General features: G+C 48.9%; 2 protein-coding genes across 5 annotated transcripts; one reads left to right on the top strand and one right to left on the bottom strand.

Moving 5' to 3' along the window:
• Nucleotides 1-10,737: 10,737 nt before the first annotated feature.
• On the top strand, nucleotides 10,738-17,620 carry GDF7 (growth differentiation factor 7). Its single transcript, XM_020967475.2, has 2 exons — nucleotides 10,738-11,232; nucleotides 14,539-17,620. Exons 1-2 carry the CDS (start codon nucleotides 10,812-10,814, stop codon nucleotides 15,522-15,524), a joined length of 1,407 nt encoding a protein of 468 aa, XP_020823134.1. The 5' UTR covers nucleotides 10,738-10,811; the 3' UTR covers nucleotides 15,525-17,620.
• An 18,269-nt stretch (nucleotides 17,621-35,889) lies between these two features.
• Nucleotides 35,890-111,598, bottom strand: LDAH (lipid droplet associated hydrolase). Of its 4 annotated transcripts, none has more exons than XM_020967438.1 (7): nucleotides 111,520-111,598; nucleotides 97,278-97,427; nucleotides 92,369-92,515; nucleotides 83,023-83,192; nucleotides 57,668-57,911; nucleotides 42,906-42,988; nucleotides 35,890-37,339 (listed from the first exon to the last, which is right to left on the bottom strand). In XM_020967438.1, the coding sequence occupies exons 2-7, from the start codon at nucleotides 97,423-97,425 to the stop codon at nucleotides 37,148-37,150; spliced, it is 984 nt and encodes a 327-aa protein (XP_020823097.1). In that variant the 5' UTR covers nucleotides 97,426-97,427; nucleotides 111,520-111,598; the 3' UTR covers nucleotides 35,890-37,147. The 4 variants fall into 4 exon arrangements, with proteins under 4 accessions (XP_020823097.1, XP_020823100.1, XP_020823099.1 ...); XM_020967441.2 differs by lacking the exon at nucleotides 111,520-111,598 and adding an exon at nucleotides 111,256-111,460; XM_020967440.2 differs by lacking the exon at nucleotides 111,520-111,598 and adding an exon at nucleotides 110,025-110,351.
• Nucleotides 111,599-122,453: the final 10,855 nt, after the last annotated feature.

Below are 122,453 nucleotides of genomic sequence, written 5' to 3'. Positions count from 1 at the left end.
AGTGCCTGCTTCAGCCACCTTCTTGGCCACTGGAACAAATTGTTCTCATCCGCCCATCCCGCTGGGGGAAGTCTTCACATGATTGTGGTAGACACCCCCCCGGCTCACCCATGGGTCAGTATTTCTGCTGCACATAGTTTTATAAGCACTTGTTAACAACAACAGCTTCAGATCACCTTAAGGTTTTCAAAGCACTTTACAAGTATGATTTCATTTTGACTGTCACAAAAACCCTGGGAGGCAGGTGCTATTATAACTCCCATTTTATAGAAACTGAGGCATGGAGAAGTTAAGCCAGGTCACTCAGATGTGGAGTTGTAACTGCCTCCCTCCTTAGATGTCAGCTCCTTATGAGGAGACATTGTTCCATTCTTTGTATTCTTGATGCCCAGCACCCAACACATAGCAGGCACTTAGATACTTGTAGATTGATTGATGAGGAAACCAGGCTCCAAGAGTGGTCACGCAGCCAGCCAAACAATCAATCCAGAAGCATTTACTAGCTGCAGAGAACTTGACTAGAGAAGTGAGAGAGGCAAATAGGAAAGCTCCTGCCCTCAGGGAGCTTCCCTTCTGCTAGGAGGCTACAGCAGGTTCCCTGAGGCACACCTAAGGACAGACTCCTAACCTGGTGGATGTCAGAGGCAGGATTTGAACCCAGGTTTCTCCTGATGCTAAGCCCTGCACCCTTTCCACCCTCCCTGCGCAGGGGAAGGCTCTGGAGGTTCAATCAAAGGACTTGGGTTTAATCTTGTCTCTGCTCCTTAGGAGCTCTGTGATCCTGGACAAGTGACCTCTTGGTGAGCAGAGGTTATTCATTTCTTCCTATTTGAATCCCCATGCCCTGCACAGAGGCTGGCACATAGGTGCTTAATGCATGCTTGCTCGTTGATGGATCTGTAAAATCAGCAGGTTCATCTCTAGACAAGTTTTCTCCCACCTTCAGGTCTTAAGCTCTGAATACAAAGTCCTAGATCTTTTCAGTGGCTCACCTCAGCTCAGTGGGATATCTCAACTCAAAGACGGTTCCCCTTCTCTGGGGAGACCTTCTCTGGGCTGGCACACCTGGGCTCCAGGATTTACAGATTATTCCTTTTCCCTTTTCATATAAAGGGGTAGTCAGGAAGCCCCATCCCTGCCCAATCTGCTGGATCCTGCAGCTTCCCACAGAAGTGAACAGGTACTTCCCGTAGGCTACATACTCTGACCCCTTGCCAAAGGACATGAATGACCAGTGGCTCCTGGTGTCCCTGTGATTGGGGGCTGTATCAAAAGTGATTGGCAGCTGAGCTGGGAATAGCTGCCTAGGATTAGACCTCCAGTCTGTCTTTTCTGCTTCTGTCTGTGTCTTTCCCTAAGCCCAAGTGACAGAGCAGAGAGCCTGAGATGGCAGTTTCTAGCCTTGGAGGCCACCTCCTGAGTCCAAGAGGCTGGAGTGCCCAGAAGCGAGTGCTAGCTGCCCAGAGGTGATTCCTTCTACAGCTTCTCAGAGCAGGAGGATGCTGCAGCTGAAGGGACCAATGAAGCCCACACCACGTCCTGGCTGCCCAGAAGAAGCAGACCAGGAGCAGCTGAGGGTGCTCTGTGAGATGCCTGTTGAGAGGCCCTGCAGAGGTGTCTTTTCCTTCGAGACTCGTCCTGCCTCCCTGATAGGGCTGCAGTGAGGAAAGCCCTTTAGTGCAGCAGACTGAGCAGTCAGAAAGTCCAGGGATGATCCCAGCTTCTGATACCTACTAGCTGTCTGAGTCTTCATTAGCCCTTTAAATTCTGAGCCTCAGTTTTCTCCTCTGTAAAATGGTGCAGTAGATAGAGGGCTGTCCTCAGAGCCAGGGAGTCCTGAGTTCAAGGCTTGCCTTTGATCCACTTTGGCCCTGGGCAGCACTTACTTCTCAGCACCCCAGACAGCTCCCTGAGATTGTGGGTTCCAGGGACTGTGATCTGAATCAGGCCATCTCCACCCAGGGTTCCCAGGTCTCCATGAGATGGTCAAGCCTCTCCCGTTCCTCCCAGCCTCCACTCCATCCCAGCACAGGAGCAGCCCCTCCTGCCCAGTCCCCCAAAGCCCAGCTGAGAGTCTGTCATCCTGCTGTCCCCCCGATGTTGGACTGAGCACTGGAGAGGACTTTAGGGAGCATCTGGTCTATGTAGAGGGAAACTGAGGCTCAGAGTGGGGAGGGGGAGCAAGCCAGAGGTAGAGTCTCCCTTTAAGCCTGGGCCTCTGACAGACCAGATGCAGGGTTCTTTGCACAATGTTCCTTCTGAAGGCTGCTGGTGCTGGAGAAATGCCCCCGAATGGGGACCCAGGGCACAAGCCACACATACCTAGAGACCTTGGATGTTTCTAGGAGCCCATGCAGCAGAGGGTCCTGCCCCACTTTCTCTGAGCTGCCAGGTGGGCAAGTGGCTCCCTGGCCTGGGGAGCCCGTAGGGGGCCTTTCCCCAGGGCAGCTGCATTGGGCTGGAGCGGGGGAGGGGTCAGCTCCATGGAAGCTCCTGCTCTTTCTTCCCACCCCATTTTCCAGGTCACCCTTTAAGGACAGTGAAGACCGATCTTTCCCCCTCAGCCAGCCCAATGGAGCAGAGCAGGCCCAGACTCTGAGCCCAGCCACATGGGCCACTTGCTAGTTCTGGGGCCTTTAGCAAGCCCCTTCTCTTGGCTGGGACTCAGTTTCCCCCTCAGTCAAATGGATGGGTTTCATGGGATGTTCTTTCTACTATGTACCAAGTGTCTACTGGGACCCTGTCTGGCTAGGACACTTGGCCTGCCCAGTGGGTGAGCTAAGTGGTGCAGGCCTGCCCAGGAGCTGCTATAACTCCAGTGGACAGCAGGTGGAAGTGTTCTCCTGCCCATGGCTAGTTTCTCCAAGGCCCACAGCCCAGGTTGTCCTTCCTCCTAGGCCGTGGAAAAAGAAAAACGTTTTCTCCTCTTCCTCTTCTTCTTTGTCCTCTTCTCTCATCTGCTTCTCCTCCTCCTCTTTCTCCTTTTCCTCCTCCTCCTCCTCTCTCCTTGCTCCCCATCATCTCCTCTTCATGCCCCCTTCTCCCCTCTCCCCTCCTACATCAGCCATGTGAGAAGGCTTGGTCCTGAGACCAGGAGGATGCCAGCGCTGTTGCCTTAGTAACCCAAGGCAGGCAGGGCTTTTCACGGGGAGAGGATGAGGGACACTTCAAAGGCCTGCTGAAATTCCACCCGGGGCAACTGGCAGGAACCAAGGATCCTGGCCTGGAATTTGTGGAGAGCCTTCCCTGTGTGACTGAGGAGATGAAGGAAGAGGAGGAAGAAAAGGAAGAGAAGGAGGAGAAGAAGGAGGTGAAGGAGAAAGAAGAAGAGGAGGAGGAGGAGGAGGGGAGAAGGAAGAGGAAGATGAAGAGGAGGAAGAGGAGGAAAGTGAGGAAGAAGTGGAGAAGGTGAGGAGAGGGAAGAGGAGGAGGAAGAGGAAGGCGAGGAAGAGGAGGAGGAAGAGGAAGAAGAGGAGACTCTGACCACTATCTCCTAAGGGCCACCTCCCAGGCCACCCAGGCTGGAAGGGTTTTCCAGTGTGGGGCAAAGCAGAGTTTCTAAGTGTTTGGTGGCCGAGGCCTCTAACTCTCAGCTGCAGTGGGCAGCCCAGCCCAGATGCTTTGGGCAAGCTGCCTGACCTTCCATCCTCCCCTTTCTTTGGCCTTCCTCCTTCCCTCTGACACAACCATCCAGCACTTATCCAGTCCCCCTTGGGTGCCAGGGCCTGGGCTCTGCTGCAGAGGAGGCTCAATTCCTGCCTTCAGAGGGCTCATGGTTAAGTTCCAGGGACAAAGCAGCTTCAGGGCCTGTCCCAGAGCTGTAGGGGAGAGATGGACAAATGCCTTAGTCAGAAGAGGGAGCGGGCAGGTGCAGGTGAGGCCAGCAAGGAAGACTCTCTGGAGGAGATGGTCTTTGAGGTCTACCTGAGCCCACCTGTGTATTTGGCGGAGGGAGTAGGGAGGCAGCACGTGGCAGCCAACTCCTCTCCATCCTGTTTTCCTTCTCTCTCCTGCCTGGCTCTCTAATTCAGTGCATGGCTGGCATGTAGCAAGTGCCTCCACCATGCCAGGTGTGCCCATCGTGGTCAGACAGACAGAAGCTCTGGGCCAGCCAGAGGCCGTCGGGGCCTGCTGATGAGCCCTCCAGCCTCTTGGCCTTTAGAGAAACAAACTCTAGGAGGATGAGCGAGTCTGGGTCCCTGGTCTGGGGATCAGGGGCTGATTCTTGCTGTTGCAGTCATGGAGCCTGCGTCTAAGCAGGGTCACCAGCCAGGTGCCAGGTCAGTTTATGTATGGGGCAATTTGGGAGAGACTTACCCTTTCCCCTTGGGCCAGGGACACTTCCAAGACCTGCTATCAACAAGCCTGCCCTGGGGCTAAACACTGGGGGTACAGAGAAAGGCAAAGACAGGGTCCCTGCCCTCAGGGTCCTCACAGACCCAGCAGAGAGACACCATCTAAGCTGGCATGTACTGAGCCAGCAGGAAGGGAAGGAAGGCTTAGAGAGAAGGCACTAACATCTAGGTGGTCCGTACTGGGAACTCTGCTGGCTGCTCTAAAGGAGGAGAAATCTGGACCAGTATTCAGGGACCCTGGGATGGCTTGTTGCTGGCCTCAGCTTCCTCTCAGCATAGCTGGGCAGGTGACGAGCATCTGGGGTCAGGCTACCTGTTCCCTCTTGTCACCAGAGCTCATCACAATGCCTGATTCCTAGGAAGCCCTTGAGAAACACCAGTGGGCTCAGCGACCAACTGTCCTCCCACCTCTGGACAATCTGTAGGTGTAGTAGCGTCCTGACAGCGTAGACAGCTCAGGCCTTACTGGAGATATTTCTGATACTTTCCAGGCAGCTTTCTCCCCTCGCCTGCTACATTTCTTAAAAGTAGCAGACCCTCCCCCTCCCCCACCATCCTAGAGGCTGCCTGGACCAACCTAGGGGTCTCAAACTTTTGGTCTCAGTACCTTTTATTGTCTTAGAAATGATGAAAGATTCCTCTACTCCCACTGAGAGCTTTTGTTTACATGGGTTGTTTCCAAGGTCCTAGCGAACATTTAATGACTGGCTCTCCAAAGAAAGAAGGTATACAACATATGTTTAAATTTAATGTACACTATGAACATTTTCTCCTTTGCTTTCTTAAATCTGTTGTTATTCAGTCATGTCTGACTCTTCATGACCCTGTTTGGGGTTTTCTTAGCAAAAGATACTGGAGTGGCTTGCTATTTCTTTCTCCAGCTCATTTGACAGATGAGGAAACTGAGGCAAACGGGATGAAGTGACTTGCTCAGAGTTACATAGCCAGTAAGTGTCTGAGGCCAGATTTGAAGTCAGGCCTTCCTGACTCCAGGCCTGACACTCTGTCTATCCCCTGCAGCGCCACCTCGCTGTCCTTTCTTCCTTTTCTTTTTTTTAAACATTTTTATTAAGTTTTGAGTTTCAAATTCTATCCCTCCCTCAGTTCCTCCTTTTCCCCTCACTGCAATGGTAAGCCATCAAATATAGGTTAAACATGTACAACTATGTAAACCATTTCCATATTGGTCATTTTGTACAAGAAGACTCGAACAAAAGGAAAAATTTAAAGAAGGTGAAAAATAGCCTGCTTCAGTCTTTATTCCATCCGTATCAGCTCTTTGTCTGAAGGCGAATAGTGCGCTTCATTATTAGCCCTTTGGGATTGTCCTGGATCATTTTGAGAAGAGCCAAGTTATTCACAATTCTTCATCCCCCAATGTTGCCATTACTGTACAACGTACAACGTTCTCCTGCTTCTGTTCACTTCACTCTGCGTCAGTTCATGCAAGTCTTTCCAGGTGTTTCTGAAATATCCCTGCTCATCATTTCTTACAGCACAATAATGTTCCCTTACATTCACAGACCACAGCTTGTTCAGCCGTTCCCCAGCGGACGGGCATCCCCTCAGTTTCCAGTTCTTAGCCACTCTAGAAGAGCCGCTAGGAATAGTTTTGCGCACGTGGGTCCTTTTCCCTTTTGTTTCTGGAGGGGGATCTCTTTGGGATGCAGACTTACTGTGACATTGCTTGATCAAAGGGTAGGGATAATTTTGTAGCCCTTTGGGCATAGCTCCAAATTGCTCTCCAGAGTGGTTGGATCAGGTCACAACTCCACCAACAGTCTAGCTGTCCTTTCTTACGTCCACACAAGTAGCCAGTCAATGAAGTCCTGATTGGGAAGCATTCCCTGATCTCCTAGGTGTTAAAGCTCACACTGAAAATTTAACAATGGTCTCTCTCCAGCCACTGTGAGCTGCCTCCAGCACACACCTGGCTATAGCAACCTTGCTAGAAATGGAACATCCTTCCTAGTATTATGAAGATACATTTGGCCTCACAGACCCTCCTGAGACAGTTCCCAGCACCCTTTGAGCACTGCTGCTCTAGACTGAAGGCATGATGTTGGCATCAACCGCAGTTATCTTCATCCAAGAGAAAAACAAAAAAACTAAACAGTCACCACAAAGAAGCTTCAAGCAAAGGTGCAAAGAGGGATGCATCTCTCTGTCTTCAGAAGGTCTCCTACCTCTGTCCTAAGAGACAGTCCTGATGCCTCTGTCCCACTAGCACCTGTGGAACCCATCCAAAGTAAGCCATTTTTCTCTCTGGGAACCTGTTTTTCCTTTTGTAAGATCAAGATATTGGATCAGAACCACAACTAGGGCTGGACCAGGTTGCTGAGTCCCGGGACGCTGCCAGTGCAGAAACAGCAGTGCTGACTATGTAAAGAAAGCTCCCAGGTGGCTGAAGTGGGAGTCTTCCTGCCCCTTCCAGACTCCTCCCCAGCTGTGTCAGGCTGGCTTGTGGTCCTTGCCCAGGGCAGAGGCACTCTGAGCATTGGTGAGCCACATTGCTAAAGGTGCTTGGGGAAAATGTTCTCTGTGAACTTCAGAGCTTCCGGGGTGCATGGTTGGGCCCCATCATTCTCCAATTAGGAAGAGATTCAAGGAAGCTGCCAAGCCTCACACTGGTAGGACCTTTTCTTCCTGATTCTGGGAATCATTTGATTTTGATAAGATGAACTGTCAGGTCAAGGGGATTACAGCTTCCTCTATGTGAGTCCCTCATCTCCTTGACTCATTCCTGGGGGGCAAGGAGCCTCTGTTCTGGTCCTGGCTCAGCCAGTGACTCTGTGGGCAGCTCAATGCCAGGGACTTTCTTCCTACTGTCACGGCAACAGGAACTGTTCACTGAATAACTAAAAAAAAGAGGCCACCCAAAAAGGCAGGTTAGAGATGGGGCAGCTGTCCTTGTGTCCCTCACCTGCCCTTTGGGGGCTAAGCTGACCTTCCTAAGGCCCCTCCTCCAGACCCCTCTTCCTGAGGCTTGCTTGGTAATGTCCTCCTCCCTTCTCCCAAGGTGTCCACATATGCACCCTTCTCTCCTCTGACACTGGTGTCTGGATAATAACCTGTTGGGAGGTGGTGGGTTCTACCAGCCTCAGCTCTCTTCCATTTGTAGGCCATTCTCCATTCAGGGGTCAAACTGTCTCCCTCAAGTGCAGGTCTGACTATGTCAACACTGGCCCCTCCCCCAATTCAATCCACTCCTGCATCTCCCTATCACTTCCAGGCTGTTTGTTATTTAAAGCACCTAACATTTTGGCCCCTCCTTGCCTTTCCAGTCACCTCCCATACTCTGATCCAGTGACAAAAGCCTCGTAGGTATTTTTGGAAAGAGACCTTCCAGCTCCTCACTCCGGACATTGCCTATCCCCCATGCCTAGAAACTTCTCCCTCCTTGTCTTACTTCAAGTCCCAGTTAAAATCCTGCCTCAATCTCCCTTTATGTCGTTAGTACATAATTGTTTGCACATTGTCTCCCCCAGGCTGACTGATTACCCTATGGGTGGGATCAGGGGAATCTCTGGGGCCTTTTCTGGTGCCAGGAAAGGCATTCCTATTTGATGGGCCGACTTGGCTTCAGGACCCTGCCTGGGCTGGACTCTGTGCCTGGGCCAGGCAGAAGGCTAGACTGGCTCTGTCTCAGATGAAGGTGTACACAAGTACTTAGAGGCGCTGGGTGTTAGGCTTAACTGTAATTGGAGCCCTAACCCTAATCCCGCCTCCCCTCCCCCACCAACTCCAGGGCAAACCGAACCAGGCTTTCAGACCTGTGTTCCACTTTTGTCTCGGCTATTTGAAAACTATAGCTGTTGTTACTGGAGCTGTGGGTTGTGAGCACTGGGGACAAAACCTTGGGTTTGTCCACAAAGCTCAGCTGCCATAGGGTCACAGCATGGCAGGGTCCTTAGAAACACACGAGTCTAACCTTGCCTGTCACTCCCTACTCTCATTTTTATATATGGAGAAACTGAGGCACCAAGCAAGGTCGCCTGGGTACTGCCTAGCAGATCTCATTTGGAACCTAGGCACTAAGACTCCACATCCATTGAAGATCTAAGCCTGCAAGGAAGGGCGAATGCCTTGGAGGGCCGTACTTCAGGCAGGTAGACCAGGGTTCTAGAGAGCGGGGAGGGATGAGGGGTTGCGACCTTAGCATGCATGCACTAGCAGCCCCAGCAAAAGGAAGCCTGGGCCCTTGGGACCGAAGCCGGGAGACCCCGCCCTCACATCCTCTGGCAGCCCGGAGACTATTGGGCCACCGGCCTGAAGGTGGCAGCCATACCTGGGGCACCGAGGGAACAGTCCCGAGGAATTCAAGCGCCCCTGAGGTAGCAATCTGAGGGTCTGGGCCGGTCGGGGAGGCCCCAGACCAAGTGTGTTTGGGCGTGTGTGTACGTGTGTGTATGGGGAGGGGTGTTCCTGCGGCACCTGGCCTGGGACCAATTCGCCCAGGCAATTACTTTCCGCTTAAGGTCTCCCCCCTTCTGCCCGATGCAGAAGGGGAACTCGGAGCGTAGGAGATCAGTGGAGATCAAGGAGGAGGAAGAAGACCGAACCCCTGGAGCGTGCGGGCTGAACTGAGCGGTTCTGCTCCGGGCTCAGGCTGAGGAGAAGGAAGCGCCCACTCGCTTCTAGCTTTTCTCTTGCGTTCGATGCTTGCGTGGACGTGGCTCCTTTCTGTAGACCAGCCCCCACCCTGCGGGAAGGAGGGGTGAGCGCGGGACCCGGGAGGGAAGTTCGTCTTTGCCCCGCCTGCTCCCGGCCCAGAACTGCGCAGGGAGCTGGGGCAGGGCGCCCAACCTGGAAGAGGGCCCCGACGGCTCCCAGTCCCTTCCCTCCGCAGCGGCTCCCTGAGGCGCAGGGGGAGATCTAGCCTGGCAGGCCCGAGGCACCGAGGCTGACCGGAAGGCAGGACATGCCCGCTGAAGCAGCGTCCCCCGCCCATGCACCCACACACTCTTGCACTCACACGTACACAGGGCGTACAGAATCTCGACTTCGCAGCCTGCCTGTGGGGAGGGACAGCAGGGGTCTGCAGGCTCCTTTATCAGCTCCAGGAGAATCGGACTGCCTGGAGGCCCACCTGCTGCCCTCGGGCCATGGAACCCCACCGGCCTTCTTGCCGTGCCCCGCGGCAGAATCCGGGTAGTCGAATCTCTTCGCTACGGCACTCCCCGGTCTGCCCTTCTCAGACAGAGGGCGAATGGCGGTCCGGGCAGGAGACCCCTCGTTGATTACGGACTCCCAATCTGGCTGCGCATCTGTCAAGAGGCTCAGCCGGCAGGGTTCCTGGGGGGAGAGAAAGTATCTAGTCCACCTCCTCTACGCTTCCAGGTGAGAAAACGGAGTCTGAGCTGGGAGAGGCGACGGCACCTCCTCGTAAATACGATCGCCCGGGGGCGGCAGTACCCCTCCTCCCCCGCTACAGATCCAGGAGGGCCAGCCTCTCAGCCCCACGACGCCCGCCTTCTCCTTCAGAATTTCGCTTCTCTGACTGTTGTTTCCATCCTCTCGCCTTTCTGATGACTTTGCTTCCTTTCTCTTTCCACTGGCCCTTCCTCGCCCCGGTCTCTCCTCTGTGTTTCTGGCTCTGTCCCTGTCTGTCTCTCCCTGATTCTCACCCCCAGCTCCACCTCCTCACTCGTTTCCCCTTTGCCTGAATCCGTCGGTCCGCGTCAGGATTTCCTCCCGAGCCCTTGGGCCAGCACGGCTAGCGCCTCACAGACTCGTGCGTAAAAGTGCTCTGGGTTCCCGATCTGGTGGAGAAGGTGAGAGGCGCGGAGGCAGGCGGGGCGCTCCCGGATCCTTAGCGTGGGGAGAGGAGGGGCCGAGCTGGACCAGTCCAAGGGGTGGGGGTGGGAGTGTGGGGGCGGGGGTGGGCCCTCATTTCCCTGGACTAGCCAGGCGCTAGGCAGAGGGTGCCGGGGGAGATGAGGAGGTTGAGAGCGTGACTCTGGCAGATAGAAGCAGCAGAGGTTGAGGCTTCTGTGACCGAGGAGTGAAGGAGCCCTAACAGAGTTTGGTCAAAGGAGGGCTGCGGGGCTGGGGCTCTGGTGGGGTGGGGGCTGCTGCATCATTCGAGCTTCAGGCAGGGGGCGCTGTTCCGGGTAGAGAGGCCGGGATGTGGGTTGGGGGGGAGCGGGGGCAGCGGTCGTTCAGCAAACTTCCCCGATTATTAAACACTATGTTCAAAAGGCGACAGGGGAGCTCCCGGAGCCACCAAATCCCCTCCGCCGCCGCGCGCGCACCTACAGCCTGTCGGGGCCGGGCCAAGCGCAGCGCAGCCGAGGAAGAGAGGGGCTTGAGGAGGAGAGGGGCGGAGAGGGGAGCGCTGAGGCCGCCAGAGCGCAGCTCACTCCGAGGAGGAGGAGGAGAGGGGAGCGGAGCGCCGAGGGCAGCCGAGCGCAGCGGCGTCGGAGCAGCGCACAGCCAGCGGAGGACAAGCCGCCGATGGACCTGAGCGCTGCTGCGGCGCTCTGCCTGTGGCTCCTGAGCGCCTGCCGCCCCCGGGACGGGCTGGAGGCGGCCGCCGTGCTGAGGGCCCAGGGGGACAGCCAAGGTGGGGACCCGGGCGGCGGCGCTAGACGGGGCCCAAGCGAGGCGGCCGGCGTGGCTGCCAGTCCCCTTTCGCCGTCGACAATGAAGGCGGTGGCCAGAGTGCCGAGGCTCAGCGCGGGATCCACGGGCGGGAACGGCTCCTCTCCGTCCGTGGTCCCGCACCAGTTCATGCTTTCCCTTTACCGGAGCCTGTCCACGGGGGCACTCGCTCCTGGATGGGCTCCGGTCCCTACCTCCGCCACCACCTCCGCGGGCGGCAACCGACGGGCTGTCGCTGACACTGTCACCGGTTTCACTGACCAGGCGCCCCCAGGTACCTTCTCAAGGGCGGCGGCCGCCCCCTCTCCCTGTGCTGCCTAGTCCCAGGGTCAGCTCCCTCCTGCTAGTCTGAGAGGGGGCTCTGGGAGTGTCTCTAGGTGTGCGTGAGCGCGTGTGTGTCTGCGCCGCTTCTCTGGGTCCAGGTCACCGTAAACTTTGCAGTCAGAGGCGCCCAGGAGCCCCGAGGTCTTTCTCGGCTCTGGCCTTGTGCTGCTCAGATGAATGTTTCTGTGTGCGAGTGGGCCCTGAGACTGGTTTCCCTGGGCCCAGGTAAAGGAGGAGATGTTTTTCGAAGCGAGGAGGGTCTGAGCCACTCGGAGTGGATGGGCAGTGAGGGACCTCAGGCCGCCATTCCATTTAGGGGTGTGTGTGTGTGTGTGTGTGTGTATGTTTTGGAGCGGGGAGATCGGGGACAGAGAGGATATCCACCCCGGCCCCAGCCTCGTATAGGGCAGCCGGACTTGGGAGCGGCTTCTCCCGGAGTACTTCTATCCCATCTTGTTGTGTTATGCCCACCTGTCTGGTGCCCGGAGGCGGGAGACGGGATATGCCCAGTGCACTCTAGCTTGTCTGTGGACAGTGTCACCTTTCCCCGGGAGTCTTTATTTTTTTTAGGGGGGGGTGGGGGCAGGTGTGAAGGCTTTTGTATCAGGGAGACTTCGCAGGGAACTTCTGGACCTTGGGTCCGAGAGCCGGCGGTGGGAGGGCAGCTCGGGCTGCACAGCGTTGTGCGGGGTCCCTGGCAAGGAAGGGACCCCCGAGTGGATAGGCCCCGAGTCCGTGGCCCAAGGCTTTCGTGGCCAGGACGCCAAGAGGGGCGCGTGGGGTTAGGGTCAGGCCACGGGTCACCGCTCGACTCCAGCGGGCCGCCTTCCCCGCCGAAGTGCTGGACTAAGAGCTTCTAGCTCAGGTCTCTCACCGCCCAGGCCCAGCGACTGTTCTGTACAACCTGGCTTAATTGCTCTCTTTCGAATCTCCTTCTCCGTTTCATCCCTGCGTTCCCCTCCCGGGTCCCAGAGCCGTAGTCCATTTTGGGCGAGGCTGGCCGCACGGGGGCTGCGTCGGGCCCTGGGGAGGAGGGGGGGGAGAGAGACGCGTCTCATCTGGACTTTATTAATCTCTATTGAAGTCATTAAGGCAGACAGATAGGAGAAATGTAACTAATTTCAGGCGGAAACTCCGGTAAATTTCAGTCTTAATTCCCTCCAGCCCCAAACCCTGCAGGAGAGCGGCCTGGGACCGACTTGGCCCAGCCGGGGAGGACAAGCCTACCAGGGACATGCTCCAGAGCCACAAAGTGGGGATCGGGATGGTTCCACTGACAACCAGAAGAAGGGCCCAGCCCGAGGTTTTCGCTTCCAGCGAAAGCCCGTACTCGTGAGGCTTCTTTGACCAGCCCTGGGAATCCCTTCCCAGCCCTACTCAGCGGGGTACTGCTCTCTGCGAGGCTGGTTCTCGGAATTCGACCTCCCTCCCTTGACATAGCCGGCCAGAGAGGCCCTGCCCTCCTTAGAGCAGGCTGCTAAGTTAAACTGGGCGCCTGGCCATCTGTAGTCGGGGGGCAGGGAAGACCTACCAGGAGGAGCGTCCTCCAGCTCTCCTGGGGAGGGAGGCGTATTTATCCCCCAGCGGCTGCACTGCCCAGGACGCCAAGAAAAAGCCTCTGGTTTTAGGGCAAAGGTATCCGCGGACAAAAGCACATGTGGAGAAACTGGCGTTCGGCCTCCTTCCTGGACACCGCTTTCTGTCTCGATGTCTTTTCTCCTTGGTCCTCGGGCCTTTCCTTCTTTCCTGGGCCCGTGTTTCGAGAATCACAGCTTAGAGGGCCTTTCCAAAGCATCTTGTCCAACCCCCTAACCCCTTGGTTTTACAGTGGAAGGAGTCAGGCCCAGAGAGGGCAAGGAGTTTGTCCAGGATCACCCAGTGAGTAGGGATAGAGCCAGGACTGAGCCCAGGTTTCTGGATTCTCAAGGTCATGCCTGTTCTGCTTTGTCTTCTGCCAGAACACAGCTCTTCTCTCCTGGGCAATCTCTCGTCTCTCTCTCATCTTCTCACTCCTTCTTTGCTCCCCTTTGTCCTCTCGGCCTCCCCTCTGCCTTCCTCCCCATCGGCACCTCGGAAGGAGCCTTATCTCGAGTCCTAGGACACTCGAGCTTGGGCGCCCGGGCTGGGGTACCGAGACCTGAATGCCACAATTTCAGGCAAACTTTCCGCACGGTCTCTCTGCCTTTCCGGGCAAAATGAAACCATATGACCTCTTCAAAGTGTTCGCCTTAGCCGCTGCTTGGAGGAATTCCCCCCAGCTCCCCCCATTTAATTTTTTTCTTCCCTGAGACTCAAGAAGAAAAAAAAAACCTACATAACTCCGAATAGCTTCAGTCTCCCTTTCCCACTGGAGAGAAACAATGACTGAGGGACTGTGGAAGCGGATCTCAGGCTCCCCACGGGTGAACTGACGGCATGGGATGGTCACAGGGCTCTGACTGGAGCCAGAGGTTAGGGAAGGGCTCCGCATCAGCTCTCTCTCCCTTCCCTTCCACTAGTCGGCTTCATATCTGGCTGGGCAGTGCTTGAGCCCCGTGCCCTGCAGGCCCGGCGTAGGAAGCCCCCGAAGTCGGGCATTTTGCTGCCCGGAGTAGGGAGGGCTCTTGCCATGGCGTTCCTTGGGGATCCTGGTCTCCCCAGGCGCATCGCCAGGTCCTGAGAATGGAGTGAAAGGTACAGCCAGCGGCTGAGCCGCCTTTTAGGAAGTGAGAGTGGAGCTGCCGGAGACAAGCCTGAAACCCCGGACTGTTCTCCTGGGTCTTGCGGCCTAACCTGTGTCCCAGCTGTGCCTCCTTTTTACCCAAGCACCGCGGTCTATCTAACGAGTAGAGGTGGCCCAGGCAGGTTGTGGGAGATGGCTAACAGGTATTGGGGTTGGTTAGCGAGATTGCTCTGGCTGCCCGAAATTGCCTGGGCAATTGCCCCTGAGGCTTTCACCAATTTGGTTATGTCTGACTGGAGCCGGGAAGAAGCGGTCTACAATTTCACTTTTTTTTTTTTCTGATGCAGCGAAGATACCGGCAATGGAAATTGAGGTCCGGAGGGATCTCAGTTTCCTCAGTTTCCCTAGCTGGCAAATTAGGGAGTGGGGCTTTTCCACTCTGAGGAGAATTTGATGGGGGAGAGCCGCGTGCCCTTATCAGCCTCCAACTAACTCTCACTCTCTCTCTCTCTCTCTCTCTCTCTCTCTCTCTCTCTCTCTCTCTCTCTCTCTCTCTCTCTCTCTCTCTCTCTCTCTCTCTCTTCTCCCTTGCAGACTATGCCTCCAGCGAGACAGGCCAGCGTTTCCTCTTCGACATGTCCAGCTTGGCAGACGCTGACGAAGTAGTGGCCGCGGAACTTCGGGTCCTTCGCAGAGCGCGGGCAGCCCAAGATCAGCTGGCCAAACAGGATGCGGCGGCCCTGGGGAAGTTCGGGGGGACCCTGGGAGCGCAACCCTTAGCCCTGCTCCTGCTTTCCACTTGCCCGGGAGCGGCCCGTGGGCCTCGACTGCTGGCCTCTAGGCCTGCCAGCCCTCTGGACTCAGCGCGTTGGGAAGTTTTTGACGTGACGGACGTTGTGAGGCAGCACCGGCTTGAGCGACCCCTTTGCCTCGTGCTGCGCGGGGTGGGCGGCCCCTCGAAGAGCCCATTGGCTCCCAGGCTGCTGGGCTTGGGGCTTCCCGGGAGCCCGCGGCCGCCGCTCAACGAGCGGGCCCTACTTGTGGTTTTCTCCCGCGCCCACAGGAAAGAGAACCTTTTCCAGGAGCTTCGAGCCAAGGGCAGGGCCCGGGGGCAGCCGGGGGCCGCGCCCTCCGCGGGGCGCAGGAAGAGGCGGACTCCGGGGGCTGGGACTGGGGTAGGGGCCCGGGTGGCGGGAGGTGTTGGGAGCCCTGGCGGGAGCAGCGGGAGCCCGGGCCCGGGGAGGGCCCCAGGGCGCAAGGGCCGGAGCCGCTGCAGCCGCAAACCTCTGCACGTGGATTTCAAGGAGCTGGGTTGGGACGACTGGATCATCGCGCCCCTTGACTACGAGGCTTACCACTGCGAGGGAGTGTGTGACTTTCCGCTGCGCTCCCACCTGGAGCCCACCAACCACGCCATCATCCAGACTCTCATGAACTCCATGGCACCCGAGGCCACGCCGCCCAGTTGTTGTGTGCCCGCCAAACTCAGCCCCATCAGCATCCTGTACATCGACGCGGGTAACAACGTCGTCTACAAACAGTACGAGGACATGGTGGTGGAGACTTGCGGCTGCAGGTAGCGGGGAGTGCGGGAGCCCCGGAGCCCGGAGCCCGGAGCCTGGAGCCCGGCCGGCTCCCTCTGGGTCCTGCGGGCAAGGCAGGCGGGCAGGCCGGCGGCGGTCTGGGGCCCTGGACCTCGGGACAGGGCAAAAGAGGTGAGCGGGGCTAGCTGGTCCCGCTGGGTTTGTCTCCTTGGAGCTCAGCAGCCCGAAGCCTCCAGCGCCTGTGGCGCACACACACACACACGCACACACACACACACACACACACACACACACACACACACACACACACACACAAACCCTAGCTCACTCCCTGCCAGCCTGCCCACTCTCAGACCCCCACCACAGGACAGCGTCTGCATGCTACTGAATCTCACCTGCTTTTTTGAAGAGGAGGGGCTGCCGGGAGGAGGGAAGGAAGAGTGTGACTCCTCAAAAATAGTCCTATCTGTAGGAGTGTGGGGGAGATGCTGGCTGACCCTGGTGCCCTCGGGCCGCCGTGGGCCTCAGAAATGCAGCTCTGTAGGGTGGCGTACCGAAAATGCCCAAAATAATTGAATGTGGGCAGAAGTGTGCGGAGGTGTCAAGGCCCTAGATTCCGAGGCTCTAGACGGGGCGCAGAGCTTCTCCTTCCTCGGGGCTGACTGACCACTGATCTGTCCCACCACAGATTTTACAGATGAGCAGGCTGAAAGTCTGGAGAGTGGGAGGGTCTTGCCCAAAGCCATACAGCTAGGAAGGCCCCAAATCCCACGCCGGTTTTTTACGTCTGGAAGTAAATAAATCCCCAGGACTCCCTTTCCTATTTTGGTGGCACTTTTCCCAAACCAGAGTCCCTTTTGGAGGCCCACGGAGTACAGGCTATTTCCTGCTTTCTCCAGAACTTGGGGAACCCAGGACGGTTTAAATAGGGCCTTGTCTTTTCTTTCCCTTTCCCTTGCTGAGGGAACAGGCCGGATATGGGGTTTTAACCTCTATGTGATTCGGAGGGCCGGGAGCCGCCAGTCAGGTAGACCTTGGAGATGGAGTAGCTGTTTGACTAGGGGGGTCGAGACGGGGAAAAGATATGAGGTCCAGTTTGGAAGGAGTAGGGATAGCGGGGGAGCGGCACGGAGGAAAGAGGGCTACGGGGCTTACCCGAGACTTTTCAGCACGCACTTCTGCTGGCCCTGGGATGGAGGCAGGACGACGGCGGGGCGGCCCTACCCGGGCATCAGCCCCGCGATCCTGCGCGCTGCTGGCCCCGACCGACTGACAGACAGATGGGGGAAGGGGTGACCAAGTCTGCAACGTCGCTGAGATGCGATGCAGAGGAGAAGGCCGGGCTGGGAGGCTCGGCAGGGCTAGCTGCGGGGACTCTCCCAGCCCCTCTCCGCGTCCAGCTTCCTCCATCTGCATCCCGGGCTGTGGCTTCCCTGAGATCCCGCGGTCCCGAGGGACTCGGGGTCAGTGTCCATGCAGCTCCTAGAATGAGGAGAAAGGGAAGCAGACCTCTGGAGTCGAGGAGCAGGCCTTCCAGAGTCAGTCAGAGTTCCTCTGTGTCTGGTCTCCAAGCCGAGCCTACAGGACAGATCTTTGTCCTTGACGTGGACTCTGCTTTTTCCTCCGTCCCCAGCTCACTCACTCTTCCAGTCCCCCCCCCCCGTTCGCCCGGCCCCTACCTAGAGATCTGAGCTTTAGTCGGTCCAGCTTGGAGAGATATAAAGGCACGAGAGTCTGAAAACCAATTTAAAATTGGGAAGGAAAGAAGGAAGGCACCAAACCCTTAATGACTAAAGACCCATTCCTTTAAATGGATTTGAAACGTCAGGTCTCCTACTCCCCTGGTGTGAGCTGAGAAGCAGCAGAGAGGACTTTCAGCCAGCCAGGCGATTGACCTTTCTAAGGCCACAGAGGCCCGCAGGCTAGAGCCCCTGGCTCAGCTGCCGGGACTCCGGAGTGGCTAGGGCCAGGCTTTGTGAGCTGTATGGTCCCCGGCCTTGGATTTTGGCTCCGCAAAGGGCCTGACTTCCCTAAGATAATTTAGTAGGGAGCCGAGGACGAATTCCATTTGATCTGCTAGTCACATCCTAAGGCATTAAAATGTCAGTAGGTCTAAGCTGAGTTTAACAAGTTTCGAGGGTCAGGGAGTGGGGGAGGGAGGGGGGTTGGGGGGCTCCTAAAAACTCCAGTTCAATTTCCCTGTGAGTAGATTCCAAGAGAGTAAAACCTGTTAACTAGATAAGATGTTGAGAATTTCTTAGCGCCAAGGAAGTGGGTTTGTTCAGGGGAAACCTCAAGGTTTCTCCGGATGCTTCCCCTCGCCCCCACGATAGAAGAAACAATCCCTTGGCGATCTGTGGATGTCTTGAAAGAATAGGAACAGGAAACCTGGAGGTACTCGATGATACCTCCAAGGCTTCTTTCCTCTGGAGAGATGTAAGGAAATTGTGATAGAGCCAACCCAGTTGCACCAAACAGTGCCAAACACAACCAGGACATTAGATCTGAATTGTTAAGGCCCTAGGCAGACCCTAGCCCCAGCCTGGGGGTGTGGCTCAGAGGGGCAGAACGGGCTCTTCTTCAGGTTCTAGGCACCAAGCTAGAGCTGAATTTGGCACCTCTGGCAGGGCAGGGCTTACACTTAGACAGGCTTACAGCTTGCAGGGCTGGTAGGCTTCAGCATGCCTGACTGTTAATCTTCCAGTCCATCTGGGCTTCTGGCATGGAAGCCCTAGCTTGTTTGTCTGGGCAGGCACAGGGTACAGAGGGGATGTCAGACAGAAACGAAAGGGAAGCCCCCTGACACTCTCCTCTTCCTTGGCAAAGGGGGAGCCCAAGGCTCAGGGAGGGGCCCTGACTGCTCTGCTGGCCTGGTGGAATTGTTCCTCACACTAGGCCTGGGCAAAGGTCCCCCACTGACAGGATGGACATGAGAAGATGCAGGGTACCCAGTCCCAGTGCACGGAAGGAGGAGTAAAAGGGTAGCAGGCCCCTCCCAAAAGGCCCCCTTACTTCTCCATTCAAAGGAAGCATGTTCATCCTATCTGGGGATGTTTTGGAACCATCTAGGAGGCCTTGAACACTTCTGAAAGCTCTCTTGGGCTGCTGCCAAAGAGCTCTGGGGAGTGTCCCCAGCACAGCAGGAGCCAGGCAGGCACTAGGTGACCTGGTGAAGGAAGAGGCCCTTGTGCATTGCCTGCCATCCCCCTCCTTGAATCAGCATAAGCATCAGCCCATGGTGGCTGTCCAGCCTGAGGACTGCAGGCCGAAGTACCAGGCAGCCAGCCCTACGTGGCCTGGACCCCCATGGGGCCCTGGGCCCTGGGGGCAGAGCCAAGGGGACAGCGTTGGATTGTTCCAATTAAACCTGCTAAATTGCTTTAAATATTTCTTTTTGTCTGGATCTGTGATTTCTTTGGTGTGGGCACTCCTGTACCAATGCCATTCTACAGCTGCTTGGCTGTACCCCCAGTCTCATAGAAGTGACTGTCCCAGGGTCACACAGCCAGGATGGGCCTGAGGCAGGACTGGAGCTGGCGTCTTCCGCACATACTCCATGCTGCTAATGTGGGTGGGATGGGGCAGAGCAGATACAGGTGACATTGCTTTAATCCCTGGAATCCTGTTCTTTGGAACCACAAAGTCCCTCTCTCTGCGGGCTGGAGGCTGAGTTTAGATTCTGATCGTCGAATCACAGTTGGAGCTGGAGGGAGTCCTATAGAATAGGTTGTCCAGCCCTGCCCTGAGGTGGAAGGAAATGGGGGGACTTGACCAGAGTCACTCAGGCCGCAGAGGCAGGGTTCCGCTCAGCCTCCGGCTCCCAGCGCTTTCCTCAAAGTGCTCCCTCTCTCCAGAGCTGTCCTTTGATTTTGTTCTGATGGTCCTTGTTCTGTCTCTTCATTTTTGAGTTCTGAGCTGGTCAAGCTCTTTTGCAAGGTATCCACTGCTCAGTGAGGGTTTCCACCGTTTATTCTAAACAGCTGATTCTGCTGTTTTAAAATTCCTCTTTGAGAGCTCTAATTTCCACCCTTATTTTGTCTTTCTTATTTAATTTTTTGAGCGAACAAATATCCATATTCTTTCCCTCCCACCTCTGGGGAAAAAGGAAGACAAAAGCCTTGTAAAGCATGCCAAATCCAGCAAAACCCATTCCCAGATCGGCTGCGCCCAAAATACGGGCTCTTCTCGTTCTGTTCTCTGAGCCTATCACCTCTGAAATCATGGTTGGTTATTGAATTAATCAGAGTGCTTCGATTTTTTAGAGCTGTCTTTACAATGTTGTCATGAGTTCTATTTACTTCACTCTGCATCAGCCATATTTGAACTCATGAAGATGAGTCTTCTTGACTCCAGGCCCAGCACTCTGTCCACTGCACCACCATAACCTGTTCAGCCATTCCGAAGAGGTAGGCACTCCCTTAGTTTCCACTTCTTTGCTAGCACAAAAAGAGCTACTATAAATATTTTTGTACATGTGGGTCCCTTTCCTCTTCAATCTCTTTGGGTTATAGATCTACCAGATGTAACACTGGGACAAAGGCTACATACAATTCGATTACTTTTGGGGCATTGGAAATTCTGGAAATTGCTTTCCAGAATGGCTGGGCCAATTTAATGGTTCCATCAACAGTGCACGAGTGTACCTATTTTTCAGCACTCCAAGTTTTATCGTTATCCTTTTTGGTCAACTTTGCCAATATGATTAATGTGACAGAGAATCTCAGGGTTGTTCTACTGGGCATTTCTCTACTGAGTGATTCTGAATGGATGAACAAGCACTTACTAAGCATTACGGTGATGGTGGGATCTCACCTCACTTTCTAATTCATAATTTTCATTGTATTTACAGCTCCTTTTTTTTTAAAGTAATTTTTTCTCTGTTTTTTTTTAAGTGATGAATTTCTTCCTCCCCCCCTTTTGGGTTGTTTTATTCTTTAACTTACTTGATTGAATTTCTTGGTTTTTTTTTCCTTTTGGTGAGGCAATTGAGGTTAAATGACTTACCCAGGGTCACACAGCTAGTAACTGTCAAGTGTCTGAGGTCAGATTTGAACTCAGGTCCTCCTGATTCCAAGGCTGGAGCTCTACCCACTGTGTCACCTAGCTGCCCATATTTCTTGTTATTTTGAAGTGAAGAAGGCAAGCTTGGCTTAGCCAGGTTCTCTTGCTGAAAGCCCTCTTCCTTTCTCAGAACTTCCCAGGTGCTGATAACCACTCACATGTAGGAATTAGGCCTGAAACATGAAGAGGGAGATTGCTCACCCAGCTTAGACTCTTATTTACCCTTATTCAGAGAGTCAACAAGTATCTACTAAATGTTTAGCAAGGGCCAGGCAACTGTGCCAAGTGCAGGGAAATGCAGAAAGACAAGAACTGTCCCTGCCTTCAAGGAGCTCCTCGATGGAGACAACATACAAGATAGAGAATAAGCTGGTGGTGACCTCAGAGGGAAGGAAGCACTTGGTGGGGTGGGTGGGATGGGGAGATGGAGAAGGAGGAATGGAAGCCCAGGAGTCTAGAGGGAGAAGTTAGAGAGAGAGCAGTCAGGCATGGGGGACCACCAGTGAAAATGCCCTCAGCCAGAAGGTGGAGCAGAGTGTCCCATGGACAGCAAGGAGGTCAGTCTTAGATGAGGTGCTAAAGACAAGCAAAGCTGTGCACAGCTAATGTGCTCCCCTGCCCCCACCCCCACGGGAGGTAGGCCTTCCTGGCAGTTGACCATATCTGGTTTCAGCATCTGCAGCCAGACAGCTGCCCAGGAAGGAGCCTGCCCTGGCTCCTATTCTTTGACCTAAGCCCGGCTGCAGTTTCTATTAACAACACACAGGGAAGCTGGAAAAGGGCAAAGGAAACAATTGGGCTGCCTTTGGGTCTCTTGTCTTTCCAGAGGGCTTCAAGGGGGGGCCACTCTCTGGTCATGGGCTTGTCAATCTGGAGCTAAAAGGGACCCCAGAGGCTTCTACACTCTTACTGTACAGAGGAGGAAACTGAGGCCCAGGAAGCTGAGGTGATTTGCTCAAGATGACACAGGTATCTGTGGCAGAATTTGAACCCAGGTCCTGTGGTGCCAATGGCAGCATGTTCTACTATACCCCTCTGTGCCTCTACAATACTGCTTTGTCTGGAGAAAGCTCATCTTTCCTTTTAGCTGATCGGGATTTTCTCTGCATGGGAAGCCTTAGACCTACATCTACAAGTCAGAAGAAGAGAGGAGAGAGATGGGGAGATTGGAGAGAGAGAAACAGAGATAGAGGGAGAAAGATTCCTCTGGAGGGGGAGGGGGGCTCCTTCCCAATGGCTCAGAAACCATAACCACCAGCACTTAGGAAGCACCAGCTGTATGCAAAGCCCCAGGCTCCAATCTGGGGGAGAGATAAAGTCTAAAGAAGACAGTTTTTACCCTTGAGAAGCTTTGAATCTATCTGGGGAATAAGATAAAAGCAGATAACGTTGGCAAGATAACAAGAGAGTGAAAACCAAGGGACAAAGGATTCCCTTTCACTGACTGAGCAATCAGGGAAGGCTTCCTGGAAGAGGTGCCGTTTGGTCGGGGCCTCACGCTAGTCTGGGGCAGTGAGGATCCAGGGTCCTGTCAAGTGGCAGGGGCATTCTCTGGTCACACCAGATACTGGCTCATGACAAGCCTTGAGTCCATCTGGCTCTGGGCTAGTTCTGGGGGAGTTCAAAGCCGCTGTAGGCTACAAAAGGACAGGGTGGTCACGACTTTGGGACCTGAGCCTGGGTCTGTCTTGGGGCCTTTCCTTCACCCTCCTTCCCTGGAAACCCTCAACGGCAGCGTGGGAGAGCCTCCCACGGATGACAGCCCAGCGCGGTGTCCAGAGATTAGAATCAGGAGGCGCGTGGAGTACTCCTCTAAGAGCCTGATGCCCGTCAAAGGGAAAACTCATTCAACAGCAATAGCAAAGAAGAGCTAATAACGACGCGCAATTTTGTTTGAATCCTCCAACCCAGCCGGGCACCGTACCATTCACTGCGGCCCCTTTAAGGGAAGCAGGAACCAGAGAGCCCCGCCGTCAGGGGCAGCTGCCTTCCGAGGGTCTGCGGGCCGGTCAGCCAAACCACTGTCTTGGGACCGGGGAGGAAAGCTCCTGTTCTCAGATGCCCTTCCTGGCCATCGGAAGGACGGGCAGCCTGGCTAGGGGCTGCGCGCTCCTCGGTCAGGCACCTCCCACCCCGCCACACCCTTCAGACTCTCCGCGGAGGCTGTCTGAGGCCAGCCACAGGTGGACAAAGAGGGGCCACGCCTTCGTGGGATGGGGAGAGACGGTCCTCCTCCACCGCTCCTAGGTGATGGCGTACAGGAGAGGAGCGTCTGCATCCGGGCCCCAAGTCAGCCCTCTGTCTGCCGGCCAGCAGATGGCCAGTGTTACTGAAAACCACTCCCTGAAGGCCCCCACTGATGGCCCAGGCCAGGCGCCGCAGTGGATGGAGCGCTGGGCCTGGAGTCAGAAGAAGTGAGTTCAAATTTAGACTCAGACACTTTCTAGCTGGGTGACTCAAGTTAAGTCACTTAACCTGTTTGCCTCAGTTTCCTTAATTGTAAAATGGGTTTAATAACAGCACCTCTATCTCCCAGGGTTGCTGTCAGGATCAAATGAAATATTTGTAAAGTGCTTAGCACGGCGCCAGGCACACAGCAGATGCTTAATAAATGCTTATCCCTTCCTTTTCTTTGTATCCTGATTTTATGAGTCTGGTACCTACTGACTTATGAAGGGTTGCCCAGTGACTAGGGATGTGGGCCAGGCTGCAGGAGAGTCACCAGCGTTTTACTTCCCCCTCAATGAGCTCAGTGTTTCTCTCCTCCTATGCTCCTGTCCTCATACCAGGGAACATTAATGTGTACTTTAAACCTGCCTGTTCTTCATGTATTTCCTATGAGCACCTCCTTCACCCCACCTCAGCCGCCCACAGAGATGCAGTGACCCATCTGTCCTCACCCATAAGGGCTCCCCGTCCATGTCCTGGGCTCTGAAATGCCTTGATCGATAATAATCCTTAAGGGCTTCAAAGCTCAGTCCTAACATTTTATCAAGGTCATAATCCTCCTCATTCACTTAACCTAATCTTGTTCTTCATCTACATCATGGCATATAATAGGTGCTTAATAAATGTTTATTCTCTTCCTTCCTTTCTCCCTCCCTCCCTTCCTTTTTTCCTTCCTCCTTTCCTCCCTCCCTCCCTCCTCCCTCCCTCCCTCTCTTCCTTCCTTCCTTCCTTCCTTCCTTCCTTCCTTCCTTCCTTCCTTCCTTCCTTCCTTCCTTCCATAAGGCTTATTTAGCCACTAATTGAGTAAACCTTAAGCCAAAGCTAAGCTTTAGCCTTTTGGGGCTCCAATCTATTGACAAAGAAGAGACTTCCTGTTTCAGAAAAAAAGAAAAAGTTTACAGAAAAACCTTATCTGCGTCCTGCTTTCATGAAATACCATTCTGCTGAGTTGGAAATAAACACACCCAGTCAGAGGCACACAGATTAAAGTTTTCCTGTATACAGGAGCCTCAGGCAACTCCTGGAAGAAAAAAAAAAACGGCAGGGAGGGAGAAAAGGGCCCCCATCCTGGGACTTCGGCAGAGAAAGAAGGAGTTGCTGAGTGGCCTCCGTTTCTTCCTCTCTAAAATGGGTCAGTTGAGCTTGAGCACTTTGGAGGTCCCGAGGACTCTCAGTTTGGGGAGGTTGCCGTGACTACAGACCACCCCCTCTGAACTTGACTCCAGATCTAACCTGGCTGTGGATGGAGCAGTGACCAGAGATTTGTAAAACGTGTCTGTGTCAAACAAAGGTCTCAAAGCCATAAAGTGAAGCCACTATGGCAGAGAGTTTATAAAGCAATGATTGAGACCGACGGGAGAAGACAGCGAAGAAGCCAAGGTCGTGCAAGGCAGGATTGCCCGCAGCCCTGCTTCCCCGCCAGAGAGGGCCCCTGTTAAACCCGAAAGGATCCTCGGCAGTGGGTTCCTCTACTGCCCAATCCCGGCGACCTTGGCAGCTTAGCGGCTTCTTTGCTGATTCCTCAGGACTCCCCCGTTCAGTTGCTTGGAGAGTCTGGCACCAAGCTGAAGGGTAACAAATGGCTGAATATTTGTTTTAACGAGCATTAGCATTCTAACGATAACTTGCATTTTTAGCAAATGACAGCAAAGAACTCTGAAGAGCCTAAAACTCTTTCTGCACGCCGCTGTTGAACCTTGACAGCGCTCCCCGGCATTGAAGCGTGGCCTCGGACAGTGACTCCTTTGAGGGAGGGTCGCGGGTGTCCACTCCCCAAGCCAACGTGCTCAGCCTCTCGTCTGCTCCGAGATAGGGCTGTGGTGAGCTAACACGTCTGAGATTCTGAAACAAGAACGCATCCTCCTCGCGGTTTGGAAGCCCGCTCCTTTAACATGTCAGGACAAAACACGATTTAATGTCGGCAATCCACATTGCAAATGAGAGGTCTGCTCTTCCTCCCAGCTCTCACCCCCAACTCCCAGCTGACCTCCTGCCTCTTTGTGCTCAGACTTGCTCCAGCTGAGGGAAGAGTGACTGGTACCAGGACTGCAGCACACCCATTCTTCGGTCCCCCCCCCCCAAATGGATTTAGGTGTGACCCTGGGCACAAATGCAGGCTGGGGGGATGGACAGACTGGGCTCTGGGAATGGCAGAGGAGCTTCTGCGTATTCAAAAATGGTTTTATGGACAGCTTTTGTTTTTGCATCATCTAGACCCTCCCCCACCCAATCCCACCCCCTTCTGTGTCCCAGACAAGGATCCCTAGAACAAAGACTTTTTTTTTTCATAAAGAAGAAATGGAAAAACAATTCAATAAAACCGACCAATATTGCAGTGTCCCCCCCACCCCTCAGCAGTCTATATGTAAAAAGTAAACAGGCTTGTGTATTCACTAACCATTTAAATATATTGTCCTGATAAATGTATTAAACACTTTACTGATAAAACTTGGCTTGTGTGGTTCCTGGAGGGCCTGAGACACTAGTGATGGGGTGCCCTCCTTCCCCCCAAGGAGGCACAAGATGCTGGATTGTTGCCAAGTTCTTTACCTACATGGTCTTAGCTGACCCTCTGGTCAAGTTAAATCAAGTCAGCAAACATTTATTAAGCATCTGCTGTATGCCAGGCATCATGCTAAGTTCTGGGAATACAAAGGCAAAAACAGAGCTCCCAGTCTACAAGATCAGGCAGCAGACAATGAGGCACACGCAAGATGCAGATGGGATCAATCGGAAATAATCTCAGATGGAAGACACTAACTTTGTTCTGTCTTTAAAAAGAACACATTTTTGTATAAGAAAAATTTAATGCAGACTTAAGGTTTAATAGCTTAGAACTGCACCAAGACTTTGAAATATGCCCTGTATGGTAACAGCAAAAATCTCTAACAATAATTAGAGCTTTGACTGTCACATTTTACCCAAACCCAGAGTCAAAGAACATAAATTACCAAGTCCTTCCTGACCTGTTTTTCCCAACACAAGTTCTAGTACATTTTTTTTTTGCTTTTTTGTAAGGCAATTGGGGGTTAAGTGACTTCTCCAGGGCCACACAGCCAGTGTCAAGTATCTGAGGCTGGATTTGAACTCAGATCCTCCTGACTTCAAAGCTGGAGCTTTATCTACTGTGACACCTAACTGCCCCTCTAATACATTTCTACAAAGAAAAAAGTGCTGAGCCTGGAGTCAAGAAGACCTCAGTTCTAATCTAACCTCAGAACTCTACTGGTTATGGGACCCTGGGCAAGTCACTTAACCTCTGTTTGCCTCAGTTTAATCATCTGTAAAATGGGGACAATAAGAGCACCTACCAAGAAAGGTTGTTGGGGGATGAAAGGAGATGATAATTGCAAAGTGCATAGCATGGCACCTGGCACACAGTAGGTGCTTAACAAATGCTTGTCTCTTTCCTTCCTTCTGTCTTCTTTCCCTCCCTTCCATCTTTCCTTCCTTCTCTCTCTCTATCCCATCCTCCCTCTCTCCCTCTCTCCATCCCTCCCTTCCTCCCATCGAGGCTGGGTCTCATCTTGTCATTTATATCAGGATTCTGAAGCTCACATACTTCATGCCTAGACCAGAAGCCATTCAGCAAAATCTAGTTTCTGAGGCAACAGTCCTGTGAGGTGGGTAGGTGTCATTATTCCCCCAATTTTGCAGATGAGACCAGCAGATGCCAACAAGGCCTGACCCCAATCCCAGCTCTCTGCCCACCTGGGGGCCCATGGCCCTCCCTCCCAGCAGCCCACTCCTCCACCACCATCTCCCTGAAGGAAGAGACTGCATCCTGGCCCTCTTCCTTCTTCTACACCTGGGAGACAGCTTCCCTGTCTATTGTTGCAATAACTCCTCACTAGCCCTCTCTGCATGACCTCTCCTTCCCATTCCCCAGCCTCTCCCTCATCTGTGTTCCAATTCAAGCCTGCTCAGCTCTTCCCCCATGCACTGAATGCACATCCACAGTGAGTCGACTTTCTTCACCCTGGAGCCTGTCCATCTCTCTACCTCCCTCCCAAAGGTACCACATGCCTTTCCTCCCCAGCACGGCTGTATGCAGTTTGCCGTGAGTCACACTCTATACCTGGGGGATTCTCCAAGGTTTTGTTCTAGACTCCATCTCTGGGTTTAACCAGAATCTCCGTGCAGCGCCTCCCATGAACACATCCAGCTCCAGTCTCTCTCCTGAGCTCACATCCTCACTGTCCACTAGACATTTCAAACGTATCTCGGAGACATCTTACACTCAACATGTCTAAAACTGAACTCATTATCTTTTTTATTCAATTTTATTTTGTTTTCAAAGATCTGCCTTCTCTCTCCTGCCCCTGCCCCCACTGAGAAAGCAAGAAAAACAAAATTCTTTATTACAAACATGTTGAGTCAAGCAAAACAAAGTCCGACATTGACCCCGTCCAAAGAAAATATTTCTCGGTCTCCACGAGTCTATTCCCTCCATCAGGAGGCGGGCAGTCTGTTTCATCGAGTCATTTTCCTTCCTTTTCCAAACTCCCATGTTTCTGTCAAAGGCACTGCCGCCTTCCTCCCCTCCCCACTTAATGGTGCTGGGCAGTCTCTGTCCTCACTGTCCCTCATGCCTCCTCAACGCACAGCTCTGACAAGGTGCCACAAGACTGCCCCCATCCAGCCCCTTCTCTGCACTTGCCAGCCCGATTGGCTCAGCCCCACCCCTTTTGTGAGATTGCAGCCTGCTCATGGGCCTCAAGTCCCCCTTCCCACCTGAGCTCCACTCCGAGATCTTCCTAACACACACGTCTGAACCTATCGCTCTTCTCAGGATGCTGTAGTCATCAGCTCCTCTTTTAGCTCTGAAAGCCCTGACTTCCCTTTCTAGCCACACTCAGTGGATATGATTTCCTTTCCCACACTGGGATGCAGCCAAACTCGCCTTGTTTCTGTTCCTCCCCCAACCCCATGCCTTTGCACTGGCTGTCCCCTCTGCCTAGAATGCCCTCCCTCCTGAGCCTGGCATCACGGAATCCCCCTCCTTTTCTGGACCCACCACCAGTGCCCTCCCTCCCGAGCATTCTCCACTAGACCCACTTTGTATGCACTTGCATTTATTAACTTCATTTTATGCTGTATTTTCATAGAACTTTGTTGTCTCCCCTATTAGAATGTAAGTTCATTGCAAATGGGGATTGATTTGCTCATTGTACTTGCATCTCTAGAGCCTGGCACCTAGTAGGTGCTTGGTCAATACTTGTTATTATGTTTAATACTTACTATTATTATTTTTAAAATTTTTAGGCAATTGGGGTTAAGTGACTTGCCCAGGGTCACACAGCTAGTGAGTGTCAAGCGTTTGGTCTGAGGCTGCATTTGAACTCAGGTCCTCCTGACTTCAGGGCCAGTGCTCTATCCACTATGCTACCTAGCTGCCCCTTTGGTCAATACTTATTGACTTGTCCAGGGCCACCCAGCTTCTGAGTGTCAAGGGTAAGACTGGAACCTAGACCATCCTGGTTCCACGTCCGGGACTCTGGCAGTAGCTGTACTCTCAGAGGAGCTCTGGTACTGGGCAGGTCTTGGATCAGTCACTTCCTCCATCAACAAGCGTTTTCTGAGCACCTACTATGTGCCCAGTGCTGTCATAGACACTATTCGCTTGGAGCTTACAAGTATGGCATCAGGAGACCGCGCAGTTTGGATACACTGGGCATCAAAGTTGGCCCAGGACACCAAGGGCATCGGGCACATCCTGATGCCTGGGGTCACTCACTGGCCTGTGCCAGAGGTAAAATCCAGCTGGGGCCAGAATGCAAAGGAAACTTTTATTCCCCTCAGGGACTCAAGTAGCCCTTTGTCATGGTTCCCTTTACCTTCCCAGGCAATCTGGACAGTGCTGCTTGCCCCCAGATCTGGCTTCTTAGGGCTACTGGACACCTTGGCACTGAGCAGGACCTGGGCCCCTGAGACCAGAAGTGCTGCTGCAGACCCTGGGAGGCTGATTTCAACCTTCAGAGCTATTTGTGAGGAAACTGGGCCAGCACTGAATCTTCTGACAAGCCAGTACTCACCACCACCTCCCCTTTCTCCTCTTCCTCCTTTTCCTCCTCCTCTTCCTCCCCTTCCTCTTCCTCCTCCTCCTCTTCCTCCCCTTCCTCTTCCTCCTCCTCCTCTTCCTCCTCCCCCCTCCTCCTCCTCATCTTCCTCCCCTTCCTCTTCCTCCTCTTCATCTTCCTCCCCTTCCTCCTCCTCCTCCCCCTCCTCTTCTTCCTTCTCCTCCTCTTCCTCCTCTTCCTCCCCCTCCTCCTTTTCCTCCCCTTCCTCCCCCTTTTCCTATCACCGCTGAGTAAGGTCCATCTCCTGCCCCCACTAAGGTCCAGGCTATCCCTTCTCAGAGCCCTTGGGCTGGCTGCCCTGCCAGAGTCACCATCCCCCTCTCCAGCCCCTCCTTAAGCTTTCTAGGAAACACTTGTTTCCTCACAGATTAAGGGGAAGTCTGCCGGCCTGCTCCTTAACGGCCTCAGTAAACATCTATGGACCTGTTCCCTTTGTCCCCTGGGACGGAGCTGGTGGTTGTGGTGGGGCACGTGGAGTGGGAAGAATGAGAAGAATGTGGCTTATTTGTCCGGAGGCTCGCCTCCTCCAGAGTCCAGGAAGGCCGAGCCAGAGACCCTGCTTCCGCCTCTTCCCTGGCTTGGATTTCTGTGCCGCTCATTGGAAGCTGCCTCCCCGCTGGGAAGCAGGGATGGTGGACCCTGCCCGGTTGCTGCTGCTGCCTGCTGGTGAGCTCCCCTCGTACAAATGGTGGTGGCTTTTAAAAACCAGCTCTAGCACATAAGGCCTGGTGGCATCCCCAGCCCCGAGAGCCCCTGGACTGCCCGGTGGAAGGAGCGAGCTGTCGGAATGACCACAGCCCAGTCAGAGTCAGGTGCTGGGCTACGCACCTCTGCAAAGGCCAGCCGAGAGAAAAGCCAGCCGCTGGGCTTGACTTCTCTCTGGTCCTTCAAGGGAAGTGTGCAGGTGCACCTGGCTCCCCAGGCAGGTCACCGACTCAGCCACTGGCTCACATTCCTGACTGTTTCCCATCACTGTCCATGGGAAGGAAATCCGGCTCTGGGGAAGGAGGTCACTTTTGGACCTTCTGCCAGATTGCTGGAGGAATTTAATACAAAATTAAAAATCCTCCCTGCCCCAGAGTGTGACTTTCTCTATTCCCCGGTGGGCATGCAGGCTTGGTCCTCTACTCACGATGAACTGCCTGTTCTGTAGCTGTTTGTATGCTAAGAACTTCCCTCACCTGGGGAGAACTGAAGCCATGTTCTGGCTCCAGGGGGCGGGCAGGCCTGTCGTCTGCTCCCATCTGAACTCTCAGCTGTTCAAACACCCTGATGCCCAGCCCATCACTGCCTAGTGGTCAGCCCCCTCGTCCACCTGGGCTCTTCACAGCCTCCTCTTTGCAGGCTCTCTGCCACTTCCACCAGGCCCAGGGTTAGGAGGGGGTGGACCAGCCCCTAAGCTCATTTCCCCCAAAGAGATGGGGAAGACTCCAGGATTGGTTCCCCAAAGGCTCTAGGGGCCTCAGTCACTGACCCTTAGCTGCAGGCTTTCTGACCCCGTTCCTGACCCTGTATCCCCTGGCGCTTTGTACAGGAGACGCCCTCTGGGGCTCCCTCCAGGTCCGCATCATCCACTCAAAGGACTCCAGTGAGACCCTGCTACTGGGAACTCTGGCTTCAAGGGTCCCCTAACGCACTGACGCCCTACGCTAGGGTCATTCTCCTTGGTGGGGACAAGAGAAGCAAAGATGCCAGTTTTTCCATCCATCACATTAAAGTGGAATGGGCTACCCTGAGAGGTGGTGGGTTCCTCCTTAGCTGGTCAGTCTATGAGCATTTATTAAGCTCTTACTATATGCCAGGTACTGCGCTAAGTAAGGGGGGATACAAAGGAAGACAAGAAGATGGCTCCCTGCTTTCAGTGGGGGAAACAACGCGCTACATCCATAGAGCCACAGTGAAGGGGAGCTGGTCTTGGCAGGAGGGACCAGGAGAAGCCACTGAGAAAGGCCCCTTACAGAAGGAGGGGGTCTGAACTGAATCTGGAATGAGGCACGGGAAGCCAGGATGGGGAGATGGGAGGGTGAGCCTTCCAGCTACAGAAGGCGGCCACCAAAAAGGCACATAGAGGGAGCATCTGCTGGGGAGGAGCGCCAAGGAGGCCAGTGCCACTGAACCACAGAGTACACGGCAGGGGAAGAAGGTGGCTGTGAGACTGGAAAGGCAGGGTAGCAGGCCTGTTTGCCGAGATGGTTTAACCGGGGTATGGTCACTGCCTATCCTACGGTTTCCTGGAGCCACAGGTAGACACCAAAGCTGAATGAACGGCCCTGAAAAGGGCTCGGCAGCCCTCATGCCACAGGTGCCGGTCCTCCCTGAGTCCCCGAGAGGCATCTGCCCCAAGCATGGGAAGACTTCCCTGCTGGATGAGCAGAGAGCAATTTGTCCAATCGCTGTGGGAGTGGTGAAGCAGAAGCTGTGGAGCACCTAGAGCTTGGTTAGGCCTTGAAGACACCCAGGGCATCCACCGGGTCATCGCAGGTCATCCTGACTGTCATCCTGCCACTGGACCTTGATGAATAGGGGCAGAGCGAGGCTGAGGACTTCCTGCAGCTCTGCTGCACTCGAATCCAATGCACGAGCAGGTCAAGACATCACCCCGTGATGTCACTGGTCCCCTTCAGAGACAAAGGTGAATAAGAAGACCGGAAAGAGGGTGTGTGTGCAAATTACGGAAGGCTTTGAGAGGCAAAGAGGATTTTGTGTTTGATGTTGGAGGTAACCGGCAGCATCGGGGTTACCAGGGGGAGGGGCGACGCGGTCAGAGCTGTGCCAACTTTTGCTCTTAGCTAGCATTTATACGGGCAGGTGCGCGGCCCGGTGGATAGAGCCTGGAGTCAGGAGGACTCATTTTCCTGAGTTCAAATCTGGTCTGTTAACAGAATTTTAACTGTCATCCAGCCAGGATCAGTCTCTAATCTGTGACTAGCCGGAGCCACACAAGGCAGGCCAGAGCCAGGAGGGCCAGGAAACAAGTCGTGGTTTAATGAATTACTTTCAGAGTGGGGAATGCGGTCCAGCTCCACATGCTGGAGGAAAGGCACAGCTTATATACATATTGCAGAGTGGGAAAGCGGGGGAAGTGGATTACATACAATCATTTCCGGGGCCTGAGTGGTTTCCCATGACAAGCCCACACATCCGCAATCCCGGTGTTCTGGAGTTCTGTGAGGGGAACAGGTTCTGTGATCTTTGACTCGCTTCACCTAAGGTTCAAAGTGAATGTGAGAGTGTCGTTAAAGGTTTGATTGCTCATTTCAAGCTGCATGGTAAGTCTGACTCCCGAGTCAGAAAAGGCAGCTCTGAAGTGAGGAGCAGGCAGACTTCAGAAAAACCTGGGAAGACTTGGATGGTCTGATGCTGAGTGCAGTGAGCAGAACCAGGAGAACGTTGTACACAGTAACAGCCACGTTGTGCGATGACTGACTTTGATAGACTTAGCCCCTTCTCAGCAATGCAACGATCTAAGACAGCTCCAAAGGACTCACGATGGAAAATGCTATCCACATGCAGAGAAAGAACCATGGAGTCTGAATGCAGATCGAAGCAGACTATTTGCTCTTTTTTCCCCCTTCTGTTTTGTTTCCTCTTTCTGGTGGTTCCTCCTATTGGTCCTAATTCTTCTTTACAACACGACTAATTTGAAAATATGTTTAATAGGAATGTATATGTAGAGCCTGTATCAGATTGCACCCATCTTGGGGAGTGAGGTGAGCAGGGAAGGGGAGAAAGATCTAAAACTCAAAAGTTTATGGAAGTGATTGTTGATAAATCAAAATAAATTAATAAAAATTGAAAAAAAAAGAAAAGGCAGCTCTAAGAAATCTAAATTATTAGTATATTCATTATACATACATCAATTGATATGAAAATCATAATCCCCTTCACAGGCCTCAGATACTTACTAGCTGTGTGACCCTGGGCAAGTCACTTAATCACTCTCTGCCTCAGTTTCCTCATCTATAAAGTGCGATGGAGAAGGAAATGGCAAATCATTCTAGTATCTTTGCCAAGAAAACCCCAGATGAGCTTGAAGAGTCTGAGAGGACCAAACTACAATAGCATTCCGTATGGTGCCTTAAGGGTTGTGAAGTGCTTTACCAATATCATCTCATCTTATCTGCACAACAACCCTGAAGGTAAATGCTATTATTGGGCACTGAGAGCTTGAGGCTTATCCAGGGTCACAGAGCCAAGAAGACTCTGATGCTCAATTTGAACTCAGGATTTCCTGACTCCCTGCCCAAGGCTCTACCTCCTGAGCCACCGAATGGCCTCCAGATCAGTTTGGCAACTGAGTGGAGGGGGGAGGATGCTGAGGTTGAGAGGGCAGCCTGAAGGCTATTTCCATTGTCCAGGTGAGAGGCGATGGGGGGAAGGGGAAGCCTTCAAGAAGCTGAGGACCATTTGTCAGCCCAGGTGGGGGCCGGACTTCACGGGCCATCCATGCCCCTTCCACCCATGTATCAATTTATGGTTTTCTTATTATGAATCAGTTCCTTAAATCCCCTGGAAATGAGACTTCTATGAGAAAAACTTGCTGCAAAGATTCCCCCTCCCCCTCAGTTACCTGCTTCCCTTTTAATTGCATCTGCATTGGTATTGTTTGTGCAAAACCTTTCCAATTTTATCAATCAAAATGATCCATTTTATCTTTTGTGATCCCCTCTCATCCTTGCTTGGTTGTAAACTCTTCCCCTAGCCACAGATGGGAAAGGAAACCTCTTCTTTACTGCCCTAATCTGTCGATAATGTAACCTTTTACAACCACATCATGTATTCATTTGGAACTAAACGTGATATCTGGTGTGAAGTGTTGGTCTGAACCTAATATCTGCCACAGGGCTCTCCAGTCTTCCCAGCAGTTTCTGTCAAATAGGGAGTCCTTTCCCTGGGAGCCAGAGTCAACTACCAGTTCATTTACTTCTCCGCACGTTGTACACCAAATCTCTCCCATCCTCGGGCCTCTGGATTTTTTAACTAGGACTGAATGGTTTTGATGCTTCCTGCTTTCCACTTGGCCTTCACCATCATCTCCAGAAACTCAACCTCCTGAAAAGTGATGTCAACACCGCCACCACCAAAAGAACCTCTCTCCCTGAGCAGACAGGGTGGAGGGTGGACATCCTTCTTGGACAGGAGTCCAAGCCCAGCTGTTCAGGGCTCCCCTTCTCTCCTTTCTAGCTCCTTATTTATGTGGTCTCTCCGATCAGACTGCTAGCTCTCTGAGGGCAGGGACTGGCTTTTGCCTTTCTTTGTATCTCTAGCACTTAGCAAAATGCTTAGCATATAGAAGGCACTTATAAATGTTTATTAACTGACTGATCAGGTGCCCCCTTCCTTCTAGTTTTTAATTTTTTTTGTTATTTCCCTTGAGATTCTTGACCTCTCATTCATCCAGAAGAATTTTATTATCATTTATTTTCTACCTTTATAAAGTAAGTCTTAGGTAGTTTGGTAAGGTACTGAATAAGTAAATTAGTTTAGATAGCACTGTCATTTTTATTATATTGGCTCAGCCTATACATGAGTAGTTAATACTTGGGAAGAGCTGTATAAGTCAAACAGGCATTTATATTTGATTCTGGAGCTACTGATGGTCACTGGACAGGGAGTTTCACAGTCAGCATTAACCTTGGGATAATTACTTTGACAACTGTGTGTAGGGTGGACTGGGGAGAGACCTGAGTGAGAAGCTATTGCAATAATCTAGACAGAGGTGATGAGGTCTTGAACTAAGTGGGTGGCTCTGTGAATGGAAAGGACATGGATGAAGGAATTGTTGAGGGAAAGAATGGATTAGAACTGGAAACTGACTAGGCATATGGGATGAGGGAGTGAGGAATTAAAGATGATTCCAAGGGTGCAAACCTGGGTGATTGAAAGAATGATGTCACCTTCAACAGAAACAGGAAAGTTCAGAAGAAAGAAAATGAGCTGGCTTTGGGAATGCTGTTTTAGCTGCCCTGGAGAGCATCTAGTTATAAACGTCCAAAAGGCAATTAGCGATGCAAGACTGGCGCCCAGGAGACAGAGACCAGGGCCAGAGAAATAGAGCAGGGGTCATCTGCATAGAGATAATGGAACCCATGGCAGCAAAACCCTTATACCTTTCTGAAGAAAGAAGGAAGGAAGGAAGGAAAGGGAAGCAGGAAATAAGGAATGAGGGAGGAAAGAAAGCAAGAAGGAAGGAAAGGGAGGAAGGAAAGAAGGAAAGGGAAAAAGGAAATAAGGGAGTAAAGAAAGAAGAAAGGAAGGGAGAAAAGAAGCATTTCTTAAGTGTCTACTATGTGTCTGGCACTATGGTAAAAGCTTTACAACTACCATCTCATTTGATCTCTTAACAACTGTGGGAGGTTGGTGGTATTCTTATCCTCCTTTTATAGTTGAGGAAAATGATGCAGCTAGGGGTGAGGCAACTTGCCCAAGGTCACACAGTGACTCAGGGTCTGATGCTGGATCTCACCATTCCCAGCGCTCTGTGCTGAGACACCAGCTGTCCCAGGTAGAGAGCGTGCGGGTTCACCTCTGACTTCCCCAAGACCCCTCCCACTGACGGATTGGGCAGCCTGTTTGCCAATTTTGCATTCCTTGATGCCTAGAAGTGCTGGAGACCCTCCAGAGAGATCCCCTGGCCATTGCTGCCCAGGGAGTTTCTTGCTAATGGGGTTTAAGTGCCTGGGATTCCTGCCCCCCTCCTCCCAACGTGCGTCTTTCAGGACAGAGGAGCCAAGAGTTGCACTCTCTCTGATGGGATCGAGGCACTGTGGGCACCGTGGGGCACAGGCCCAACTGCAGAGAAGCCACACACATTTCAAAACGTGATGGATTTATTAATGGTGATCCAGGAGCATTTCTCGGTTTTTAATCAAGCATGACAAACCTGCACCATGAAGTCAAAGCCAAAAGGAGACTGGCCCCACAACATCCTGAAACTCCATCTTGGTGAGTACAAAAGTTCCTCCAGGATGGCCATGATCACTGTGATCCCTTGGTGGGCATGGGGGCCCAAACCACAGACTGAGTCTGAGCCTGGGCCCATGCATCCCAGGCCTGATCCTGATGGAAGCCTCATTTCATGTAGACCTAGTGGCCCTGCATTTACATAGACAGAAAACAGACTCCAGGAGACAAGGGGTTCTCATGTCCAGGCTGTGGGGGTGTCTGGGGGGTCACAGCTTAGCTGTCGGATAGGAAGAGCTCCGTGTTTTCTGGACAAGAAGCTGAGGTAGGTCTTCTGGGACCTGTCTAGGCTCTCTATCCTTCATCGAGGCTCTAACACTCAGGAGATGCAAAATGAGCACCACTTGACCTGGCCGACACATTGGGCAACCCGGGCACAAGGTGTGGGAAGAAGCTGCCATGTTGTTTTTCAGTTCCCATGTGCAGAATCACTGCCACTGGATGTCAGAGCTGGGAGGGGTCTTGGAGATCACCTGGCCTAACCTTTCCTTTTCTAGCTGAGGAGACTGAGGCTTGGGGAGGAAGCCCCAGGTCCTACCTGCTAGGCCAGGACTCATCCCATGCCAACACACATCTTTTGTAGTGTACTCAGGCCCCGATGAGCTCACGTATCAAACAGCACTGACCACCAATGTGTCCTCATTTAGAAGGAGAATTCACTCTGTTGGCACAGAGCCTGGAGGACCTAGTGGTCCTGGCCTTCCCAGCGTCTGACAGGGCTACCTCAAAAGGCCTCGCAGGTGCACCTTCTAAACACACCTTCGGACTTCTCTCCATTCTCACACTTCATTATATGAGCGCACAGGTTTCTATTTTCTAACTCTGAATTTAAGAAATCTTCCCACCCCATGTGGCTGGTGCTGTATCTACTCATGGAACATTTTTTCCCCATTACCAAGAGAAATCAAGTCTTCCTCTCATTTCATTTTCGTTTCAGATTCCCAAGTGGGGGATGATTCTGTTGAGATTCATTAGCCCGACCCTCCTTTTCAATAAGCTCCCTCCCATTAGAATCGCCAAATGAAGATTTCCTTAGCTGCCTACCACCCGATCAAGCCTCCTGCCAACACACACCTACTCCTTGGCCCCTGCCCTGCGCTGTCTGTGCTAGATCTTGGCCAGGTCATCTTTTAGCCAGTCTGCAATCATGGTGGCCATTTCCTGGTTGGAAGACATGACGAAGGCGTGGTTGATACCTTTCTCACAGAGCTTAATGTCTCCACTGGGAAAATCCTTCTTAATATCTTCATAGAACTGGATTGGGCACCATAAGTCTGAAGTTCCGTAGTAAAAGGTCAGCTAAAAGAGCAAGAGGACAGTGTGGTGTTAGAAGCCATTCCCCTCCTCGTCTGAACACAAGCCCACGCAGCGGAGGCTCCCACACCTCAGGACAGGTTTCGGCTGGCTGCTTTGGGGGTTAATTTCAAGGGTGCCCCCAGACCAGGAAGCCCTCTACAGCCACCCCACAAGTGGCCAGTCAGCTTTTGTTTTGAGGATCCCCAGGAAGGGGAACTCACCCCTGCTCCCAAGGCAGCCCATCCCTCCCTTTACTTCAGTGCCCTTGGGACAAGCACTGAAGAGACCAGGAAAAATCCCAGAAAAAAACCACTGAGGGTGGTGCTGAAGGGACAGAGGCTGCTCTGGGAGGAACTTGCCAAGAGGCCACTTGGCACAGCCACATGCCGGGGAACAGTCCCCAGGCAGGGCAGCAAAGACTGATTCTGACCTCGAGGAGGGCTCATCATTCTCTCACCCCAGCACGGTGCCATCCAGCCTGACACAGATCCCTGTGCTCCCTCCAAAGCCGACTGTCCGTGGTGACGTCCATCCTACCTGCGCTGCCTCCCTGCCCCCACCCTAGCCTCCTCCCTGTTGCACTTGAGCCTCAACAATGAGCCCAGGGTCAAAGTTCTCCTGACCCCCTCCTACCCCCACCTTGGGGGTACTGATCCCCGAGGGTGGGGCATTATTCCAGTCAAAGTGTGGGGAGCTTGAGACTCATGGTTTTGGGGTTTTTTTTAAGGCAACTGGGGTTAAATGACTTGCCCAGGGTCACACAGCTAGTGTCAAGTGTTTGGTTGGAGTCTGGATTTGAACTCAGGTCTTCCTGACTTCAGGGCTGGTGCTCTATCCACTGTGCCACCTAGCTGCCCCTGAGACTCGTGTTTTTGCAGAGGGGCTGGGAGATAGCTGTGGAAGCAGAAATCTTTACCAAAAGGATATAGGTCGGGGCTCTCTTCTTTAGCCCCGGGAAGCTTCCAACAGAAAGCTCAGCCCCCTTGCCCTCTCAGGCTGTCAGGACACTACTGTGTGGTCAGGACACCAGAGGGGCAGCTTGTGGCCAGCAGGTCTGTCCTGGGCAGCGTATCAGAGCTTCTGGAGATGGGGGACTCACGACTTCTGAGAGAAAGCTTCTCTTCCTGTAAAGGCTCCGAGGTGTGTGCACAGCCAGCCTAGGATGAGCAGGCTCCGGCGGCCAGTGTGAACAGGCTGGCCTTTGGAACACACTTTCAGAAGGGCCCCAGCCCTTGAGGTGGCCGTGATGTGGCACCAGGACACGATGGCCGTCAGTTAAAACAGATATTCTGGCACTTCTGGCAATAACATCAGACTAAAACCACAAGGTCTACCCTGTCCCTTGCCTCTCGGCTCCTCCAGCCCAGGGTAGATGGTGAGAAAAAACCAGTCTCTGAGCTAGGGGTGTGCCAGGAGGAGGCCTCGGGAGGAGATGGAGCCTGGCTGTCGACACACAACGAAGCCTGAACAGTTTCTCTTCTTTTCTTTCTTTCTTTTTAAAAACCTTTTTATTTAAAGTTTTGAGTTCCAAATCTTCTCCCACCCGCCTCCCTCCTTGAGCGGTAAGCAGTCAGATAGAGGTCATACATGCTGGACAGTTTCTTAAATATGAAACCAGGAAAGGCATCCAATCCCTATTGTCTCCATGGTGGGGAACATTCCAGCTCATGTTATGGTTCAGAGACCAAAGAAGCTGTTAGAGAAATCTAGAGCCCCAGGATGGCAAAGGCGGCCAGATTCTGAGCTGGTGGAGGCTCAGCTGAGGAACTGGGGACACTGAGGCTGGAGAACCCAAACACAGCGTCTTGTCTTTGATTCTAGAGGCCCTAGGGAGTCACTGGAGGTTACTGAGTTGGGGGGGGGGCGACACAGGTCAATCCTATGTTTCAGGAAAATCACTTTGGTGGCTGAATGGAGGACGGATTGTCGTGACAGAGACCTGGGACAGGTAGACCCTCCCGCAGGTTAAGTGAGAGTCGGGAATCAAATGTAAAGTCCTTTCTTCGTCACTCAGAGCCCCTTCCGACCTTTCCAGTCTTCTTACACCTTTTCTGCCTCCACGGACTCTGCAGTCCAGAGACATTGGCCTCCGGGTTGGGGGGCGGTTCCCTTGAACAAGAGCTGCCATCTCCAAGTTGGCTATTTTCTTTCTTTTTTTAAATTAATTTATTTTGATTTATCAACAATCACCTCCACGTGCTTTTGAGTTTAAAATTTTTCTCCCCCTACCTCCCCACCACTCTTCCCAAGAAGTCACACAATCTGATACAGGCTATACGTTTACATTCCTATTAACCATATTTTCATATTAGCAGAGAATGGAAGACGATGAAGAAGGAGCGGAGGACTTCTGACTTTTAGTTAACAAAGGAGAGGGATGGTAAAGGAGCAGGGGCATCCTGGGGCTGTGGTGGGAGCACAGCAGGGCTGAGGCAGCCCCCTCAGGGAGGCTACCAAGAGAAGGCAGAGGGGGGTGGTGTACAGCTGGGGTCAGAGACCCTCCACACCACTGCATGGGGCTCAGGGCAGCATCTGGTGAAAGGAGCTGGACTCGAACTTCCCAGGAGCCTCGGCCTTAGGGAACAGTGACATCAGCAGCTGGCACCATCGCTGGCATTTGGAGGGTGCGGTGGGCAGTGCCACGGGCCCTTGTTTTGCAAAGCAACCTCGTGAAGGGGGAATTTCAGAGTGTAGCAGGGCGGCTGACTGACTTGCCTGGATGTGTCAGAAGCATGGCTCGGGCCCAGGTGCTCTGGAAGCTTCCAGTCAAACAGCCTCCTGCATCCCTGCCCAAGGAGACCTCTCTCCATGGACATGCAGGAGGGAAAGTTTGCCACTGGACACAAGAAGACCCACAGACTGAGCTTACTTTGGGATAAAGGGCTTCCCTGGGTGGCACCCAGCCGGACAGACAGAAGGGGCAGCTGGCTGTGGGAGGAACCCATGCTCTGATGTCCAGAGCAAGCAGAGGCTCCTTTTTGGGCCACCCCAAGGAGCAGCTTGGTGGTGTAGCGGATAGTGCAGTGGGAGACACGAATTCAGACACTGACTGGCTGAGCAACTCTGGGCCAGTGACTTCATCTCCACATGCCTCAGTTTCCTCATCTGTAAAAAGGGGACAATAACAGTTCCTCCCTACCTCCCAGGGTTGCTGTGAAGATCAAATGAGATCTTATCTGTAAAGTGTTTAGCACGGTGACTAACACACAGTAGGTGCGTAATAGCTATTTCCTGACTGACTGAGACAGGCCTCTCCCCTTTGGACCAGCCCGAGTTATTAGGAAATTTTCTCTGACATCCAGTCTCAATCTGCCTCTCTCCACCTTTCAATCATGGCTCCTCAACTGGCCCTCTGGGGCAGAGCAGAACCATCTGGGCCCCTCTGCTACATGACAATCAATAGATTAATCAGCAAACATTTATTGTGAGTGCCTACTGCGTGCCAGGCACCGTGAGGAATGCTGGGGATTGGGGAAAAAAAAAGGTGTAGACACTTGTGCCTTCAGAGAAGGCATATTTTAATGGAGAAGACAGCCAGAAAACATTCGGGCACAGACAGGACACGTACAGGACATGCAGGGTGACCACACACCAAGACAATTATTATGTTTCCTTTCCCACCGGCCTTCTCTCCCCCAGGTAAACACCAGGTCCACCAAGCTGCCTCAACAGATGCTGCTCCTTCCCATCCTGGTCCCCCTCTGCTGGACACTCTCCAGCTCATCTCCGTCCTCCTAAAGGGGGCTGCCACCTGAACCCAGCCCTCCCCACGCGATGTGCCCAGGGCAGGGGGCAGCGCCTGTCACCTCCCCCAGGCAGCCCGCCACCTTTCTTCTCGGGATCCACCACACGAATGTGCCAGTTTGTTCAGCCATTCCCCAGTCAAGAAGCCCAGGTTTTGGTGTCTAGCTTCTTTTTTTTTTTTTATCACAGATCATTCTGCTCTGAGCATTTTTATCCCTTTGGCTCGTATCTGGCTGCCCGTGACCTCTGCTGAGGTATAGTAGGGGGACTGCCGGGTAAGATGTGTGCATGGTTTGGGAGCGTTTCAAATTCTTTCCCAGAATGATTCTTACCTTGTTGGTGCATCAAGTGATCAGCATGGTGAGCCCAGAAATGACGAGATGCTCGCCAGACGGTTCCGGCAGAGGCGTCATGTCTCTGCCCAGGCCTCTGCTCTAACCACGAGACTGCTTCTGCTCCGGCCCCCCCTGATGCTCACCCAAATGATCTTCACTCCGCTTCCCCTCGTGGTCCCAGGGACAAAAAAGACAACCAACCAAAAAAATCCCTGAAGGTTCCTTGACGTCACCCCTCCTGCTCTGCCCCTCGGAGGTCCATGGGAAGACTTCAGGGAGCCCAGTGAGTCTGAGAAGGGGGCCATGACTTCTGCTTGCACCGTGTGACCCCAATCCTCCTCCTCCCCTGACGCTCCATCCTGGTGGACGCAGCCCACTCCTCCAGGGCCACACGCCAGTCACAGGTCCCACAGCACCAAGCTTCAGTGGTACAGATGAGGTTGGATCCACCTTCTGGAAGCCTGCTACCCATCCTCTGCCCATTGGTACTGTAGACGCTCCAAGGTCATGGGTTTATGCTGCTGCCTCCTTTCTGGGAATTTCTCCTGTGAATGTCCAGGCATCTTTTCTTCCTAAAATGCGGCTGCCCTTTGTGGGTATTAAGTTTGGTGGCTGTCTGCACCCAGTTTTCTCCCTTTGCTGGCCAGCAGCCTGATGCACTCACCATTTTTAGGCTCTATCCCAGACTAAACGCCCATCTGGCTTTCAGACATATTTCAAGATGGCTCCGCAGCTTCCTTTTAAAGCCCTTCGTTCAACAGGTACTAATGATGAAAACACCACCTTCGCCCCGAGGGCTTCATAATCACCCCTGGCTCACAATCTTTAGCACTGATTTCTAGGTTTCTGGTGTCAACATTACTTATGCTTCCTAAGATCATGGTCCACAGTGTACTAAGGCAGGGGGCCAACTGTGCAGGCCACATGCCAGGCTCCTGGCAGGGGCATCCGATCAGCAGACCCAGAATACAAAGCAGCTGAAGTCAACTCTGTAGTGCTAGTAAGCAATGGCACCCTGTGATAGAGCCCTGGGCACTCTGAGCAGGCCACAAGAGCTCTAGGCAAAGAAGAGTTGGTGGGCATCCAGGCTGCAATGATGGCCCGGAGGAATGACTCCGGACCCTCTCTGTTCTCAGGTTCCCACCTAGTCCTGACGTTCCATGTTCTCTATTCTAAGCTCCCTTCTAGCTCTGACATTCTCTGTTCTAAGGCTGCCCCCTCCCCCCATGTTCTGACATTCTATGTTCTCTGTACTAAGCTCCTTCCTAGCTCTCTTACCTTCTAAAATGGAACAAAATCTTAGGAAACGATGCTAGTGAGACCCCTCTTAAAAAGTGGCCCTCGGTAAGCACCAGGGAAGGGGAGGGTCAAGGACACGTGTTTCTTATTCGGCTATGCTGGGGAACACAGAGGAGGAAGACATCACGCTGGACATTCCTCTCGTGCCAGCTCCTGTTTCCCCACCCCCATAGCAGCCGGCCTGCAATTACCTTCTTTAAGTGTTTCTGGATGGTGTCGTTGTCTCTCTCCAAAATGGTCCTCATTTCTTGGCTTCCCAGATACATAGCATTTGCTGAAAGAAAACACAAAACAATCCAATTAGGCTTTCTGGAGCAGAAGGCTGCCTGGAGGGTGGCCCCGGGGTCATGGTGAGACCCCCCCCCCTCCATCCCTGAGGTGGGTGGGGAAGCAGGCTGTTAAGGACTCAAATAAAACCAGCAGCATTAGAAAGGAAACAGATTATAACCTAGGCTCAAGGACCTCGGGTCACTCGGAGAAGCTCTCTGCAGCAGCCTCCCAGACCCCAGCTGGGGAGATGCAGGTAAAAGGAAGAAAGGAGCTGGGAACACTCAGAAAACCTTCTCCATTATCCAGACCCTGAAGAGGAGGCAGCTGCCCAGACTCTGAGCCCCAGAGGCTGCTGAGGGAGAGATCATCCAGGAGGGGCCAAAGCAAGAAGGGAAGCAAACTTATTGTTGGGGACCATAGGACACTCAAGACAACTGAGGCAGGTGTTTGCCAATTTGATAGGAGCACTGGCGAGGCTGTCTGTCTTCCAAAAGGACATGTCTGAGTGATACATAGGATAAACCTAACTTCCCAAGAAGACCAGGAACATTCTGGTGTATGTGGGAGCCTCCTTTCATCTCTGACCTCTGGCTGTGCAATCTCTGGGTCAATGGCGAGGGGTATTTTGGCCCCCGGAAGACACTAAGTTAAAGTTCCTTTACAGAGTTCTGGGAGCAGAGCACAGTTCCACCACAGCCCCCTTCAGCTCCTCCAACACTACCACTGCTGCCAAGATGCTGCAGGTGAATGCAAACTTCAGATGTGTTTTTCCTGGTTGTTAAGAGTCTGCAATTCTTCTGAGAACATCGTGTTCATATCCTCTGATCACTTAGCCGCTGGAGAACAGCGAGAGAGATTTCAAAGAGTTCAGAGGAAGGAGAAGAGACTGTGGACTCACACTCTTCCAGTCAATTCAGCAGATGGAAAACACTCAAGTATGAACCTCTTCACTTCGTAAGATGGAAAAAGAGGAGGTGCCAAAGCGACTGACATGGATGGACAGGGAATCTACCAACAAAGGCAGATTTTAAAAGGAAGATGGTGGCAAGGCCAGCGAGCACGTCAGGAGGCAAAGGCTCCCTGGGAGTCCAGTGTCTTCTCTTTGACTTGCCAAATTGCATTAGATCTATTTTGTGTGAATGAATGAAAAAACACTTCTGTGTGCCTAACTGCTGAAGCGAATACATATGTGTACCTTGAGGGTACATGTGTACCTATGTACATGTTGTCTCCTCAACAAAAAGAGATCCAGTGGAATGCAAAATCGATTCGCTTCCTGTCATCCCCAGCACAGTGCTGTAGTAGGCACTTAATAAATGCTTGTTGAAGGATGAGCTGAGAGAATCCGGAAGACAGCCACCAGATGTGGGCAGAAGTTACAGAAGGGCCAGTCTAGGCTCCAGGTCAGGAGAAAGGGCTTCACATGAGAGCAGTCCAGCTCAGAAGGGCTGCTTTGGAAAGGAGCTGTGGCTGGATGGCCCCCGACGGGAGATGATCCAGTGAGCGGGGTGTAGCAGATCCTTTGCAAGGGTGCATGTTGGACCAGAGGCCATTGGAGTCTCCTCCAATTCTAAAATTCTGGGACTGTTGAGATTCTTCAGCTGGAAAATGAAATAAAAGGCCAGATTCTTGCTTGAGCAAGATGACTCTGGCAGCTCTTGGAGGATGGGCTGGAGTGAGGGGAGACTGGGGGCAAGGAGACCAAGAAAGGGCCCTTGCAATAGTCTGGGGAAAGAGCGGGGGTGGGGGGTGGCCCACACTGGGTGTGGCTGGTGAGAGGAGAGAACAGAAGAGGGAGAACTCTTCCAGAGCGTAGTCTCCTCCCTCCCCCAGCCTTCTAGATGCTCCAAGTGCACAGACGGCCTCTTCCCCTCGAGCACAGCCTGTTCCATGCTGCACGCCCTTCTCCTTCAGATTACACCCTATCTCAGGAGGGCTTCAGGCTGCCTCAGCACCAAGGATAATGTTCACAGTAGAGCAATCTTCACTCTTTATACTTAGAGAGGAAAAATAAATAACCTCAGAAGTGGAAAAAAATGCCCTTACACCTAGATGATGACACGAAGTGAGTAGTTTTGAGCTTCGGCCACCATGCTAGGGTAGATCTGAGCACAGCCCACGTTTCACAGTTAATAGTAAAGTGGACACTCTGCACTGCCCATTCCAGCTTCACAAACTATGGAACTGCACTCCTACTGTTTCTCCAAGGCCTTATTCCAAGTAGCTGAATGATACCAAATTGGGAAAGCCTTCCCATTTTCTCTTGCCATCAACTTCTTTCTAGTAGTTGAAGTTTTCACGATGTGTGAGTCTAAGCACTGGACGCCTCTGTCACGTGGAAGGGAAAAGGAGTATGCAGGATGGACAGTCATCGGGCCACTTTCATTTGTTTCACGGGTAGCCAGCGTTCTGGTGACAATCTCCAGAGAACCAGAATCGTGGGTCCTCCACAATGGCGGGCAATGGGAGAGACTGGTGATGAGTATCCCTCAGCTGCCACACATCCACAATGACTCGTCTACAAGGAATGACCCAAAATAGATCAATTGCCAAAGTGATGTTTCGGTCTCAAAGCAAAAGGGATGACAGATGAAGGATGCTGCTCATGCTGCCTTGGCAGCCACATGTTGGAGGAAGAGCTGGAAGAAGGCCTTTGGTAGGCGAAGCTGCAGGGGGATGCAGTTCCACAAGTGACGTGATCAGGAGGGACTGTCTCCACCTTGAGATTCCTGACCTAGGTAGCTGACGCCACGGTGCACAGAGCACTGGGCCTGGAGTCAGGAAGACCTGAGTTCAAGCCAGGCCCCAGACATTTACTAGCTGTGGGACCCTGGGCAAGTCACTGAACTTGTGACTGCCTCAGTTTTGTCTGGTAGTAACACCTACTTGCCAGAGTCCTATTATTTGTGAAGATCCAATAAGATGTTTTATAAAGTGCTTAATACAGTGACTGCGCTACGAACAGCAGGCGCTTCCCTTCTGTGCCCTCCCCTGCACATGAAGACTGAAGAAGCTCAAGGAGAACTCTGGCCACCATCACTAAGACCTGCTCCAGCTTCAGGCTATGGTCAGTATTCAAGAGGACAGTCCCATTTTCCTAGGAAGAATGTTCACCAAGGGATTCAGTATTTTAAAAACAATTCCCACGTGATGGAATCTTGTAGGTTCAATCAACTAAAAAGCATTTACAAAGCACTTACTATGCACCAGGTGCTGGTGATATACAAAAACAATGAAATGACCTCCAGTCTCACTGGGGGAGACAACACATACAAGCAATATGCAGAATAAATATTTAGAAAATAGATTCGAAATAAACGAAAGCCTCCCAATTAAGGAGGCAGGACACTAGCAATCAGAAGGATCAGGAGGGGCTTTCCTTTAGAAGGCAGCTTGCGACTTCTTGTTGCCACAAAGACTTGGAAACTAAAGGGGAGGTATCCATTGATAATTAATGGAATATTACTGTACCCTAAGGAATGATGAAAGGGACTGATTGAGAAAAGCCCTGTGAGGGTTCACATCAACTGATGCAGGATGAAGTCAGCAGAACCAGAAGAGTTTACAAAATGCCCACAACACTGTGAAGGGCACAACCACCACCCCAACTGTGACTGACTTCAGAACTCTGAGTAGCACTCCCCAAGCCTGAGGAGGAATCGTGGGAGCCACTTTACAAAGAGACAGAGGAGAAAGATCAGAGGGGCAGAAGGAGACCTACATTTCTGACACACAGCGTGTGGGTTTGGTTTTCATGTGGATGCTCATTTTCTACAATGGAGGACAAAAGGAAGAGAAGAAACAAGGGGCATCAATGAATTGCATTTAAACATACGCTAAAGGGACTATGAGAAAGTCCCAACCAGGATCTCCCAGGCATGCAGGGACGAGTAGGAGATGCCATGCTACATCTGTGGCATACCTTAAAGAACCAAGCTCCCTAAAGGAAGGGCTCATAGTTTCATACCCAGTCCTCTTTTTCTGTTCTTTGAACTGGGAAAGGTTTGCATTTGCCTATGTTTGTCAACTTCATGATCATAAATAGGAAAGGTTTTTTTAAAAGGTAGTTCTATCTAGCAGGAAGAGAAGGGTTCTATGAAGGGGCGAGGAAGCAGGCAGGCATTCTAGGCACAGAACTGGCCATTTGGACCTGTGAGTCATCTTCAGGGAGAGATTACTGAAACCCATGGGAGCAGATGAGGAAGGTGGGAGGAGACAGGGGGAGGGAGGGGGAGAGAGAGAGAGAGAGCCCAGAATGGAGCCTTGGAGACCAGTCACAGTTAATGAATGTGACATGGACGAGTCAGCAAATGAGTCCTAGAAGTAAAAGGAAACCCTGGAGAACAGTCAGTCAGTAAGCACTTACCAAGCCCCCAGGGGAGGATGGTACTCAGAGAAGACAAGTGTCTCCGTGCGAGGGCTGCTTTCCACCTTTGGTGTCCAACCAATCACACACCTCTCACTTGGGGCTCCAAGGAGCTATAGCATGTGCAGCGGCCACACCTCAGTAAACTGTTTTGGCAGACGGGCTAAACTAGGTTGAGGGTAACCAAGGGGCCTCAAACCCATCACTGAGTTAGGGGGGTGTCTACCCCAAGCATATGAAGACTTTTCCTGGTAGAATGGGAAGATGAGAACAATTTGTTCCAACGGCTATGCAGGCAGCTAGAGCTGGCTCTGTGGAGCACTTAGAGAGTGGTCAGACATTGAAGACACCAAGGTCACCTGCTGCATCTTGAGCCATCATGAGTCGTCTTGATTCTGTTCTGACACTGGACCATGATGACTCGGGAGAAGAGAGTGAGGCCGATGACTTTTGCCTCACTTAAATCCAGTTTACACACGAATCAAAGGACACCACCCATACCATTTTACCTGCCTCAAAGTCCTGTGGTGACAGGCAAGTGACAAAGCAGCAGGTGCAGATACACTGGGAGCTGTAGTTACAACCCTGCACATGGGCCACCCAGGCCACAGGATCGTCTTCTCACTCAAAGCAGCAGTGGGATTTGGCAGGCATCCTTTTAAGGATTGCACTGCTCACTTCCTGGTGTGAAGAAGGGGCTAGAAAAGGTGCCCTAAAAACTGTCTGCTTTACTTAACCCTGGCTCATTTACTGCGGCAGGTGGGGATCTCACTCTGTGGTCGAAACACAAAAATGATTCCACTCACCATTGGTGCGCAGAATGTACGCGCACCCATAGACAACACAAAAGTGGTAGGCCTGGAAGATGAACAGCTCTTGTTGAAGAGAACTCGGCAAGGGGCAGCTAGGTAGATAGAGCACCAGCCCTGGAGTCAGGAGGGCCTGAGTTTAAAACCAGCCTCAGGCACATAACACTTACTAGCTGTGTGACCCTGGGCAAGTCACTTAACCCCCCCCCTCCCCCCCCCCAAAAAGAGAACTTGGCAGGTGTCACATCCAAATGACAGCCCTGAGTGAAGCAAGGCTGGCCAATGAGGCCAGCTCACTGAAGTCAGAGCTGGATCCACGTCTTTCTGGAGTGGCCTCAGTGACGGGGAGCAGCATGACCCAAAACTCACGCTTCCCAAAAGCAGTGAACGACAGGCTCAGGACAACGCCACGCCACCATCACCAGTGCCTGTGCTCCCACCATGATACACCCTGATGAATGAAGACCTGGAGACTCTCATCATCAACGTGCCGAAACAGGGCAAGCTTCTAATTCTGGGAGACTTCAATGCTAGCCTACGCTCAGACTACCAGACTTGGCAGGGAGTTCTAGGGAGGAACGGAGATGGGAGCAGCAAACAGCAATGGTCACTCACTCCTGAAGACTGTGCATCTCATGACCTTCTCATCAGCAACACTGTCTTCCATTTACCTGAACGCAACAGAACTTTGTGGATGCACCCTCGCAGCAAACATTGGCATCTAACAGACCATGGGATGTAAGGAGAAGAGGCAGGATGTGAGAGTGATGAAAGCGACATGTGGCATGGAGTGCTGGACTGATCACAGACTTATCCTCTCCAATCCAAATATTCCACTCAACAAAAATGGCGGCCCCAAGGCAAAATGACTGCCTGGAGAATTAATGTCAATAGACAGAGTGCTTCTCTGAGCAGAACAGTTAGTTGCTAATTTGGAGGGAAGGTTGAACCAACACACAGTTGGCAACAGTGGAGCAGAAAAGGAGTGGGCAGCTCTCAGAGATTTGGTGTATAGCACTGCATTGCTCATCTGGGTCAGAACACTCACAAACATTAAGACTGGTGTGATGAAAATGATGGGGAAATTCAGAGGCTGCTAAATGAAAAATGAGAACTCCACAGGGTTTACCAGCAGGATAGTTCATCATCTCTAAGAAGGCAGCATCTAATTCCATCAAAAGTAAAGTACAAGTGAAGCTTAAAGACATGCAGGATTCTTGGCTCAGTAAGAAGGCAGCTGAAATTCAGTTTTACACTGATAGTAACAATCCAAAGCGTTTTCATGATGCCCTGGAGACCATTTCTGAGCCAAAGATCTTTGGTGCATCTCAACCACTCAGTGCTGCTGGAGCCACATTGATTAGTGATGAAGACACAATTCTGGAGACGGGCTGAGCACTTCCTTAGTGCTCTCACCAGGCCATCACCAATCAGTGCTGAAGCCACTGACTGTTCATCTCAGGTTGAAGTCCATCCCTCCCTAGCTGAACTTCCAACTGAAGAAGGGGTTTTGAATGCCACTAGGCTCCTTCTGTGTGGTAAAGCACCTGGCATTGATTCTATTCCAGCTGAGACTTACAAGATGGGGGGGTCCACTGCTCTTAAAAAAGTTGACTGAAACTCTCCAGATTATATGGCAAGAGGAGGTTATCCACAGGAGTTGAAGGATGCCTCCATTGTCCATCTCTATAAAAATAAAGGAAAAAGATTGTCCTGTAACAATCACGGGCCGGGGGGGGGGTGGTTCTCACAGGATTTTTGCCACAGTCCTTCTTAGTGGGCTGATCCTTCACCCAGAAGAGGGTCATCTACCCGAGAGCCAGTGTGGCTTCAGAAAGGCAAAGGAATGGTTGACACGGTGTATGAAGCTTGAGAACTCCAGGAGAAATGCCAGGAACAGAACAGAGGTATGCACACAACATCTGTAGATCTGACCGAGGCCTTTGGTACTGTTAGTCTCGAGGGCTCATGGAAAAATGTATCAAAATCTGGCTGCCCAGAGGAATCCATCAGCATTGTACATCAGTCTCATGATAGCATGCTTGCCCAGGTTCTGGATAATGGACTATGTTCTTGTACTTTTCCAGTCACCAATAGAGTGAAACATGGCTGTGTGCTTACTCCCATGTTTGTTAGCATTCTTCAACTTGAAAAGGCTTCAAGCCAAGACCAAAGTGGGGGGAGCGCTAGTGCACGATTTTCTGTTTGCAGATGATTGTGCACTCAATGTAGCCTCTGAAGCTGAGATGCAACAAAGTATGGATCAATTCTCTACTGCTTGTGCTAAGTTTGGCCTGACAATTAACACCATGAAAACACAGGTGCTCCATCAGCCATCACACCATCCATACATGGAACCACTGGTTACAGTAAATGGAGAGGTTCTGAATGCTGTGGATAAGTTCATTTACCTTCGAAGTATACTTTCTAGGGATGTACACATTGATAATGAGATTGATGCACGCATTGCTAGAGCTAGCTCAATGTTTGAAGTGTGGGAGAGAAGAGGTATTAGACTGACTACCCAACTGAAAGTCTACAGAACCACTGTGCTGACCTCATTGTTGTATGCTCATGAAACCTGGATAGTCTGCCAGTGCCATGCCAGGAAACTCAATCACTTCCATTTGAACTGCTCTAGGAAGATTCTGAAGATCACCTGGCAGGGTGCGGTAGCAGACACTAAGGCCCCTTCTGGAGCTGAACTGCCCAACTGCGATGGACGGGCCACATTGTTCAATGCAAAATGTACACTTGCCAAAAAGCGGACCTTTTATGGAGAATTCACACAGGGAAAGCATTCACACGGCGGTGAGATGTAATACAAGGACACTCCCAAGGTCTCTCTGAAGAACTCTGGAATTGATGGTGTGACAAGGGAGACACTGACACATGACCGCCCACATGCACTCACCAGGGAAGGTGCTGTGCTCTATGAGCAAAGCAGAATGAAGTAGCCAAAGAAACACAAGACGAGCAAATTTAGAGAATCCACCCAAACGTCATCGGGACCTGTGGCAGAATGTTCTCAGCTCATACTGGTCTGATCAGCCTCAGTAGGACACACTGTAACTCGATTCTAACCCAGTGATGTCATTTTGGTCCTCTTTGAGAACGCAGGCTATGTAACCAACCAAGCACTCACCAACGGGGCCAGGCAAAAATGGTCACTCACATTCTACTGGGGGAGCCAACAGGCAGCCCTGGTGCAGCCACGCCCACGCAGGGCAGCCTGGAGGAGACCTGAGAAGGAAGGCCCAAGCCACGAGAATGGGATCCCGATGGCCCCATGAAGGTGAGACTGCTCGGCAGTGCCCCACGCAACAGAGGGCCTCAAACTTCTCTGGGGTTCTTGCTGCAGCCTTCTGAGTTCTGAAATGGACTTTCTTTCCTTTTTTTTTTTTTTTTGGCTAGACAATGGGGTTAAGTGACTTGCCCAGGGTCACACAGCTAGTAAGTGTTATGTGTCTGAGGCCAGATTTGAATTCAGGTCCTCCTGACTCCAAGGCCAGTGCTCTATCCACTGTGCCACCTAGCTGCCCCCCTGAAATGGACTTTCTAATTGGGTTTCCATATTTTTATCAAGTTTATTCCAACAAAGGAAAACTCTCACTACAGAACAGGTGAGTATGTATAGCTCAGCTCTAGTCACACTGTGAGTCAAGATAATCCCTACTGCTCCACAGAAAGAGCACCAGGGAACCTTTTTCATACTCCAAAACTTCTTAGCTGTGGGACCCTAAAGAAGTCATTCCCTGTCTTCGAGTCTCAGTTTCCACACCTGTGAAATGAGAAAACGATGGTAATTTCTCCCTGACAAGAGCAGCTGTAAGCTGAGAGCTCTGTCAGCAGGCAGTCGGCTTACTCGGCCCACACAGCTCATGCTCCAGGAGCACGGGGGCAAGGCTGTGGACCCTGTCCAGTTTCCTCAGCAACAATCACATATTTCTAACAGCGTTTTACAGTTTGCAACAGCTGCCCAGCAAGGCTGTGATGGACCCTGTCCATTCTCCCCAGATTTTCAGTCCTAATTCTGCACCCTACAAAATGATTACTGCTTATCCTCCAGCTATGGCGGCCAAGGGCATCTAGGATGAAAAATGCAATGATTTTTAAGTGAGGAACACTGCTTCTGTGCAAGCCTTTTTGGTCCTTGTTACAAGGGATGGTTTACAGGGTAGAGGGCTCAAATTGACATTTTGCCAAGAACGTTTTTCAGACTGGTCAGAAGTTTGCAGATTTCATTCTTTCCCCCTTCTGGAAATCAGGACCTTTGGCCATACATCCCAAAAGGTCTTTCTTGTCTTTTTAAGAATGACCTTTTTTGGGGCAGCTAGGTGGCGCAGTGGATAGAGCACCGGCCCTGAAGTCAGGAGACCTGAGTTCAAATCCAGCCTCTGACCAAACACTTGACACTTACTAGCTGTGTGACCCTGGGCAAGTCACTTAACCCCAACTGCCTAAAAAACGCACAAAAAACCCCAAAACAAACAAACAAACAAGAATCAACTTTTTTCAGTGACATTGATTGTCTCTCCCTTCCATTTGGGTGCATAGTCAAACCAAACAAATTCTTACCTTAGCCGTAACCAAAGAACAGACATTTTACGCTGCATTCGGACTCTGTCATCAGGAGACTGTCAGTTAACTAGCATTTATGTAGTGCCTACTGTGTGCTGGGGGACCATTAAGCCTAGGGACGAAAAGAAAGGCAGAACAGCCCCTGCCCTCCAGGAGCTCAGTCCAATGGGGAGCATCGTGCCTGTGGCTCTCTTATCAATAAGATCTACTCGGGCTAAGAGGGCAAGTCTCAGAGGGAGGAGGGAAAGGCAGAGGGCAGGGCTGCAGCTAAGGCCCGGAGAGGACACACTTCACTCCTGCTTCTTTGGCTCTTTCCCCAAGTGCTCTCCAACTGTGCTTTTTTCCCTGGGTTCCCGAGTTTCCTCACTTAATGGGATCCTTTTAATGGGTCCTCTCCCCTCTTTCCCTGTGGCCTATTCCACGGCTTTGGGAACAAGCACGTCCACCGGAAGTCCTGAGGGCCAATGGGGAGGACTAAGGGCCGTCTACAAAAGGAGCCCAGCTCAGGGACACCCACCCTGCCTACAAGAGAGCTCTCCTGACGCTCCGACAGCTGGTGCTCTCCACGTGAAACGCGGCTGTGTTTACTTGGTATATATCCTGCACATGCTAATCTGTGGATGTGTTGTTTCACATCAAGTCAAGTGAACAAGTGTCAGTTAAGAGCTGGATCTGACCTCGGGTTGTCCTAACCCCAGGCTCGATGCTCCTGACCTTGTCTCCACAGCCACTACCCACCCTTACTCCTGGCTGTCTCGAATGATTCCAGCCCTCTGGTAGAGAAGCAATAGATAGACCACAGCGCCTGGCACCAGGACTTCTTATTGGATGGAGGAGGAGACTGAGGCCAAGGTCTCTACAAAGCAGGCACCTCTAAGAGGAGACAATTAAGGCCAGCCACATCTGGAGGCCTTCATTTCTCTCCCTCATTTACTCTTTATTTCCTTCAGCTTGAGTCTGGGATCCCTCGTCTCTCCCATTGCTAGCTCCTTCAAACCCAGAATGCAATTTCTGTCAAGGAACTGGAGTCAGTCCAGAGCTGCGACTGCACTGGGGTAGAGAACTCCCATCAAATAAATGCCCTTCACTAGTGGAGGTCTGTACCTCTCCTACAATGTAAGGCCTCAGAGAGCTGGTGGAGGCGATGGGACAAGGAACAGAAGACTGGACCTGAACCCAGGTCCCAAGCTAGCTCTCTAGAACCCATTGCGGCAGTCTTGAGAGGAAGGAACTTTGGACAACGAACATTTTTGGAGAGAGGCATTCAGATTTCCATCTTGTCAACAACACTCCCCTTCTCCCTGTCTCTCCTGGGTTCCTCCCAGATCCAGGCACTGGCGGCAGAGGCTGCTATACCCTCCAGCAAGGACAAAGGTCCCACTGAGGGGGTTGGTGATGAGCAGCTGGGAGTGGACGGATGGGGAGACACCAGCAGGTACCTCCTCGGCCCAACATTTTTCTGACGCAGACAGTGGAGGGAAGTGAATCTCTGCAGAGAGAGCCTCAGGACTGGCAGGGGTATCAGCTGCCTTACCTGGACAAGACCCCTGCCCCTTCCTCCTCCCTGCTGCCTCCAGGGAGGAAGAGCCCCCTTGAGTACAGCTCCAACTGTGAGGCTTTTCCTAACATCAAAACTCTGGCCAAACCCTAAGGACAACCTCCATAACCCAAAATATCCCTCTCTGGAGGACAGGACTGACCCAGAAAAGCCCGTAGCTGTTACTAGGCTAGGGGGACTCTCTTTGTCTCCTTTCCTTCTGTCTGGAATTCTTTTTTTTTTTTAAGTTTGTGAGGCAATTGGGGTTAAGTGACTTGCCCAGGGTCACACAGCTAGTAAGTGTCAAGTGTCTGAGGCCAGATTTGAACTCAGGTCCTCCTGATTCCAAGGCCAGAGCTCTATCCACTGCGGCACCTGGCTGCCCCTTCCATCTGGAACTCTGTCAGGGAGATTTCAGAGGCCCACAGGGTAGTGACCATTAAAAACCGTGGGGCTTCTAACACAAAATCAGTTTTTCTTTCTTGGAGGAGTCACACTCCAAGGCCATCGATGTCTTCTTGGCCCCATCAGAGGGTGAGTCTGTCACTGCCAGCTCCAGGGGAATCCAACTGAGATGTATCTTTGCCCCCGCTGAGAGAAGTCAGCCACTAGCTTCTGGAAGGACGTGTTTTCCTAGGAATTTGCCCATTTTGGGGTCAGGTTCTTCAGGACTCAAACAGAAGTTTCCTTTCCAATTTAGCCTTTGCTCCTGAGGAGGTCATCTCTGTCATTCTGTGGAAAAGCTCCTTACAGGGCGGTAAGAAATAAGAATGCCAAACAGGAGTGTCATTTCCTAAGAGGAAAACATTTTGTCTCGGCCATCACTGCCAACAGCAACCTTGGAAATTCTACGTGAGTGAGCGCCGGAAGCAGATCAGGCTGAGGGGGCTGGGAGGGCAGGAGCAGTAGGGACTGGGGTGGCATCTCTGGGGTGGTTCTGGCACCAGCTCAGTATCCACTCACACCTGGGGCTCAAGCAAGTGGGCTTGATCTGGGGACGCCAGCAGTGACCACAAATCTGCTTCTCATACAAAATTATCCCAGATGGTCCTTCTGCTGCCCAGAGTACAAAGGCCAGCCCCAGCAGCTGGGGCTTCTGGGCAAGCAGAAAAGCAAGTGTATGCAACAGAGTCATGCTGAGGGTGAAAGTCGGATGTTTTCTCAAGGTTAAGGCTTAGATTCCAGCAACACCACTGGGGACTGGAAAAGTGCAGAAGGACAAAAGGACTCCTGGTAAGGGAGGTTGGCCCATGAGGGAGGAGGGGGGGATGTGCGCAGCTCCAGCGGGGGCCTTGTTCTACACAGTAGCCCATAATGCCTCCCTCAGTCTCCCCTTTGTTGCTCTGTTGTTTTTTGGTCATGCTGGATCTTCCTGACTCATTTGACATTTTCTTGGCAAAGATACTGGAGGGGTTTGCCATTTCCTTCTCCAGCTCATTTTACAGATGAGGAAACTGAGGCAAGGTGAAGTGACTTTCCCAGGGTCACACAGCTAGTCAGTGTCTGAGGCTTGATTTGAACTCAGAGATGAGTCTTCTTGATTCCAGCGCTCTGTATACTATGGCACCCCTAGCAGCCCCTTCAGTCTTACAGGGGACCTTTTTTTCGGATGCGGGATGAGTCATCCAGGAGGACAGTGAGTGGAGGCCCCTGAGGGCTCCCAGGCCACGCTGGCTGGATAGTTGAAGGACCCCATGTCCTGTAACATCATTAGAGGCTTTAAGGCCCCACTTCACACTGGGAGAATGACGTCAGTATTTCCCACCCCAAAGACATGTGGTGAGACACATTCACAAGTTTGGTGACAAAGATGCTGTGAGAAATCAACTGAATGAAAATCTCATTTGTTCAAGTACAGACCTTTCTAAATACCACGGCTCTTGCGGCCCCCAAAGGGACAGGGCCAACTCTGCTAGGAAGAGGTTGGGTGTCGCCCAAGCTGACCTCCATTACCCAGGAGGACCAGCGCGAGAAAGCACCTGCGACGGGCCTCCTGTCTGTTACAGAGGGGACGGAGGCCAGTCCCCCTCCCCCTAGCATTTGCTCTTGTGCAGGTCACGGCAGGTGGACATGCAGGACTGGAGGTCAGCAGAAAGGTCAAGGCTGCATAAACAGCCCCAGAACCATCTTCACAGAGATGACAACAAAATCCCTGGGGGCTGATGAGACCCCCGAGGAGAAGAGAGTGGGCCCAGGACAAGATCCTGAGGATCCCCAGGGTTAGTGGGCATGGTCTGGAAGAGAACTGGGAGATCTGAGAGTGACCAGCCACCTGCAAGGCTGCAGAGGTCAGGAAGGACGCAGACTGAGAAGAAGCTGATGGATTTGGCTGCTAAGAGATCGCCGGGCTGGTGGACCAGCGAGGTCAGAAGTCAGACTGCAGGGGCGACACTGATGGAGGAGAGCCTCAAACTTAGCCACAAAAGGGAGGAGAGAGAAGGGATGATGTCACACATATATGAACAAGACCCTGACCCGCCTCTGGCCTGGGCTTGAAGCCCTTCACAGGGAGCTCACTGCCTTCCCTGGCTAGAAAGCCATTCTGTTTGGAGGCAGACAGCTGGGACCGTGACGAATGGAAGAAATCGGTTTCTGTGAATTACGTGGAATATTTCCTCTGCTGCTACTTTTGAGGTGAGTTGGCTGTTCTTTCCCCTGGAAATTAAAACCTAGAAAGTCTATGAGAAAAGTCTGCTTTTCTTCAGAAAATGCCCTTTTTGCCAAGCTCCCCCAGAAGCTCCACGGTTTTACCTGCAGCTCTAATGCCTGGGATTCAGCAGGTACTTACTAGGGGCTCCCTGACTATCAGAGGTGCCTGTTGTCCCCTGGTAAAGTGTCAGCTCCTGGAGGGCAGGGCCTGGGTTCTGGCCTCTACTCAGCGAGTGCGTCCTGGAGTCAGGGTCTCCATCTCTTCCCGTGCCATGCGACCACGTGCTGAGTGTTAATACGCAGGGAGCGAGAAGGATTGGCCTGGGCATTTTCACTGGCGTCTGTGTGCTCGGCGAGGAAGCGCTGCTATCAAGGCAGTCTGATGGGACTCACTGTCCTGAAGAGCTGCCCAGAACCCCACGAGGTGGGGATTATGCGGGGGTCACACAGCCAGGACGGGATAGGATGGGCCGCAGCTCTGGCCCTCCTGACTCCAGACCCCGTCCAGCCTGTTTTTCGCTACCCTGGAGGGGGAGCAGAGCTCTAGATGGATTCCCCGGTACTCCCTCTGGGCTGCCGCTGGTTTGGGAGGGGGTTTAACCGAGGAAGGAGTGTGTGGCGCATGGAGGAGGGTGGGGTGTTTTAGGGTTGACTTCTCTTTGCTCCCATCTGTCCCTCACCACCCAGTGCCCCGCCCCCACACTACATAACAACAACAAAAACCCTTTATAATCTGCTCACCAATGCAGTCCATGTTAACCGAATTCATTACATGCCGGGATGTGACTGCATTCTCCATCTTCAGGCTCTGAAGAATCAGATTGGCCAAGATGGCCTGGACTCTTGCTGGGAGCAGGCTGAGTCCGATGTAGATGGGCACGTAAAGGGCGTAGCGCAGCCAGCAGAGGAGAGGAGTCGCCAGCTGACCGTTGGGCGTTTTAGCGATTCTCTCTATTGTTGGAAACAGCAAGAGGGAGCGGAGAACCTAGGACCAGAGCACAGGGCACCATGAGTGCCACATTCCAGCTCGCCCTCCACACCGACAGCAGCAGCGGCGGGCAGCTTCTAGGAAGCCGGCTAACCACCATTTCCACTTGGCTTTGAAGTACAGAGAGAGAGAGCTGACTCCCCCTTGGAGGCCACCTCCCCATCCCTCGCAGGGGCCATGGCTGGGCTGTTAGTCTAGGAGAGGGGCTGGGACCTGCGGGCCGTTCTGGCAGATGCACCTGGTAGAAAACCAAATGCCAAAACTTCTGAGCTCAACGTGACCCTGGAGCCACAAGCCCTCGTCTCGGCTGCAGCATCGGCCTCCACAAAGCAGACCTGGAACCTCTGAACGTCCTGGCCACTAATCCAACAAGGACAAAGGGGAATGGCTGACGATGGTGCCACAAGAGGGCAGCACACCAAAAAAGGAGCTCCTTCCCTGCTCAGCAATGCTCTCAGCTAGGGCTCTCCAAAGCCTTCCTGCCGCCTTCTAAGAAATGACCCTTCACTAGAGTCTACCTGGAAACGTCCTTGAATAAAATTTAAAAATGTGAAAAGTGGCTCCAGTTTGGCATAACGGAGGCTGGGTGAAAACGAGGGGACAGCGTCGATGAAGACTGGGATGGGAGCTCCCTCCACGTGGGAAAATGTGAAAAAAAAATGCAAACACGTGTCCAATTCACTTAAATGGACCATTACTACTCTCAGTGACTAGGACGCACACAGAGAGGCGAGGAACTCCAGGGGAGACACTCCCCACTGGGGAGGACCAGGGCTCACCCGGAATCTAGAGGACGAGTCCTGGGGAGGAAACAGACACACAGATGGACAAGTGCCTGGTCCGGGCTTGTTCACTGAGGTGGTATGTGGGTGTCGTTCAGTCATTTCACTCCTGTCCAGCCCTCCTTGACCCCATTTGGGGTTCCTCGGCCAAGACACTGGCGTGGTTTGCCATTTCCTTCTCCAGCTCATTTTACAGATGAGGAAACTGAGGCAAACAGGGTGACGTGACTCACCCAGGGTCACACAGCTGGTAAGTGTCTCTGAGGCCAGATTTGAACTTGAAAAGATGAGTCTTCCTGACTCTAGACCTGGCAGTTTATCTACCCATTGTGCCACCCAGCTGCCATGTACACAAGTAGTGATGTCAGTGGCAGGGTCTGCAGTTACTGTCATAAAGACCAGAGACACAAATACACAATTTGTGAAATTCATCTTTTCTCTAACATTTGTGTGTTTCAAGAATTTAGAGGAGATGGGATAACCTGAAGTGAGGGGCACCACCCCACGTGGCCCCACGAGGAAGCTGCCATAGACCTGGAGAAGCAGAAGGAAGGGCAGACAGACGGAAAAGTGGGCCATGCCTGGGGCCTGGGGGTTGGGGGAGCTTCCTCTTCCACTGTCACTTGGTTCCCCAACAACAGCAGCCCTCCGTCCTCCAGAATCAACAGTCACGCAGTAAGAGCAGACTGCAGGCTGGGGTTTGGGGGGGCTGGCACCCTGGTGGGAGGGCCAGAGGGGAGGGCAGGCTGGATGAGGTACCCTCCATGTGCTTTCCCGAGGGGAGCCTTGGCAAGGCTGACAAGGGGCTTCCCTCCCACCTTGCACACATGGGCCTGTGCATCTATTGGGCGTGTTCTAGGTGAGAAGGCCACGGCTTCTGGATGCCCTCCCTTCCCTACAACAGAACACATCCAAAGTCACTGGATTAACTGAAAGAAAAGTAGACATAGAATCGGTTCCAGGTGGATGGCGGCTCCAGGTACACAGAACGCCCCCTCCCGCTCTCCCAATCAGCAACTCCAGCGTCTCCTCGGCACCTCTCCTGCGTCTCTCACCTGCCAGGGACTGCCAGGTAGCAGACATTCAACTACCTCAAAGTGCTGTATTTGTTCTGTACCTGCCGTTTACTTAAGCACACGGCATCTTTCCGGGGACAAGGCAAGCTCCAGGGTGGTGGTGGACACCTCATTCTCTGGTCTGCATCCCCTATCGAGCTCAGGGCCTGGCACACAGTGGGCTCTTAATAAATGCTTACAGCTGACAGACTGATTGATCCAGGGCTCTAAGGCAATTAAGATCTATGTTGACATTTTCTCATAAGTTACTAAGATGACAAAATTTATTTTACTAGTTACCAATTCAGTCTGAGCCCCACCTAGTTTATTAAATATTATTCAATAAATTGGAGAAATCTTTTACCACAAGCTTTTGCTCTCATTTCTATATACATGTACATATTTTGATGTGTGTGTGTGTGTGTGTGTGTGTGTGTATACTAAAACTTATACAGTGCCTATTATATGTCAGGCACCGCGCTGGGCACTTTACACATATTATTTCATTTGATCCTCAAAACAACCCTGGGAGATAGATGCTATTTTTGTTCCCATTTCACAGACAAGGAAATTGAGGCAGGTAGTGGTGAAGTGACTTGCTGGTAAGTATCTAAGGTTGGATTTGAACTCAAGCCTTCCTAACTCCAGGACAGGCTTCTATCCATGGGACATCAGGCTTAAAAACACATCAAGTGAATAGTCAATGGCTAAGCAACATATGACTGGTATATCTAACAATAAAACACAGACATAAATAGCCATTTAGAAGGCATTTACATGAACACTGATCTGGCAAAGACAAAAACGAGCTGATCGAGCTGATCCTCAGGACTCAGCCCTAGCTCCTAGGTCAGCCTTCTCTGGGGCAGGCGATGGGCGTATGTGAAAACACTTGCAGAAACGACACAAGGCCATTAACCAGCACCTGGGGAGGGAGGGGATCTGCCAAGAACTGAGGCCTCCACTGACCCCCTCCATTCTGCCTCTGGCTCTCTCCAGAGAGCAGCCAAAACACCTGAGTATTCTCCCCATCGTGTCCCTGCACAAGGTAAGACTAAAGGACATTCGGGTTCTTCACAGAGAATTCCTCTTGGTCCTTTCCCTCTGTCCCTCCCTCGCTCTCTCTACAGCTAGCACAGGTAACTCGGCCTCAAAGCCGGAAGGCGGCTCGGTGGTCCCTCCCCAAGAGGCCATTCCTTCCGAGAGCCACAATATGTGTGGTCTGTCGGGGAGGAATGGGGGAAGCCAGGCTTCCAGCAGGGGAGGCCGTTTCTCATTACAAAAAGCATTTAATTCGTAAGTATCTCTTCCTACAAAGCATTTAAAATAGGCTCTTCAAGAAGAAGAGAGGTGCCGTTTTTGCCTTCGAGAAGCTTGTGTGACATGCCTAGTCAGGCTGCGCAATAAAGCAGGACCCCTAGGCCGCCATGGAAGAATGGCTGGAGGAGGAGGAGGACAAGGCCAGCCCCAGCTCTGGGAGCTCTGTGGCATCCTCAAATCCTCCCCCTCACTCATACTACATATCTACTCCACTGCCAGTTCTGCAAACTGACTCTCTGAGGGATGTAGATTCCCTCACCCACTCTCCATTGGCACATCCGCCATTGCAGGTCAGACCCTCACTGCTTCCTGCCTACACTGCTGCCCTCCTCAAGCCTCTCCCTACTCCAGGCCATCTTCCTTTCACTCAGTTGGGAAGGTGAATTTCCTTTTTTTTTTTTTCACCCCATCTCCCCCCTCCCCCCACCCCAAGATGGCATGCATTCTGAATATCCCTTCCCCTAGTCTGTAAAGATATGTTTTTAAAACTTTAGGTTTCAAATTTTCTCTCTTCCTCCCTTCCCACCCACCCTCATTGAAAAGGCAAGCAACTCCATATAGGTTGTACATGTGCACTTATGCAAAACACGTCCATAGTAGACATGTTGTGAAAAACTAACTCTATTTCCCTTAATCCCATCCTGCCCTCCCATTTATTCTTTTCTTTCTTTTGACCCTGTCCCTCCTCAGATGTATTTACTTCTGATTACCCCCTTTCCCAATCTGCCCTCCTCTCTATCATCCCCCTGCTCTCCATACCCAATTGAATGTGTATGTTATTCCCTCATTAAGCCAAATGCTATGAGAATAAGATTCACTCATTCCCTCTCACCTTCCCCTGCTTCCCCTCCACTGTAAGAGACTTTTCTGTTTTTTTTTTTGTGAGATAATTTACCCCATTCTACCTCCCCCTTTCTTCTTCTCCAAGTATAATCCTCTTTCATCACTTGATTTTATTCTCCAGATATGACCCCTTAATCTTCAACTCACCCTGTGCCCTCTATCGATCTATCTACATATACATACATATAATTTTTTTCCTCTAACTACCCTAATACTGACAAAGGTCTCATGAGTTATAAATATCATCTTTCCATGCAGGAATGTAAACAGTTCAATCTTAATAAGTCTTTTATGATTTCTCTTTCCTGTTTACCTCTTCATGTTCCACTTGAGCCCTGTATTTCAAAGTCAAATTTTCTATTCAGCTCCGGTCTTTTCATCAAGAATGCTTGAAAGTCCTCTGTTTCACTGAATGACCATTTTTTCCCCTGAAGGATTATACTCAGTTTTGCTGGGTAGGTGATTCTTGGTTGTAATCCTATCTCCTTTGCCCTCCAGAATAGTATATTCCATGGCCTGTGGTCCTTTAATGTAGAAGCTGCTAAATCTTGTGTTATCCTGATTGTGTTTCCACAGTACTTGAACTGTTTCCTTCTGGCAGCTTGTAATATTTTCTCCTTGACCTGGGAACTCTGGAATTTGGCTATAATATTCCTAGGAGTTTTCCTTTGGGGATCTCTTTCAGGAGGAGATCTGTGGATTCTTTCAATTTCTATTTTGCCCTCTGGTTCTAATAATCAGGGCAGTTTTCCTTGATAATTTCTTGAAAGATGATGTCTAGGCTCTTTTTTTGATCATGGCTTTCAGATAGTCCAATAATTTTTAAATTCTCTCTCCTGGATCTATTTTCCAGGTCAGTTGTTTTTCCAATGAGATATTTCACATTGTTTTCTAATTTTTCATTCTTTTGGATTTGTTCTACTGTGTCTGATTTCCCATAAAGTCACTATCTTCCAATTGCTCTATTCTAATTTTTAAGGAAGTATTTTCTTCAGTAAGCTTTTGGACTTCCTTTTCCATTTGGCCAATTTTTCTTTTTAGGGCATTTTTCTCCTCATTGGCTTTTTGGACCTCTTTTGCCATTTGGGTTAGGCTATTTTTTAAGGTGTTATTTTCTTCAGTATTTTTTTGGGTCTCCTTTAGCAAGCTGTTGACTTGTTTTTCATGATTTTCTTGCATCACTCTCAGTTTTTCCTCTACTTCCCTTACTTGCTTCTCAAAATCCCTTTTGAGCTCTTCCAAGGCCTGGGACTGATTCATATTTTTCTTGGAGGCTTTGGATGTAGGAGCTTTGACTTTGTTGTCTTCTTCTGGTTGTATATTTTGATCTTCTTTTTCACCAAAGTAAGATAATATAGTCTGACTCTTTTTGCACTGCTTGCTCATGATCCCGGCCAATTACTTGAGTTTTAAACTCTTTGTTAAGGTACGAATCTGCTTCCAATGTGGAGAGTATGTACTGTCCCAAGCTTCGGGGTTTGTACAGCTGTTTTCAGAGATACTTGTAGGGACCTGTAAATTTTCAGTTCTTCCAAGGTGGTATGATAAGGGGCAAGGTGTTTACTCCTTTCCTGGCCTGTGACTACAAGTACTCCTTTCTGTCCTGTAACTGTGAGGAGGGGTTCCTCTCCACAGCCACTACAAGCTCCACCATGCCAGTGTTCCTCCTCACCCCAGCACTGCCGCCCAGAACTGTGACCCAGATCCAAACACTGGCAAAGCAAGAGATTCCTGCCTCAGCACTGGCAGAGAGATCCCTGCAATTCCTCTCTGATCAGCCACTGGATTCTCCCTCAGTCTGTGGGCTGGAAGCTCGGGAAGCAGCTGCCCCTCCCAGGGCCACACTCTTGGGGAATGGAGCTGAGACCCTGCCTTCCTTTCTCAGCACCTACAGAAACAGACTTTTCCCACTGACCTAAGTTGTCTTTGGCATTGGTGGATTGAGGAGTCTGGAAACCTCCACAGCTGCCCAAGATTCAGTCCTCTGAGGCCTGCTCCAGGTTCGCTGCAGCCTGCAGCCCTGCGCTGTGCTCTCAGCTCAGCACGATACACCTTTCTGATCAATTATCCAGGTTGTCTTGGGCTGGAAATTTGTTTCACTCACTTTTTGTGGGTTCTGCTGCTTCAGAATTCGTTTAGAGCCATTTTGTTTATGAGTATTTGGAGGGGTTTGGGGGAGAGCTCAAGCAAGTCACTGCTTTCACTCCGCCATCTTGGCTCTGCCCGGTGAATTTCCTAAAACATGAGTCTGTTCACCATCGCCCTCTGCTTAACGAAGAACCATGGTGCCTGAGACCTCTAGGCCCCTCTGGTTGGCCTTTTTAAAGCTTCACACAGAGGACATCCTAGGTTGTAAGCTCTGAAAAACATCACTCATGTGCATTTTTTGGTATCAAGATCACTAACCTCTTAACTGTCTTCTCCACCTTAGAGAAATCCCTCCGCTGTGGCAAATGAGTACAAATAGCACAGTCTACACATGGGCCAGATCCAGGATGTGGGTCTCATGCTCCTGTGGCCCCAGGGCTAGTGCCTCTCCACTGGCTCTAGCGTCTACCAGCATACCTTCCCTACGCTGAAGTCACTGGAGAAACTGCCTTCCTGGGCCTGTGAGGGATCAGACGATGGAATGGAAGGATCCTTCCTTCATTTGGTATATGTGGTGCTGGACCACAATTTGTCTGGTCACTCCCCTTCTGATTGGAGCGCTGTGCTGCATTAAATATCAATGTTATAAATATGTTTGCATACACGGGTAGTTGTGGTCAGTCCACTAGTGTTTATTAGGAAGTTACTGTGTGATCTGCATACAGCTAAGTGCCAGGAATACAAAGAAATCCACAAGTCCTGTCCTCAGGAAGCTCCCCGTCAAATGGGGGGAGAGACAACCTTCAAACAGCTCTGGGCAGGGTCAAGGGTGGCCTTGCGGGGAAGACATCAAGATGAAGGAGCCCTCAGCAAGGCTTCGCGATGGAAGTGTGACTGACACAGAGGAAGATGGAGAAGTGAGGAGGCATGGTGAGGACAGTGGGACAGTGTGTGGGAGATGTGAAGAGACTGTGAGGGAAGGGAGGCCAAGGGCAGGGCTCTTGTCCATCATCCTGGACAGTCACTGCCTCTTACTTTGACCACTCTGGAGGCCCATGCATCATGGCGGCACTGATGGATGAAGAGGTCAATCACAATTTAGGGATGCGTGCGCACGCGTGCATGTGTGTGTGTGTGTGTGTGTGTGTCTGTGTGTGTGTGCGTGTGCGCGTGTGGGGTACAGGTCATTAGACTGTGAGCCCCTTTGAGGGAAGGGGCTGTGCCTTCTTTCCTTTCTACCTCCAAGGCCCAGGACAGTGTCGGAAACAGTAAGCACTTACTAGATGCTGGTTGCCTTGCCTGGACTCGGTCTAAATTCCCTACCAGAAAGGCTGGGTGAATTCACAGCTCCAACAACAGTGCCTTAGAACGCTGGTCCTCCCTCGTTGCCCTTAGTGACCTGCCTCTTTAAAAATGATACTCCCCAGTCTGACGGGTGTGAAGCCGAAGTGCAGAGCTGCTGGAATCTGTGTTTTTACTGTGAGTGATCTGGGGCATTTTTCCACGTGGATGTTGCCATCTGGCCTTCTTCTTTGGGGAAGCTTGGCTTGTTTGCATCCTGACCTTTATGACCTGAGGAATGGCTCTTTACATATTTTTCACAGCAAACCTCTGTTGGAGAAGTTTGCCGAACAGATGATTTTCTTAGTTGACTGAGAAAAGTTAACTAAAGCAGCTGGTGGTACAGGGGATTGAGTGCTGCTCCTGGAGTCAGAAACACCTGATTTAAAATCTGGCCTCAGACACTTAGTAACTGTATGATCTTGGGCAAGTCACTTAACCTTTGCCTCAGTTTCCTCAACTGTAAAATGGGGATAGTAGCACCACCTCATAGGGTTAATGTGAGGATCAAATGAGATATTTGTTCAGTGCTTAGCACAGTGCCTGGCACATAGAAGACTCTTAATAAATGCTTGTTGCTTCCCCTTCTAATTTCACCTGCACTGACTGGGCCAAAGTTCTTCAGAGTCATGTAATTAAAGCTTTCCATGTGACTCTCCCATCTCCATTATTATGAAGAGATTCTTTTCCAAGAGCTTCTAATTTCTGTGCTTACACCCAGGTCACATCTCCATGCGAAGAGAATGGTGGCTTTTGGTGTGAAATGCTGGCATCATCTTAGTTTCTGCCACAGTGCTTTCAGCTTTTCCTGAGCTTTTGTCAAAGAGCATGTCTTGAACCTAGGAATTAGTCTTGGGTTTATCAAACACAGTGATACTTGATACTATGCCGAACTGCTTTTGTGTCTCATACCACAAAGACATTCCACTGATCAATTTTGGTTTTCACCAGTACTACAGAGTTTTGATGATTACGGCTTTGTAGTATAATTGGATACCTGTCTCATACTTCCTCCACCCCCCACGACCCTTCCTGGTTTTCATTATTTTCCTGGAGATTCTTGACCTTTTGTTCCTCCAGAGGAACTTTGTTATTATTTTTCCAAGTTCTATCAATTAATTCTTTGGCAGTTTGGTATGGCACTTAATTCTTAAATTAATTTAGGAAATATTGTCATTTTTATTACATTGGTGTATTAACCACGTACAATTAACATCTCTATGATTACTAAGCCTGCTTTTATTTCTGTAAAGAATGCTTAGTGGTTGTGTTTATATAATTCCTGTGGGTGTCTTGGTAAATGGTCCATCAGACATTTTATACTCTCTACAGTTACGTCCAAAGGAACATGCTTTTCTATCTCCTCCTGCTAGTTTTTGTTCGTCATATGTGGAAAGGTTAATTTGTGCGGATGTCATTTAAAATTTTCTACTTTGTTGATTAATTTTTTAACTAAATCTTTAGGTTTCTCTCTCTAAGTAAATTATTCTATCACTCCAAGAAAGAATAATCTCATTTCCTCTTTTCCCATGCCTGTTCCCTATATTTCTTTTTATCTTATTGCTACAGCTACTGTGTCTAGATCTGAATCAAATTACAGAGCTGACAACAGAATTCTGGCTTCACCCCTGATCTTACTGGAAAAGCCTCTAGTGTTCCTGTATTACAAATAACACCAATTCAGGGGTTTAGATAGACACTATTTACTATACTATGGAAGTCTCTTTATTCCTATACTTTTTTTAAATAAAAAGAGGTGTTGTACTTTATTAAAGGCTTGAAAAAAACTACTGATATATTGTCAAGCGATGGATTTCTAAAGAAGAAAGAAAAGCTCTACAGTGAAGAATTAGATGGAGACTAGGTGAGAAAGAAGGGAATCAGTTAATAAGTAGTTATTAAACGCCTACTATGTGCCAGATACTGGTCTCAGCACCGAAAGTGGTGAACCTTGCCCCAGAAATGAGCTCCATGCAAACAAGACCAGACCAGACAGAAGTCAATGCCAACACGAGATAGCAAGAATGTTAGAAAAATCAAGACTGAAAAAGATTAGACTAAAATGTAAGATATCTGACATAAAAAACAACAAGAAAAAAGGTCAAGGAGTGCTAACTGCGGACTCCCAGAAAACCAGGATTAAAAAAAAGCCTGAACACTCTATTTCAAGAGGCCACAAATGATGAGTACTAATGGGTAAAGTTAGAAAGAACCTGCCAACTGCCTTCCTCAAGGACACCCACAGGAGCATGTGCAGAAAGGGCAGAGCCAAAGGCCAGAGCACCCACAGAGAGGCTGTTTAAGAAGCTATCGAGGAAGCAAAGACTCGGTAGTTTGTAACAAAAATGGGAGGTGATCTTGGAATATAGTATTCCGAAAGGCAAAATTTAGAGGTTTACAAGAAAGAACAACCCACCCTGCCAAGCTAAGTATAATCCTGGGAGAGGGACAGCCAGTGGTTGCTGCAGTGGACAGGGCTTGGAGGCAGGAAGACTCAACTTCCTGAGCTCAAATCTGGCCTCAGACCCTTACTATCTGTGTGATCCTGTACAAGTCCCTTAACCTTGTTTGCCTCAGTTTCCTCATCTGTAAAATGAGCTGGAGAAGGAAGTGGCAAACTGTTCCAGTGCCTCTGCCAAGAAAACCCCAAATGGGGTCACGAAGAGTTGAACATGAGTCAACAAAAACAATATCAAAAGTCCTGGAAGGGGATAGGGAGGAAACAGATCTTGAATACCTTTTGGACATTTTTTTTCTGGGGAAAAAAAGAGGTGTTAGGGGGTGGCAGAGTATACGGAAGTCAGGAAGACCCAAGTTCAAATCTAGCCTCCAGACGCCAGCTCTGTGGCCAAGTCACTTTACCTCTGCCTCAGTTTCAACAGTAAAATCAGGATCACTAATAGCATCTACTTTCCAGGACTATTGTAAGCATCAAATAAGATAATATTTGTAAAGTGCTCAGCGCAGTGCTTGGCACAAAGGAGGTCCCATATAAATGCTACTTATTATCGATATATCATAACAACAACAATTTAACAGCCATCACCATTACAGACCAGAGCTAAGTGGGAACTTTGAAATGCACACAAAAGAATCCAGGGACACCTAGAAGGGAAGGTTTATTTGAGCACTAGGTAGGAGCAGTCCCCTCAGGGATGTTGTGCTGACGTTCTGCTGGGGGAGAAGCAACCAGCATCGCCCCAGAACCCTCCCATCTTCAAAGGGAACACTGAGGGAATTAAGTAAGACTGGTTCTGTTCCAAGGGCTTAGAAGGGAAAAGGACAGCAGGATAAATGGAGGCATGCGATCCAAAGATCTCAGGAAAAAGAGAACGCAAGCCCTTGACCACAAGCAGACAAATCAACAGGGAAGAAACGTGGCCTCCAGATCAGGCATGTAGGAATAAAGACTTCAAAATGAAGGGGAAGGATCCAACACTCGATGAGACCAAGGACCCCGTGGAATGGGAGGGGAACTCAGACCACAACATGCTGTTCCTGTGAGGTTTAAAAGAAAAATGAGAATTATGTGAGCAGAATTTATGTCCTGCAAAAATTATGGGCAGAATAGCAAAGCTGGAATCTGCCATGGCCAGTCTCACCAAAGAAACAAAGAGAGAACAATAGATGGACTGCAAATGCGCAGGAGTGAAGGACCACTTAGGAGAAAAGGAGCAAAACCCATGCATGGTAACAGGAACTCTGCTCCCGCGACAGTGAACATACTGATCTGGAGGCCGGATACCCACACACAACCTGAGGGCCGTGAGCTTTCTGGAAAAACATGGCAGGAAAAAAAAAAACCTTAGCACCACAAGGAAGGAAATAAGAGACAGAACTACTACACGTGGAAAAGGAAATCCTAAGGGAAAGAACTCCCAGATTGCCTTCAGGAAACTACCTAAGGTTGAAGACTCCAAGACATATAGTGGTTAAATTTAAACTCAATTCAGAAACAAGTTCTTCAAGCCATCAAGAGAAAGACCTACAAATACAAGGAAAAGGACATTCAAATAATACAAGACTATTCTGCACCCACTAGGAAATTGGAGAAGGAACAGAAGAACATGTTCCGAAGGGCATGGGAGCTCAGGATGCAGTCCAGAGTGACCCACCCTACAAAGTGGAGCTTGACCATTCAGGCCAAAGATGGCCATTTGATAATAAAGATGAGCTCGAAATATTTTTAGAATGAAAACCAGAACTGAAGAGATTGTTTGCCTCTCAAACACCCCAAACAACAGAATCACAGGAGTGGTGAATAAATGCAGACAGTAACAGAGCAACAACAGAGACAGAGAATAGGCTTCTTTCTAAATGTGCACAAGGAGACAGTAGTGAAGGCAGAAATCTGGAAGAGGTCACAGTGAAGAGGCAGCGGGGGCATCGTGGACAGAACTGGAGCACACCCTGTCTGGGGTGGATGTTTCTTCTGTGGGACAACTTTACAAGCCAGGAGGGTACGTGCAAACAGGGAGGAAAGGTAATGATGTGCTGGGGTCAAATCAATGAGGGGAAAGTGACCTCTGTGCTACCAGAAAGAGAAGAGCCTACAGGGGAGTGGATGATGAGGAAGAAAGACTGAAAAGGAGGAGGAAGGAAGGACACTTTACTTTGGAGGTTGGAGGGCACTCCACTGATGGATGCACCTATGGGTAAAGGGAGATGAAGACCTTACACTGGATGGGGCTTGGGAGTGGGGGTGGAATTTGATGCTTGAATAGTCTACTTGTTTTAAATTCTGTTTTCCTTCCTTCCAACCTCCCATCCCATTGAAAAAAGGAGAAAAGAAACAAACTCCTTATAACAAATAGGCCCAGCCAAGCAAAATACCTCTCCTTCTTGGCTGTATACAAGAACACACAGAGTCCTCATCCCACACCCTAAACCTGTCACCTCTGTCTGTCTGAAGTGGGCTCACATGTTCCATCATGGGTGATTGCTGGCCATGGTATCAACCCTAGGTCTTTCATCTTTCAAAGCTGATCATCTCCACAATGTCATTCTATAATTCCAATTGCTTTCCAGAATGGTTGGGCCCACTTACAGGACCACCAATGAGGCATCAATGTCCCTGTTTACCTGCGGTCTCTTCAACATTTATCATTTTCCCTTTTTGTCACCTTTGCCAACCTGATGAGGGTGAGGAAGAACCTCAGAACTGATTAAATTTGTCCTTTCTCTGGTAGTGATTTGGAGCTATTTATCTTTATCACATGGCTAGAGATAGCCTGGGTTCTTCCCTTGAGAATCACTTTCTCATATCCCTCGACCAGAGGCATCCAACACGCAGCTCACACTGGGGCTAGCAAGACTCCTTGTTGTTCAGTCACGTCTGATTCTTCACGAACCGCAGCATGCCAGCCCCTCCCCAGCCCCCACTGCCTCTTGAAGTCTGTCCTAGGTCTTGCTCATCATTTCCCTGACACTATCCATCCATCTCCTCCTCTGCTGTTCCTTTTTCCTTTTGCTGTCAATCTTTCCCAACATCAGGGTCCTTTCCAGTGAGTCCCATCTTCTCAGTATGTGGCCAAAGCACACAAGCTTCAGCTTTGATATTTCACCTTCCAGTGAGGAGTCTGAATTCATTTAAGTATTGACTGATTTGATCTCCTTGCTGTCCAAAGGCCTCTCAAAAGTCTTCTCCAGCACCACAATTCCAAAGCGTCGATTCCACGGCGCTCAGCTTTCCTTACAGTCCAGCTCTCAGTCATACACTGCTACTGGACCTTTTGACTTTACAGACCTTTGTTGCAAGATGATGGCTCTGCTTTTCAGTCTGCTGTCCAGATTGGCCATAGCTTTCCTTCATTTGATTTTGTGCCTGCTGTTGCCACCTGCAGTGATTTTTGAGACCAAAATAAAAAATCTGACACAGCTTCCATTTCTTGGGGAGTGATGGCACTAGTTGCCATGATCTGGCTTTCTGATGTTAAGCTTCAAACCAGCTTTTATAATATCCTCTTTCACTCTCATCAAGAGGCTTCTTAATTCCTAAGTGTGGCCAAAACAGATTAAAAAAAAATGTAACTGGGAAACAGGGAAGGGAATAAGCATTTATATAGCACCTACTCTGGGCCAGATGAATAGGTGCTATTATTATCCCTATTTTACAGATGAGGAAACTGAGGCAGAGGTAAAGTGACTAGCCCAGGGTTCCACAGCTAGGAAGTATCTGGGGCCAGATATGAACTCTGATCCTTCCTGACTCCAGGCCCACATCTCTATCCACTGTGCCACCTAGTTGTCTCCATATTATGTAAATAGTGAACAAAATAAAAATACAACAGAACATGTTAATATGTGGTTTTCCAAATCAACACGCAGCTTACTGGGATCCTTATGTAGTAGCCCTGTTTCTTTCTGAATTTGACATGACTCTCTTAGACCATTTACCAACTGAGAATGGTACTTATTCTAATAAATTTGAATCAGTCCCCTATATAACCTGGAAATGATCTCTTTATCAGGGAAAATTACTGCAAAGATTTTCCCATTTACCTGCTTCTGTTCTAATTTTAGCTGTACTGGTTTTGTTTGGGCAAAACTTTTATTTTCAAATGCATGTAATCAAAACTGTCCACTTCCCCTTCTGTGACTCTCTTACTGCATGCCCGGTTGCTAGCTTGTCTTCCATTCACATTCTAAGTTTTTCTAACGTGCATATGCTGTGACCTTCAGTTAAGCCATGCGTTCGTTTGGAACTTGTCTGGGGTGTCAGGTTCTGGGTGGTCTGCTCACTCATCTTTCCAGCCATGCCTGTCAAAGGGCCCTGACATTAGCAGCTAGACAGACATTGGGGTGCTGGATACATGTGCTTCTGAAGCTGGAAACCTCTTTGGTCCCACTGACCGAGCTCCATTTTTTAAGCAATATAAAGTTGTTAATGACGTCTTCGTAGCATAGTTTGAGGTCTAACACTGCGAGGCCCAGTTGATTCTTACTTCTTTTATTTCCTTGGAGATGCTCACCTTTTTTTAAACCTCTCCAAAAATTTATGTTTTTCTCATTCTAGAAAGCACAGACATACTTGTTTTATCTTCCTTTACAGATATGGCACTTTTTAAAAACTGAAGGTCTGTGGCAACCCTGCATCAAGAGAGTCTATCAGTGCCATTTTCCCAATAGCAGGAGCTCACTTGCTTCTCTATCACATTTTGGCAATTCTTGTAGTATTTCAAACTTTCTCATTATCATTACATCTGTTGTGGTACTCTGTGTCAGTAATCTTTGATGTTACTATATGATTGTTTTGGGGCACCATGAACTACTCCCACAAAAGATGGTGAAATTAACCCATAAATATTCTGGCCATTCCCCATCTTTTTCCCTCTCCTCGGGCCTCCCTATTCCCAGAGACACAATGTTGAAATCAGGCCAGTTAATAACTCTACAATGGCCTCTAAGTGTCTAAGTGAAAGGAAGAGTATCATTGTCTTATTAAGAAACTGCCTCAGCCACTCCAACCTTCAGCAACCATCACTTTGATCAGGCAGCAGCCATCAACATAGAGGCAAGACCCACCAAGAGGTAAAAAAGACTGACTTGCTGAAGGCTCATCTGATGGTTAGCATTTTTAGCAATAAAGTTTTTTTTTTTAAATTAAGGTATATACATTTTTAAAGACATAATACTACTGCACACTTAATAGACTATAGTATAGTATACAAATAACTGTTATATGCACTGGGAAACCAAAAAATTCATATGACTTGCTGTATTGTAATATCTGCTTTATTGTGGTGGTCTGGAACTGAATCTGCAACATCTCTGAAATATGCCTGTAATTCTTTGGTAGTTTGATTGGTGTGGCATTGAATATGGAAATTTATTTAGGTAGCATTGTCATTTTTTATTATATTGACTGAACCCACCTACCCACAAGCAATTAATAATTTTCTAGTTATTTAGGGCTATTTCTGTAGACAGTAGTAACTATTTATACATAGTTCTTACATGTATCTTAGTAGGTAGACTTCTAAGTTTCTTATACATAGTTTTATATATAGGCAAAATAACTAATTATTTTAAATGAAATTTCACTATTTTTCTTGCTGGGTTTTATTGGTAATACAAAAAATTGCTGATGATTTGTGTGGATTTTCTTTGTATATCCTCCAAGTTTGCCGAAGTTATTGTTTCAATTCATTTTTTAAACTGACTCTTTAGGGTTCTTTAAGAAAGAACTCTATCACTGACAAAAAGTGATCATTTTGCTTTGTCTTTCCCATGGCTGGCCTACTCCTTCAATTTGTTTTTCTTATCCTATGGCTCTGGCCAATATTTCTAGGGCTGTCAAACGGAAGAAGCAAGAATGGATGTCCTTGTTTCACCCCTGATTGTTTTGGAAAGGATTCTAGCTCATTTTCATTACATAGAATTGTAGCTCTGGGTTTTAGATATACATTATTTATCATTTTAAGAAAAGGTCCATTTATTCCAATGTTTTCTAGTGGTTTTAACCAACATGAGTGTTGTATTTTGTCAAAAAGACTTTTTTAACATCTATTGACATAATCCTGTTACTTCGTTCATGTTATTATTAATATGGTTAAGTTTAAGTTGAATTCCTGGTACAAACCAACCTGATTATAGAGTATAATCTTTCTGAGATGTTGTTTTAGTTTCTTCGCTAATATTTAATTTCAAATTTCTGAATCACGTTCATTAGCTTTCTTTCCTCTCTCTTACTGTTGTCTTTCTCTATCCTCCCCCTGTCTCTGTTTATCTGTCCTTCCCTTCCTCCTCATATTAAGACCACATCTGTGTCATAGAAGGCATCTGGCATGGTCCTTTGTGCAAAAGTTTACAATAACATTAGATTTACTTGTTCTTTGAATATCTGATGGAATTCACCAGATGAATTCATCTGGTCTTGGAGTTCTTTTCTTTGGAAGTTCATATGTAGACTGTCCAAGTTTTTACTCTGAAAAAAGGTTAAGTTCTTTATTTCTTGTTCCATTAATCTGGGAATTTCATATTTTTGCAAATATTCATTTATTTCATTTAAGTTATAGGTTTTATTGGCATATAACTGGGTAAAAGTTTCTAATAATAGGATTTATTTCTTCTTTATTTATTGTGAATTCTCCTTTTTCATTTTTGATACTGATAATTTGATTTTCCTCTTTCTTTTTAATCAAATTAGCTAATGGTTCATTGATTTTATTGCTTTTTTCATTTCCATGCGTGGCTTGTTCTGTTTATTCATGTCTCCAGCTTCACATTCTGGATCAGGACTTGGTACACCAGCCACACTCCACGCCCTCTCAGATTCTTGGATGGGGTGGCAGACTGTGTTTCGTCTCGCCTCCTCTGGAGTTGTTCTGGATGGGCAGGGCAAAGCCTAGGCTCCTGGGTCTATCCCTCGGTGGCTTCAGCCTGTCCCTGCCTCCTTCTCCCGACATAACTGTCAACTGAAAAGTTAGTGCCACCTCGACCACGTCCTTGATCAGCCCCAACCGGAGGCTAAAGATAGGGCTCTTTGCAGGTTCCCTAGAGAGCCCCTGGGTCTATGGACGCCTGTCCTGGGGCTCTGTTGGCTCAGAGGTACCCCAGGTTTCTGGCCTACTTTTGGCTCAGCCCCAGAATAGAGGGTGAGTCTTGCTGCTACATCTCTACGGTTTCCTTTGATGGAGGTTCAGTGGGAGAGGTCGGTTCCTCAAGGATTTTTCTGATACTCTCTTAACCACAAGTCTGTGATCCCTCTCTTCCAGCTGAGGGTCTTTCAAATGTTTGAAGGGTGATTTTTATGTGTCTCTTAAGGCTAACCACACCAGGTGGGGCCTGGAGGTCCTTTACTCTCCTGCTCACCTTCTTAATGCTTGTGCATGTCCTCCCTATAACACCCCAACCCACAAGACCTGAGAAATGGCTGCCTAAGAAAGATGAAAGAGAGTAAAAAGGAAATGATATTAGGAAAATTGAGAATGTGTGAAATTGAGTGAATGTCACAGTGAAATTAGAGGCTTTTATTTTGGAGGGGGGATGAGGTAAGAACTTGGAGATGAATTATATGATAGAGTGTTTGACTAATGAGGAAACCTTTTTGTTTTCAGGGAAAATGACCCTCTTTTCAGTTCCTTTGTACCCTGACGGATCTAGGAACCGGTGTGAGCATTCCTACCAGTCACATAGGCCCACTCTGTCTTCTCCTCCCATGTTCCTCTGGTCCACAAAGGGACTTTTCCTAAAGTGCTGGGCACCTCAGTAACTCTCGTTCCTCATGCTGAATGACAAAGGTAACAACATCTGTTTAAATGTGTCAGAGAGTCTTAGCTCCCACATTTTTTTTCTTCTTTTTTTTTTGGTTAGGCAATGGGGTTAAGTGACTTGCCCAGGTTCACACAACTAGTAAGTGTTATGTGTCTGAGGCTGGATTTGAACTCAGGTCCTCCTGAATCCAGTGCCAGTGCTCTATCCACTGTGCCACCTAACTGCCCCTTAGCTCCCACATTTTGAACTGACGAACTCTGACAAGATTTTTTTGTTTCGGAGGTTAAGTGACTGTTAGCTTACTCACATCTCTAGATGCAATGAAGTATATCTTTTTGTCAAAAAAAAAATCACAGAACACCAACTAGAATGTGGGTTAGGTAAGACTGATGAGATTAAAATGAATTAGCCAGGAATTCTCATTTTTACTGCTGACAGCATTTTTTTCTTTATCTTACACAAGGCAAAGGAGGTTGGGTGGGGGGAGAGCTGTTCATACAAGATGCTAAAATTCAATAATGTAAACCCGATTTAAAAAGAAAACTATGCTCTTTGTGTGGCCCTCTGCCCCAGGGGGGTGGGGTGATGGCGTGGGAAGCCAACTTCCTGCTGTCACTTCCCCTCCCTCTCTCTTGGAGAGGAAAGCTGTGCACACCTGTGAGAGGGCCTCTGCAGACCCAGAGGGATGGCCAGCATGGACCCCAGGCCCTTCCCAGGGAGTACAAGTGCATTTGTCCTGATTCCACACGAGGCTATTGTCAGAGATCATGAACATCCCTGAGTGGACCAAAGCTCAGCAACCAAGATTAAAACAAGGTCAAAATTAAACGTACCAAGTCAGTGTAAAGAATGGAGAATCCAAGAGGCAGAGAGCGCAGTCATTCAGGCAAAGATGGATGGAAGGTGGTGCTAAGACTGGAAGCAGGGGCTGGCTGAAGCTCAGAACGTGCACACAACACAGGCCCTGATCGCAGAAGGAACACCGCTGAAATTCACAGCATGTGTGGGATTCCAGGTCCTGGTGATCGCTTCTGTCTTCTCTAGCTGACCCCTAAGCCACAGGCCCACCAAGCAACCAGAAGTCTGGGAAGAAACGAGCCAGCTCTCGTGTGGAGGCTGGAGGGAGGGAGCCTGGCCCTGGACTCCAGCGGGTGCTTTTGTGTGGTTTTCTAGCCCAAGGGAGTGAAGGCCCGTTTGTCCATGGGGAGGCTTCAGTTACAAAGTGTAACTCGGGGCCCCTGGCCTGCGAGAGCCAGGCAGGACACTCAGAACATACAAAAATTACTACAAGGATGATGCCCCGTGACTGATCACGGGGAAGTGAATGCACTTACCATGACACTCTCTCCCAACCAGCAGAGAGAAATGCAATGACAAACAGAAATCAACAGGCTCCTTCTAGGGAAAGACATGCGAAAAGGTGAAGACCTTGTATGTCTGAGCTTCCCCATAACTTCTTTTTGGTTAGTCCTCAACGGCGGCCCATCGGGAAGCTTATGAAACCAGTCTAGGCAAGAGGGACGGAGGGCCTGGACTAGGAGGCTGGGGGAAGAGAGAGAAGGGGGCAGTTTCAAGAGCTGTTCTGAAGGCAGCACCCACAAGGTTGGCAGCTGACTAGCCATGTGGGTTATACGAGAGCTCAGGGCAAACTCTGAGGTGAAGAAGCTGGGTGACTAAAAGGTAAGAAAATTCAGGAGAAGGGTAGGTGTCAATTGGGCAATCAGTTATTGAGCATATATCGCATTTGCTGCACTGTGTTAAAGGCAAAACCCAGTCTCTGCTCACAGAGGCGTCACATTCTAATGGAGAGGTGATAGGCAAACAATAAGATCCATACGGGGTAAACCCGAGGTGGCACATAGGTGCTCAGTAAATGTTTACTGGATCGGATACTCACACACCACAACTCGTTCAGCCATTTCCCAACTGCTGGCCACCCTGGAAAGAGCTAGAAATCTTCTGGACCTCCTTAGGTAGGGTTTGCTTTGCGTGGGACTGATCTCTCCCTTGTCCCCTTTCCTTCCTGTTTCTCCATTGATGAAATGCATTTCTGCACCCAACTGTGTGTGTGAACTCTTCCCTCCTTTGGCCAGTGCAGATGGGACGGAGGTGCAGGCGTCTGCCACTCCCCCCATCCCTTCCTCCTTGTTTTTACAGTCTTCTACCTGTGCCCCCCAGGCATGTGCTATCATGTCTCCAGCCTCCGCCACCCCCATATTCTTCTTTCTATTCTTCTAAGATCCAGACGTCGCCGAGTCTTTTCCCTTGTGCCTAACTCTTTGTGAGCCCATCTGGAGTCTCCCATTTCCTTTTGCAGCTCATTTCACAGACGAGGAGGTGAGACACTGAGTGAGGCACACAACAGAGTGAAGTGACTTGCCCAGGGTCACAGAGCTGGTAAATGTCTGAGGCCGGATCTGAACTCAGGTGTTCCTGAGTCCAGGGCCTGCGCTCCATCCATTGTGGCACCTGGCTGCCCAATTAGACAGAGTCTAATCAGACTTCCTCCATGACCCTCAGTGATGACAGGGTTCAGAGAAGCATGTGTATCATCTTCCCATATTGGGATGAGAGCAATATATCCTTCCTAGTCCTTTGTGATTGTTCATTTGTATTATTTTTTATGTTTCTCTTAACTCCCGTGTTGGGACTTCAAAGTTTCTACAGAAGTCTGGCCTTTGTATCGGGAATGCTTGGAAGTCCTCTATTGCACTAAAAGGCCATTTCCCTTGTACTCAGTTTCGTTGGTCAGGTTATTCTTGGCTGTAAGCTAAATTCTTTGCCTTCTAGGCTCTGTGCTCCTTTACATCGGTGGCTGCTAAATCATGGGTACCTGCATAATTTCTTTCTGGCTGCTTACGATTTTACTCTCTGATCTGAAGCTTTGCATTTTGGCTGTGATGATCTTGGGGTTTCTTTCAGAAAGATTCTTTGTCCTCTGGATCAGAGATCTGGGCAGTCTTATTTCACAATTTCCTGAAAGATCACGTGCCGGTTCTTTTTCTGGTAATGGCTTTCAGACAGTCCAATGGTCCCTACATTATTTCTCCTTGATCCATTTTCCAGGTCAGTGGTTCGTGCTGAGACACTCCCATTTTCTCCTATTTTTCAGTCTTCCGACTTGCCTCTTGGAGCCACTGGCTTCTCTTTGGTCCAGCCTAATGTCCAAGGAGCCTGCTGCTTGGGCAGGTTTGGTGCCAAACTTTCCAGTTATTTCTTCCAAAGATCCCCTTGCTTTTCCAAGTTTTCCCCTCTCCTGCTCTCATTCCGTTCATAAAGACATTTTCAACCTCTTTTCACACATTCGCACTCCATCTCTTCTTGGAATCCTGGCTGACCGCTGACCCACGCTGTGTTCTTCTCGGAGGCTTTGCTCATGCACGGTCTGCGGCCATTCCCTTCTCCTGGGTCTGTGTTGTGAGTGTTTCTGTCACCACTGCAGATCTTTATGGTGGGGTTCTCTCCTTTGTTCATTCTTCCAACCCATCTTCTACCTTCAGGCTTGCAGTTTCGACTGGCCTCTACACATCTGAAGTCTGGGCTGGCCTGTTGCTGCTTTCTTGGGGTACTGAGGGTTGTGTTATTTCAGGCTCTTAGAGACCTTTGAGCTTCAAGGGCTATTACAGGGATCAGATCCAGTGTACCATGTGACCTGTGACCCCGGGTCTGAGCGACAGCAGGCTGCTGTTGGACGTAGCCTTCAAGCTGGGGGCTGGGCTGGGACTGAGATCCTGCTGGGCTTCTGCTGACTTTTGAGCTTTCTCCTTGCTCTGTGCACAAGAGCGTGTGCTCGGGGGTGTAACTCCCCTCCTCGGGCTGACCTGGTTGAGTCTGAGTGAGTCAGGGGTCAGAGTCCGTAAGACCTCAGCATGAGTCTAGGGCTTCCTCTTGCCTTGGTACACCGCCACCCCCTGGGTCCTGGAGCACCCTCCATCCCCAGCATCTCAGACCACTTTGTCTTTTCTATGCTGAGCTGGGCTGCAGAAATGATCCCTTGGCTTTGATCCAGTGTTTGGAGGAGTTCTGGAGGAGGAAGCTCAGCAGAAAAAGGGAGGTCCCCCAACCCGAAGCTTTGGCGTCTGTCTGTAGCTCCCGGCACAACCAGAAGCATTTCTGACCTTTGGCCAAAAGAAGCCCCGAACGACTTGAGTATTCTCGGCTCTCTCTCTCTGCAGGAATTCGAGGCAGGGCAGCGCGGTGAGAAGAGAATTGGAATTGGGGTCAGAGGAGCGACTCGGCTTTGCCATTTCCACTGAGCTCGTGTGATCTTGGGTAACTTACAACCGTCTCTCTGTGCCTCAGGGTTCTTATCAGGACATGGAGGATGTCGGAAGAGATGGCCCTCCATGCCCTGCCTAGTTCCAAATCAACAACCCCATGATGTGATTTGTGCATTTTTACCCACCTGATGATTCAATTTCTCTTTTAATAAAAATGAAAATGAAGATATGGATTCCAAATGCCAGTTATAACCCTGGTTTAGTGGGTGGTGCTTCTGACAAAAACCACTATATGGAGAACAGTTTCAATTTCCCAGTTCTCTGTTAAGGCAGTTATAGGTAAAGAGGGTTAGACAATGCCTGGAACCACTGAACTGTCCCCTGCCTCCTTGGAGCAGCCAATGGGAGCAAAAAAAAAGGGGAAACTCTAGGCTCTGACTAGAACTACAGGGACACGCCTTCCTTTGACTCCATTCAGTAGGAAGCATGTACCAGAGAAAGGAGCTGCCGGCCGTGGGCTCCCCTTCTCCCCTCCCTCAGGTGCCTCCTGCTCCCTTGCCCCCTTCAGTCTAACTCACAGGAAGATGTGGCCTCATCCCTCGACCTGCTCAGATGATCCCCTTCCATCCTGCCTCCTCCAGCAGACCGCCCCCCACTGTGGCATTCCCCTCTCTGTGGCTCCTTCCCTTCTGCCTACACCCCCCAGCCTCACCTGACCCTTCCATCTCTGCTAACTCGTCCTTCTGCCTTTGTGGCCAAACCCTCGAAGGCCGCAGATGACTGATGCCTCCACTTCCCCTCCTCTCACTCTCTGCTTAAACTCTCACAATCCAGATCCCACAATAGCATTTGTACATGGTTGTTTGCATGTTGTCTCCTCCCCCATCGGACTGTAAGCTCCTTGAGGGCAGAGACTGTCTTCTGGCTCTTTTTTGTATCCCCAGTGCTTAGCACAGCACCCGGCACACCATAGGCACTTAATAAATGTTGACTAATTGACTGATATCTGAAGAGAAAATCAGAATATCTCGGCTTAGCAAGAAGGAGCTGGGGCCAGTCTCCAGCCTGGGGCCTCCTAACTGTCTGTTCTTCCTTCCTCATCTGCATCCCCAGCACAGCACCTGTGGGTGGCTGGGGCAGAAGGCCCAGAGACCGCAGAGGAAATACACTGGATAAAGCATTAACACGCAGGAAGAAAATGCCAGGAGAAAGCCTGCTTTCTCCAAAATTAGCCTTTCAGCCTGAAGTTTTCCACGCTTGCTTTAAAAACCAAAGGTAATTTTTTTTGCAATGCTTGACAAAAACATATTAGTTTTTGCATTATGAGAGGATGCTGGCCCACACAGTGTTTCCACTTTAAAAGCAATTTAAGGAATTGTTTTATATGCAGATAACTCAAAAAAGTGGTTTAAATTTAGGAGGTGAAACTTTCCATGTGTCTAGTTCTCAGCAAGATAATGTCCTGAGTCATTCTAAAAAGACAGACACATAGGCACACACACATTTTAACTGAAGGCCTCACTCTGATGAAGACTGATAAAGAAGGAAGTCGGCTAGGCAATGAATTCCTCCGAGGCCAGCCCTGTGTGCCCTATTTCTGGTGGAAGGGAAGCCTGGAGGAGCCCTCATATTCTGCCAACAGTCTGGGAGATGGTCCCGGCGTCCTTGTGGGGCGACTAGTGAGCAAAATGGAAACTGGTGAGGAGTGATTAAAAAAAAGTCTTTGGGGCATCTAGGTGGTGCAGTGGTTAGAGCACCAGCCCTGGAATCAGGAGGACCTGAGTTCAAATCCGACCTCAGACACATAACACTTACTAGCTGTGTGACCCTGGGCAAGTCACTTAACCCCACTGCCTAGCCAAAAAACAACCAAAAAAACAAAAAACCGCCTTCTCTTAAGCTGTCTGACAACAGATAGGTCAGAACTCCTAGAAATTTCTGGTGGACATTTACAGAGCCCTCTGGAGATCCCAAAGCACTTGGCGGTAAGACCTCAGGCAGTGTGTCAGTACTGGTGGAGGAGGCCTTACGGGGATATCACCCTTTCCCTCGGGCTCAGGAGAAACCCTTGATTTCTGACAATCTTCACTTTCCACACAACCCCTGAAACCTATAGCAGCAGCGATACTTTCCTCCTACTTGTGGATGTGATGAATTGTTAAGGCCAAACCTGGGTGTGACCGCCAGCGGCCGCTGACATTCTGGCACCAACTTCACCCGACACCTTTATTTCCTCACTGACCTTGCTCGCCTGGGTGTACAACCCAAAGGCCATGTGCTAGCTCTGGGGGCAGTGCTACACGGCCTTGAGTTTTAAAGGCCAATGATGGAAAGGTGCAGCGAATGCACAGAGATCTCTCCAGCGATAGGCGAACATGACCAGGGAACACCTAGTGGGAAGCAGCCCATCACGAGCAGCCTCAGATATGCGAGGCCGGCAACGTGAACATGAAAATGAGGCCACATGTTAAAGGCGGGAATGCTGAGGCCCACCGGCACCTGGTCATCCATGTGTTCTCTCCTCCCTACGTCTGCCATTCGGGACAACGCTGACCCCCTAGCCCTTGGGATGCTCTCTCAGCCAACCCTTGCAGCTTCCTCCACTGCTCCCCTATGGTCCCAACCCCTCTCTCCAGAGAGGAAGCTCCTCACTCCACAGATGTGGTCAGCTGCCAAGCTGCGTTACACCACCTTCCCAGGCCGGCCAAATGGGCCTCCTCTTGGGCCCCCGCTGATGACTGGACAGCTCCAGCAGCATGCCCCGCGTGAAGCCTTTCCCATTCCCCACAACAGCTCATGCACCCCCCCCCCACACCAGCTGCGTGTGGACAATGGTTATTACCTGCACATATGTATGGACAGATAGTATCTGTCCTTGTCGTGACCCCCAAGAGAGGGGGCACTTATCCTTTGGACTTGTGTCCCCAGGGGCCAGAGCAGTGCCTGGACCCAGGAGGGGTGAAACAAAGCACTGTGGGCCAACTGAGGTTTCTCCAGATCCATGCCTGAGCTAACCTTCAGAGCCACACAACCTTCTTGGTTCTGCTTCCTAAGGCACAAAACACTGGGCTCGAAGCCAGGAGACCTGTGTTCAGATCCCACCTCTGACACCCGTCAGCCTACAGTGCCCTGCGTCCTCGCCCAATGGGCGACCTCCTCTCACCCGCCTGTGCCGACCGTGAGGAGACTCTGGGACGCTCATAAAGGCCGATATCATACTGCCAGACCTGTGTGGTCTACCCACCGGAAGCTGAGGGGCTCTCTTCATCATCTCCAGCAGGATGTAGCTGCCCACCGAGTGGCTGATGAGCACCAACCTCAGCGTTGCCGGCACGCACCTTCTCAGGAAGGCGAGCTTGTGCTCCACCTGGCCTTCAAGTCCAACGGCATCATCCAGTTTTCTCGGACTTGGATCTGAGGACAAACACACAGAAAAGAGCTTTTGGGGGTGGCTTTGGAGGGACCGCCCCTTCGCCAACTCCAAACCACACGGAAGAGAGACCACGAATCCTGGGGCCGTTGGGTGTATGTGAGCTCACACCAGCGCCTGTGGCATTCTCCTGGGCAGATGGACAAGGCCCTCCACAGCGGTGCTGGGGAGGGGCGACAGTGCTGCCATCCCTGCCCGGCAGTGAGAGTCTGCACCCTCCCTTCTCCTCCTGTGGTCAAACATAAAAGTCTGTCTGGCGGGTGAAGCCCCTGCCAGCCTCCCTACCCTTCTGTATATGGTGGAGGCTCCCAGGAAGGCGGGAGCTTTATGGACTAATCCCCCCCCACCCTTATCCCAGCTTGGGCGAGTGCTAGGAGCACAAAGTCTTTCCTCCCTCCATGCCCTCCACAGTCCGGCCACACTGACCCACCTGCTGCTCCTCCCAGAAGTTGGGGTCGTCTCCCACATCTGCAGCCCAGAACACCCCTTCCCATCCCCTCGGGCTGTGGTGGGCGCTGCTCAGGCACAGAAGGTGTGGCAGCCCTCCCTCCCCCAGCTCTGCTCCCCCAAGCCAAGCTCCCAGAACACCCCTGGTTGGTTCTGCCTCAGAGCCAAGGCTCGGTGGTCAGCTCTCAGGAGGCTTTGGCTCCCTCACCCAGGAGGGGGAGGGCCAAAGTGACTCACTGTCCTTTGTAATGTGCCAACATCCTCAGGAAGCCTCCACCTGGGTCATTCATGGCCCCCAGCACGTCCTACCTCGTTCATCTCATCTTCCTGTTGGGCTGGACGCTGCTGGAGGACAAGAGCTGTCTCTGACTTTTTTCTATTATAGACACATCTAATTCAATTCAATTCTGCACCTCCTAGGACCCAGGCACTGTATTCAGTACTGGGGAATAGAGGAAAACAGAGTCTGTGCTCTCCAGGACATTACATTATGTTGGAGGAGGGAGCGGGAAATGTGTTGATTAGATCACATGCATACAGACCACGTCATTTCAAGAAGGAGTGAGTGCACAGAACAGGAGGGGGATGACAGAGCTCCTGTAGGAGGCTGCCCCATGGAAGTCAGGAGCTCAGGACACCGCCCAGGCCTGGGGGATCACTCTGCCAGAAAGAGCATGCGAGGAACGAACAGCAAGATTCCAATGAAGCCTCTGCTAAGCCCAAGTTCAAAACCCCATCCACTATAATCAACATAGGCCCATCCATGAGTCTGCTCCATGGCTCCCTATCACCTCTAGGATCAAACAGAAAATCTTCTGTCTGGCGTTCAAAGCCCTCCATAACCTGCCCCTTCCCTACGTTTCCACCCCACAGACTCCTCGATCCAGGGACCCTGGCCCCTTGGCTGTTCCTGTACTTCTTGACCCCGGGCATTTTCTCTGGCCGCTTCTATGCCTGGAATGCTCTCCTTCCTCACTTCTGCCCCCTGCCTTCACCGGCTTCCTTCAAGACTCAGACAAAATCCCACCTTCTCCAGGATGCCTCCCCAATCTCTTTCAACGCCGGTGCCTTCCCTCTGCTGATCATTTCCACAGTATCCTCTGTGTTGCTTGTTTGTACATAGCTACCTGAATGTTCTATGAGCCCCTTGATAACAGGGATTATCTTCTGCCTTTCTTTGTATTCCCAGTGTTTAGCACAGTGCCTGACCCATAGTAGGGACTTAATAAATGTTTAGTGACCAACAAAGAATGTCACAATCCCTTCTCTTAGACAAGATACTGCTGCCACCCTAGAGTTGTCAAAGTGCTCTAGCTAGACAAGTGAGTTTCACAGCCTAGATGGATGTGCTAAGGCATCAAAGCTCACTCAATCTCACCAGGAGTGTGTAGGGCTCATGCCCTCAGGTGGGACTGCTGTGCTTGTAGTAGTAAGCTAGCAGAGAAAGGGCCTCCAAGGTAAAGAACTGATGCTATTTCTTTTGTCTTCCTACAAAGACATCTAAAACCAAGTAAATGAGAAGCCTCCTCATGAGTGCTAACATTCCTGTCACTACCTATTATTCAACCAAAGGAATCCAAGGAGCTGCTAATATGTCCTGTTAGCAATGTGATGAAATCAACTTTATGAAGCCAATCGCACTCAGAGGGAGGTGGAAGAGGACAAAGGAGCCCTACCAGACCCCAATGATCTCAAATGTCAAAGGTCCTCTAATAAAGTCAGTGAGCCCAAGTGTGCTCAGAAATCACAGCCACGGTTCTCAGAGGGAAGCAGAGGTTTGCAACCAAGGCCCCAAGCTAGACTGCTCATGCCTAAGAGGTGGGGGAAGGAGCGCTGGACCGAGGATCAAAAAGCCTCGGTTCAAGTTCTGGCTAAGCCACTTAAGAACCTTGTAACTGTGGACAAATCATATATAAGCTTCAATGGCCTCGTCTCTAAGATGGTGCTAATCACTTCGATGCGACTTAACTCATGTGGCTATTAGAAAGAATGAGTAAACTGTAAACTGATATGAAAACCATTGTGGTTAGCATCATTCTTTTTTTCTTAAGAAATTTATTTATTTACTTTTGGTTTTCAACACTCACTTTCATAAGATTTTGTGTTCTAAATTCCCCCCTCCCCAAGATGGCTTGTGATCCGATATAGGCTATACATGTATGATCATATTAAACATATTTACATATTAGCCATGTTGTGAAAGAATAATCAGAAGAAAAGGGAAACATCACAAGAAAGAAAAAATAAAAAACAAAAAAAAGAGAAAACAGTCTGCTTTGATCTACATTGAGAGTCCACAGCTCTTTCTCTGGATGTGGAAAGCATTTTTCATCATGAGTCTTTAGGAATTGTCTTAGATCACTGCATTGCTCAGAAGAGCTAAATCTAACAAAGTCAATCATCACACAATGTTGCTGTTACTGTGTACAATGTTCTCCTGGTTCTGCTCAATTCCCTCAGCCCAGGTTCATGCAAGACTTTCTAGGTTTTTCTGAAATCCACCATTTCTTATGGAACAATAGTATTCCATTATATTCATATAATACAACTTGTTCAGCCATTCCCTAACTGATGGGCATCCCCTCAATTTCCAATGCTTTGTTACCACACAAAGAGCTGCTAAAAATATTTTTGTACATGGGGGTCCTTTCCCCTTTTTTACAGTCTCTTTGGGATACAGCCCTAGTAGTGAAGGGTACTGCTGGATCAAAGGGATCATAGTTCAATAGCCTTTTGGGCATAGTTCCAAATTGTTCTCCAGAATGGTTGGATCAGTTCACAACTCCACCAATGCACTAGTGTTCCAATTGTCCCACATCTTCTCCAACATTTATCATTTTCCTATTTGGTCATGTTAGCCAATCTGCTAGGCATGATGTGGTACCTCAGAGCTGTTGTGATTTGCATTTCTCTAATTATAAGGAATTCAACAACATTAAACTGTTTACTTCTTATATGTGAAAACATTATCAGTACTTTTATGATTGTCATCATTATATGGGTAGTTTGAAAAAAAGGCTTGGGCTGAGCTGAGTATGATAGGTGATTCTAAAAAAAAATAAAACTGTGCAAGGAGAGATACAAAGGAGCAATTATCTCATACAAATGAGGCCAAAAGTAAAAATTCATACAGAAGAAGCTAGTGGAGGAAGGCGGTAGTGCTGAAACCTTACTCTCATCAGGAATAGGTTAAAAAGGGAACAACATATATATCTAGAAGGGTATAAAAGTCTTTTAAATTCAGAAAGAAGAGGGCAAGGGGATAGAATGGGGGGAGAGGATGACAGGGATTCTTGGAGGGGTGAGTAGGTTAAGGAGTAGGAGGGCAAGGTAGCGGGTAGAAGTAAAGCAGAGGAGCAGGAGAGACAGGAACAGGGTGAGAAAGATAGTGAGGAAAAAAAGGAAGGATAAAAAAATACAAGTAATTATAGCTTAGAATGTGAATGGGATTAATTTACCCATAAATGGAAACTGAGAGCTGATTAAAAATTTGAATTCAACAATATCTTGCTTTCAGGAAATGATATAAAAATGAGAGATACACACAAACATAAAATAAAGGCCAGGAGTAGAATTTATTATGTAAAAAAAGCAGGAGTAGTAATCATGATCTCAGACAAAGTTAGAGCTAAAATAGGTTTAATCAAAAGAGAAAAACAGGGAAACTACACTATGTGTCAGCCATATTATCCATGCTGTTTTAGACCATTTAAAATAACTAGACAGTACAAAATACCTGAGAATATATATCTGCCAAAATAGATACAGGAACCATACGAACATAAATATAAAACACTTTTTATACAAATAAAGTTAGATCTAAATAACTGAAGTAATATTTATTGATCATGGGAGGTAAAGCCAATATAATTTTTTAAAATGACAAATTTACCTGACTAATCTATTTATGTAATGCCATCCTAATTAAATTACTAAAAAAATTATCTTGCTGAGTTAGAAAAAATAATAAAGTTCATTTCAAAGAACAAAAGGTCAAGAACTTAAAAAAGAAAGATGCAAAAATTCAGTAGTATCAGACCTTAAACTATATGATAAGGTGAGGGCATTGTTGAAGTGTAAAATGGATAATTCTGATTATCTGAAATCAAAATTTTCTTGTATAAATAAAACCTACACAGCCAAGAATAGAAGGAATGCAGAAAGTTTGTGAAAACCTTTCATAGACAATCTCTTAGATGGAATGTAATTGGGTTGGAATATTGCTGTGGTATAGGAAACGATGAGCTGGCTGATTTAGAAAAACATGGAAGGACTTGGACCTAGGAAGATGCTATTCATCTCCAGAGAAAGGGATGACAAGGGGAAATATGCACAGTATGGTCTTACATATATGTGTATGAGTGTATATGTGTATGTTTATAGATGTCTATGTGTATGTATGTGTACCTATAGATGGAGACATATCTATAAATAGATGCCTGTGCTTCATTGTAGCCTCCTTTTAGGGGGAAGGAAGGGTAAAAATGAAATAAAAAGTGCACATCAGAGAACAAAAGAAAACAAAGAAAAGTTGGGTAGGCTGGAAAACAACGTGTAGTATTTATTACATAGGATTTCTTGAAACAGAAATTTATTGTTTTATACTGAATCCTCTCATGTTCTGCTGTGTACACGGCAATGTTTCTTTTCCCTTTCTTTTCTTATTTTGTATTTAAGTTTAAGATAAATCTTTGAAACTTAAAAAAACAACAACAACATGCTATCCAGCTCCAGGTAAAGAGCCGACAGTCTCAGTGTGCAGATCACATACGGAAAAGAAGCCAAGGCAGGATCTGGATTTCCCCCTAGGTCCCATGTCACTGCTCTTTTCACTTTCCCCTATGACCATCCATAAAACCAATATTGTTGTCTGACAAATGAAAGGATAAAATAAAATTAAAAAGCATGTTTTTAAAATCTGTTATCCCCATCGTTTCTTACTAAACCCTTTGTAAAGTGAAGAAGTTGCAAGGATTTGAATTCTGTATTGATTTTTCATTATTAGCTAAGGGTTTTGTAAACTGTATAAAATGAACTCTGACATCCAGGTAGTAAGAAGCTGTATTTCTAAAATTCTTTTCCAGAAAGCAGCAGGACAGCAAACAACTATTTCATTAATAAAGTTGTGGTTACAGAGAATAAAATACAATACAATAAAATAAAATACAATAACTGCAGGCAATACAAAAAGTCTGCCTGCCAAGACAAACTAGGGACTATATGAACACAATTACACAGATAAAGACAGGTCTAAGACAACCAGAGAAATATTCATTACTCATGGGTAGGCTGAGCAAATATAAGAAAAATGAGCTTGCCATCTAAATTAATTTGCTCATTCAGTACCACACCAATCAAACTACCAAAGAATTATTTTATAGGGCTAGAAAAAACAATAATAACAAAATCCATCTGGAAGAACAAAGGTCAAGAATATCAAAGGAATCAATGGCAAAAACGTGAAGGAAGGCGGCCTAGCAGTACCATAGGTCAAACTGTGTCACAGAGCCACCATCACAGAAACCATTCGGTATTGGCTGAGAAATCGAGGAGTGGACAGTGGGCTACATTAGGTACACAAGACACAGTAGTAAGTGACCACGGTGAGGGTAAGAACTCAACATGGGACAAACATCACTAGGAAAACTAAAAAGCAGTCTGGCTTAAACCAAGTGTAGACCAACATCTCTTGCCATATACCAAGTGGGAAAAGTGATTATTAATAACCAGTATCTTGGGGAAATTCAAAGCTCTCCCCTTCTTCCAAAGTCCTGATTTTTAAAAGTTCTTGAAGGGCATTACCAATAATGAGACTGAATTAACTCTCCTCAGTCTTGGTCAGACCTGCCCAACCTTACAAGGAATTCAATCTAAGGTGGACAAGTTCCTTGTGTTCTCCTCAAGCTTGGGTGGAGACAGATCCTTTTGTGTAGACAGCCCAAGGCTGCCAGAGGTTTGAGCACAGAGATAATTGAAAAGGGCATATTAACTGTGGGTACCACCACTATGATCGTCTTTGGTCTAACAGAGCTGGCCAAATGACCATCCTTTTATTAATAACCTGCTGACCTTATTAATAAAATGATCAAATTATCCAGAAACTACATCTCTCAAATCTTTTTTAAAAGTCACACAAGATAAGGTCAAAATGGGTACATGATTTACACATAAAGGGTGATACTATAAGTAAATTAGGAGAATAAGGAATAGTTTACCTGTCAGATCTATGGATAAGGGAAGAATTTAGTACAAATAAGATACAGAGAACACTGTAAGATATAAAATGGATAATTTTGATTATATAAAACTAAAACATGTTTGGAATAAAACCAATGCAACCAAAATTAGAAGGAAAAAATGGGGAAAAATTTTTATAGCAAGGATCTCTGATAAGGGATATATCTAAAATATATAGAGAATTCAGAATTGATAGAGGATATATCTCAAATATATAGAGAACTGAGTCAAATTTATAAAAAATACAAGTCATTCCTCAATTGATAAATGGTCAAAGGATATGAATGGGCAGATTTCCATCAAAGAAATCAAAGCTACCTATAGTCATATGAAAAAATGTTCTAAATCACAACTGATTAGAGAAACACAAACTAAAACAACTCTAAGATACCACCTCACACCTATCAGATTGGCTAATGTGACAAAAAAGGAAAAGACAAATGTTGGAGATGTGGGAAAACTGGGACACTAATGTACCGCTGGTGGAGTTGTGAACTGATCCAACCATTCTGGAGAGCAATTTGGAACTATGCCCAAAGGGCAAACCAAAATAGCACTGCTAGGTCTATCTATATCCCAAAGAGATCATAAAGAAAGAGAAACAGACCTATTTTTGTACAAAATTTGTACAAAATATGTAGAGCAGATCTTTTTGTGGTGGCTAAGAATTGGAGACTGAAGGGATGCCAGGAAATTGAGGAATGGCTAAACAAGCTGTGGTATATGACTGTGATGGAATATCGCTGTGCTATAAGAAATGATGAGCAGGTGGATTTCAGAAAAACCTGGAAAGACTTATGTGAACTGATGCAAAGTGAAGTGAGCAGAACCAGGAGATCACTATACACCATAACAGCAATATTATACAATGATCAACTGTGAAAGAGTTGGCTGCCTCTGACTGAGACGATGATCCAAGATAATTCCAAAGGACTCATGATGAAAAATGCTATCCACCTCCAGAAAGAAAACTGATAGACTTTGACTGCTAATTGAAACAACTTTTTTCACTTTCTTTGTTTCTTGTTATTTATTTATTTAACTATCTGTTTATCTATCTATCCATCCACTCATCCACCCATTCATCCATCCATCCATCTATCTATCTATCTATCTATCTATCTATCTATCTATCTATCTATCTATCTATGTATCTATCTATCTATCTGTGAAGCATGGCTAATATGGAAATATTCTGGATGAACTCACATATAAAATAGAATATCATATTGTTTGGCTTCTTAGTGGGTGGGGAAGGGGTGGAAGAATTTGGGACTCAAAATTTTTTTTAAATGAATGTTAAAAAGAAATCAATTTAAAGAAATTTTTTTAAAAAGCCTTTTCATCTATCTGGCTTACAGCTGAAATCTCCTCTCTCCCATGAGAACGGGAACTCCTGCAGAGCAGGCGTGGCCTGTTTCTGTATTTTTCATTATTCATTCATGCACTGATAATGAGATCCACTTCCACCAGAGTATCTGAGCTACCACAGAAACGCTCCTATAAATATTTTTGTGTATACAGGGCCTTTCCCTCCTCTTTGACCTCTTTGGGGTACAGGCCCTGAGGTGGTCCCCCTGATGTACACTTGGGTGATTTCTGGGGTACAAGGGACAGCTACTTTGTACAATAGTTCCATGAATTCTCAGCTCCCCCAATGGTGCACAGGATGGGGATCAGGTGAAACTTTCTCCTTAGATTTTTTTTCAGGTCGTTGTTATCAGCTCGCATTTCTTCTCTTGAAAACTTCCTGTCCACACTCTGACCACTTGCTTGCCAGAGAATAGCTCAGGGTCTCATCTCTCTGTGCTAACTCCCCAAACGTCTTGAGCATCAGGTCTTTAGAGAAACATGCTAACCTCGCCTCTCCGAATTCCAGCTGCTATGGTTCAGTGGGCTGGGACTGGGGCTGACTCCTCCCCCAGTCCACGTGTAAAGGGCTCCTCCCTCCATTCTCCTCGCTCTCAGAAACCCCTGACCACCTCGTTCAGCCTGGACTTGCCCTCCCTCTTCCACACCTGCCTTTCTTGTCTCCCCAGTGAGCCCATGAGCTTCTCTGGGAACTGTGGCTCTTCCATAACCCCTCACGGCTTCACACTGGGTCTGGCACGTAGGAGGTTCTTAATAAGTGTTGAGTGATTTACTGATTAATAAATAGAAAAGCTCACCTTCCATAAAGGAACAACTCACCTAGACTTGCCTATACTCATCCAGGAGGGTCAGCGACCAAGATGGAAAGACCCTACAGGCTTTCCAGGAGAAGGGCAAGGCCTCCTGCCCTCCCCAATGTTGTCCATATGACCCCCACAGAGCCCTGAAAGGACCCTGGTGTGACAAGGAGCCTGGCAATCCCAAGGAGTGGACACACCCAGGCTCCACTAAGGCACCTCCTCCATGAGGCAGAAGTCAGGGCTGGACCTCAGCAGAGCAGGCCGCTCACCACAGACAACACTAATCATGTGGACCTTCCCCTTACCTTTGGGGACTTCCTCATCCACCTTGACACCTCGCGGGGCTGAAACATGGCCAGCATGGCTTATGACCCACACAGGGTAGCGCTTCTGCAGGCTAAGGTATAAAGCCTTCACAAACTCCGTGTAGAAGGCAGGAACCCCTGGGTTACCTGCAAAAATAAAGGCATAGTCATTGATGTTGGGGGGAACCACCAGCAGTGACAAAAGGAAGGCAGGAGACAGAAGGACTTAATATCTGATAGCAGTGACCCCTTCCTTCCCAGGGAGCAATTTAATGGGGGTGCAGGGTCATAAGAATGCAGACACAAGGCAACTCTCAGGAGAAAAAGAGAAATCTGCTCCTAATACATTCTGTGAAAGACTTTGTCAAACCCGAGCCCAAGATTCCTCACGCCATCAAGCAGCTTGTGCTGCCTGGGCCACTTCCAGCGGAGGCCTCCCTGGCCCTCCTCGCTCCCCACAATGACTATTCCAAATCCTGTCTGCTCTCAAGCACAAGACCTGGCCTCTTGTCTTGAGAAAAAGAGGCCCAGTGCCCTGGGCTTCCCCCTCCTCCTTCTCCAACTCCAAAGACCTAGACACTAGGCACCACTCTCTCCCCAGCAAAGCCAATGCCTCTGACGTGTGCCTTTGAGCCTGTCCCTTCCTGTCTTTGGGTTTAATTTTTTTTCTTATTGCATACTTGACAAATATCAAACACAATCATCACTTTATAGACAGAAGAGGGATGTACATGAAACCATGAATCTATTACACATAGCTTTCATTTTTTAAAAACATCATAAATTCACCATGTTCCTTTCGAAGCTGTCCTGCTTGTCTCTTCTCCCTCTGAACCTCTTTCTGTTCTTTCCTGGCCATTTAAAAATGCCACAATGACCCTTCTTTCTTTTTTCATCCTGATCCTTCCAAATCTCCCCATTAGAAAAATACTCTCTCATAAAAAATAAGGATAGTTAAACCAAATAAATGCAGACATTAGCCATGCACAAAAACACATCTCTTCACCAGCCCCTCCAGTTCTCCACCTCTGTTGAGTGGTGGGCTGCATGCATCATTACAGATGGTCCTTGCACTGATCTAAGCTACAAAGTCACCCACAGCTGGTTGTTTTGTTTTGTTTTTTAATAGAGTTGCAATTACTAGATACATTGTTCTCCTGGTTCTGCTCACTTCACTCTGCATCAATTCCTAAAACTCTTCCCAGGTTTCTTGGAAACAATCCTTTTCACCATTTCTTAAGATATAATAATTTTCCATTGCACTCATATGCCATTCTTGGTTCAGCTATTTCCCAAGTGATAGACACTCCCTGAGTTTCCAGTTCTTTGCTATAAATATTTTGTGCATATGGGTTCTTTCCCTCTTTCTTTGATCTTTCTGAGGTACATGCTTAGGAAGAATATCACTGGGCCAAAGGCTTGACAGTTGAGTAACTTTGGGGCTTTCCAAAACGGCTGCACTAATTCAGAGCTCCAACCAAAGTGAATTGGAGCACCATCCTCCCACAACCCCTCCAATAACAGATGTTTTCCTCTTTCGTCATCTTGGCCAACCTGATGGCTGGGAGATAGGCTTCTCAGAAAGGGTTCATCCGGCTGTGAACAGCCTGGATTTCTTCCTCTGATCACTCATCTACCAGGTAACAGTTCTTACACTTGTAAATTCCAATCACTTCCTTATAAATCTTGTATATGAGACCTTAGGAGAGAAACTTGTTATATGATGTGACCTTTTATATCCAAGATGTGTATCCATTGGCCACAATATCTACTGTAGTATATGGTATGAGCTGTTGCTCTGAACATAATTTCTACCAGTCTGCCTTCTAGTTTTCCAAGGAGTTTGTGTGGAACAGTGAGTCCATGCCCCAGCAGCTGGGGTTTACAGGTTCACCAAACCCTATGCTATTCTGTTTACACCCTTCCTGACTTTTTCAGCCGATCAACCCCTCGATAATGAGTTCTTGAGACTTGCTCTCTCACGGGTCAGTCTTCCACTTGTCACTCTCCAGATGTTCCCACCTCCACTGCCAGTAGGCCCATAGAAATGCCTCTCTCCTGACTGGACGGTCTCTGGCTTGGACCACAAGGCTCCACTCCTCACCAGCAGCACTGCCTTCAGGAATTTACCCCCTTCTCCCCGCTCAGGCTCCCCTTTTATTTGCTGTTTTGCCCTCATTAAAATGTCAGCTCAACACTTACTAGCTGTGTGACCTTGGGCAAGTCACTTAACCCCAACTGACTCACCAAAAAAAAAAAGAAAGAAAGAAAAAAAAATGTCAGCTCATTGAGGGCAGAAATTGTCTTTTTTGCTTGTCTTTTTATCCCTGGCTCTTAGCACAGAGAAGATGCTTAATAAATGCTCTAGTTAGCAAATCAAGCCTAACGTTAAATCTCTCCCTAGCTCCTAGCTCCTGGATCCTTCCCTACAGCTCACAAACACACTCTGGTCCCCCATGTCCACATAGTCCCCTGCTAATTTAGAGAGTGAGCATCTCCAATCTGTACTACTGTAACAGCCTGCTACTGGTTGCCAGACTCCCCACTTCCCAATCCATCTTCCATACAGACGGTGACAAGGATAACAATCCGGCACAGACCTGCTCCAGGAGACCCAGGGACCCTTCCCGTCAATAAGATTAAAAACAAACTCTTCTGTAGGATATTTACAGCCCTTCACAAATTGGCCAGTCTGATTTCATGCTCTCCCCTTCCTACGTGTCACAGCCAAGTCCGATGGGCCTGTCTTCTTGTTCTTGGATGGGGCATGACACCCAATCTCCCACCTCCACACCTCTGCACAGGCTCTCCTACATGCCTTCTTAGCTCTGCCTCTTGGCATTAGCTAAACCCCTCGAGAAGTCCATCCACAGTCGGTGCCTCCATTTCCCCTCGTTCTTCCTAATCCCTTCTGCTCTGGCTTCCAGTCTCAACTTTCCACCCAAACCGCTCTTCCCAAAGTCACCGGTGATCTTTTAGTTGCCAGATCCAATGGCCTTTCCCCAACCCTCATTCTCCCAGACCGAGGACACTCCTGACCTCTCCTCCTCGACATGTTCTCCTCTTTTGGGACACCATCTCACTGGTGAGAGACTCCTCTCTCTTCTCTTACCCTCCACCCCCACCTCTCTCTCACATGCCCCCTCCTCTTCTGACCCTGCCCCCACCCCGGTGCAGACCCTCCTCACCTCATGCCTGGACTATTGCAGTAGCTGTTGGGGAGAGGGAGGTCTGCCTGCCCCAGGTCTCACCCCACCCCAGTACATAATCCATTCAGTCACTAAAGTGATTTTCCTACAGCACACGTGTGACTACGTCACCCCTACTCAACTGACCCCAGGGGCCGCCGATCACCCTCAGGAGCAAATACAGAATGCTCCGTCTGTCTTTTAAAGTCCTTCCTCTCCAGTCTTCTTATACCTTACTGCCCGACCCACACTCTTCGACCCAGTGACCCCGGCCTCCCAGCTGTCCCACCAACCAGGACCCTCCATCTCTTGGCTCTGGGGCCCTCTCTCTGGCTCTTCCCCAGGCCTGGAACACTCTCCTTCCTCTGCTCTGCCCACTGGTCTCCCCGGCTTCCTCTGAGTCTCAACTAAAATCCCACCTCCTCCAGGAAGCCTTCCCAACCCCTCTTAATTCCAGGGCCTTCCTCCTCTGCATTATTTCCAATTTTATCCCATACATAGCTTGTTTGTACAAACTTGCTTGCTCATGATTTCCCTCATTAGACTGTGATCTCCCTGAGGGCAAGGACTGTCTTTTGATTCTTTTTTGTATCCCAGCACTTTGCACAATGCCTGGCACGCAGCAGAAGCCTAGTAAATGTTTACTCACTGACTGACTGACTACAGCAATGGAAATGGAAAGAACAACTGAGCATTACATGATTAGAATGCCCAAGCTGGGCCCCAACCCTCCTCTCCCTGGAGAGGTGGGGGAATGTGGATATGGTACGTTGCACACCCTGTCAGAATAAGATGACTGGGGCAGCTGGGTGGAGCAGTGGATAGAGCACTGGCGCTGAAGTCAGGAGGATCTGAGTTCAAATGCGGCCTCAGACCAAATACTTGACACTTACTAGCTGTGTGACCCTGGGCAAGTCACTTAACCCCAATTGCTTTGGAAAAAAAAAAGAAGAAGGAGAAGGGGGTAGCTAGGTGGCATAGTGGATAAAGCTCTGGCCTTGGAGTCAGGAGGACCTGAGTTCAAATCTGGACTCAGACACTTGACACTTACTAGCTGTGTGGCCCTGGGCAAGTCACTTAATTCCCACTGCCTCACCAAACCCCCCCCCTCAAACCAAAAAACCAGAATAAGATGACATGTTGGTTAGTTTTGTGAATTCTTCCCCCCCTCCCTCCATCCTCCAGGCCTTTTTCAGTTTTTGTTTAAAGAAATGGCTTTCTGAGAAATGGAAGTGATGGAAAAACAAAACAAAACAAAATTAAAATAAAAAACTTTAAAACTAATTTCAGAAAAACTTTAAGCCATAATCACCATATTCACATTCTGCAACTGCAAAGTAACTTTCCAGCCTCTAAGCTGACATCTGACAATCTAAACTAGTGATCTGCCACCTCAGCTTCCTTTTCACTCAAGAGTATATAAAAATTCTCAAAAACAACATCCATCTAATAAGCACTAACATTTAAAAGCTCTACAAAAAGCTTCTCTTGAGACTGAAAGCAAGGTAGCAATTATTGATGTTGGATACTACTGATTACTTTCTATACCTCCGGATGCTTTAAATAAATCCTTAATGCATATATCTACAGAAGAGTAAAAAAAAATCATCAAATTTAAAAATAGGTCATGTGAAAAATCCAGTTCGTTTTGATGTTTGGAAATGTCTCCCTAGGCTCCTCACCCAGCCATCATTTGCATTTCTCTAATACAAAATGCTCACCTGTAATTATGAGGACAAGCAGCTTAGGGCTATCCTTGGTGCTGAAGAGGTCAGACCAGGGCCCACACTTCAGGACGTGGGTCACAACTCCACCACAGACCAGAAACTCATCATGCACCAGGACGTCTTCATTCTCTGTCACATCCATTTCTAATTAGGAAAAAAAAGAATGAAAAGATTACTGAAAGAGAATGAGCTGGCCTCCAAGATAAGTCTGAATGACTCGGGTGGACAAAGGGGCCTAGGCAGGAGAAAGCCTTTCCAGCTGTTACAATGGAGCTTCATGAAAACCCTGGGCTACAAGGACAATGACGCCCAAGCTAAAAAGAAAAGGAAACACCAGCAGATTCTAGCGGGGAGACGAAGAGCAGCAGAAGGAAAAGGAGGGTTCAGAAGGCGTCTTTAGTCCCTTCCTGGCTTGAATGGCCATGAATAACCCACACTGGCATCACGGTCAACTGACATGAAGAGAGTGTGCACAGAAGACAAGTGAGCCAGAGAAACGAGAAGGCAGCATGTATGAGACGCAACCGCCCTCCCATAATGCAGACCAGAATCCACTCACATTTACTTATGCTGTGAGACTCACTGACTGGTCGCTGACGTCCTGCCTCCACCTCTCCTACCATTACAAGGACACCACTGGAGAGCACGGACTGTCTAACCAGGGGACCAGGCCCTGTTCTCCTCTCACAGAACTCCCCTCTTGTTCTCACCCCACCCAATCCATCCTCCCCTCAGTGGCCAAACCCGGTCATCCTGAAGCCCCAGTGTGACTATTTCACTCCCTACTCAGTCAACTGCAGTCATCTATCTCACTCAGCTGTACTGCTATCCCCAGCACTCAGCCTTGCACACAGTAAACACGGAGTAAGTGCTTTACTCACTCCTCCACTCACTTCCATCCTTAAGGGTCCTTTGAATGTTCTGATAAGCTTTCTTTCAACTGATTTTCTCTTCTACCTCTTCTATCTCCTGACCTCATGGGCCTCTTCGAAGTCCCAACTAAGATCCCATTTTTTACTGGAAGCCTTCCCCAACCCCTCTTCATTTCAGTTCCTTCCCTGTATGAATTGTTTCATATTCATCCTGTTTATAGTCTGCATTGTATATATTTGTTTGCATGCTGTCCCCCTCCATGACTGTAAGCTCCCTGGGGGCAGGGACTGGCTTCTGCCTTTCTGTGCACAGTGCCTAGCACACAGCAGGTGGTTAATGGATGTTTACAGATTGACCCACATGAGACTATACTACTCACCACTGTCTGCCACCCCTCTTCATAAAGTCTTACAACCACAGATATCACTTAACCTGGTCCTGTCTCTGGCAGTCTATGACCTGCGGCAATTCACTTACATCAATTAACCCTCTGGAAGACATTCCAATCGTCCACGAGGAAGTCGCCACTTCCCATGTTTGGCGGTCAGTATTTATTTCGGCCATGCTAGCTGACCTTCACGGAGCCCTTCGTGGTTTGCAAAGGGCCTTACACATCTATTACCTCACTTGAACCTCACGAGAATCCTGGGAGGGCAGGCTCTAAGATTATCGAGGGCTAAGAAGACCTGGCCAGGATCACCTAGCTAGTGAGGGCCTGAGGCAGTTTTGGCCTCGGACTTCCTGACTCCAAGTCAAGTTCTTTCAGCGGCATGCTCTTCTTTTCCTCCTTATTATTCTTGCTTCCTTTTAAAATAACTGTGACCATAGTTCAGTGGGGCTGACTGATCGAGTGTCCAGAGAAAGCTGACTCAAGGATAACTCCCATATCAACAAGTCTTTTCCTGTATATTGAAATGTGATGTGTTTGTAAACACACACAGTATGGCATAGCCCCAAAATGCAAAAGAATATTGAGACTAAAAATCTTTGCATTAAATTTCCTTAATTTAGCACAAATACATACAAAGAACCACTTTTCCATGGGTCAAAGGTTATGAATAAACAGTTCTCAAAAAAACCCTCCAACTACAAATAAACTGTATGTTTCAAATAACATTGGGTAATAAGAGAAATGCACCCCTACCCCCCAAAAAACCCCAACCAAACAATGGGGCTTGACGTCAGACTCGGCAAAGATGAGAAAAGATGGAACCGCTTCCCCCACCCCCACCCCCTGTGCGAGAGGCAGCGGGGAACACGCCCACTCCTGCACCGCGGGTGCAGCTGTGAACTGGTCGGACCATTCCAGAAAAGAATTTAGAAAGACAGCAAAAAGCTGCCTAAAATGCTCATGCCTTTGACTGAGATCAGTCCCGTCATATACGCCACGGAAGTCAGAGACAGGGAAGAGGGGCTCCATGCTTGTGGTAGCAAAGGCCTGAGCCCAGAGGCGGGGATGGCTCTGCACCGCAGGCCACTGTAACTGCATCTTCTTGTGCTGCCACAGATAAAGGGTCGCAGCACAGAGAAGATGACGGCCAGCCCGGGAGGGGCAGGAACGCAGAGCAGCTCCATCCCTACTGTCCTCTGCTCTCTGGCAGGACACTGACCAGCGGGCCAGCCGAGGAAGGCATCGCCAGCAGAGGAGCCGCTGCTCTTGGGGAGTTCCGCTCACCTGGCCTGGGCCGCTAGCTACTGGGGCTGGGAGGTAGGAAGACCTGACCTGAAATTCTGCCTCAGGAGCTTCCCAGCTCTGTGACCCTGGGCAAGTCTCTTAACCTCTCTCAGCTTCGGTTTCCTCATCTGTACAAAGGAGATAATAGTACCCACCTCTGAGGATTGTTATGGAGGGCGAATGAGGCAACGCAAGTAAATCACCTTCTACGGCACTCCAGAAGTGCCAGCCAGTTTATTGCTGTTGTTGTTATATGACTGACACTGAAGGCGGGGTTACTGAGGCACTGGGGTGAATGGGACAGAGGCCAAAGCCAAAAAAGGTGCCCTTTTTCAAAAACAGGAAGGGCATAGAGTCTGCCAACCACAGACTAGTGAGACGAGAAAAATGCTAGACTATCTTATTAAAACAACAGTCAGCCATGCCAGGGATAGGTTCTAGCCAGGGCACCCCTTCGAGGTTCCAGAGACGTGGCCAGGGAGCTGATCTAAGAGGGTATCGATGACTGGGTGACAGGACAGATGGCATCGGAGCACAGAACCGGGGGGATCATCGTCACTCTGGGTGAGAGTTAGGATCTCCTCAGATCCGGGGGGGCCAGAACCACTGACTGAGCCTAAGAAGATGAAGGCTTCCAGGGATCAACGTCGGGTCTGACGTTGGGTTCATGGGAAAAGGAAGTGGGAGTCTTGGCAGACTGCAAGCTCAGGGTGAGTCAACACTGTGCTCTGGCCACCAGAAAAGACTCTGCGACCTTGGGTGGGTCTGTTCTGAGCACCGAGCTTAGAAGAGCTTTCACCTTTTTAAATACAATAAAACTTCATTTTAAAATGCAGAAACCATTGGGGGAAAGGCCTTTGTAACCCCTGAATCAGACCACCCTGGGAGCACTGAACACTGGCAGGACCCAGTGACACTAGGATAACACAATACTTAATTTTCAAGAAAAATGGGACCAGACTAGACTTTCCCTCCAGAAGGGCCCAGAGCACAGCCCTAAGGTAAACAAAAAATACCTAGAAGAATGAGCAAACCAAAAAAAGAATCCCACCACAAAAAGCTATGGTGGTGAAATGGCTGGTGAAGACACAATCTCAAAAGAAGAGACTGACTCCAAAACATCTACAGGAAAAACCTCCAAGAAAAACAAAGCTTGGATACAAATGCAACTAGAATTCCTGGAAAAGATGAAGTGAGAGTTCTAAAAAGTTAAAGAATGTTTTTATAAATAAAATGAGAGCGTGGAAGACACTGATTAGCTATGTGACTCTGGGCAAGTCACTTAACCCTGTGTGCCTCAGTTTCCTCTTCTGCAAAACGAGCTGGAGAAGAAAAAGGCAAACCACTCCAGTATCTTTGCTAAGAAAATCCCAAAGGGGGTCACAAAGAGCCAGACATGACTGAACAACAGTAACACCACCTCCAGCATGATGTGCCTGGCACACAGTAGGCTCTCAGTGACCGTTTACTGAACTGAACTGACTGAATGAATTGTTCCTCTAGGATACCTGAAGGCAGCCATCACACTTCCCTGAATCTTCTCTTTTCCAGGCTAAACACCCACACTGGTCCTCCCAGCACACAGACTCCAGGTCCTTCATCACCCTGGTTACTCTCCTCTGCACTCTCTGCTGCTTAACAATGTCCTTAATCGGTGGGTCTCAGAAGTGACCCCAGGCCTCCAGACAAGGACGGACAACCACTTCTCAGGTGCGTTGGGTGAGGATTCTTTCTGTCTAAGGGTTGGTCGGGAGGAGCTCACACTGTCACGGGGGAGACAACACGCAATCAGCTATGTACTCGGTGAGCACAGCACAATCCGCAGAGGGCACCTGGACAAGGCGGGATCCGGTCTGGTCAAGGCTGTTTGGCTTTTTTTAAAAATTCTGTTTTTTTATCTCTTCTGGATGACAGACATCCAGTGAAGGAGAGTCACCTATGGCTTTATGTCATCTGCAAATGGCATCAGCAGGATATTCATATATTAAGCCAAGTTACTGATAAAAACATGAAGCAGCACAGTGCCCAGACATGTGGCACTGCAGACCCGCTGCAACGCTGGCACAGGGCTATTAACAATTACTCTTTCAGTCTTGAACCCATCTGATCATGTTACCTACTCCACACCTCTCCGGCTTCTCCACAAGAATCCCATGAGATGCTGTCAAATGCTTCACTGAGACGTGGGCAAACTTGCTTCCTCTCATTTACTGATCAGTCAATCGGCCGGCATTTAACACGGCACTACCTCCACATACCATGTGGGCACCATGCCCCCACACAGTACTGGGCATGCGAGGCACTGAGGATGCAACCATCACATGAAGCCAGCTCGCCTCTCACAGACGGCACTGGTTCATCAATCCTGTTATCTATGAAGTCATGCTGACTTTTTGTCACTTTTTTCCCTTTCTAACTCATTCCCCATTCTTTGTAAGGTTCTATTTTAGAACTTGCCAGAATCAAACGTAAGCTAACTGAAATACAGTTAACAAACTGTTGTCCTCTTGTCACATTCTAAATTAGGACATTTATCCTCTGATCCTGTGGCACCACTCTCAATTCTATCACTGATAGGGACCTCACAGTGCGATTTGCCAACATCTGCCACCTGGATCTGGGGCCTTGAACTCATCAAGGCAAGCCAAGTAGCCCCTTCACACCATCTCCTTATCTACCTTGGCCAACAACTCTCTGTTAGGTCATTTGTGGTCTGTTATTTCCAGTGTAAAGGTCACCCTCCTTGGCAGAGATAACAGAAACAAGGTCAGAGTTGAAAAGCTCTGCCTTTTCGCTGCTGGGTTTTTTTGGTGGTGGTTGTTGTTTGTTTTTGGGTTTTTTGGGTTTTTCTGGGTAGGCAAACTAGGCCATCTTTTGCCTCAGCAAATCATTTTTCCAGCCCAGCTCAGCCTAGGAGCAAGATCTGTGAACCCTGGCAATGGAGTCTAGCCAAAAACTGCTACATACATGTACAGGAACAGAACAGGGCCCTGCCTGGGGTTATGCAAGAAGAGGCCCCAGACCCAGCACATCAAGGTCTGACTTTGTGCATGGATTAGGGAGATGGCCCGGCGGGCGGCTCTGATACATACTACCCAATAGGGAACTGAAGAGGGACCCTCTGCCTAGGGGTGGTGGTCTGGGGTAGGGAGCAGATGCAGGTCCCAGGCTGTCTATTGAGTGATGAGCAAGGAGAGAAGTAAGCTGTAGCTGGGTGGCTCTGAGCCTGGGAGCAGAACAGGGTCTCTGATCCATGACCCAGGCCAGCCTGGAGCAACATAACCAGGACAGAAATCCCAGACCAACTTGTGGGTGGGGAGTGGAGAGCTGCAGTTCTGTAACTCTGAACCTGTAGAGTGTTCTGGCTGGCTACCCTAAAATCATGACCAAAAGAAAAAAAAAAGGTCAAGACATCATTTTTCAAGAAATGATAAAAGAAAAGTATCCAGATTTCCTAGAACCAGAAGGCAAAGTGGGAACCCTTGACTTCCGGAAGGAGTTCCCAAATGAAAACTTCCAGGTCCATCATGGCCAAAATCCAGAGCTTCCAAGCCAAAGAAAAACAATGCCAACAGCAGGAAAGAAAGATCAAATGCTGAGGAGCTCCAGTCAGAATCCCACGGGATTTAGCAGCCACCACCATGAAGGAGCAGGAAGGCTGGAGCAGGACACTGCAGAAGGCAAAAAATATATGGAACAACAATGCATAAATGTTTTGCTTGCCCTGCAAAACTGAGTATAATCCTACAGGGGGCACATGGACCCTTAATGAAATGGAAGATTTCCAAGAATTCCTGATGAAGGGAGAGGAGAAGTGTTTTAAGTAGGAAAAAAGTAAATAGGAGCAAGCAATTATAAGGGAGTAAATGAACAAAGTTAAGCAGTTTACATTCTACTATGGGGAGATGATACATGCATCCTCTAAGAATTCTATCATCATCAGAGGTCACAGAGAGAATCTAGTAAGCTAGAGGGCTTGAAAATGGTTTTTTTAATGTTTGGATAGGATCCTAATAAAAGAAGGAATGGGGGGGGAAGGAATGTACTGTGGTGGAGGAAAAATTATGTCAAATAATAGGAGTGCATAAGTAGAAGAATAGAGAAACAAGGAGGAAGAGGTAGGGGGGAGCAGGCAGTACTTGAACCTCCCTGTCATCTGAACTGGTGAAAGGAGGGACACACACACACACACACACACACACACACACACACACACACACACACATGTGCAGAAATACATTTGACTCAACAGGGAAACGGGAGGGAAGAAGGAGAAAGGAGAAAGAGCATACAGGAGAATAAGGAGAAGAAAAGGGATGAGGCAGGGATAAGTAGGGAAGACAAACACTAACAAAGGACGGTGAATACTGAAGAGGGTTTAAAAAAGGATGAGTCCCTGTCGGGGGCTGTGAGAGAAGGAGACAGAACAGGAGCAGGAGAGGACCAGCTCACACAGGGAAGACACTGCAGATGAACATTCTCCTCTCCATAAACCCAAGCACACCAGCCACTGAGGGAAAGACTCCCCTACTTAACGAAAGGTGCCAGGAAATTGAGAATTCAGTCTGGCAGAAAGTGGAGTTACACAACTACCTTATCAAGAGGGCACTGCTACTAACACATGCCACACATAACAATGAACTCCAAACAATACTGATCTAATAGGAAAGATTACATTCCCCACTCCGTCCCCCAATCAAATCAGAGAACAAAATAAAGTAAGACCTTGCACAACCATGCTAGATGAGGACTCTTGCCTCAGCAAGGAATGCAGATGATCTAAGATGATAAAATAGATCATCTGGCTAACACAAAACTGAAAAGCATCTGCACAAGGAAAATAAATGCAGCCAGATTTAGAAAGAAACAATCATCTCAAAGATCTTCATAAAAAATTTCTTTGGTAAAGGTTTAATAGCCAGGATTCATAAACAATTGACATGAATATATATGAATGACAATCATTCTCTAATAGGCAGTGAGTGGTAAGAGGGTATTAATGGACAGTTCTCAAATGAAGAAATGCAAGTGGAAAGAACAATCCCAGGCAACAGTAATTAGAGAAATATAATTGTAACAATTCTTACGTTTCCACTGTACTACTCATGAGATTGGCAAAACCTGGCTCACGGTCTAACTGAAGACAGAGCTACGAACTGAAAAACAGTTTGGAACGACACCCGTGAAGTCAGCAACCTGTACATGCCCAGGGGCACCCTGGCACCACTCCTAGGATCACAACCCAAAGAGATCATAAACACTGGAAAAGTACCCATACGTACAAAAATATCTTTGTAGCCCTTTTTGTTATAGCCAAGAACTGGGCAGAAATGTGGTTGTCTACCATCAAGTTAGAACAGCTGAACAAATTAGGATATATGAAGGAGAGGGGCTATCACTGCACCAGAAGAAATGTGGAAAGAGATGGATTCCCAAGAAGCCTGAGAAGACCTCTCAGAACTGGGGTGCACGCAAGGAGCAGAACCAGGGCAGTAACACACACAAGGACCAAGCATGATTTCTAAAGGACGTCCTAGCCCCAAGGATGAAGCCGACTGCCCACTCCTTGGCAGGACAATATGGCCTGGAGGTTCACAGGACAGCACCATGGCCGACACGCCAACTCGCTTTGTTTGATCTAGTCATTTGTCACAAAGGAAGGCGGGGAACAGGGAGAAAGGTTACTGGGCAGTGACAGACATTCTAAAAATGTACATTCATAAAACAGTCTTTAATGGAAAAACAAGAGGAACTCCCCATTGTGGCTGGGCGCTGAGGCGCCTCTCGGTTCCAGAGGTGGAGGCAGGGGGAGCGGCAGAGTGTGTGAGGGCCTAAGACCAAGTGTTTCTGAGTCAGGTTTGCAGTGGTTTATTTTAAACACCAAGAAAAGATCCGATACAAAGCTCAACTTGCCCAAGGTTGGGTGTTTTCAACCAAGCTCTTCTTTCTAGCCATCTCTTCTTTCCCTTGTAAGAGCCTCAGCCAGCTCTCAGAAAGGTTTGCTAGAGGACTGATGCAAGCTGATGGTAGAGCGTAGGCTTTTGGGGGGCCAGGGCAGGCTGGCTTTTGTCTGTGTGCCCCCCAGCATGGAGCACAGGGCCTGGCTCAAAGTGCCTTCACACCTCCTTACTGGCTCACAGTCCAAAACACAGAAAAGGCCAGGGTAACCACAGTGTCCTGGTCACAGCCCTGAGGGGTGAAGGAAGGCACACGCCACTTGCCACTGGACCACTGCTGAAAGTCTCTCTCCTCTGCCACTTCCAAGTTCGCTAAGAAATCCAGTGAGATTCCCCAACTGATAAATGGTCAAAGTATATAAACAGACAGTTCTCAGGTGAAGAAATTAAAGCCATCTATAGTCATATGAAAAAATGCTCTAAATCTTTATTGATTAGAGAAACGCAAATCAAAACAACTCTGAGGTACCACATCACACCTATCAGATTGGCCAACATGACAAAACAGGAAAATGATAAATGCTGGAGAAGATGTGGGAACATTGGAACACTAATGCATTGTTGGTGGAGTTGTGAAATGATCCAACCGTTTTGGAGAACAATTTGGAACTATGCCCAAAGGGCTATAAAAAAGTGCATACCCTTTGACCCAGCAATAGCACTTTTAGGGCTATATCCCAAAGAGATCATACATATGGGAAAAGGACCCACGTGTACAAAAATATTCATAGCAGCTCTTTTTGTGGTGGCCAAAGAATTGGAAATTGAGGGGATGCCCATCAGTTGGGGAATGGCTGAACAAGTTGTGGTATATGAATGTAATGGAATACTATTGTGCTATAAGAAATGATGAGCTTGAGGACTTCAGAAAAACCTGGAAAGACTTGTATGGACTGGTGCTCAGTGAAGTGAAGTGAGCAGAACCAGGAGAACATTATACACAATAATAGCCACGTTGTTCGAGGACTAATATTGATAAACTTAGCCCTTCTCAGCATTACTAGGATCTAAGACATCTCCAGAGGCCTCATGATGGAAAATGCTGTCCACATCCAGAGAAAGAACTATGGAAGTTGAATCGCTATCATTTTTTTCTCTTCTGTTGAGTTTTGTTTCCTGATGGTTCCTCCTATTGGTTTTAATTTTTACTTACAACTTCACTAATGTGAAAATATGTTTAATAGGAATGTAAATGTATAGCCTATATCAGATTGTGTGCTGTTTTGGGGAGGGTGGGGGAGAAAAATTTTAAACTCAAAAGCATATGGAAGTGAATGCTGAAAAATCAAAATAAATTAATAAAATTTTTTAAAAAAGAAATCCAGTGAGATCATGGACATAATCTCAAGAGCCAACTCTCATTCTTATTAAAAATGCTAGATATCATAGGAATAAATGGACCTCATCTTAATATAGCCAGTCAATAAATATTAAGCACACAGTAGGTGCTTGAGCTCACCATGTGATAGGGGAGACGACATGCAAACAACTATTTATAAACAAGCTCTATGATTGTGGAGAGAAGGCACTGGAATGAAGAGGGCCTGGGAAAGGGTTCCTACAGAAGGCAGGAAGCCAAGGCAGCCAGGAAAGAGATGAGGAGGAAGAGCAACTCCAGGCCTGGGGGACAATGCTGGAGCTGAGAGAGATGGGGGGGGTCTTCTTTGTGGAACAGCCAAGAGGCCAGGTCACTGGACCAGAGAGTGAGGTATGAGGAGACCAGGAACATAGGAGGGGGCAGGTTAAGAAGGGCTCTGAAGGCCAAACAGAACACTTTGTATTTGCTCCTGGAGGTGACAGGGAGATCTGGTGGTCACTGAACGGGGGGATGGGGGAGAGGGGTAGCACTTTGGGAAAATCACTTTCATGGCTGAATGGAGGATGGACTGGAGTGCAGAGAGACCTGAGGCAGGCAGCACCCCCTTCCAGCTGGCTCCCAGCAGGCTATTACTAGCGCAGGGGAGATGCTGCAAAGGCGAAATCACAGGCCTTGGAAACAGCTTAGATATGGGGGAGAGAGAAGGTGAGGAGCCCAGGATGACTCCTACATGGGGAGCCTGAGGGGTGGGAGGAGGATGGTGCCCTCTTCAGCCACAGGGAAGGCAGGAGGGACAAGGATTTATGGGGAAAGGCCACATGTTCAGTTTTGGACACGTTGAGTTTCAGATGTCTACTAGCTGCTCAGTTGGAGATGTCTGAAAGGCAGTTGGAGAAGAGAAATTGGCAGTCGGGAGAGACTGGGGCAGGATGAGTAGATTTGAGACTCATTAGCACTGAGAAGGGTTATTAAATCCATGGGAGCTGATGAAATCCCCAAGTGAACTAGTCCAGAGGGAGAAGAGGGCCCAGGACAGGACCCTGAGGGACACCTAAGGGTAGATGGTGTGATCTGAAGGATGATCCAGCAAAGGAGACTGAGAGGTGGGAGGAGAACCAGGAGAGAGGGGTGTCCTGAAAACCTAGAGAGAAGAGAGGATCGGGGAAGACACAGTGACCCAGTGTCCAAGGCTGCAGACAGGTCAAGGAGCACGCGGACTGAGAAAAAGCCACTGGATTGGGCAACTAAGGGATCAAAGGTCACTTTGGAGAGGGCAGTTCTGGTGGAAAGGGGAGGCCGGAAGTCAAACTGTGAGCGGTTAAGAAAGGAGTGAGAAGGAAGTCGAGACACTTAGTGTAGACCTAGCCTTTTTGAAGGAGTTTAGCCACAAGACAGAAGAAATAAGGGAAAGTTATGGAGATAAAAGGATTAAGTGAAGGTTTTTGAGGATGAGGGAGACACAGGCACTTTTGTAAGAAATGAGGGAGAGTTTGAAGGTAAGTGAAAGAGAGGGGACAACAGAGGGAGCAATCTGCTGGAGAAGACAGGCTGGGATGGGGTCTCTTCAGCAGCCAAGGGTGGGTCATCACGTGACACCAGCTGGGGAGGCCTGAGGAGGGAACAGAAGGTCTGAAAGAGCCGAGGTGGGGAGTGAGGGAGGGGGCTGATGAGGAAGGACCTCTTGGCAGCAGCGAGGGCCCACGAGGCGTTGTGTGACACCAATCTGTGTCATCACAATGATCATGAAAGTTCCTCCACCTACATTCAGCAGCTCATGTGTAGCAGCAAACGAAAAGGGTGGGAAAGACCCAAGGCTGACACTCGGCTGGGATTACAGGGCAACACGATCATTTAAATGATTGTCATTAATTTTCTCTAGCCCCACAAACACACGTGATACATAACGGAGAAGAGTTAGAGGCCTTTCCATCGTCCACATCCCCACTAGTAACGCTGGCTCGGCAATATGACAAGAAAAAGAACAAGGAGGAAACACCACGACTCCTTTCATTGGGCATAAGGTCCACCTAGAGATCCCTCCAAAGCCAACTAAGACATTTCAAATAATTAATGAACTAAAAGGCTAAGTTTCAGGGTGAGATGAATCGACACAAATCATCAGGAGCCCATAAATGACTGACAAAGCCCAGTGAGAAGGGCTAGAAAGAGAAGCGCTGTTCAAAACTAGTGGCCTCGTTACTCTACAAACCTCTCCAGGAAAGTCACTGCAGAAATAAAGACGGCTCTAAATAAGAGAGACACGAATCTAATGGAGAAAGTCATTGCTCATCGGTGCGATCCAACATAATAAAAATGACAGCAGTGCCTAAATTAATGTATTTATTTAATGCTGTACAGACTCCCCAGGGATGTTTTACAGAGCTAGAAAAACTAAGGACAAAATTCATTCAGGGGCCCAAGAGGCCAAGAATTTCAAGGGTTAAAATGGAAACAAAAAGTGGAAAGAGAGGGCACCCTGAGCATCAGCTCTCTGACCACACAATAATCATCATTAAAACAGCCAGGGAGAGGTTAAAGAAAGGGCGTTTAGGGTGAGGTACACAACACCCAAACCCCCAGCTAGTCGGGGTGGGGGAAGGGAAGGGAAGGGAAGGGAATAAACACTTTATATAGAGCCTACTACGGCTTCAGGCCCAGAGCTGAGCACTTTTACAAACATTATCTCCCAACAACTCTGGCAGGGGTAAGTGCTATTATTATCCCCATTTCACAGTTGAGAAAACTGAAGTTAAGTGATTTGCCCAGGTCAGAGACAGAGAGAAACAGCCAATTCCACACCTCCAGCCCCCTTGGCCCCTGGCCTGGGGCCCCACAGTTTGGAGCTGACGGTCACTCCACAGCCATGTCTTTACGCCCCCACGCACATCGAGAACACCCCCCCACACGCGTCACCTCACCGAGAAACAGAGCCGCTCTCCGCACCCTCAGTGCCACCTGTGCCCGCGGGGATTCCCGGGAGAGCAGCTGGGTGGCTGGCAGCCCTTAAAGCCCCGGGTGCAGTGGACTCCGTCTCCCGCCCCTCTCCCGCCTCCCAATGCAACGCTAGCTGTGGGCAGAGGCCCGTGTCCACTGCACCAGGGTGGGGAAAGGAAAGGCCCTTCTGCGCTGAGCCACGAACTACGCCCGCGGGGGCGCGAGCGGGTGGGCAGGGGAGGAGGCCCCTGGGTGGGCAGCGCTGCCAAGCCCGTAGCACCGAGCTAGGTGCCAGCCGCCTCCCAGGAAGCCACGCCTCCTGACGGGAGCTTGCCAGGCATCTGTGAAGCCAAGAAGCCCCGGAACCCCGCAGGCCACAGCCCCTGGACAGGCACCGGTGTCTCTGTAGAGTGAAAGCTCCCTGGAGGCAGGGCTTGAGGCCGGGCAGAGTAACCTCCAAGTCAACGCCTCTCCCCTCACTCTGACCATCTCTCCTGTTACTTCTCAACGCTCTGCTCTGGAGGAGCAGGTGCCTGGGCGAGGGAAAGCGCAATGACGCCCCCCCAGCCCGGGGCGCTTCGGTCTCGGCCCTTACCGCCCCCCCCCTCCACCAGGACCCTGCAGGGATGCCGGGGCGGGGCGCAGCCCCCTCCGCCGTGGGCCCCCCATTGCACTGGGGGCTCCTCCCAGCTGGGGCTCTCCCGGCGTCCCCAGGCACACACTAGGTGCTTCCCCAGAGGAAGAGAAGACCTGGGTTCAGGGCTCCCCTCTGACTGCGCGGATGGGGAGCGACCCCCGCCCAGGTCTCTGCGGGAGCCCCCCGGAGCGGCTGGGGCGGGGGGCTGGGCTGCTGGGGGGTCACCCGGACAGAGACACTCACAGGGCTTCTCCGTCCTACCCTCCGTGAGCTGGGCAAGGCGCCTGCCCTCCTGGACAAGTCCCCTCCAGCTTGGCCCCTGCCCGGCATGCAGCAGGTGCTCCATAGATGCTTCCTGGCCAGCGGGGGCCACAGGGATGGCAGAGCCGCAGCTCCTCCGCAGGGGCCCCTGAGCCCTCCAGGCCCCCCATCGCCGGACCAAGGGCTCGCCCCTCCCCCACATAACACGGGGGGGGCTTGGGGATCAGACCCCCCCCCGGGGCCCGCTCTCCCCCACCCCCCAACCCCCGCCTCGGCCGAGGATTCTCTCGAGTGCGCCCACGATCAGATTTACTGACACAGCAGGCGCCTAATAAATGCAGGCTGACAGAGGGTCCTGGGCACGAGCTCCGGAAGGGCACGAGGCCCTGCTTTTTCCTTTCTCCGTTCCCGCCCCCGTACACAGTAGGCGCTTAATCCATGCGGGCGGCCGCTAGCGTGGCCGCCCACCCTCCAGTCCAGGGAGGGACCGGGTGGCGGGGCTCTGAGCCCCTCCCTCCGCTGTCCCCCATCAAGGTGGGACCCCCCGGGCCTTGCCTCCCCCAGCCTCCGGCCTCGCTCACCTAGGGCACCGCCCGCACCGCCGGCAGCGATTCCCGCCCACCCGGAGGACGACTAGGCACCGCCCGCGCAGGCCCCGCCCACCGTTACGTCAGCGCGTCGGCACGCGCAGCACGCGCGGTGACGGCGCCGAGCGGGAGGGGGCGGGGCGGACGGGAGTCGGGGGAGGAGCCGCGGTGGGGGCGGGGCGGGGCTGGGAACTTCTGGAAGGGCAAATGCCTCTGGAGGCACTGCGCATGCGTCCCCCGCAGTCAGCGCTCCAGGCCTAGGGGAACCCGCCTGTCCATCAGCCTCAGCCTGCACCAATTGAGCGCCTGCTGTGTGCCAGGCACTGGAGAAGCAGCAAGAACGCCTGGCTGCGCGACCTGCGGACCTCTCCCTTTGTCCCCCAGGAGGCTCGCTGTGGGGGTGACCCCATCGGCCTTGGCTTCCCCCCATCACAGCCTTCTGCCCCCATGCACCCTAAGTCTCCTCTTCAGGGGGAGCCCGGACGCCTCCTCCTGTCTCACCTGGCTGCTGCTCTGGGCTTGGCTTGACGGCTTCTACCCCCGCCGCCGCCCTTTCAGCTTCCCCCGTTAGACTGTAAGCTTCCTGAAGGCAGGCACTCTTTCTTGTTTTTCCTGCTTGTATCCCCAGTGCTGAGCTCCTTGCCTGGCGCATAGTAGGCGCCTAGCGCACGTTTGTTGACTGTTCCACTGGAGAGATTAATCAGTCCTAGCATGAATTCGTTAATGCGAAGCCCTGGGGGTGCCGAGGCTGAAGAGAAAGACTCCCTGCCCCCGGGAGTATCCCGCCCTGTATCGGTCCCGGGGTGGTCCATAGCAAGTGCTGCTGCCCGGCCCTCGACAGGGCCCTGGGCTGACCCCGGCCAGCTCGAGGGTTTGTCCCGTCCAAGGAGGAGGGGGCACTGGGAGAGATGTGGAGGCGGAGCAGGACCCCAGAGGCTGGCTGGGGGGAGGCAGGAGGAGAGTCAGTGAAGCGCCCTGGGCTGGAGCCCGACAAACCTCGAGGTGAAACTGTCCGCGGTCCTGGGGAGCTCAGAAGGCGAGCTCACCCGGGGCGCGGGAGGGTGAGGCGGCGGGGGGTGACAAGGACCGTGGTGAGATGTCGAGGTGCCGAGATGCCCACCGGGCGACTCCAGAGACGCGGGATAAGTAGGTCTGGAAATAAGGACGTGGAGGCTGCAGTGGGGATGATCACCCAGCTAGATGGCATAGAAAGGGGTCAAGTCAACAGGTTCGTGGTTGTCCTTCGTGCTCGGAGAAGACCAAAAAGACATCACTGTGTTGGGGCAAGCTGATCAGGCCATGCAGCCTGGGAAGGCTCCGGCGCAGGTCCGGCACAAACAGTCCATGTGAACATTTGGGGTGGATTCTCTAAATCTGGGCGCCTCGCTTTTCTTTTGAGCTCCTTCAGTTCCGCTTTGCTCATAGAGCACAGCGCCTCTTCTGATGTGCGCACACCATGCCGGGGCGTCCTGTGCCAGGGTCTCTCGTGTCTCACAATCGATTCCAAAGTTCTCCAGAGAGACCTTGAGAGTGTCATTGTACGACTTCTGACCTCCACGTGAGCCCCTGCCTTGTGTGAGTTCTCTGTAAAATGGTCTTAGGCAAATAAACGTTTGACATTTCTATCCCCCCCACCTCCCCACCCTGCTTGTCACAGGACAACCTATGTCACTTTCCTTTGTAGAGATGGAGGATGGAGGCCTCCTTGAACTCCTAGGGGATAACCTCCTCTTGCCATATAACCCAGAAAACTTCAGTCAGCTTTTGCATGAGCCGTGAACCCCCTGCCTTGTAAATCTCAACTGGAATAGAATCGCACTAGGCGCTTTGCCACACAAGAGGAGCCTAATGATGTTCAAAACCTCTTCTTCAGTTGGAAATTCAGCTGGACAGAGGTTGTCTTCAACCTGAGGTCCATGGTCAGTGGCTTCAGCACTGATTGATTGATGACAGTGTGTTAGGAACTTGTATGTTCTTCATAGGGTCTTAGACCTGGAAAATTTCTCTCCCAGAGAACAGCAGCTCCTGGGGATCAGGGGAGCTTTCACTTCTGTCTCCCTATCTCCAACACTTAGCATTAATGAATTAATGTTAAGATTGACTAATCTGTCTAGTCAATAAACATATGGTAAGCACCTACTATGTGCCAGGCATGGAAGCATTTAGCCCATTTCTCCATGATTATGTCCTTACCACTAATCATTGTGGCTACATCAGCACTGAATAGTTGAGATACCCATAGGGCTTTGGCCCAGAAATAGCCTTCAGGGCATCATAAAAGTGTTTTGGATTTTTACTATCAGTGCAGAACTAAATTTCATCTGCTTTCTTACTGAGCCAAGAAACCTCACTTGCACTTTACTTTGGGTGGAGTTAAACGCTGCCTTGTTGGTTATCGTCTTCTGAATTTTCCCAGCATTTTCATCAAGCCAATCTTAATGTTTGTGAATGTTTTGTGCAATGCTGTACGCCACTCCTTTTCTGGTAGTCAGAGTAGGATTAGTTATAAGCAAAAAGGGAAAAAAAGAAAGGGTAATAAAATAAATGGAAATCAAATAGTATGGAGAAGAAAAAAATATGAGAATAGGATGGAGGGACATACTTTACTACCATAACTGTGAATGTGAATGGGATGAACTCACCCATTAAACAGAGGAGATTACCAGAAGAGATTAGAAAGCAAAATCTAATATTCTCCTGTTTACATAAAACAGACTTGAAATATTCAAGAAGTAGCTAGGTGATGCAGTAGATTCAAATGAGAGTGGGAAAGACCTGAATTCAAATCCTGCCTAAGTCACATACTAGCTGTGTGATCCCAGGCAAGTTACATATCCTCCCTCTCCCTCAGTTTCCTTATCTGTAAAATGGTGATTGTAATAACATCTACTCCAAAGGGTCACTGTGAAGACAAAATGAGATAATATTTGTAAAGTACTTTGCAATCCTTGAAGTGCTATATAAATTCTACTTGTTATTATTGAAACAGTGTTAGAGCAAAATCCTTTATGGCTCAGCTCAATATAAAAAAACAAAGGTAATAATTACAATTTCACATAAAGCCATAGCACAAATCAATTTAATTAAAGAAGATAAATAGGAAAACCACATTTTGCTGAAAGGTGACAATGAATCAATTCCAATACTTAACATACCTGCACTGAATGACATAGCTTCTATATATTAAAAAAAAAACTAAATTAGTTACAAGGAGAAATAGTAAAACTATAAGAGTGAATATTACTGTTGAGGAGGACCTCAACTTACCCCTATCGGCCCTAAGCAAATTTAACCAAAAAATAAACAAGAAATAAGTTAAAGACCAGAATGTAATTTCAAAAAAATTAGATATTATAGACATTTGGTGATTATTTAATGGAAATAGAAAGTAGCATAACACCTTTACAAAAATTGGTGATGTCTTAGGACATAAAACTTCACAAAAATTCAGAAAAGCACAAATATTATATACATCTTTTATCATCCACAATGCAATAAAAATTATATTAAATAAAGGGCCACTGGAAAAAGTATTAAAAATCAACTGGAGACTAAATACCTTAACCTCAAAGATTTGGAAGTTCATTGGAGAGGCAGAGTCAAAATGGTGGAGTTGCAGGAAGAAATGCAGCAGAGTTCTGTCCAACACAAATCCTCCACAAAGATCTAGAAGGTACCCCAAATTGAGTTCTGAATGGGAAATCCAAGGGAAAAAAAATCACAGTAAGCAGTGTTTCTAGCCCAGGGAAACATAGAAAGAAAAACAAAAGTCTTTGGACACTGAAGACCAGCTCTGGCCAGGGACATGTGGGCACATCTAGTACAAACAATCAGAGAAAGATGAATTGTTCATGGGTAGGACAAGCCCATACAATAAAAATGACAATATTAACAAAGCTAATTTACTTATTCAGTGCCATAGTATTCACACTACTACAGGATTACTTAATAGGGCTAGAAAAAAAAAGTGACAAAGTTGATCTGGAGAGGAAAAAAAAGGTAAAAAATTGCAGGGAGGTTAATGGGAAAAAATGGGAAGGAAGGGACCTAGCAGTACCAGATCTCAAACCATACTACAAAACAGTAATCATCAAAACCATCTGGTACTTGCTAAGGAATAGAATTTGATCAGTAGAACAGGTTAGGGTCACATTATAAAGATGCAAACAAGCACAGTGACTTCATGCTTGACAGACCTAAAGATCCCAGGTTTGGGGATAAGAACTCATTATTTGACAAAAACTTTTAGGAAAACAATCTGCCAGAAGTTAGGTGTAGAGTCCAGGATGCAGAGCCTGTGGCCTCGAGGGCACGTGTGGCCCTCTAGGTCCTGAAGTGCGGCCCTTTGACTGAATCCAAACTTCACAGGATAAATCCCTTTAGTGGGGGATTTGTTATTCTGTGTCCCAAGATACAGTTCCAAATGGGTACATGACTGAGACACTGAACGAGCATGAATCCTACACAAAGCAAGGAAGAAGTACCTGACAAATCTATGTATGGGGAGGAGTTTATGACCAAACAAGAGATAAGGAGGATCACAGAAGACAAAATGGACAGTTTTGATTACATAAAATCAAAAAGATTTTGCACAAAGCCAATGCAACTAACATTAGAAACAGGTAAATGCTTCTTTTTTTTTTTAAACAAATAAAATAGATGAACAATTGGCTAATTTAATTAAGAGGAAAATAAAAGAAAACTAACTTACCAGTATCAACATTTTTTTTAAATTTTGCAGTAAAGAAAAATAAAGCATATTAGAAACTATTTTGGCGAGCACATGCCAGTAAAACCCAGAACTTAAATGAAATTAGTGGATCTTCATTGTAACAGGAACTTGCACATGCTCAGGTCACCCAAGATGTAGGGATGCTTCTGGGAGAAGACATTTTGTGTTCTCCTGCGATGCATGTGGAAGTCATCTCTTTCCATTGGCAATGGAGCTGGAATGGACTGCCTCTGTAAAACTACCAGCCTGGGACAGTCTTGCCTTCTCTCCACTGATTCCAAGGGGTGAAGCTTCTGTTCATCCATAGCGTGGGAGTCATGAGCTAACTAGGGGTAGGGAGGTTACCTTCACCCCCTTTTAGGCTCTGTAGCCCTTGAGAAAGAGCTAGGGATGTTAGTCTGTGTCATCTGTCCTTTAGCATTCTAGGAGTAGAATCCTAAGAGTCCTGGCTTCAAGCCATGGAGACCACGAGGGCAGAATTCTAGGCCGGATGTTGCTGCCAGCCCAGCAGGGGAGCCAGGGTGCCAGGTTGTGAGCTCAGAGGGACTTTGGACTTGGGACTTCCTGGGGCTGTGCTGAATAGGAACTGAGCAAAGCTGTGAACCTAATTCTCTTTCCCTCCCCAGAACTGAGGTGGTGCCCCCCAACTATGGAGGGGGTGTTAGTGTGCTTGTTCTTGACATACCTTTAAAGTAAATATTCCTTTGTTGAAGCTAATCCACAGTTAAGTAATTAAATGGAAATGAGATATAAAGGGCCCCTAAAATTGTACCAATTAAGGCTAAAGTCACTGGCAGAGACTGGACATCCCCAAACGTATCTCCCCCATAAGGGTATTAGAGAGCCTTGGGAGAGAAGTGAAAATAGCTTAGCTGGTCTTTGGCAGTGTAAGCCATGGTACTCACAGTTACATTATAAAAATATAAAACGCCCAGATTAACAGAACAAGAAATAAAGAATTTAAACAACTCAATTTCAGTGGAAGAAATTGTACAAGCCACAAATGAACTTCCAAAGGAAAAAACCACTGGATCTGGGTTTATTCACAAATGAATTCTATCGAACGTTCAAAGAACAATTAATTCCAATATTATGTAAATCATTTGCAAAAATAGCAAAAGAAGAGATCCTATTTAATTCATTCTATGATGCAGATGTGATCTTGACATATAAACCAAAGATAGTGAAAACAGAAAATGAAAACCACAGACCAGCATCTTAAAGGAACAATGATGCAAAAATTTGAAACAAAATATCAGCAAAGAGGCTAAAAAAAGATTAGGCACCATAATCAGGTTGGATTTATATCAGAAATGCAAGGTTGGTTTATTATTAGGAAAGCTAGAAACTAAATTAACAATGGTAATAACAAAATAAAAATCATGATTTTTATAAGTATTTGTAGAAAAAGCTTTTGACAAATTGAAGTACCCATTTCTTTTAAACCAATAAACTAAAAAACATAGAAATACACAGTCCTTTTCTTAAAATGATAAATAGTATATTTCTAAAATGCAGAACTACCATTACATGTAATGAAAATAACTTAGAATCCTTTCCAGTAAAGTCAAGGGCAAAACAAAGATGTCAACACTTCTATTTGACGTAGGACTAGAAATGCCGCCCAGAGCAATGTCAAAAAACAGGAATTGGGGGAATAAGGTAAATTTTTGTACTTGATGTGACATTGTACTTAGAGAACCCTGAAGAGTCAAGTAAAAATTAACTGAAACAAATTAACTTCAGCAGACTTTCAAAATATAAAATTAATCCTCACCAATCATCAACATTTCCATGATACCAATAAAATCTGGAAATTAAAATAGATAAATGCTGCTTAAAATTACTACAGAATGTGCAAAATACATGGAAACCTTCTTTCCAAGATACACATAAGAACCATATAAATATAATTATAAACCACTGTCTATAGAAATAAAGATAAACCTAAATAATCAGAAAACTATTCATTGATCATGGATAGGACAAGTCAACATAAGAAAAATGATGATAGTACCTAAATTATATACTTATTTAATGCCATACCAATCAAACTATCAAAGAATTATTTACACAAGTAGAAAAAATAATAATGAAATTCATGTGGAGACAGAAAAGGTAAAGAATGTCAAGAGAAATAATAGAAATCAGTTGGAATGAAGGAGACCTTAGCAGTGCCAGATCTCACAGTATACAATAAAGCAGTAATTATCAAAACAACTTTGTTGTTGTTGTTGAATCAAGTCTGACTGTGACCCCCTTTGGGGTTTTCTTGGCAAAGACACTGGAATGGTCTGCCATTTTCTCCTCCAGGTTATTTTACAGATGAGGAAATTGAGGCAAACAGGATTAAGTGACTTGCCCAGGTTCACACAGCTAGGAAGTGCCTGAGGTCACATTTGAACTCAGAAGATCAGTCTTCCTGACTCTAGGCCAGGCACTCAATCCGCTGTGCCACATAGCTGCCCCAAAACAATTTAGTACTAGTTAAAAAAAAGAGATTCATCAGTGGAACTGATTAGATATACAAGGTACAGAAGCAAGTGTATCTAGTACCTTCCTAGTATTCAATAAATAAAAAGTCCCAGATAATTGGATAAGAATCCACTATTTAACAAAAACCACTGGGGAAATTGGACAGCAGTATGAAAGAAGTTAGATTTTACCTAACAACTCACACCTTATACAATGATAAACTACCAGTAGGCATGTGACCTACATATAAAAAGTCACATCATCTTAAAAAAAAGAGAGAAAAACATGGACAAAATTACCTATCAGATATTTATTTTATGGGTCAAATAAAAGTTCATGACCATTGAGGAAGAGAATACAAGAAGATAAAATGGATAATTTTGATGTAAAAAATTAAAAAGTTCTACAAATAGATCTAATAAAGCTAAGATAAAAAGGGAAAGAACTGAGGAAAATCTTTTTAGCAAGTTTCTGTGATAAAGATCTCATTTCCCAAATGAGTTTTCCTTAGCCAAGTTGAGTCATTTTGCATATGTTAAAAGGACTAAAGCTCTGGCAGACATACCATGCGCCTGGAAAGGCTTGCCTCCTCCAGTCACTCATGGACCAGCCTCAGGAAGTTCGGCAGGATCAATCCCCAGGTGGACCACAGCTCTTCATGAAGACTGTCCAAAGAGGCATCAGATGATGTGGTCTCCAGCATTTCCACTCCAGAGGAATCACTGGTTCTTGAAATAAGCCCTCTTTGGTTCTACTTTGCTGGATGTTCCAAAAACAGAAGCATCCAGTTGGAGCATCTTCCCATCCTCGAGTATGGTGTTGCAGGCATGGTGACCCCTTAATAAAAGCTTGTTGAATGAATCTTTTTTTTTTCGGTTTGATTTTTGGTGAGGCAATTGGGGTTAAGTGATTTGCCCAGAGTCACACAGCTAGTGCATGTTATGCGTCTGAGGCGAAATTTGAACTCAGATCCTCCTGACCCCTGGGCCAGTGCTCTCTCCACTATGCCACCCAGCTGCCCCTTGTTGAATGAATTTTTGCAAGGCTCCAGTCTTAGCATATATGCATCATCTGCCTACCTACTAAGAGGGCTTACCTCTCTCCAAGGGCATTACATTTGGCACTCACTTTTGAAAACTGCACATTCCTGGTCTCTACATCCCAAAGCCACACCCATGTCTACTTTCATATGGACAAAAGAATAGAATTAGCTGATAAGGAAGTAAAACTTTGGGCTTTTACTAAAAATGAAGAGAAAGGGACTGCTTATATTTTTCTGTATTAGGGGAAAGTTGATGCAAAAACTCACTAATGCTGTGCATTACTGATATTAATAATAATAGTAATAGCGTTTCTATAGCACTATAAGGTTTTCAAAGTGCTTTACCCTCTCATTTGTTCCTCACCATAATCCTTGAAGGTATACGCTATTCTTATCTCCATCTCACAGATGAGGAAACAGAGGCTGAGAGAGATGACTTGCCCAGGGTCACACAGCCAGTAAATATCTGAGTCTAGACCTGAACTCAGGTCTTCCTGACCAAGCTCTCTCCACTGAGCCACCTAGCACCAGGTAAGGTACAGGGAGCTAATCCTTTCCCTCTCTTTGTGTATTCAGAACATAATTCCATGTTAGACAATAGCAAGGTGTCAAATAATTTTTACATCCAAGACCTGGTCCAAATTTCTCATGTTGGTAGAAAGCTTCTAATTTATAAAGCAGATTCCCCAATCCGTATTCCTGCTGGCCATAGTCAGCAGGGAATAATTCTTTATAGTACTTGGTAATTTTTAAAACATTTTCATGCAAATTGTCATAGCACCTTCCATAAAAGTCCTCCTCTGATGCTTCATTGGTAGTGTGGTTTTCACCATGACCCCAGGGGTTAGGCCATCAGAACCTAATACCCCCTAAGGTGTATCAAATTCACAGGATCATAGATGTGGAGCTGAAAGGGTCCTTGGAGTTCATTAAATGTTTGCTGAGGCTTACACAGGGTCTGAGTTGGGCTTCCACCTAGACCTTCCTGACTCAAAGTCCAGCCTTCTTCTCATAACAATCCAATTTAATAAGCAACTATTAGGTTCCTGCCATGTGCCAGACACTTGGCTACATCCTAGGTACTCAGAAGCAAAAATGAGCTAGCCCTGCCCTGAAGGTTTCTAGGATGGCTCATTGGTATTTGTTCTTCAAGTACCTCCCTGAGTTCAAAGGCTCATCATGGAAAAAGTTAGCCATCCCTGGAAGGATGTGTTGACCCCAGCAGCTGATGCTTGTACTCACTCTTACTAAGGCATGGAGAAGTTGGGAGAAGCTTCCAAATAGCTAACTCTTCTCTGGGACTTTCTTTTAAGTTTGCCAGCATGGCATGATCTCACCAGAATCCCACCAACAGCTTTCCTCCATCTGACTGCTGGATTAACCCAGTTTGATACATGAGGAAACTGAGTCACCCACTGCCAGTAAATGGTGGAGCCAGGCTGGAAGTGCAGGTCTTTCAGCTCTTATCAGCTTCCCTATCAAGATCTGTGCTAATGGAGGAATGACGAAAACAGTTGGTATCACAAATGTTTGGAGTAAAGATCCTGGCATCACCCAAACAGGCAGGACAGTGGGCTGGTGAGGTCTTGCTCATTCATGGCTCATGGACTTGGTTCATGAGGCAAGACTGCACCGGGTTCTACTAGCAGACATTGGGTTACACCCAGTCAAAGCCCGGTCTGTGGCTTTAGGCAGAAGGCTGGCTTTGGCTAAGGGCAATGGACTTGAAGCTAGCCTTGGCTCTGCTACTTTACATGTGTGGCTTTGGTCAGTCCAGGCCTCTGGTTTCTTCTTCGTTTCTTCCTGTGTAAGACAAGGGATGTGAGCTAGACTAATTTGACGGTCTCTTCAAGCCCAAACCCTATGATCTTCTACCATTTATTTTCTAGGATCAAGGCTTCAACAAGGTTATGTTCCTTTGTTCATATTTCTCAGAAATAGTTAATAAATGTTTATTAACTAGACTGACTAAGTGGGCACTAAGTGGACACAAAAGTAGGGGAAAGACTTTTTTTTGCTGTCAAAGAGCTCACAGCTTAATGGGCGAGACAGCAGGCAAACCACTATTCTCCAGAGAAGGTGTAGACAGGATAAATTAGAGATAATCAACAGAGTGAAGGCACTAGGACTGAGAGAGACTGGGAAAGGCTTCCTGCGCAAAGTAGGTTTTAGCTGAAGCTTGAAGAAAGTCAGGGAAGAAAGGGGACAGAGACAGGGAGGAGATTGTTCCAGGTGTGGGGGCCCCAGAGTGGGGTAATGGAAGCTTGTGTGAGGAATGACCAGGAGTTGGATGTCAGTGGATTGCAGAGTTGGTGGGGAAGTGTAAGATAGAGGAAGACTGGAAAGGTGGGGGCTTTGAATGCCAGACAGAGTGCTTCTTTTTTTTTTTTTTGCTTTTTGGTGAGGCAATCTGGTGAGGTTAAGTGACTTGCCCAGGTTCACTGTCAAGTGCCTGAGGCAGGATTTGAACTCAGGTCCTCCTGACTCCAAGGCTGGAGCTCTATATCACTGCACCACCTAGCTGCCCCTAGACAAAGTACTTCTGAACTTCAACCCTAACATTCTCTGGTTCTACCCCATTAAATACTTTCCAGACTACAAGACCTTAGGGACATTTTGTGTCAGGGTAGATTTCTTCCCCTTTAGTTAGACTGTCACAGAACGGACTCCAAAGCAGCA

This window comes from Phascolarctos cinereus, unplaced genomic scaffold, assembly GCF_003287225.1.
Source record: "Phascolarctos cinereus isolate Bilbo 61053 unplaced genomic scaffold, phaCin_HiC Scaffold_2;HRSCAF=192, whole genome shotgun sequence".
Lineage (NCBI taxonomy): Eukaryota > Metazoa > Chordata > Mammalia > Diprotodontia > Phascolarctidae > Phascolarctos > Phascolarctos cinereus.
This window is presented reverse-complemented; position numbering and strand designations above follow the sequence as displayed.

Coding starts and splice junctions, on each gene's coding strand:
- GDF7 (XM_020967475.2), top strand. CDS start 10,812: ATGGACCTGAGCGCTGCTGCGGCGCTCTGCCTGTGGCTCCTGAGCGCC. Junction 11,233..14,538: donor CACTGACCAGGCGCCCCCAG/GTACCTTCTCAA, acceptor TCTCCCTTGCAG/ACTATGCCTCCAGCGAGACA.
- LDAH (XM_020967438.1), bottom strand. CDS start 97,425: ATGGATGTGACAGAGAATGAAGACGTCCTGGTGCATGATGAGTTTCTG. Junction 92,516..97,277: donor GCTTGTCCTCATAATTACAG/GTGAGCATTTTG, acceptor TTATTTTTGCAG/GTAACCCAGGGGTTCCTGCC. Junction 57,912..83,022: donor AGAGAGCCCCTCAGCTTCCG/GTGGGTAGACCA, acceptor CTCTGGTCCTAG/GTTCTCCGCTCCCTCTTGCT.